Source organism: Solea solea, chromosome 1 (genome assembly GCF_958295425.1).
Source record: "Solea solea chromosome 1, fSolSol10.1, whole genome shotgun sequence".
NCBI classification, from domain to species: domain Eukaryota; kingdom Metazoa; phylum Chordata; class Actinopteri; order Pleuronectiformes; family Soleidae; genus Solea; species Solea solea.
Window position 1 is genome coordinate 6,985,444 of NC_081134.1, and position 120,603 is coordinate 7,106,046.

General features: G+C 40.6%; 9 protein-coding genes and 1 long non-coding RNA gene across 14 annotated transcripts; 5 read left to right on the forward strand and 5 right to left on the reverse strand.

Moving 5' to 3' along the window:
- Window positions 1–1,474: 1,474 nt before the first annotated feature.
- LOC131467201 (SUN domain-containing ossification factor-like) lies at window positions 1,475–16,620 on the reverse strand. 3 transcript variants are annotated; one of them, XM_058640985.1, is made up of 24 exons: window positions 16,262–16,620; window positions 12,675–12,789; window positions 12,344–12,457; window positions 11,848–12,080; window positions 11,608–11,712; window positions 11,346–11,481; window positions 11,144–11,261; window positions 10,872–10,996; window positions 10,705–10,772; window positions 10,505–10,612; window positions 10,201–10,306; window positions 9,864–9,884; window positions 9,488–9,543; window positions 8,674–8,756; window positions 8,404–8,460; window positions 8,247–8,312; window positions 8,070–8,160; window positions 5,405–6,715; window positions 5,224–5,311; window positions 4,748–4,852; window positions 4,314–4,471; window positions 3,415–3,506; window positions 3,260–3,315; window positions 1,475–3,134 (listed from the first exon to the last, which is right to left on the reverse strand). In XM_058640985.1, exons 1-24 carry the CDS (start codon window positions 16,324–16,326, stop codon window positions 2,667–2,669), a joined length of 3,945 nt encoding a protein of 1,314 aa, XP_058496968.1. In that variant the 5' UTR covers window positions 16,327–16,620; the 3' UTR covers window positions 1,475–2,666. The 3 variants fall into 3 exon arrangements, with proteins under 3 accessions (XP_058496968.1, XP_058496959.1, XP_058496978.1); XM_058640976.1 differs by having other exon boundaries at window positions 11,346–11,484; XM_058640995.1 differs by lacking the exon at window positions 9,864–9,884 and having other exon boundaries at window positions 11,346–11,484.
- A 993-nt stretch (window positions 16,621–17,613) lies between these two features.
- On the reverse strand, window positions 17,614–38,379 carry dnm3b (dynamin 3b). The gene is made up of 21 exons (XM_058632291.1): window positions 38,040–38,379; window positions 37,120–37,510; window positions 34,325–34,398; window positions 34,024–34,173; window positions 32,934–33,137; window positions 31,414–31,512; window positions 31,113–31,273; window positions 30,630–30,772; window positions 30,377–30,512; window positions 29,762–29,829; window positions 28,939–29,077; window positions 28,681–28,767; window positions 27,632–27,702; window positions 27,429–27,483; window positions 25,773–25,886; window positions 22,039–22,148; window positions 21,443–21,557; window positions 21,046–21,210; window positions 20,643–20,878; window positions 20,263–20,436; window positions 17,614–19,294 (listed from the first exon to the last, which is right to left on the reverse strand). Exons 2-21 carry the CDS (start codon window positions 37,278–37,280, stop codon window positions 19,252–19,254), a joined length of 2,505 nt encoding a protein of 834 aa, XP_058488274.1. The 5' UTR covers window positions 37,281–37,510; window positions 38,040–38,379; the 3' UTR covers window positions 17,614–19,251.
- An 11,341-nt stretch (window positions 38,380–49,720) lies between these two features.
- Window positions 49,721–52,445, forward strand: LOC131468811 (myocilin-like). The gene is made up of 3 exons (XM_058643438.1): window positions 49,721–50,336; window positions 50,744–50,848; window positions 51,357–52,445. The coding sequence occupies exons 1-3, from the start codon at window positions 49,853–49,855 to the stop codon at window positions 52,148–52,150; spliced, it is 1,383 nt and encodes a 460-aa protein (XP_058499421.1). The 5' UTR covers window positions 49,721–49,852; the 3' UTR covers window positions 52,151–52,445.
- A 1,185-nt stretch (window positions 52,446–53,630) lies between these two features.
- LOC131470921 (peroxiredoxin-6-like) lies at window positions 53,631–57,658 on the forward strand. The gene is made up of 6 exons (XM_058647012.1): window positions 53,631–53,662; window positions 53,714–53,833; window positions 54,930–55,086; window positions 55,761–55,910; window positions 56,050–56,196; window positions 56,289–57,658. The coding sequence occupies exons 1-6, from the start codon at window positions 53,631–53,633 to the stop codon at window positions 56,415–56,417; spliced, it is 735 nt and encodes a 244-aa protein (XP_058502995.1). The 3' UTR covers window positions 56,418–57,658.
- Window positions 57,659–58,106: 448 nt separating this feature from the next.
- On the reverse strand, window positions 58,107–70,566 carry fggy (FGGY carbohydrate kinase domain containing). Of its 3 annotated transcripts, XM_058643407.1 has the most exons (18): window positions 70,522–70,566; window positions 69,311–69,464; window positions 68,694–69,134; window positions 66,267–66,460; window positions 65,917–66,028; window positions 65,032–65,183; window positions 64,770–64,858; window positions 63,928–64,043; window positions 63,681–63,809; window positions 62,765–62,868; window positions 62,429–62,536; window positions 60,974–61,035; window positions 60,418–60,580; window positions 60,259–60,333; window positions 60,031–60,151; window positions 59,789–59,883; window positions 58,692–58,753; window positions 58,107–58,235 (listed from the first exon to the last, which is right to left on the reverse strand). In XM_058643407.1, exons 1-18 carry the CDS (start codon window positions 70,537–70,539, stop codon window positions 58,145–58,147), a joined length of 2,286 nt encoding a protein of 761 aa, XP_058499390.1. In that variant the 5' UTR covers window positions 70,540–70,566; the 3' UTR covers window positions 58,107–58,144. The 3 variants fall into 3 exon arrangements, with proteins under 3 accessions (XP_058499390.1, XP_058499399.1, XP_058499409.1); XM_058643416.1 differs by lacking the exons at window positions 69,311–69,464; window positions 70,522–70,566 and having other exon boundaries at window positions 68,694–68,957; window positions 69,058–69,134; XM_058643426.1 differs by lacking the exons at window positions 68,694–69,134; window positions 69,311–69,464; window positions 70,522–70,566 and adding an exon at window positions 68,194–68,683.
- Window positions 70,567–75,067: 4,501 nt separating this feature from the next.
- Window positions 75,068–77,202, forward strand: LOC131472824 (transcription factor Jun-like). The gene has a single exon (XM_058650286.1). It carries the CDS (start codon window positions 75,467–75,469, stop codon window positions 76,442–76,444), a length of 978 nt encoding a protein of 325 aa, XP_058506269.1. The 5' UTR covers window positions 75,068–75,466; the 3' UTR covers window positions 76,445–77,202.
- An 800-nt stretch (window positions 77,203–78,002) lies between these two features.
- Window positions 78,003–82,682, reverse strand: tada1 (transcriptional adaptor 1). Its single transcript, XM_058635814.1, has 8 exons — window positions 82,571–82,682; window positions 81,800–81,891; window positions 81,463–81,528; window positions 81,080–81,174; window positions 80,730–80,942; window positions 79,936–80,087; window positions 79,693–79,849; window positions 78,003–78,936 (listed from the first exon to the last, which is right to left on the reverse strand). The coding sequence occupies exons 1-8, from the start codon at window positions 82,642–82,644 to the stop codon at window positions 78,784–78,786; spliced, it is 1,002 nt and encodes a 333-aa protein (XP_058491797.1). The 5' UTR covers window positions 82,645–82,682; the 3' UTR covers window positions 78,003–78,783.
- Window positions 82,683–83,306: 624 nt separating this feature from the next.
- LOC131468191 (uncharacterized) lies at window positions 83,307–90,942 on the forward strand. The gene is made up of 5 exons (XR_009241687.1): window positions 83,307–83,779; window positions 84,769–84,842; window positions 85,914–89,878; window positions 89,958–90,177; window positions 90,269–90,942. It is a non-coding gene; the product is annotated as an uncharacterized LOC131468191 (long non-coding RNA).
- Window positions 90,943–96,032: 5,090 nt separating this feature from the next.
- On the reverse strand, window positions 96,033–105,937 carry angptl1b (angiopoietin-like 1b). Its single transcript, XM_058649971.1, has 5 exons — window positions 105,654–105,937; window positions 101,895–102,735; window positions 100,526–100,719; window positions 98,985–99,255; window positions 96,033–97,985 (listed from the first exon to the last, which is right to left on the reverse strand). The coding sequence occupies exons 2-5, from the start codon at window positions 102,694–102,696 to the stop codon at window positions 97,798–97,800; spliced, it is 1,455 nt and encodes a 484-aa protein (XP_058505954.1). The 5' UTR covers window positions 102,697–102,735; window positions 105,654–105,937; the 3' UTR covers window positions 96,033–97,797.
- Window positions 105,938–107,399: 1,462 nt separating this feature from the next.
- LOC131456020 (protein zyg-11 homolog) lies at window positions 107,400–114,395 on the forward strand. Its single transcript, XM_058624010.1, has 14 exons — window positions 107,400–107,446; window positions 108,521–108,686; window positions 109,373–110,163; window positions 110,327–110,467; window positions 110,824–111,000; window positions 111,648–111,712; window positions 112,004–112,103; window positions 112,342–112,392; window positions 112,735–112,896; window positions 113,005–113,052; window positions 113,268–113,468; window positions 113,567–113,619; window positions 113,942–114,039; window positions 114,167–114,395. The coding sequence occupies exons 1-14, from the start codon at window positions 107,444–107,446 to the stop codon at window positions 114,337–114,339; spliced, it is 2,229 nt and encodes a 742-aa protein (XP_058479993.1). The 5' UTR covers window positions 107,400–107,443; the 3' UTR covers window positions 114,340–114,395.
- Window positions 114,396–120,603: the final 6,208 nt, after the last annotated feature.

Here is a 120,603-nt window from a genome sequence, read left to right on the forward strand (position 1 = left end):
TATACCACCCTCCCACACTGAGAGAGAGAAGTGAGCATGACGGGAGAAACTATAGGGAGGATGGGGGGGTGGGGGGGTAAAGCCAAAAAGTAGGTTATGGGCTATATAACTAGACGTGAGACTCTATTAACAAGTTTAAGTGGGAATAATGGCGTGATGGACAGAGAAAGTGAAGGTTAGGGTGATCGTTCAGACAGAGCTGGTGAATGTGGGTGAAGCTCATGAAGAAATCATTCTTTTATCATAAATAATCATTTCTGTTAACAGCAGATGGAACAGCAGCATCATCCAACTCACAGAAGACTACAGCTGGGTTAAAAAAAATGTCATGTCGATCTTCATTTGAACATCGATTCATAAAATCCTCAGATCAATCTTTAATGGATGCCATTTGTGCAGAAGCTAGAGTAGAAGCAGAAATACAGCACCCTCATGTGGACAACTATAGGTACTTACTGTACTTCGAACTGTCCGGTGTACTTCTGGGCTGATATTTTGAACTTGAACAGGTTTTTGAGGTTTGAATTATCACCTTGAATACAAGATAAAAAAAAGTGCATTAATGCAACTATTTAGATTTTTATGTCAACGTTCATACGTTTATGAAGATAAAGATAAAGATTGTATATTGTATAAAGATTGTATAAAAACATCCATCCATCCATCTTCTATCGCTTTATCCTCCACATGAGGGTTGCGGGGGGTGCTGTGCCAATCTCAGCTGAAATAGGATGGTTCACCAGTCCCTCACAGGGCCACATAGAGACAAACAACCATTCACTCTCACATTCACACCTATGGTCAATTTAGAGTGTCCAATTTACCTAATTCCCAAAATCTGCATGTTTTTGGACTGTGGGAGGAAACCTGAGAAAACGCAAAATTGGTACGGAAACTAATTCATTTTTGAATGATTCTATACAGAAACAAATTGAAATTTGGACTAATTCGGAATAGAATTCGGACAAAGTATGAAGCAGACACCTGTATGCATGTATAGCAAAAATAAAATGATATACAATAACCTGGTGAGAATATTGGGTCCATAACAGGCCACATATATGAAAGCAGTGTCTCGGTAAAGAGGATTGCAGCCCTGCATTTACAGATAATCTTTGGTATGAGGCACAGCAAAGAGAAACCTAGGAATTCTCTTCATAAAATGAAAGGGGGAAAGAGCATCAGGCACGCTTTGCTCCGAAAGGCTTCTGCTACCCAACTGGGTCACATGAATAAAGAGGTTTTAACCTAATTTCTCACATCTCCCACTGTTACGACCATGCCTGACCACAGCCAGAGACAGTGTGTGTGTGTGTGTGTGTGTGTGTGTGTGTGTGTGTGTGTGTGTGTGTGTGTGTGTGTGTGTGTGTGTGTGTGTGTGTGTGTGAAATCAAACATAGATTCAGTCTACAGATTTCGTGTGTGCAGATGTGCACTGTACACGGCCAAGCAGCGCACACACCCAACTGGAATATTCCTTGTTTCAGGCTAACAAGTACATTTAATAACGGAGCACAAACAGGATAACAAGGGGAGCAGCTTCAATGACGGCAAAAATAAATAAATAAATAAGACAAAAGCAAATGAGCTGGCACGGTGGAGCACAGCGTTAGCCCTTGAAGTAATTTACTTCCATCCTGAGTAATGACTCACCACATGGAAAATGATGGTGATGATAGATCAAAAAAAGAAAAAAAAGAAGACTGCTAGATTACACAGAGATTACACTGCCCCCTGCTGCACAAAGCGACAAATGCTTACATGAGACGTTACTATGGTGCAACTTTGACACATTTATCCTATTTAAAGGATGTTAATAACCTATTTGCCCAAAAGTTACTCTGCCAATCAGGGGAAAATGTATGAATAAAAGATGTTATGTTGTGCATACAGGTCCTTCTTGGTGCTTAACTGCTCTTACAGCAAAGGCATCGACTTCAAAAAGAAACATAAGAGTCTAAAATAGAGTCAGACAGTTGACACAATAAGAGCGTTTAAGAGATTGCCGAAGGTTACGTGTCACGTATAAAACAAGAGCATCTGTCCATGCACAGAACAGAGAGTGGTGATCCCAAAATATGAGTATTTTAATAACCTGTGAATGAAACTCTACAATCAACCCACTGCATCTGCTGTTACCCACGAACAAAAGGTGCTAACTTTCAAAACGTGTAATATTATCTGACAAGGGAGAAAGTTTATTTGCTCGAGGTGAAACTGAAAAGAAAAGTCTTCTGCTCTGTCCTTGAAGTTTTGGAGGCAATATTCATTTTGTATGAAATATTTATATGAAAAAAAAAAAAAAAAAGTGAAATGAGATTTCCGTATAAAAATGCTGAATGTTGAAGGCGTGCAGTGTGCAGATAATGGAAGCTCTGTTAAGTTGTTTTTTTTCTTACATTTTAAGTCAACAGACACAGTCGTCATTTCCAAATAAAGGAAAAAAGACTTTAATTACAAGCAAGGAGGAAGTGTCTTTGACTTTAAGTTTGACAAATAGAAAACTTGAAAAAGAACTGAACAATGTGAAAGAAAAGTAAGCAGTGAGAGTGAGAGGGACAGTCTTAGTTTGGAGCTTTAAGCTGCCAGTGGCTACAGAAACATCCAGCCTCTTTTAGAAAGAGTCTTACAGTGAAGGAGGAGTGACGTTTGTCTCTTTTCTTCTGTCAGACTGAACCCGACAGAGCAACATTGGCCCCAAATGTTCCAGAGCTTTTCTCAGTATTCCCTTCCATGATGCCCTCTATAGTACAGATGGACAATGGTTCCCTCTTGTCCCTCTTTGGGACTTGAAGTAAGTCCACTATGGCACAGGTGGGCTTAAGACGCCGGCGTCTAAATGCCCGTTTCTGCGCTCTGGTCTTGGTCAGAGGGATTCCATCACAGATTCGAGGACAGGCTGTGGTGATGCCACAGAAGGAGGGGTCGTCTGAATGTGAGGATCCCTCCGAGCTTCCCTCTGACACCGAGTCTCTAAAGATGGGTTGTAGTAACATTTTTGTAAAGGGTGCAGGTTTTGTGGTGACCGGCACACCATTACATACAACAGTTCCATTTCTCAGCTCTGATGCAGCATGAAAAGACGGCTTCAGAGTCTCCACTTTGTCCATGGGTTTGATCTTTCGTCGCCTCCTCTGTCAAGTAAGAAATAAAGTGGAAACAACCGTTGATCTTTCGCAACCATGATTTCAAAATTAAATTCACCATTATTATTATTATTGTTGTTATTTTGCATTGTAATAACTTTGTCTTTACACACCTTTCTGTTCCCTAAACAAAGGCTCTGTGTGTCGTCTTCATGCAGCATCTCTGGGCCTGTGGGTCAAAGAAGGACAAATGATCAAATTCATTCATCCATCATTTGAAAAATATAAAGCATTTATCATAATTAGCAAATAAATGGTATAGCTATACCTTCAGCAGTGGTTAATTGGAATGACTCAGAGTTTATCAGTGGATAGGATGCACTTTTCTTCAAGCCAGTCTCCTTACAGGACGATAATGGCCTGTTATGACAAGAACATGCAGCACATTTATAAACACCAGAGTCACAGTTAAAGGTAAATTATGATTGAAATGTATTGTCTTACGGCATTAAAATGAGCGTGATATGTCATCAGACATAAAGGACACACGTTAAACTGAAATGCTGGCTTTAATTATAATAATGGAACATTCAGTAAAGTCATTTAAATTTAACGTGCAGTCTACTGTGCCAGTAACACAGCTCATAGCGTGCCACACGCATGTTGCCAAAAGACTGAGTTGAACAAACGGAGTCAGACATTACTAAACCCAGAAGTCCTTCCTACCCCTTGTTATCACTCTAAACTAAAATCTTACTACTCGAAATATCCAGTGTTTCTTTAGCGGTTTTACTCTTTTTATCCTCTGTTAAACACACAGGGATCACAACTTCTCACGTGAACACCAGCTGGTGCACAGGTTATATGATTTTTTGTGCAAAAATCATTTTAATTAATAATAGTGTTATACTTCTTCTTGAGTTATTACTATTTTGTGTCAAATTAACCTAAAATGCTGACAACATTGCTTCTCCTTTGGTCGTGACATTTTTGAGAGGGGTTTGGTGAAAATTCAACATTTCTGAAACAGAGTTTATTGTTCTTAATTGAGAATTATTCTATCAACTGTATAAATGAATGAATGAGTGAAAGCCTCTTAAGGCCCTGCAACCTGAACCTGAATTTGTTATGAAACCTTTATAAGTGATCCATCCTTGCCATGTTGTATCCATCGACATACAGCAGCTATAAAGTGGATATACTGTATGATAATCGGTTGTTACCTACCTTTCAGGACAACAGTAGTTATAGGTCTTAGCTATGGGTGGCTTGGGTTGTGTGACTGAAGGAATGGTTGAGATGCGGTAGTGGTTGGTGCACAGCAACAGGCCGAGACACAGACACAACAACAGAGACAGCAGCAAGTAGTTCTGCCTGTCTGACACCTAAAAAGACAGCGAGCCGACCATGAACAAAAGAGTGGCAATATCTGATGTCAAGGACAGAAATACACAGAAAATAAAAAGAACCTATTGTATATCAAAAAATAAAGGAACATTAAATATTCACATTTAAAAGTCTTAAAAGACTAATGCATCACAGCGTGGTGGGCAAAGTCCTGGCACATCCCAATGATGTTGCCCCAGAGAAATTGACTAAAGGTACTCAGTTTAATCCCCTGATGACAGATGAAGGTTTTATGCTAAGAGTGTTGTACCTACCTCACTCTGCAGCTGGCTCACTTTGACAGACAGGTTAAGAACCAGCTGAGTCACATTCTCCAGCTGGCCCTGCAGCAACTGAATAGACTCGGTCTGACGCAGGTCCTGCGGAGGACAAAATCGTCAAACGACTGCAATCTCACACACATACACACACAGTCAGATCTGTGCAACTATAAAGCAGTATTCAGTAATATCAGTATCTAATAATAATAATAGCAGTATCAATATGGTCAATATGGTGCATGTGGAATGAAAAAGTTAATTATTTACACATCAAGCAGATGCATCACACATAACCATCTGTCGTTACGTGTGTGTATGGGAGGGATATCTTCGATGCTATAGCATACCATATAACACAAGCCTTTGAAATTGTACTTATTAAAACAACTTTAATACCAAATCAGCTTTTGGAGGAAGACATTATTCAAGTGTATCTTAATGGAACTGGCCTGCACTAACATTAGTCTCACCTGTTCCTCTGCTATTCTAGAGGTGTTCTGGAGTTTGATGACGGTTTTGTTGAAAGCCTTCTGCATCTCCTCCATCTGCTTTCGATACCTTTGATGAACACATGTAAGAAGAAATCAGAGTATCATCCTCAGTTCATGCACGGAGAAGGACAGACTCAGATTTGTGTGCCACATCCTTCACCTCTGACTGAGCTGCTCCAGGTAGCGCCCGCTGAGTGACATGTTCACCTCCAGAGCCTTGATGCGATTGTTGAGTCTCATGAACACGGACTCCTTCTGGCTGGAGCCGTGCACCTGGTTGCCGTTCTGCTCTGTGCCATTGGGCGTCTCTGCATAGATGTCTAGGGGGGATGGTGAGGTCGGTAAGGGAGAAGAGGGACGAGGCAGCTGGCCACTACCACTTGATAGTGTAGAGCCGTTCTCCATGAAATCCTCAGTCTTCGCTTCAGCGATGACCGAGGGGCCACTAGAGGGCTCAAGTTCTGTGACAATGTCTGGAGTGGGTTGGGACAGCTCAGTGGGATCAGTGCTGCTCTGAGGTACAGATGGTGGGTCAGGGGGATGTTCAAAAGGAAGAGAGGTGGTAGGAAGGACAACCTCAGACTGATACGTCTTATCTGGGATTTGGACAGGAATACTTAATTCTGACACATCAATATTAGGCTTCTTCTCCTGCTCAGGAATTTCTGCTGCGGTATCGTAAATTGTGGCACTGGGTTTCACATCGACAGAGCTACTGAGCGAGACTGACGGCTCCTTGTGCTTCTCTGTAGCCAGCACATCCAGGCCCTGTTCAGGCCTTTGCTCCTTCACTGTTTCCTCAGAAGGTGGCAGTGGTGTCTCCACAGGAGGAGTAGGTGTGATGGCAGGTGAATCTGTGGCAGACTGTGGTTTGAGGAGGCTCGAGGTCTGACTGGGCTCCAGCACTGGAGGATCGGACATAGAGTCTTTATGAGACTCTACCGTGTTCCCTGGAGGCGGTGGTGCTTCCGACGGGCTGGCTCCACTTTCTGGCTGCGGCTCAGCAGCTTGCTCATTTTCATGGAGCTGTTGTACCTCGCTGTGGTGCCAAGTGGGTATTATAGGAAGAATCTTTTGATTTATGTCCGATGGTTGGCATTTCCTTTTTTTGGACAGCAGGGCTGAACACTGCTGGGTGAGATATTCCTTAAGGGAAACTGTACACGAGCATGATGAAGAAAGTAGTGCACAGTCATTCTGGTGATGTTGTTGTTGTTGTTGTTCATGATGATCCATTCTGTCTTTTTCGTCATCCAACTCTTCTTCCTTATCTAAAAGGGTGATCATGGAGCTGATGGGTTTTTCCTCATCTTTCTCAATGGAAACAATTGTTGTTTCCTCTACTAGGGGAAGCTCTTGTTTGCTGGCATCTGTATCTTCAGGTGTCTCTGACGCAGGAGTCTCAGTAGAGGGCGCTTCTGTTTCAGGGATACCAGGGTCTGGTAATATTTCAGCCTCTTCAGTGTCAGGACTAGAGACAGAAAAACAAAATAGTACATATTAAATACAGGTCACAATATTACAAGAACAAAACTCAACACACCACCATATATTGTATATACTGTAGGACTTACATTAACTATGAAATACAGCATGTACTACATGTATAAACAATTTTATCATTAATGTCAGTTTCATGGAAAATATAACTTCACTAGTCAACAATATTAGATACAATTTTATTTACATACAGTAAATACTGTAAACTGACCCATCTAACTAAAATATAAATATAAATTAGTATTTGCTAATTCTGTTTGACTGATTAAACCAAGATGAAAGGTCTACAAAATAAAAAAGAACCAACATCAGTCAGTACACCCGTCATTAGTGAAATTCCATCATGTATTTTCTTAAATTGTGCATGTCCGTCTTTATTTTTGATAACAGATTGAATCCTGCACGAGGAGATGCTCTGTGATTTCTCACAGATGATTGTTCAGCTGCTCTGTGCTGGAGGGGGGTTTGTTGCTTCACCTTTCACTATAAAATGTCTATTGGATTCAAGTCAGGGGACAAACTTGGACACTCAAATGATCAAAGGCTGTGCTGCCAACATTCATTGTGCTTCTTTCCCTGTTTTTTTTTTTTTTTATTAAAGTTAAATCTTGAAGTTTAATGGGGTTTTGTGAGTAATCGTAGTCATCTTGGACACCATCCATCGAGGCAGTGCCCAGTGAGAAGCATGTACACAATTTTCAGTGTAAAGCTACTGCACATGCTGGTATTTGTAGTATGGCTCTTCCTATACCATCACTGGCATTTGTTTATAGCTTGTTTTCAGTAGTATGGCTGGGCCAAGAATAACAGATGCTTTAGGCATTGATATAATATTATGCATTGTGCAAACACACATGGAAAATATAACACATAGCTGCTTAGAATATTCTACTGTAGAGTTGTGAAATAATTCTCGAACATGTTTTTGTTGAAAACAACAATGAATTGGTTTCTCCAGCTTTATTGGGGCAAATATACATCATCCATTAGTGGAGATTTGCCTTGATAATTATCAATATCAACTGATTTGACATATCATATATAAAAATGTATCATGTTTTTAAAGTTGTCCAGTTTCTTAATTATTACTTACTTACTAAAGGTAACAAGTACTTAGTTAAGGTATTTCTCCTCCAGTGTTTTCTTGCATGAAAAACAACCTGGGACAAAAACTGATACGGCTGATATTTCTGACTGTGTTTCTGACTTATGACGATTTCTTTGTATTTTAATTATGCAGTTGGATGTTTAACAATATAAAAATGATATATTTGCTTACTCGCTCAAAGTGAGTAATGTTATGAAACTCTTTTGACAGTACTCACTCCGAGACAGCATCTGTTGTGGGCGTTTGGGTCGTAGTGTCAAACTCTGCTGATGGGTCAGTCATGTTCACTTGATGAGATGTAATATTGGCTACAAAGTAAAGAAAAACACATATTGACTGCACTACGTGTTATTATGACAAACTCCACTGCATGTTCTTGATGTCCAGCTCATACCTTGCATGTCAGGGTTTCCACCGAGAACGTTGACTGCAATATCATTGACCATTTTCAAAATAACCTCTGAAGAGGAAAAAAAGACACAGAGTAACAAGTTAAAGCAGTAATCCTGGTTGTCTGTATATAGTAGAATTCCCGTTCAGCTACATCTTACCTTTTGCAGATCCAATCAGATTCTTGGATTTCACTTCACCAGAATACCCAGGATAATCTGGAGGAAGCAGCACTCCAATGAAAACATATAGATCTTACATAATATAGAAGTTAACCTCAAACAACAATAAGCCTGTCATGGTAATCACAAAAATCTAAATGACACTTACACTGTGACAGTAACATAATGTCAACCCCTCAAACCCAAAAATCATGTTTACCATATTATTATCATAATAAGTGTGACAAACTCTACTCGATAAATTCTTACCCTGTTCATCATCTTGATCGTCTGGTCTCTCTGGGGGATCAGTGATCTCATCATACTCTTCCACCATACTTGTACCAAACACCCTGGCATAAAAAGTACATGTATATCATTGAATGATCATTTTGTAAAACAAACACACACATACAAGCAAGCACTTGTTTAAACAGGTCACATAATATGATCAGAGTCATCTGCAGTCCTATTAACATTCAATATTTATCAAAAGAGTATGAACACAAGTAGTAAATGTATGTTTTGTTGATGGGGCTGTTTCAAGAGAACATAAAACAGGAAACAGTATGTTAGACTTAGACTTAGACTTCCTTTTATTCTCATTGCACAGAAAACACAGCAGTGAAACTGGCAACAAATGTTCCCACTTCCTTAAGAACTATTAAAGCTCAATGTTATATGTGTTGGTTTCACTTCTTTTGTGTGCAATCTTAAGCCATATTTATTTTTTACTTTAATTTGCAATGGCGGATTTACAGCTAAACTGTCCAGGGTTTACCCCGCCTATCGCCCTATGTCACCTGAGATTGGCACAGCACCCTCATGTGGAGGATAAAGTGGTAGAAAATGGATGGATGGATAACAGCCAACATTATTAACACCTCCTCCCTCAACAGGCTTGACAGTGGTAAGATAAGGGAGCTGAAATATTACTTGAACATGTCTTTTGTTTACATTGCTATTACTACATTTGGCTTGACCTAACTTTATTCTACAGCAGAAAGTCTTTCGTCCTTTTTTATTATCTGTCTCAAGTCCTTTTTTTTTCTTGCATTTCTATTTTCCTGGCTTGTTTCTTTACCTTATGAGACTGAGGGGACAGAAATGTTCGGAGCCAAAGTGAGAGACCAGCTCTACCTGAAACGAAACACAAAAAAACAATCAGAGATCATAAAAGAAATGTGTGCTTGATTATTCCCCATGCAAATCAACACCACAAGTACTGGACTTGTTATGACTGAAGGGCAGTGGTTAATGTGCTTGATTATATGAACAATATCTCATCAATTCAGGGGGTTATCAAATGTTCATTATGTGCAACCTGAATGCATTCAAGTCAGTTAGTATTGATTCAGTTTAAAGACAAACACAACACTAAAAAGGAAATAATGCATTCCCTTGCACATTTACAATTCAGCTGACTCAACCACAGACCTCTGCTAGAAATGCAGGCTAACCTTTATGTACTTGGTGAAGATCTGAAGCAAAGGACGTGGAGAAAGGAGAGAGGAAATTAGAGACTTTTATTCATGCGTTCATACATGCATTCAGAACAATCCAATTCAGAATTCAATTTACAAAACCGTCGCAAAATAGTCGTTCTATCATTCACAGAAGTGACTCAAAAGAAAAAGAACATAAAAAGTAAAGAGAAAACTTGAAAGAAAGTGTACAGAAAAAAATCATGTTTAAGATCCATGTCAACTGTATTCAGGGGTGACAGTAAATCACTGCAATGACACAGAATGAAGACATATGCAGAGGCCGAGTGAACAGAAAAAATCATGTGCTCACCTTCACATATTTAGCATAAAGATGCTCATCTAATGGGAAGCTCTGGACTGTGCGTTCATCTCTGGCGTGGAAGGTTCCCAGCTTTAGCCACTTATTTGTCGGGTATCTGAAGGATCAAAATGACACATTTTAGTGGTCCGAATGTTGTGACTCAAGCTTAGTGTCATTACTAATGCACACAAAAGAACATTTTTATAGAACACTCAGACAGAATCAAATCTAATTAACTCTGTGATACATCTTCGCTGACAATTTAAAAGAAACATTTCCCCGCTGTGTCATATTTACTAGCAGCAGTGCATACCTATCACTGATGGAAACCAGAAAGTCTTTGGGAGTAGAGGAAAAGAGTTCAAAGTTAGCAATGTCCAACTGCTTCACCTGGATGGGCTCACAGAGCTCAATGATGAACCTGATAGAGTTATAAGACAGTGGACATCAGTAACAGTCTTAGGTACGTTACATTTATGGACAGAGAACAGGAGATGTTCAAACATTACACACCAGATCTTATTACTACAGGGGTTTAACATGTACAAGTCCATGTTCTCCTTCAATATGGCTGAAGTACTCTGCAAAAAGAAAAACAAAGTGATAAACTGATTTGTATTTGTCATCAGGTCAACATGTGACCGAAAAAGCAGGATATAGTTACAGTGTATAGGCAGTACCTTAGCCTCTGGGTTAGCACCGAGGATCTTGGCACCACATTCCACCGAGGCATAGTTATTGAAGTTCTTCTGAGTCTTCTTCAGAGTATGAGAACCTCCATTGTTGGACGCATGAGGAAACAAAGCTACAGTGAAGAAAAAAACAACAACAGCAGCAAAATGAATTGTGGAACAAGTTTAAAATCCAGTCTGCAGTTTGAGATTAAAACGGAACCGTTTTTAATTTGATGCATACATCCTTTTAATGTTTTCATATGAGAAAGTAATCTTACTCTTCTCTTTCTCCACCTCCATCACCTTCCTCTTCCACTCATCAAAAGTGGGTATGTCCTCTGGGTCTTTGCTGCTCACAATGGAATCTGTGTCTGTGGTAGCAGGGGAGCTCTGGTCCTGTCAAAGATGAAGAGAGTATGAGAGCTGGGACAATTCCTCTGGCAGTGAGGAAAGAAAACGTTGCACATCACTTTTCCTTACCTGCTCTTTCACGATGTGGGATGTGTAAGCATCTATATGCTGTTTGGTGGGAGTGACTGAAGACGTCAGAGAAGGATCGGTGAGGGCTTTACTACCTGCAGTGTAACTGGAGCTATTCTCCAGAACAGTTGGAGGACTGCTGTGGAAAAACAAGTCATATCCGTCTTTTAAATTAAACTTTAACCAGATTCTGGGGGGGTTTACGCTCTAATCCAAAGACGACAATGCAAGAGAAATGTTGGCATTCTTCTGCACTACCCACCTCTCACTTTCATATGTGTTATTTTCTTGTTCTTCACAGTCAGGAGGGGGTAGGTCCACTTCAATGACCTCAGGTACAGCTACATCAGGTGCATCATCTAAAACTCTGAAATGAAAACTTTGTAAATCCTTAAACTGGCAGGGAAACATCCAAGAAAAAAGAAATATGTGTTTTTATTGATGGTTGATCTAATAAATATAATAACATATTAAAAAAAGACATTAGGTAATAATACCCTACCCATTCAGGATGTTTTCTTGAAGCTCGAGAATGCCGGGATTGTCTTTAGGCTCAGTAGATAAACCAGAGATCGGTTCAGAGGATGGAAGCAGTTCAGCTGAATCCTGCTCCTGAATGACTGATGAATCAAACTTTTGATTTTCTGAGCTTGGCTGAGTTTCCGGTTCTGTTTGTGAACTGCCCTCGTCTGCCACCACTTCTTCCTCAAAATCAAGCCCCATCTCTTCAAAGGTCTGACAGAAAAACAGAAAGAGACTTGAGCCGTCCAGTTTATTGTTGTAATGGTTAGCCCATTAGCCAGAGCTGGACTCAAACTCTTGAATCAATTAAACTTCCAGGAACAGTCAATAAAAAGAAATGCATGGAAAGATTGAAGCCTTATTGCTTATCCAGTTCGGAAACTGTTGTGTTGCTCATTAAGCAACCAAAGAGGAAAACTGCATCCACTATACATTACAAGTTTATTTGAATGTCCCAAAAAGTGGTGCAACTATACCTCCGAATGTTGTGTATCTTTGTCCTGTGTTGTTTGTTCATCGTTTTGCAGAGTTTCTTCTATCAACAGCTCATTTCCAGACAACTGGGCAGCCAAAACCGAGCTCTCCTCAAGCTGGAAGAGAAATGTACAATCATGTACAAAACCAAAATGCACACACACACACACACACACACAACAATTTGTAAACTGAAAATAGCCACTGCACATATAAAAATACTTAATGTGTCTTGAAGATAGCAGGTCTCCTCTCACTCATCTTAAACAGCAAACTGTTAAATGCTTGTGCAATGATGCTGGCTGTAATGTAATATGATTCAACTAATGCTACCTTGTGATCAGGAGTATTTTGCACCAACTCTTCCTCCGAACTGACGTCCTGCGAGGACAAGGGCCTCTCGGGCTCTTGGTGCGACTCTGTGCAACCAACATAGCAACTCGGGTACCTAACAGAAATAATAATGAAAGCCATAACAATGTTGAGGTCAGATTAATTGAATACAGATCACTTCATGATACATTTGTCAAAACATCCTGGCGTCTGGGAACAAAGTGCAGAGTCTGAGACAGCTGCAACCCAGAGTCACATTGTGATGATGTACTGAAGAAATCCACGTGGCATGTACACCAGCACTATTTATCTTATCTGCATGCAGTCATGGAAATACTGTACGCCCACACACACAAGTTTCATATTTCACAACCTGACACAGTAAGAACTTGAAAACAGATAAAGTCTGCAATCATTTTTTTTTAGAAGTTCTTTAAAGTTCAATCAATTTGTCTCTTGCCTGAAATCTACTACATATGACACTTGAGTGAATAAAGACACCATTTAGGATATTGAAAAATGAAGAACAAGCTAAATTCCCTTCTTTCCATTTGGCGATTTTTGTTTCTTTGTTTGTTTTTTTGGCCTTGTTTATACACATTAAAATTCCACTCCAAACACCACTGTTGGGTGAGACTGTGTCAGAAAATAGGTCAAGGTCACTTCCTGGCAGGGAAGCAAAAATAAATAACAATGACAACAAGCTTTAAAATAACAGTGTGAAAATGTCATCATTCTGTTCTAGTCTTAAAGGTCAAATCCCAACAGAGACAGCAACTTGTCCATAATCCAGGCTTTTATCTGGATAAGATCCAGATAAAAGCGAAGATTCTGGCTCAAGTTCTTTGTCATTGGACTGGCTGCTGGCTAAACCTTTTTCTTTATTTTATCTGCCTTGAGAGGCTAGACTAGTCAAAGACACTTTGTTTTCTAATTGAAAGCCAGGAACCACAATGAAAGTCCTCAGGGAGCATGAGCGGTTTAAAAGCATGACCTGTTAATTAATAAACTACATGGTTACAGATACAGCAGGGTCAAAGCAGATGACATAATAAGAAGAGGAAATGCAACAACTTTGCATAAATAGTTTATAGATAGTGTTTGTAGTTTGGGCAATAATTCAATAACAATAAATATCATGCTCTTTCTTCAATATCAAAATAATAAAGGTACATATTAATATACTGTTTATGCACAACTGTTTTGCGTCAGATTTGTGAAATGTTTTATGCAGTGTTGTTTTGTATACACAATATCAATATACTATTTATTTTTAGTATTTTTTAATTGAATGCACCTGCTCTTTGTATAATTAACAGCACCTGTGCTTATATGTGTTTTGTTACTTGGCCTTTTTCCACAGTTGACATGATGACACGTTTAAGCACAGGGGTTACTGATAGCATTAACAATGTCTCCGTTCAATACCTGTACGCCCTGAAAATGTGACTATGAGTCAACATGCGTGTCAAAACTAAGGGCGCTAAATTGACCTCAGCTGATTTGCACTTCCTGTAAACCTACCAAAATGTCTGCCATGAAACAGAGCCATAAACCCCAGTGAGCTCACTGACTAACTTACAGTGCCAAACTAGAACAGAATGTTTTTATATTCAACTCACATGTTCTGTGAAAGAGTTAACACATGCTAAAAGGACAAAAATTCAATTACTCTGAGCTTCACTGTAAAACCAAAGCTAAAGCAGCTCTGCTGAATGTAGGTGACACAGATCTCAATACCATATTACATCATTTCTCTCCCCCTCCTCTATCGGTAGTGGTCATTTATGGCTGTCCTCAAGGCTATAGCCCGTGATCATCCTGCATAATCTCCCTCTGCTGACTTTGCTGTGCTCTGTCACAGACCAGTGAAGAGGGTTGACATGAAAGACCTTTTAATCCTGTCAGGAGCTGATGAACCAAATCTAAATATCATCAGCTAACGTGAGCTGTGTCACAGTATATGGGTCGTGGGACCCAACCGTCAGTAAAGTACAGTGGACACAGTCTTAGTCATGTGTCTTCCATTAGGTTTGCACTTTGGAATAAGACTTTGATCAGTAAAAGTGGACAGATACTTTAAAATGTAGGTCCCCATACAAATTTGGCAAACTGGTTTAGATTTGTTATTTACTGGTCAATGAATACTAATAAAGAGGGAAGAGATGTATGATTAAATTAAAGATTCATTTCAATTAAAGCAGGGGAATGTCATGAGGTAAAGGACATAATGATAGCTGGTATATAGTATTCCATTTGTGTTATTGTTGATGCATTGTAGACCGGCAACTAACGATTATTTTTCTAATCGATTAATCTGTCGATTATTTTCACGATTAATCATGTTTGTTTTGATTGATCGAGTTTGTTAAAAAATGTTGATCAGTGTTTGTCAAACCTGGAAATGATGATGACCTTGAATGTCTTGTTTTGTCCACAAACCAAAATGATTCACTTGTAATGATTTCTTTGTTACACGGAGCAAAGAAATTAAGAATATATTCACATTTAAGAAGCTGAAACAATTAGAAACCTTGTTTCAATAATGAAAATTATTAAACCGATTACTCAATTATCAAAATAGTTGACAATCAATTTAGTAATCGATTAATAATCCATTAATTGAGTAATTGTTTCAGCTCTAATGCATTGTTTGTTTATGTATGTGTGAGCAACTGGATACTGGTATTTCCCCTCAGCGCTTGATTAAAGTATCTACGGTGAGCTGATCCATGATGACATCCTTCCTAAGACAAACAACATCAATTGTAGATAACCATAAAGTGACTCGAGGGAATCTGCAACAAAATTATGACCATCTATAACTCCACATATACACACAACTTAATTTCTAAATGTTCAGAATTACAGTTCAAGATATCTTCAATTCCATTGGAATTATAACTACTGTAAAGTACCACCTGAGAAAATATTGGGATCTCGAAGTAGCACCATTCTTACCACTGTATTTTAACATTAACGTAAATAGGCCGAGCAAAAGTCAGCTGGGGACAGAATTATTCCCAATAAGATAATTTGCTCTTTCATCATCATCCTCTTCTTCACATATACTTCACATGATTTGTTATATTGTTATACACTTCATTTCCTACACACTCTCGCTCCACGCTGACCACATAGCCTGGTATATACAGTTGAACAGTATTTCTGAGGAAGCTGGCGTGCCACTGGTGGTATACATGCCACAGTTTGAGAACCATGACTGTAAATGACTCAACATTGTAGCCAGGTAAATCTATCCAGGTGTAGGTATCTGTAATGATAATAATTAAGCAATCTATCAATAAATCTATCCATTGTGCTTACTTTCCTCCATTTTTAAGGGCAACTAGTGAACTATCGGTGTTAAACGTAGCTATTTTAAGCTAACTCCTGACATCAAAAGTCAGCCAGGTGCCACATCACAGCAGTGTTGATGCTAACTAGCCAACTAGCCAGTGCGTCGCATGTTTTAACCTTCAGCGCTACGATGGAAGTCTGCTAGTTTGTTGGTGTTCGTAACCAGTATTCAGCCATGAAACAGCAGCATCACCGCGCTTAAACAGAAACATGTTTATCCAACTTACCGGGAGACTACAGCTACACACAGCCACACTGACACAATTCGCCATAACAATGATGTCATCTTCATCCCTCTCCTGCCGGGACAGTCATCCTCGCCGTACACACAAATAGCAAATGTGTGTTGTCGGACAGCGCTTCTCCTCGGCTGTGCTTGTCCAACGACGTCTCCCGTTAACTTGGCTAACTGCCGTTAGCTGCCACTGCTGTAAAGCGTGTGATGCTAACCGCTGTCACCCACACGCAACCTGCCACAAAGTGTTACTCTGCGTGTCAGTGTGTCCGCAGACCAATGAGAGGACAGAACCGCTATTGCGCAGTTCAAACCGGCTGTGCTTGTAATGGGAGCGCTCGTTTCATCATCTGTAGCACCCCAGTTGGCGGAGCTTCTCTAAGCCTTCGAAGTATCACAACAAAGAAGACGTTCTCCATCCTTTTATCTTTTTATCTGGTGTTTTATATTTTTTGTATTCTTTTTATTCGCTTTGATTATTTTATCTTTTTGCTTTTGTATGGAGGCCTATTTCCGCCACAACTATAAAAATGTATGTTAGTGAGATAGTAAGTTGATCATGAGAAAGTATCCAATTATTATTATGGGATAATAAATTCTAATTATGAGATACTTTCTCATATGTTCAAGTGTCCATACTGGTATTCTGATTGTCGTGAAATTCAGTTTTAATGGTGTTGAATAAACAAATATATATCTCTTCTTTTTGTTATTATCATCATCATCATCACTTTAATCAAAAAATCTGTAAAATTAAATAAATAAAAATAATAGGACCTGTAGAAAATAGAGCTTTAATTGCACATATTTTACAGAAAAAGTATATTATTGCAAAATGTGGAAGTGATATATGCGTCAGTGTCTGGTTGTAAATGCATTTATACATGTGAACACTAGAGGGAGCGCTCTACTCGACTGTGCAACACCCGCCAGATCATGTTCTGAAATGCCACCTGTTTTATTTATAGTTTATATTAAAAAATATGTCAAAATGACAGATAGATAGCAGTACTGATGCCTGATGGTTCAGATTGTGCCTGTAATTTTCTGTACAGAATCATGCAACCTTAAATTCATGAACATGAAATATTTAGTGCCATCTACAGGCTAAAAAAAAACCCAACAAAATTCTGAATAAATATTGCATTATCATCATGGATAAAGACAGTGTTTGGATGTAATGTCTCATCTGTGGTGTTTAATAATAAGCTGCTAAAAGCAGCAATAATACCACACAGTAGAATTAGCAAATTAGGCTATCACAGGATTTGACAGTTGACAATTTGTCCAGGACTATTATGAGTCAAGGCGCTTTAACCAAGAAGAAATGCTTTGCACAAAATATGACATTATGAGGAAGAAGTTTATTGGGGAGCGATACAGAGACACATAAAATAACAACTGATGCAATTCCCCAGTTAAACCTGATGCCCTCTGCTAAATAATACCATCTTATTACACCTGGAACCATGTCATTGTTAGTCTTAAGATTTATTTTCTTCAAATTCACAATTCTCTTTCTACATTTAGCTTTGGCAATACAGAATTGTAATTCATGCCAGTAAGGCAGTCTAAAGAGAGAAGAGAGCATTGAGTGAATAGAGACGGAGAACGATTAAAGCGCTAGGATCTTTGATTAGGTCTTTATAGTCCACAGGTACAGTATCTCCTTATCATCTATATACATCAGAACACGGTTTGGGCCCACGTACACAATAACGACCTGACAGAGAAGCACTTGAACAACGATGACACCACCTTACGCTCTGATGCATATGCTGACTGACTGTCTGGCTTTTGGTGGAGGGAAATGAGAAGAGTCGAGAAAAGAGAAAGACTGGTAGTTTGTGATGGACATGGAGTTGAGTGTGTTTCAGACCTGAGATAGGCTAAATGGAAACATATAACGCATGTTCATCTGTGGATGGTGTTTGGTGTTTTGCCACATTAAGTCATAAGCGTGTGTGTTAAAGTGGCAAGTTCCATCTCAGCAGTCAGCATCCAGATCGGAGCATAAGGCTGCATGGGTTTTTAAGTTGACCACTGATACAGCACAGGTGGACACCTATGACGAGGTTAAAGGATGTGTTATTGTGGCTGTTTCCATACAGAGAATACTAAAGGGGCTCCTCAGCCTTGCTAAGTGTGTATGGCTGCTACTACAACACAGGAACAACTCACAAAAGTCCAACATTAAATTTACCCCCGGGGGGTTTTATGATTCATCGTTAACAGCTTTGAACATGAAAACAAATATAAGTGAAACGCCAACAAACGTGCAGACAGACGGCACATGCACACACGTGGCCTCGCACACTCTGACACACGGACATAACATTACTCACACTCAAACACGCACATACACACACACCAAGATACAACTTCTGTTCCTTAGAGAACATTAAGCTGATAATTAACACCTAATGTGTGTGTGTAGGGGGCGGGGTTATTATACAATAAATAAATACAATACTAAATGAAATTCAGCCTACATATAGGCAAATTAGTCCCTCCCTGAATACATACACACACACACACACACACACACACACTCTAAATCCACACACACTCCCATGCAAAAAAGCAGCTTATGTGCCATGCTGCATTTTGGAATGAGTAGGGCAGTACGACTGCTGAGCGTTTTTTATGTAGAAGCAGCAAGTGGTGGTGGAGGAGGTGCTGAGGGGGTCTGTGGGGGTGAAGCGGTCCCAGGGACTGATGGGTAGTGGATCTGCGAAGCAAACCTGGACCACAAGCGAGCAACAAGCGCACAGATACATACACCACAAGACAAGTACCATACTGTACATAGATATATGGACATCTTCACCTGGCAGGAAATTGAGGGTCAAAAGGGGTCAAAGACTTCAGTGTCTGCACTAAGAAGACAACAAGGTCAGCAGAGCCATGGCTAAGAGAGGAGGGATGGAGTGAATAAAGGAGGGAGGGAGAGAGGGAAGGTGAGGAATCCTCTTTGGATGATTATGGCGGGGCTTGTCGTGTGGGAGAAGGAGGAGGCCGCCGGCTGTGAAAGTAAAAATTGGAATTAGAAATTGGAGAAGAGAGTCAATGGTTAATAGACACTGTGTTTATAACATATATATATATATATATATATATATATATATATATATATGTATACATATATGTATATATATACATATATACTGTATATATGTGTGTGTGTGTGTTTATAATATATATATATATATATACATACATACATAGATATATATATAAAAATATAAAAGATATAATAAGAATAATACCTATTTGTAATACATCATAGTGTGCATAACATTTCTTGTCATTCATTTTATTAACTTCCTCATTGCCTCACATTACACCATGACTGAAACATGTCATTAATACACCTTGGTCCTTATTAAAGAAAGAGTGAAGGCCAGGAAGTAGGACAGAATTGACAGCCACCAGAGGGCGACTCCACTGGTTACAAAAACAACTATCCAGAGGTCTCAAACCCGTGGGCTGTGGGCCATTTGCAACCCCCTCAGTCAATTTCATGCAGCCCACCACTTATTATCAAGTGATAATTAGTTATTGTTCTATGTTATTTTATTGTTTACATTATTTATAGATGGCTTTTGCACCACAAATAAATTATTCCACATCAAAACAAACACATTTTTAAACTCTGTGAAATTATATCACGAATATCATTTTAATACTCATGATGAAATATCGTGATATAATTTTAAGATCATATCACCCACCTGTATGAAAAAAAAAAGTAGCCCTTCCCTTTTTTAATTGGCCGGCCCCCTACTGACCAGACCAGTTCGAGGCCCCTGATCTAGACTATATTGAATATGGAGAAATTAGTCTAATACAATGATTTGTACTATGTTAAAGGTCTCAATCGTTATAATCTGGTCTCCTTCAATAGAACACAAGATCAGTTTTGTAAATGATGTTCCTATTGATTGACAGATGGTATCATCCAATAGGTGCTTGGTTGCAGGCTGTATTTACCTGGGGATGCTAGGAGGGGCCCTGTTTGGACGGCTGGGAGCCTGTGGGCTGTCAGCAGTGTTATTGAACGGCCCAAGTGGTCCTGGGCGATTTGGTGGTGGTGGGGCCCCTCGGGGAGCCGGGCGCTGGCCTGAAGACATCCTCCTAAGGGCAGTGGGACTGGCTGGAGGAGACCTGTGGAGGTAACAAGATATAGTGCAAAAATAATGTTTAAAAGCGTTGTGTGTGACCTGTGTGTGAATACAGAGTGTCCGGCATTATGATGCCGACCTGAAACCATAGCACCAGCCGATGCAGACCATCAGAATGATCTTGGAGACATAATTTGAAGGTCCGCCACTTAAATAGTAACAATAGTAAGTTATTCTGAAACACTTTACCTACGACCACCGGTGGATCCTGCCACCCAAGATGAGTCAACAGGCGGAGGCACGGGAACAGTGATAGTGGAGGTGGAGATGTCACCAATGATGGCCAACGCCTCCTTCAGAGCTTGGTGGGTCCTCAACACCTCATCCCTCCTCTGGGCCTGCTCCTGGGACTCGTCCATCAGGGCATTTTGATCACCTGCAGAGTACAGCTGGGCCAATAGCTCTGCATTGATAAACTCCTTCACCTAGTGGCATGAAGTAGAAGTGCGGGATGATGACTCATAATTGTAAAAAGCATTCTCATACCAGTATACTCTCATTCATATAGATGAAGTACCCTAACTTGAAGAAAATCAAAAACAAGCAAAGTTGTCTTGATAGCCCACGAAAATCTGCTGTAACATGTTCTTACATTGTTGATCATGAGATGCATAATGGTCTTGGGCATGAGGTCCCGGATGCACTTGTTGACAATAGCCATGTAGGAGTCCACCAGGTTACGAATGGTTTCCACTTTACGTTCAAGTTGTGGATCCATGGAGAAGTTATCTGAAGTGGTGGTGGTCTCACTCTCAACCTGTGAGGGCAGAAAAGAGAAATACTTTCATTTTACAAGGAACGATAACATCAAGGCAAAATCAGTGCGGGTCCTTGGTTTCATGGGTGTAAGAATTTTATTTAAATAAAGGGAGATTTAAATGTTAAACTGTGTTTTGATAAGACAAGAACTTATCAGAAAAACTAGATGACTTGTGATTTCCTTGTGATTGTAAAAGATTGTCATTTCTGGACTCCAGAAATCCACTAACCGCGGCAATCTTCTCAGGATAGACTCCAGCCCGAAGGAGAGAAGATTTCCAGCTGTCCACATCATCCTGAGTGTCACAGGCCAACTCTAGGGTGCGATTGTCCTTGTACACATTCCTACAAATCATGACACAGGAGAACTTAAGTGGTAGGCCATGATAGAACATGACATGTGCAACAGTGTGACGAGGTCCATATCAAACACAGTTGTTCAACAAAAGAAATAAACTCTCATATCTGGAAGAAAGAACCGGGGTCAGTAATTCCTTCCACGTGAGATATTTTGTTATTCGAGAAACTCCGTTTGTTAATGACGCAATGCAGTAATTCACTTTACAGTGTCTGGTGTTTGAAATCACATTTTGTTGTTAACTTCACAAACTAAGCTACAGATCTGTAGGAAATGCTTCCAGTTCGTTCTGGCCAACATTCTTGCGTAGCATATGAAACCTTTCAGCCAGAACTGCTCATGCACGCAGACCTCGAACCCCCTAATTCTATTACTGAAGTAAAAGTTTTGTTTTATTTGCAGCCACATGAGTTTCACATTTAACGATTACAAACGCGCATTGAAAAAGTTTAGGGCCCTGCAGCTGACCTTGACTCCGTGTTGAAAATGCAGAATATGTGCTTGCTGGACATGAAGCTCTTCTCCACATCGCGGACCTTCAGGTTGTCCAGGGGGAGCATGTATTTCTTTTCCTTCTCCTAGGAAAAGGGGGGGGGGGGGCAGAAGATATGGATTGTGAGCCCTCACATGACTTATACAGTTCTCATCATTTATTGTTTTGTCTTGCAGTGTCGGCAAGAGAAAGGTGAAATCAGGATTTAAAGAGCGGGAGAGAGAGAGAGAGAGAGAGAGGGTAAGCAGAGTAGGGGGTGACAGGAGGGAGGAGGAATGGGGGAGAAATGGGAGTGGGAGTGGGGGGAGAGAGAAACAGAGGAAGAAAAAGGGAGAAGGAAAGCACATGTGGAAGTCATTACAGTGTGGGTCAAGACACAGTCTTGATGGTGTGTGTTTTGCCGGGAGAGCTGGAAGCTTAAAGCCGAGGAAACTCTCTGGATGTTGTAACGACAGGGAAAGGCCAGATAAATGAAAGCACTGGGGGTCGAAATGATGCAGCGCTCGAATACAATCTTTATCATCTTAAGTTCAGGCTCTGACAGATTCAACGAGGGTCTGCGACGGATGCTCAGCTTCAAGAAACTCTGTCTTACAGTCCATTCTAGCCTGCATCTTTCTTAACTATCTCTTTCATTTTTCTTTTATCCCTCCCCCTCTATATTTTTTCAATATTTTTTCTTTCCATTCCAGAGGGGCCCACTTCCTGCCTGATTTTTTTGAAGGGGGGGGGGGGAGTGAGAGAGAGAGAGATTAAATGACAGCCTGGCGTTAAAACTCAACATCTGGTAGTGCTTAGCAGCACACAGAGAACCAGGGAAGGAGGGAGAAGTTAAAGAGACGACGGGTGGAGGAGGAGGAGGAGGAGGAGGAGGAGGGACCAAGAAATAGTAACGCAAAAGTGGATTTGCAACAGATTTGCTGGAGAAAGCCCACATCGTGGGTGATGGTCTTGAAAGTGGGGGTATATAGTTGCAGATAAGAAATAAAAGCAGATGAGGGAGAAGAAGAAGAAGAAGAAGAAGAAGAAGAAGAAAAGACAAGAACACTTCTGCACACCCTTCAATGTTGTATGTATTCCCCAAGGGGTCACTGCAGCCCATATATGGTCACACAGGTCCCCTCCTTCTTCCTCTCTCTTCTTCTGCCTTCCTCACTCACTCACTACCCCCTCCATCTCTCTCTCTTTCCCTCTTTTTTGTAATATCCCCTCCCTGAACGTGCAGCCAGTCTGTCCCAGTCGTCTTAGCGAATATGCCACGTCAAGGCTGGATACTCTTCATGGCCGGCATGACCAAAATGGACCGCGAGGGGACCCAGAGCTCCAACATCTACCAAAACAAATAAACAAGCCAAGAAAGGTGCACCAATAAGATGGGGAAAACAGCAGACATGGATGAGGCGATTCGCAAAAATTTCGAGGGGTTTTTCGATTTTCCTTGCTGCCAAAATGGAGAGGTGCGAAGGGAGGGCACAGACGACAGCGACGCGAGCATCTGGAATGGCAGAAAACAGCACACAAGGCCTGATTCTTAACTCCGGCTCCGTCCACCCAGTGTTCAGACTACCTGTTCATTGTCATACTGGTGTACAGTAGTCTGCACATTGGTTAGACTGGGCATGGACCCTCTTCTGTCAGCCTGTCTCTCTATGTCTCTCTCTCTGTCTCTCTGTTGGCATTTCAGGTCTCCAAGATGTATTGTCTGTTTCTTCCTGCTCGCCCGCTGCTTTTTAAATCTGTATTTCATCTGTATTTATGTGTATTTTTGTCCTAAGTACATTCTAACCCTCACTACGTCCTTTTAACTTCTTTTTGTAATAAACATGTATCACACCTATTCAACACTAACTGCCGATTTGACATGTTGCTGTGAAAAACCACCGTCTGGAGATTTTAATTTGGAGCCGGGATGGTAAAAGATTTAGGCAAAAACTCACAAAATAGCGAGCTCACATAATTTATGGCATGAATGAGTGAGTGTGCAGGCTGCTAGCCTGGTGCTCTGATGAAGATGTGGTCCACGGGAAGGGGGGAGGAGCGAATGTGGCTGCAATGCATCAAACACGGGCCAAAAGAACCAAGGGCCAATCAATCAAACAGAGTTTGAAAATGCAGTCAGACACCTCCAGTGAAGTTATTTCAGTGGGTGGCCAAGAAGGACTTGGAAGCCTTAAGGCAGAGGACATTGATGTTTACAAAATTGCTGTGGTGTAAAATAACTGCATAAAGATGGAAGGAAACAAACAAACAGGGAAGTCCAGGGAAACAAAGAAGTGATGTGGAAGTATCATGCTTTACATTTAACCATGTCAATGAGTGACAATTCATCTATCTATCAGTTCTTGTGTTGTTGGTTTGTGGTAACGGAAACTGAGAGGACATTAAACTATTTGCACCACTGCATGCGGGACATTACACATCTAAACAGTGACCTCATGCCATGCAGGGTTATCTGGTGATGAAGTTAGAGGTTGGAAAGGCAGTGGGGGGGGGGGGGTTGAATGGTGGGGATTGGGGGTATACTGATATTTAATAGAGGGGCATTTTGCCACCCGAAACTCTGGAGGCCGATGTTTGGATTTAAAAACTTGTGATTTAGCTGCCAAGAATGTGAGCCGTTCCAAAGTAACTGCTAACCACACCAAGAGAGGGAGGAGGGTGTGCGAATGTGCATGTGCAGCAGCGTGTGTGCATGTGCACAAGTGTGTGACTAGAAAGTTCACGGAGTGTAAAACAGAAATATACAAGGCAAAGCCTAGTGGAGTCTATAATTTCCTACATTACCACACTAAGGTATCAAATGACAATCTGTAGGCCCAGCGCTGTGCGGCCCATGTGCTATGTGAGGACTGAGTGTGCTTTCATATATTTTGGGTGTCTGTGAGTGAACATTTGGTCGGGATTGGGAGCGTTCCAAATTTACTAAGAAGAAGCAAATGTTTAAACTCCCAACGGGAATTAGGTGGAGGGAGAGAAAGAGGAGGAGAAGACGAGAAACTGCATGACAAAAGGAAAGATGAATGGAAATGACGGAACCACGGACACACTCGTCATGTATAGTAATTACAGTAAACCGTTCCATCATGGAGATAGTGATGCACTATTCAGCGCAGACTGTAAGCTGGCTTTCAGCTGACCTAAATGCAACCATATATTGAAATCTATTTGATAATCAAAACCAATCCTTTTGTTTCTGTTTGTTGTCCTAAAACATTCTCTCTCCTCCATGTATTTCTCTCTGAGTTTCAGAATGCCCGTTGACTCAGACAGGTCCGATAAACAAGCAGCGAACGGCACCAACCAGCTGACTGAGCGGCAGTGTGTCTGCCTATCTACACTTGCTGTGCAGAATATCCTCCAACCTGTACAGCAGGCACAGACAGGCAGATAGGCGTCAGCCCACCAAAAACACACCAGCAGCACGGGACAGACGCTGCGTCCCACGACAGATGAGCAGAGAAAGACCTGCAAAAGCAGTGTGTGTGTGCTGTTGTTGGTCTGTACCAGAATAAATAAAAGAAATCAACAATGAAATCTGTGTTGTTGCCGTTATTAATAAAAAGACTAAAGAAATAAACAATAAACATTCCCCTAAAAAAAATATTTAAAAAAAAAACAGGGTCCTGCTGAAAGGCAAACCTCTTTCACATTGCACATAAACATTTGATTATGCATTCTTTACCTAAATTATAAACATAAATGGACTCACTTCATCATCCTTGAACCAGGAGAGGGTCTCAGCAGTCAGCACAAACCAGTACTCCTTGGCTCCTCCCTTCATGATGCTGATGTTGTTGATCGTCAACCAGCCTTTACGTATGACCTAAAGGTAAGAGAAGGCCAGAGAGTCAGAGAGGGCTGTTGTGTTAAAAAAAAAAAAGAAATGACAGAAAAAGGAAAGAAAAAGAACAAATCACACCAGAAAAGAATAAGGTCTTTACCTGTAAATAGCCTGTAAATTAAAGTAAAGGCTCACCCACCTCTAAAACAATGAATCTGTAAAAGATATTGTAGGTAAAACTATCCCAAAATGAACTGTGCAGATCATCAACGCATGAGTCGTGATTAAAAAAAAAAAATGGGTGTGAAGGTCAGGTTAGGTGTGTGTCACTGTGTCTGTGTGAGTCACTCACAGCCGAGCATGTGACTGTGTGTCATCGAGCGACGGTCGGCGAGCGTGTTCATGGTGTCTCATGCAGCAACCGGCGTTAGCTTGTTAAGTGACCATCGTGTTAAGTGCTTCAAGTGCACACAAACATAAGCATGTGTGTGTGTGTGTGTCTTCTGTGTTAGGTGTATTAATCCCACAGGCCTGTGGGCATAGTGCCAAGTGATTATTAGGTTAGATTACTGTCAGTCTCGCACCGCCTAAGACTCACTAAGGAGGTTACCCAAATCATTACAGAGCCTTTCTGTCATGAGCACAAATTATTATTTTTCTTTGTCGATGGATCCGTGACAGGGTATTAAAAGGAATTTATACCTTTAACTGCATTGGTTTTAAAGATAATGAGACAGTTTAGCTGCCAAACCAGGGAAATTTTTCATTTGAATTTGTCTTCTTGGCAACCCCTTGTAGTAAGCAGGCCTTGGTGGGTGGAATGGGTGTTAGAGAGTATAAACGTTTAGAGGGTAAAATCTTACAATTAGGCCTGATGCAGGAGGAGAAGAGGCCTGCAACGGGAAGGAATGTGGGAGTTTTAGACACCCTACAGAACAAAAAAAAAAGGATTCTAATGCTTTTCTCAAGGAAAATGTCGCTGCGCAGCAGTTGCCTACACACCCAATTTGTCATTCTTGATCTGTCATAGTGGGAAAGCAAGAAAATGACCAGCTCGTCACACAGCGGTGCTGGAGAGCACCACACAATGGGCAGAAGTGTTACTGCAGGCACAAAATGACATTGCAAAACCAGAACCCACAATGAGCAATACTCACCAACAAACACCCATAAGAGGGCAGCTGGGATTCTCACTAAGGAATGGGGATGAAATGCAAAGTGGCACCTTGATGACACAGGAGGGGTTCAAACAAAGGGAAACGTCTCAACAACAACACCCAGCGATAACCCAAAAGTGATCTTTTTAAAAAGGTAAAATCGTAAAATCAACGAAGCAAACAACAGGTGCCCCCACTAAACATGATAGAGCATGCATGCATGGTTGAAATTGAAATTAACAACAGTCAAATCTGAAATAACAAAAAGAGTGAATATAAACATACAATGTGCAATGCGACAGACAAACTCAAATGTAGAAAAGAGTCCTCTGCAGCAGCCACCCTGTTGCTGTGTGGCCGTGCAGCTCCTCTGACCTTGTGCTAAACTATTTGTGCGTGACAAACAAGACGTGAAAAAAACGTTCACCTGATTTCCTGCCGAACTCTGGCTCTTATTTGTCTGACTGCTCCTCTGCTGCGCACTGTCAACAAAGGAGAGATGGGAGGCAAAGAGAGTATGACGAGGTTAGCAAAGGAAGGGGTCTTTCAAGAAAGTCTCTCAAAACCTCTCTACTCGCCCTGACATGTTCAACAATAAAACTTTCAATCTTAATAGATGAAAGGCTTTACTTAGCAAAGCCGATGAAGTCCTCATGGTTAGTGTTGACGTATGAAAGCTGCACATCGATTAACAGCAGGATCTGAAACGACACACACATCCTGTATGATGATACATGTGATCCCATCGAAAATCAGTAACATCACGTACAACTTGAGGTTGAGATTATTCACTGCGCCCTTACCTCAGTCCAGCATATAAAACCAGTGTGTAAAAGCCTTTTTACACATTGTATGTTGTTAATCAGGTAAGAAATAACATTTTCATTGGTGAACTTTAGATGCACTGTTGCACGGCAAATACCTGCACAATGGGATGGGACGATCACCATCTTTTTTGTGTCCCATACCGATATCACAAACTTGAGTATCTGATACTGATATTAGTCAGTTTTATTTTTTGATTGTATCAGATTTTACATTTATATCTGTCCAATATCTGATCCGTAACTTGTACACAGAGCTCTAAGAAGTTACATTGTGACCTTTAGATATTACGGTAACTGAATTCTGGACAGCGCAGTGCAAGGATGGAATCTTTATTGTCATTATACAATCGAAATTGCGAGGTCAGATGGAGGGCTGATCAGAGCCACTGCGACCTGACCGGGAAACAAACCCAGCACCTTCTTGCTGTGCGGCAACAATGCTAACCACACACCACCGTGCTATCTCTAAATCACTGCCAAGCCAGCATCAGCTAGTAACAACTGTATATTGTCTCAGAAGCTTTCTCCAAATATCAAATTAATACTTTAAATGTGTAGCCTATATTGTACATACACCTTATTTGGATACATTTGCACTAGTTAGCTTGTATGCATGTATCCCTAGAGATCGCACATGTTCAATAATATTGTGGAACTGGATCAGTGTCCATGTCTCCAGCAAAACATAAACATTTCTTTCTTAGGCCATAACCTGCATCCCCCAGAACACTTCATCCAAATGTATCCTTTGGTGTGTGAGGTATGTCGGCTCAAACAAGCAGCAAAACAGATCAAGGTAGCCAGAAATACGACCTCCTTGGCAGAGGTAGTAATAAACAAATGGAGTGTTACCTGGTCCTTGGCCCGGCTCTCTCTGTCTCGGATATGAGAGGTAACGATTCTCTCGGTTTCTTCTCGCAGCCTTGGAAAACAGTCCAGCTGAAAACACATTAAAAAATGTGAAAAACCCAAAAATATCTAATTCAGAATGAAACAGAAAACAGTTCTTTAATAGTTTAAACTTTAATTTCCCCCATTAATTCATCTATTACAGCCCCACATTTGATCTCCTCTTCAAACGTCCCCAGTACCACAGATCACATGACCCACCTTGTTGGAGCACTGGCGCACAGTGTTAATCAGCTCTTGGATGACCATGTCCACACACTTGATGCAGGGCTCCTTCAGCTTTATGATCTGCTTCTTCACGATGGCCTCAAATGCCATGTCGGGGGTGAAAAGTCCAGTCCTGAATTCCACCAGGAAGAAGAGATAATTAAAACAAAAAAAAACAAAAAAAAAAGCAGCACTCACATGTTATTTGCTGTTCAAGCTAATCGCCTGTTGGCTGTTGTTCCAAAAATACCCCCCGCTTTTGATGTGTGTTTTTGGTTCCACGACGTGGTCGCAATAGTACATGAACCATTACCAGCGCTTTTATTGATGTGATAAAATGGCAATTATAGACCTGCAGTTGTTTTTGGAGGGTTTTCAGGCTAAAATGTGGTGTTTCTTTAAATGTCAGCTACTACGAACTTGGGTGGCAATTTTTTTGGTTCCCCTGGCTAACCACTGCTGAATCAATATAGAAACACAGAGAGAGAGAGAGACAGGACTGGTTCTTAAAAAAGGCAGGATCGAGGACACGCTCCTCCCTTATTCATAAACTCCAATCCAAACCAAACCATGTATATTTAGTTTGTTGACTAACCAGATTCTGTATTTTTATTTTGTTTTTTGCTGTGATGTTCACCATAGCATTTGGAAATCTCTTTCTCTTTAATGACAGAGAGAACGTTCAGTGTGGTGGAGCTGATAAATCAAATACTGTATGTGGTTTTTTTGACAGTTAAGGAAAAAGGAGACGAATGGTCACTTTTTAAAAGGAAGAGGCCACATGTGGGACTTTCTAGCCTTGCAGACAAATTCCTACCTGATACCATGGATGTTCTTGATAGCGTAACTGATCTCGCGCCGCATCTCCTTCTCATCACACTCCATCTGAGAGGGAGAAACACAGTAAAAGATGAGAAACTGTTGCACAGCAAAATGCACTCGGAGTGATTATAAGAGTGGAAACAAATAATAGTGTGAAAAGCTGTATTTGTTCCTCTGGGTTTAAAGAAACACTAAGTCATTTCAAGTCCATTGTGACATTTATGAGGAGTTTCAAAAAGTGCGGAGAAAGCAATGGAGCACATTTGGCAACGTATTCAGCCATCATGATACATTATTTATGTTAGTTATTTATGGATGGATTTTTGTCTAACTCTTGACACAAGACAAGTGAGGTCATAACCACTTTTGGCGAATTTGGGAGTTTTGGCAACCTTAGTGGAGGTTAAATATATCAGTTTTAAAACAAGACGTGGTGAGTTTGCAGTAGATAACTGGTATATTTGAATTAGGCATTTACATAAATCGTCATGTTGGGAAATATATACGGACATTATACTCAATTTTTGAGAGTGCATTGAGTAATTGACTAATGTCCACTCTAATTATTTTGTCTTTTTTGTCCAGTGCAAAGTTATGTACAACGGTTCACCTTGACCAGTTCAAAGGGGAAACGCTCGTGGAAGATGCGGTTGATTTTGGCTCCACCGGACAGTTCCACTGTGTCCACCTGGTCCCCTGAACCCTCAATCCTCTTCTCAAAGTCCACAGAGAATTGCTGCACCATTCTGATACACAACAACAATGAAATCAATCGGGTAAATAATACTGGGAGGATGGAATTAAAGGCCAAAATGAATGTAAATTTTGTTGTGGGGGTGGGGGGGGGTGTCTAAGGCACTGACAGCAACAGCTGCTTGGTTTTGCGAGATGGGTCATCAGGTCGGTATCCCCGGTATTCCTCAGCTTCCTTGTCCAAAGCCAACAGCTGGGATTGCAGCTTGCTGCGGAAAGCTGGCAGCGTGTCCCGGATGTGGTTGGTCAGTTCCTATGGAGCCACAAAATCAGCAAAATTAAACAAATTATACAAGGCAATCAATAATGTAGTAGGATTATTTTTGCTGTATCATCCTTGATTATATTTTCCTGTAAACGCAGAAGGCGGCGTCATCACTCAGACCGTCAACAATGCAGAGCCGGCGTTGAATGCGTTATAGATTATTAGAAGCTGAGCGCGAGAGAGCGACTACAATTTCCACCTACTGACAGTCTTGTATCGCCCACACTGATGTGCAGTGAAATGGAAGCAAAAGAGAGAAGTAGGCCGCTCTCTTATTAATTATGTAAAGTGCACTGTGGGAGAGCAGAGGGAATAAATCTAAGGTCACCTGGTTGAGGACTCTCTGCAGACGTGGGGTACCCATTTTATCAGCCATGTGTCTGTAAGACGGGTGGGATAAAAAGAACTTCCTCTCAGCATCCATTGCCGCCTTGATGTCTTTCCTCCCATCGATGTCCTTCTGACTGCGATTCACCACTCCGATATAACCTGGGAAGGAACAAACATTTACTGGATTTACTGCGATGAAGAAAACAAGGGAGTGGGAGCGAAAGGTTGTAAGAGGAAGACAAAGGACTATAATCCGGTGACGTAGCGCCACAGTATAACACACACTCACACACACACACCTCTTCGCAGCGGCAGCAGCTTGTTTTCCAGCACATCTCGGGCGTCTGTACCTTCATCCATCAAATCCAGTTTGGTGATCACTCCAATAGTCCTCATTCCTACAAAGTCAACAAGTGAGGAAGGACACGGTGAAAAGCTTTTGGAGGCACTGTTAGGTACTTACTGCTTTCTTTATCTGAAAACCGACTCTGTTGAGCAATACTATCAGACCTGACTGAGGGTATATAGCTGCAGCGCAGGGGTGGGTGGGGACAAGGATCGTTTATTCCATGTATTCGGTCATAATCCAACCTGTTTGCACCTGTCTTCCTTTACTAGTACAAGTTAGTACAAGTAGAAATGGAACTAGTCGACAGGCTACTAGGCTTAGAATGTTTGTATACAATGAAAGGGTCTATTTGGACCTGATGTTTTATTTTATTGTATTTTCTAATTGTTTCACAAAAGAACACAGCGGAATTTAAATGGCTGCATCTGTTCAAGTTTGTTAAAACAATAAATGACTTGGCCACTTATTGTTATATATCAGTATTTAATTTAAATGAAAATACATCAAGTTAATTATTATTGCAATTTTAGGTGAAATTAAAAAACAGATTAGTTAGATTAATTAATTACAGATCATAATTAATCTCTCAATTTTAATCGCTTGACAGCACTATTTTATTTATTTATTTTTTTCATTTTGTAAGAATTGTAAATTCAGTGTAAACTGGTTGGTTGGGTTCTGGACTGTTGATGATGTGTGATATAAAAAGGGGGCAATATAAATGCCCTGTATATGAAAGGGTGGTCGCCAAGACTAGAATTTAGCAGACAAACCATCGCTATAATTCCACTATAACCCCAGAAACCATGTAGTACTCCCAAAATGTATTAAAACACCTTGACATTTGACTTTTGGACCTTTCCCTGTCTCGATTACTATCTTATTCTGCTTCTGCCACATCATTTTAGTATTAAGTATCTTCAGCCTTTTCCATCTTTCCTCCAACATCATTCTCATTGTCCTCCCTATAGCACAAGGTTACGTTGTCCTGGCTAATTTGTCCTTGTCTGCTGTTCTCATGTCCTCCTTTCTGCTGTTAAAGTCAAACGTTCCGCCATTAAATTAAGTAGATTCCTCCCCCCCCCCCATCATCCCTCTCTCAGAATCTCCTCATCCTTAAATTCACTCTCCGGGTCTGTTTCCTTCCACCGCTGCCAATTTTTTTTCATCTTATCTTTCCTTTCCTAACTTATCTTTTGATTCATGACGCTGCCACCCTCTATTTCCTCCTTCTCTGGGCTCTTTGTATCTAATAATAGTGTGACGCTCTCTCAGCCCCAGTGGGGAAATTCTGTTTCCACGTTCGGAGAGGTCAGCGCACAATGTCAGACACTAAGCACCATCCCTGCAGCTCACAGAGATTTGGTGTCTTATTGGCTGAAGCCCAAAAACCACAAGCCCTGACTTTTTCTCTTTTTCTCTTTTCTCTTTATTTTTGTCTACACATCACTCCCAGTATCGACTCCTTACCCTGGGGATCGACGTCTTTTGCCAGTTTCAGAGCGTCAGAATTGGCCAGGTCAGTGTTCGCCGGCGTGACGGCCAGGATCAAGCAGCTCTCTCTGCCGATGAATTGCATGATCATGTCCCGGATCTGCTGCTCGATGTCAACGGGCTGGTCTCCGACTGGCACCTTGGTGATCCCCGGTAGATCGATGAGAGTCAGGTTCAGTACTGCACAAAGCAAAGAAATGCAGTATAAGAACTGACTGTACTTCTGTGACGTTTATGTGACCTATTGTTAGTTGTTTTTTTTTTAAAAAGAGAGAGAGAGCTTGGACAAAAGAGAAATAATAAACTGATCTAACATATATTTCAGCCTGTCCAGAACTATGAGAACTCAGAAAGGACTGAGGGAGACGTGAATGGGAATCACAAGGGAACTAGAGAGCTCAGTTTTAATTGAATATTCTTCATATATAATCTGCCTCATGAGTGGTTCTCAAACCTGGAACAGAAATACCAACCTTTTATTTTTAAATTATGAAGATTTAAGCGTCCATTATTTAAGGCCATGTGTGACTGAATATTTCTATGCAGTCATCTGTAGCTCAACATTTCCATGAAAACACCTTTTAGAAATGTCAAATAGCTGCACACGCTGGTTTCAGACAATTCACGTCATCTATTTAATTCTGAACAAGTCAGAGGTCAAATTAATTTGTCCATTAATTAAAAATGACCTTGAATTCAAAGGGCAACGTTCAATTTTACAGTAAAACAGATCTAGAGAATGACTCAGTGAGCCTTAATAACACGGAGCCTTTAGAATCCCTAAAGAATCAAGATGGCAAAAAGACAGCTTTGAAAAGAAGGTGAGCGTACAGCTACGGTAAAATAAGGAGAACAATTTTTTATATATAATATTTAATTTCAGTTTTGCTTTGTCCGTTTTAATGTCTTTGCCTTTTTTGTTTGTAAACCCCCGGGAAGATAATCTGATGCTCCTAATAAACAGTGAACATCCACACAGTAACCATATCCTTTGTTTCCACTGACATGCTTTTTGAAAAAATTTTCTGCCACTCATTCACACAAAGCAGGGTTCTTACTTACGCACCATGTGGGGAATAAACCCGCAGGTTGATGGGGACGGGAGATATGCCTTTGTTAGCTCCAGTGATGCGGTCCGTTTCTCCCTCGATCTCCTGGCGAACCTCGTCGAAGTCTGTGAACTTCTTCCCTTTGCAGTGGAGAAATTCTGCCCATTCTGAGAGGATGGAAATGTCAAAATGCATAAGTGATATTAAGCTACGGCTGTTGTCCATGTACAGTAAGAAGGTTTAAAAAAGAACAAGGGGGCGGCTGCATTTGATTGTGCATACCAGCATGCGTGGGTGTGTAAATGTGTGAGCACCAACCTGCAGTGGCACTGATAAGCTGCAGAACCAGAGGCCTGCGGGTGACAATACCAGATCCACGGGGTAGAAAGTCCCTGAGGAGAGACAGCGCCACAACACTTTATATCAAACCAAGGCCAATATAAACATTTATCAATAAGTTAAAGCCTGGATGTTGATGTGTTTTTTTTTCTTTTCTTTGAACTCCTGTAGAGCAAATGTCTTATAGTAGCATTTTAACCTTCATTGCCACCTATCTGTTCTTTACTTTGTTTATTTACAGTATGTTTCAAGCAACTTTCACCACACTACATTTCCTCTAACTATCTCTGTTATTCGTTACTGCCAAATAAAATTAGAAGAAGAAGAAGAGTTGGTAATGGTCTGTATTTATACAGAGCTTTTCTAGTCTTGATGAGCTGCTTTACACTAGAGTTTTGCCATTCAACATGGGGTTCAGTGTGTTGCTCAAGGACACATATAGACTAGCAGAGCCAGGAACTGAACCCACAACCTTCCACTTGAAAGACAACCACTTGACTACCACTGAGCTACCATGGTTCAGTAGAGTAAAGGTCATATACTTTAAGACTAAGTAATACTATACTTCAACTTCTACCAAAGTCATTTTCTGGTTTCAAATACTTGTCCTTTTACTCAAATATCGCCTTTAAGGTACTTTATACAAGACTGAATAGGGGCCATTTTAAAGCACAGCATCAACTTCTGCAGCCTCCACCAGCTGCAGCTGCTGCTGTAGGAGAAAGTAGCCCGATCAACAACAACAAGTCAAAATGTAGAGAGATGTCTTTGACAGGGGGATGCTCGCCTTTAAAAAAACCCAAACAAAAATGGATGACTTCATTCATTTCCTCAGGCATTTCACACACACTGGCTCTGTGAGTGCGTCTGTGTGTGTCTACTTCAGTGTGCGGACATCCATCAGTGTTACCTCCTGTGCCACAGGTCTGTTCAGAGGAAGAAACCATATTAAGACATATCGACCTTTGGGACCGCCTCAAGTGGGATGAGTTAAAAAAAAGAAAAAGACCAGCCCACAATTTGTCCCATTCAGCGCTGAGCCAGTGCAGGACAGATGGACCATGACTCAGCAATAATTCCTATATCAATGAGGGACGAACAGGACAAAAGCAGTGCATCCATCTGGAGCGTTGCACACGTGTCAGAGCTGCACAGGAAATGCAAGACAATGGCACAAGATTTAAAGTTTGAAGTTCTTGAATAAATGACATGTAATAGAGTATCAGCGGAGGTCAAATCTCCAACAAAAACATGGCGTCCTAAACTTTCCATCTTAACAGTAACAAGCATCTTTTCAAAGATTTCTCTTCCAGACCTTGAATTTACAACAACACTTCCGCCAGTCAGTCAAAGCTTACTTGATAATAAAACAACACTCACGAAATCATTAAGCTCATTCTCTACGATGTGAGAAACTACAGGGCCACAGACAACCATGTACAGCTCCACGGGAGTTCCACGGGTTAAGTAGTACTTAGTGACATCCTTCCTTTCCAAAAACATGTCAGAAAACTATGACGACCTTTGCAGAGGATATTATTCTTCCACTTTTGTATTGTAAGTGTGGCAGACACAAGATGATGGCCTCTAAAATGCAAGGCTTGTTCCAAGGCTGCAGATTTCATCTTTTATTTGTTAAAAAGCGATTATACACTTATACAAGCACAATAATGTGTACCACATTCATTTCCTGCCAATAAACTCACCTAAATACGTCACACAATGGACCTTAAATGGGTAAAATTAGTCGAGTGATTTTGTGACATTATCAGATATAGAAGCACGACATGAATGCTTGTGTGAATGGTTAGATGTGACCTGTGAAGAATGTGGATGTGGGCTTTGTTTTCTTCTGTTTGATACCAAAACACATGATGGTAAATGTTCCTAGATGTCAAATATAGCTGAACCAAAATCCAGGGCATGCCCACTACACTCATTCATGTGTGTTTTTCAGGTGTGGGAGCTAAGGCTACTGCATGGACTGTACACAACTCGACAAATAATCCATACTTCACCCTCCTGTTTTATATAAATCCACAATAACTCAGTTGCAACACTCACTGCCCCGACTTACAACACACAACACAAGGCAGGACTGTGTCACATGGATCACCTTCTTTTGTTTTCATACATTTCTAACCAACAAAAATAGTCAGAGATTATCAATCTGGAACATCCCTAACTTTATATCAGAGCAACTACTTTTGTTCTCTTCTTTGTAGTGTCTAGTGTTTGTTAGCCCAAATTTGTATTCTGTATCGAGTTATGTATTAGTTCTATGCACTGCAGTAGGAACCTGCTGTAAACCTGTTGTTTGAACTAAGTCAAGCCAGTTATACTGTAAACATTATGTTACTTTGACGCTTCTGCATTATAATAAAATGATGTGTGTGTGTGTGTGTGTGTGTGTGCATGTTCTCCAACAAAGATAAATACAGATGATAAATAGTAAATAAATGCCTTTGAAAGGATGCTCAGGGGATTTGTAGGACTGTGCAGAAGCCTGACTGCTGACTGGGCTGAAATCCCCAAAGGTGCTGCTCTAACCTAAAAACCACATCCATTGTTAGTGTCCAGTGCTGTGTGCATATATAAATACACAGAACATAGTGGTTTGCAGCAACAGTTGTGGTGACTTAATGCTTCTGGGACAGACATAGTTTGAACTCTGTGCACAGTGATTGACACATAGGCCTCTTATGTCACCCTCAAGGTCAACGGGTGAAGGGATTATTATCCTATTTCTGAGCTGGGAGGGGAGTCAATTTTACCTGCCGACAAAGTTCTCCAGCACCGAGCTCTTCCCTGCGCTCTGGCCGCCGACCACCGCGATCTGCGGCAGGTCCAGGTTGCAGGCCTGACCGATGGAGCTGAAGGCATCCTGCAGCTTGTTGACCAGCGGGATCAGATCCTCCATGCCACGGTTTCCCATGGTGCCTTTGGACGGAGGGACTCGGGATCAGCGAATGGAGAGAGAGGAGTGGAGAGGAGGAGGAGGGGAGAAGATAGGAGGAGAGGAGGAGAGGAGAGGAGGGTCTGTGTTTATGTGTGTGTGTGTGTGTGTGTGCTGCTGCTATATTAGTCCAGGATACCGCGGTGCTTGTTGATGTAGTGAAGTCATCTAGCCGCGCATTGCCCCGAGCCAAGCGAGGGTCGGAGCGACTGTGGAAGGAGAGGGAGAGAGAGACAGAGAGAGAGAGAGAGAGAGAGAGATGCAGAATAGAGAAATATCAACAGACAGCAACAGACAATTGCGCAGTTGCCACCATCATCACCCCTCGCTCATTCTTCTCTCCCCTCTCTCTCTCGCACAAACACACACACAGATATAGATAGAGAGAGAGAGACAGAGAGAGAGAGAGAGAGAGAGAGAGAGAGAGAGAGAGAGAGAGAGAGAGAGAGAGTGAGAGAGAGAGAGAGAGAGAGGTCTATCTCAGCACGGAGCCTGTATGTAGTTTCAAGGGCATTCGGATAGTGGAGCTCCAAAGGCTCCGGGTTGCTTCATCAAAGCTCAGTCAGGCAACATATTTAATGAATCCACAGTTTAATGGATGCAAAACAGCGCTCCACTCGCTGCACGCGCGCAGATATACATACACACACACACATATATAATGAACGTACAAACACGGTGTGACAGTATGTGCTGGCAGTGATAATCCCAGATTGAGGGACTGTGTTGCTGTCATACCCCGCCTCAGGATTCCCTCGGTGTTTTCAGTGGCCGACGCTCTCGGTCGCTGTCCGGTGCTGAAACGACGCGCAGATCAGACACGAGCATCAAGAGCCTGGACGATTATACAAGCACCACCTGCTATGATGGCGGCGGTGGTGCATCAAATTCCTGTGCATCAATTGCGCGTGAGTGCGGGCTTCGTTACGCTCGGCTGAAAGTCAGAACACTCTCTCATCTCCAACACAAATTCGCCTTTGACAGATTAATCATTTTCCTCTCTCTCTCTCTCTCTCTCTCTCTCTATCTCTCTCTCTTTGCCTTTCCGCGGTGTAATTGCGAAGCTGCGCCTGGCTCCAACACCATATTGACGCGGCGGAGAGCCAATGGAATCACGGAGATCGGAGGCGACGCAGAGAAACGCGGCGTCCCCATTGGCCGCACAGGTGCAGGTTAGATGTACCTGAACCCGCCTCCTGTTTACATCCCTGCCGTTTGTGCCGCTGTGAGTCATGCGGCACGGCTGCGCATCGCTGCAACGGAGGAGGTGAATGCGCTGCTGCTTCAGATCCCCGCAGTAAGAAAGGGCAGAAAGCAGCTGTCGTGCATCTCCTTCAGGGCCATTTTCATACATGTGCAGTTACATGTCAGACATATGTCACGTATGTCTGTACATGTCACTGCATCCTTTAAAACACTGATATCAACAGCCCGTGTTTGGCATTTTAAAGCCACAGGGTTTTCTGTGCGTGGACGCAAACTCAGGCTCAGGATGGCACGAGCGGTCACGTGGAAAGGACGCTGTCATTTTGTCTTTCAGGACACTATATGCACTGTAAAATATCTGATCGTACATTCACAGTGAATTGCTGTGCACATTTGCAGTAAATTAGGCCACTGAGCCCTGCACAATGTACTTTCACAGTTGGTAACTGGTTAAATTATAGCTGTTAAACAGCTGTTTACTTTAACTTCGCTGTTAAATGACTGTGATTTAGTAGTATTTTAATGGTTACTGCCGTATTTAACATGTATAAATCCTGCTTACAGGTGTTCCCTGTAATGGCCACATAGTAATTTCACAATGAAACACAATAATTATGATTATCGCATTTATAGTATGTGAATTGATGATTCACCCTTTTTTTCATAATTAATGACTGTGTAATCCGAGGTGTACATGTTCCCAGTGGTGTGCACTTGGTGGGCAGGGGCTCAAGTAAAAAAGGGACCCCATCATATAGTTCTTATTACTAGAGTTACCAAGAACATGGTAAATCAATAACCATGCACTCATGCAAACAGGTCTTCAACTGACTGCTGTCTGAGAAATGACAAGTTAAATGCAACTGTGGAGGGATTTCATACACGTTCTTAAAGTGGAAGTAATAATTACAAATGTCCTTCAAAACAGTCCCTTATCTGTTCAGCGGGTGCTTTAGCGGCACCTACAGTCTCTATGTGCACAACCATGTGGACCAGATAATAACAAGTGTCTGTTTTACTGAATGGATTCTGCTCATGCTTTGTTACAGAAGGACCAATCTAATTTACTCCACCAGGGCCTTTGGGCTGAGACACTGTAAAAAAATTAAATAAAGAAATCTGGAGGCCGTTAGAGAGAAGGCTGAGTGCACTCCTCCCCACCTGTCAAAAACAGTAAAACCTTATTGATTTAGTCAGTAGAGTCCTTTTCATTATGGTCAGACCTCCTTACACTGGTCATTGACTGATTATGGTGCAGGGAGCTCAGATGTGCACTAGATGGCAGTAGACTAAAAACCACAGGAGCTCTGTGTTTGAGTATTTAAGGAAAAAGCCTGAAGACTTTTTTTCATTATTATTTAAAATAATTCAACTTGCAAAAAGCAGAGGTATTCTATTCTCTGTTTTTATTATTTATATTAAACACTCCTCAAGTGTTTTATATAATTGATTATGATCCTTTTTTAAAAAAAGGTTATAATTAAATAAGAATATTTTATGCCAATAAAAAATATGCAATACATACAATTAGCTAATAATTCATATCTAATAAGGTCCCATTCTTGCATCAGATTATGGTGTCAAGATGTATTCCATTACTTTTTAAATGCATAATACAGCAAAATTACATTACATAAATAATGCATGGTAATATGTAATGTAACAAATCAAATTTAATTTGCAGTAAACAGTTTCCCCAAAACGTGCAGTGGGAATGTTAGAAAAGACATTGCAACACATTTACTGTACAAAATGACGATGTGTTATGTGAATAATTATTATATTCAAATATAAACTGTTTAAAGTGTGTGGTGGTCTCTGCATTTCTACTGAACCTGATTCTGTTTATGATGCTGTGAAGTGACACGAAAACTGTCTTGATGCTGGACTGTGGTTGATCACAGGCTTGACCTCTGTGACCTAACCTGTCAGGGAAGGGATGTATGAACTGAAGTATCCAATAACATCAACATTTATCTACTGCTCTCTCTCTGTCTCTCTCTCACTCACTCTCTCCTTCCCTTTTCTTTCTCAGCCAAATATCCAAAAAAGATCCAGTTTCCTGAGGCATCTTGGGTAACACAAGACTCCAGGTCAGGATTTAAGGCTCAGAAATATAGGTGGATCTATTTTTAGACCAGGAACTAACAAGTACATTCTCCTCTGACCTGTCCACTGACAGGAGCGAACGAACATCTCTCACATCTCACTCTGAATGAGTGTATCTCGATTTTAAGCAGTTAGTTATTTTTGGTAAAGAAGTCCAACTGTCTTCGTGTCTGTGGAGACAAAAGGGGTGATGTGTTCTGCATCACGACTGATGCAGGGAAGGATGACTCATAACTCGTAAAACGAGTCAGCAGTGAACTCTAGGTTAAGGAGTTAACCCTGGCTCTCTGAAACATGAGCGAGGTAGTGTGAAGTCAAAAAGAGAACAGGGGGAAATATGGGGACGTGGATACTCGCAGTGCTTTGACAGCAGAATTGACACAGTGGAGCTTTAGATAATGTTCCTCTTACCTCCGATTATTAGATCCTACAATAAGAATACAGATGAATGCATGATGAGGCTACATGTGAAAAAAACACAAGCATCATGCGAGCGCTTGGGTGCTGTGCTTGTGTGTTCTGTGTCTGTGAGTGTGTGTTTTGAACAAGAGGCAGATGGTGCGACGCTGGTGGAGAACAGATTATTGGCTTCAGGTCAAAGGGAGGCCAGCTATCAACATGACGGTCTCCATCACAGCCCCGTATCATCCATTACCCATGGCTCATTTGCAGCACAATTTCACACGCAGATCAAAATGCGAAGGCATTTCTAAAGTGGTGAGTCTTGATGGGAGTTTTTGAATGTGGGGAGGTCAGTGCCGTCACAGAGAGTTCCAGGGTGGGGGTGAATATAGAGAAAGCTCTGTTGCTTGGTCCTGACTTCTTATCACACTGCCCTGGACCTGCACTCTGCTTCCCCTCCTCCTGGAAACTCCTCAGGATGTGTGTTCCTGGCCCACAACACACTCAGCTCCAGCTCCTATCTTCATCTGCTCTCTTCCATTATTTGGCAATAAAAGACTTATCCTGATTATTGGTCTCCAGTGTCTGCGTCTAAATTCATTGGTTTCTTGAATCTAGACATTGGGTTAGCTCAGAAATGACCTCAGTGTGTTTGGTTTTGAGAAGTCACAGACGTGCTGCAGATGCAGCTGTCGAATTTGATACAGCGTCAGACTTCTGCATTTGTGTCCAGGGAAGGAATCCAGTGACTTTACTGCCCATTCCAGGTCCCTGAGATAAGACTGGGAGGAACATTCTGTATGTGCTCCTGTCAGTGAGGATGGAAACAGTTCCTGAAACTAATTGAAAGGTCAAACAACAAACAAACTTGCACCATCTGCCTGACATTAAACCAAACACAGAAACTTAGTTTCTTTCAAGACATGGATGTTGGGGATCATGAAGAGGAACATGAAAATGTATCTCCGACCCCAAAAATATAGAAAACAATGAATGAACAGAATTTCTTAATTTTCTGCTTGGAAGCTACAGTCCATTTAAAATAATGTGGCATGAAGGCCAGTTCTCTTGATTGTGTTAAAGCCATTTGGGTTGAATCTCAAAAGATGCAATTTACATCTAGATGAGTTAATAACTCATGACATGTCCCGTTTTTTAATCATTTTTTGCAATTTTTACTTGAGTTTGAGCTTGGTTCATTCCGTCTCCATTTCTGTTATTATTCTGTTACAGTCCTGTATTATGTGCTACAGCGTCCTGAAACGATGCCGTCTTAAGGGGAACTTTTTGAAAGCGGCAAAGAAAAAGATTGTTCATGTTTTGTGCCGTTTTCCTTCTGGATGTGGCCTAAGTAAAGAAACAGATTGTCTAGCAGCTTGCGGTAAATAACATGAATGACATTATTAATTAATTATTCAGTCTCCTGCTGTACATTTTTGACAGTGACTGACTTGGCCAGTCTGAAACCTTCCAGTACTTAGTCTCTGTCATCTACTGCTGTTGGCGTCCTTCGTCAATTCATACTATATCTAATGTTATTATTATTTTGAGATGAAAAATAAAAGCAGTAACTCTGAACCCGTGAGGTTTTCATCTTTTGAAAAAAAAAAAAAGAAAAAAAAATTGCATAACAAATAAGAAAGGACTTGAAGCCTTGAAATACTTTTTGAACCAACTGTGTTTGGTTTGTTCCACAGTGGAAAGGCCCTGGACAAGAGTGGCCCCATTACGTAACACACAGGCTGTTAAACGTTCTCATACTCCACACACACACACACACACACGGAATGGCAGTTTGTGTCACTGTTATGAAAAGAGGAATTTACTGAAACTGTTAAATGTACATATTAGAGCTGCTGGAATCTCATAACCCATACTTAAAAAACAAAACAAAAAAAACAATCTATAGCGTGAGGAGATGTCACTGGAATTACAATTTGGAGGAATGCCATCATTTCTCCTCTGTGTATTTAGATGATGTAACAAAACCACAAAACGGCAGAGACGTCCAGCATTCATTTTAAAGGAGATATTCATTCATCTCTATTTGATCTCACCTTTGACCAAACAAATACTCGCACTGAGATTAAAAAAACCTTTTCAAGAATTAACTACCTCATCTAAGAACAATGATAACAATGACAATTCTGTGAGATTAACCCTTTAACACCTCAAAATGTCTGTCTGGACCTTTTTACTTATTTTAACCATAAAAGGGCCAGAAAATGTCCTGTGACTAAATGCTTTTGCCCATATTTCCCAGATTAAGTTAACCAATATCTGGCAGTTATTTACAATGTACTGCATGTTAAAATAGTGTATTTAAAATGAAGAAAAAAACTAAAGTTTTATTTAAAAAAACAATAACCCTATGATAGGTGTACATAAACACCAGATTGTGCGTGTTCAATTTGAAATTTGAACAGTATAAAACAGCTCTCTCCTCTTCGGTGACAAAGACCTGCATCGGCATTGGTGAAATTACCGTAATAACCGTGTAATTTACGGCAATGCAACGTTTCAGGTTCAGATTCCAGTAAGACGGACAAAAGCAACATTGATATGTACACTTTATCACGTCTATTATCTGTTTTGGCCAAGGGTTTTTCTATGTGGAGTTTGCATGTTCTCCCTGTGTGTGTAAATTGATCATATAAGTGAGAGTGAATAGTTACCCTTTCATCCTTGTCAGCTGGCTGTAAATCCCCCCCCTCCATTGACCCTAAACAAGATAAAGCGGATGAAAAAGAATGAATGTTATTTGTGAAACTTTCTCCAACTTTTACATCTGTGGATATGTTTGTACATGGTACAGTCTTACAGAACTGCTACCGTGCCGTTCAATACTTAGTCTTGTTAGTCTGTGGTCTCTGGGGGAAGCAACCATTTCCCCTGTTTTCAGTCTTCATGCTGAGCTCAGCCAACGGTCCGCTGGCTCTGACAAACAGATGGAAATATTGGTATCACTCTCATCTCGTGTTATTTCTTGTACAATGTTTAAAACTATACTTAAACAGTCACATTTGATATTGTTTTTTTATTAAGTTCAATTAGGTCAAAAGTGCATTTGCACCTCACATTGTTCTTTCTAAATATACTGTTTTTGCATCCATTATCACATATAAAAAGAATGAAACTTCATTAACCCTTAGAACACGGAGCATTTAGGCTGCTTTTTCCATTACTATGTTAAGACATATTATACAGAGGCTATAAGAATGTGCAATATAGAGTGTCTTGTATCCTTTTTTTTCCAGCACAACCTATAGGCAATCTAACTAATTTCTTTCCATTTTCACCAACTATATAAACACACCTGAGCAAAAAGTGCTAAAAAATACATTTTCAACACATTTCAAAGTTGGCGTGGCGTCGATTTCTTGAACAAAAAGAAAAGAAAAAAGGTCTATTTTCTGACTTCTGCACAAGTATCACTATTCCTTTTTTTCTTTTAAATATACGATATAAAATGAATCCTATCTTTGACCAAACACCACATAAGAAGACAAAAAGACAAAAAAAAGACATTTTATAAAGCCTGAAGATAGGATTCTGGGATATAGGACGAGTACAGGAGTTGTGTATTATTCCCACTGCAATTTACCAAGGGTGCACCTGTGGCACAGATCTGTGTTACGTGAGCACTAAGGGTTAAAAAAAATGCAATATTTTTTCAGCACAGAAAAAAACAGCAACTGGAAAGACCAAATTAAATCAACCTGACACCATGTGGGGGGAGATATAGCAACTGCATTAAAGGTTTTTCATCTACCCATCTTATCATGAGATCTTGAAGCAGGACGGCCTCTAGAGAAGACCTTTAGTTTAGCATGTTACACTGAGTTGTTGTGTAGGTTGTGTCTGTTTGCCAGTCCAGTGTGATGTCTGCATTTGGAAATGACTGTGTGACTGTCTGTTTTCACAAAAGGACACTGTGGAGCCATGTCTTTATCAGTAATGAGAACCTTGTGGTTTAACACGTGTGCAAACCTGTCAAAGACCAAACATCACCTACGGTGCTGCTGCGAGGCTGAAGTTCTGTCTGTGGGGGCGTCACACACAATTATACCTTCACTGTCATACCAGACATCTTTAATGCTTTTCTCAAAAAATATTCACACTGACCCACTGTGGTTCCCTTCCACAGAACACTAAACTTTAGAACTTATAAAATAATTATTAGGGCCTGAGGACTCACACAGTGGGGCGAGGACCTATTAGAATTCCTGGATTTTTTTTTCCTCCCAAAAAGATTGCATTTTATAAGTTACTCAAATATTGGTGAAAACAAACAAAAATTGACACACAAATCCTCAAAGTGGCTCAAAATGGCTCAGTAGTGCCCCCAAAAGGTAAAATTCAGTCAGACAATTTTGAAACTAATGGCCCTTTTCCACTATGGTCCCATCTCGTCTTGACTGGCCTCGGCACGGCACGGTTTAGGTACATGGTACCTAATAACTTGGTGGAAACATGTTGCAGCCCAAGGCAAATAAAAAAGTCCATTGAGACCATGGCCTCAACTCAACAGGAAGTCAGCCATTTTGAATTTGGCGTCCATCTTGGCGATGTACACGTTCCATAAATGAACAAACTCGTCTGAGCATGTCAATGCCTTAAAAAAAGAATTTGTAATTGCAATTTGTACTAGACACATCAAAGATGAAAAGTTATCAAGAAGTGGCGTGGCCACGGCAACCATGGGAATTTTGGTGATATTCGAGTGTTTGCCACAAAACAGGAAGCGCTCTGTAACTTTGCTGTATTTGACAAGAGACGCAGCCAGAAAACCAAGTCAATAAAATTTGTAATAAAATTACTAAAATTTTATTTTATTTAATTATTATTACAATAAAATAATTTATTTTTGATTTAAGATGCTTTACTGTCATATATTTGATATCAGTGCAATAACATTAAAAGTAATGAATGTCTTAGTCCCAGTGCCAGCTCAAATTAATAGGTAAACAACAATGGTAGTGGTAAAATAATCACAAAACTGTGCTTTCAGTCTGAGCATTGAGGCATATTGTAATGTCACCTACATACTTAGATGGCAGGTTGTGCTTAAGGTTTTGAAAAATGGCCTTGACTTCAGTGCTAAATCAAAAATCCAGACTGGCACCGATGTAAATGCATATTATACGACACTATTTACACTTACACACGTAAATATATGTCTTGTCAGCCCGTCTGTGTGTTTGTGCTCATTTGCTGGAAAATGATGATGTCATTGTCTCAGTGACACAGTGTGAGAGAACTGGCATGCACCTAATTACAAGCCACGCCCACTCCCCTCGTCTCAATAATAAAACTGTAGCTGCTCCTGCTCCTGCTGCGTAAACAACTCCAATGGCCTTTCATTCCTCACGTTTCTGCACCGACTTCGCCGTCCCACTGTGACTCATCTGTTTTGCTTTTACTCTGTGACTCAGCCTCAGCCTTCCTCTTGTTCATGTTACATAATATTATGTTATTCATATTCAACCCTGTGAATTAAACTGTAATCTTATTTTGTGACTGTATCTGTGTTTCAAATAACTGCCAAAACACAAATTATGTTGTCCTTTCTCTCACCTGAACGTAGTTTAAGACATGCAGAGCTACTCAAAGACTGGACAAGCAACTAGTGAGGAAAACAGGAAAGGACAGAGAGAGTCATGACTATGAATATTTAAGGACCAGAACAAAAATGAAGGTGAGAGTAGAGTGGAGTTGAGTAAACTATATATAACAATATATACAGAACACATAATACACATGAACAGCACATATCCTTCACAGCCACACTGCAAATCATGATTTTGAAATAGACATGTTCATAATTTATCTAAAAGATAGTTCGCTAATAACCAGACTATTGGTTATTTAGCTTAGAAAGACTTAGTGGAGACTACAGCACCTCACTGCATGGAATAATATGAAACTCAGCATTTAATGGAGCTGCATGCCCAAAACCACTGACTGTGACTTAGAGATGGTCCAAATCAATAATGATAACACCAGAAATCTTATGGCACAACTTGACTAAATTTACCAGCTTGTTCATGTTCCTGTTTTTAAGGTTAAGGTTAAAAAGAATTGCATTAATGTCACGTTCACATTAAAACTCTGAATTATAACTTGCTTTGCCAACACAGACTACTCTATATTAAAGCAGACTATGTCTAACTGTAAAATAACAGCTTTTTAGGGTTGATCATTTATTTAGTTATCAAATGAAGTATTTAAAAAGATTAAGATTGTCAATCAAGGAGAATGTTGTCAAGTGAGTAATGCTGAAGCGAGAGTCAATGGAAAAGACTGGGAGGTCATCAAACATCTGTTTTCACTGCAGTGCAGTGCAGCAACAGAAGGTTACACAATAAGGCAGCCACTAAAGATTATTTTCATATCCATCTTTGTAGATTAGTATTTTATGGGTTTTTTTTCAGAATATATGCTCGTAATTTTCAGAATATATGCTCGTAATGTTGTTGTACCACTCCATTCTTGCATGTGTTGTTCAAAATGCATTTGGTATTAACAATGGAGGAACTAGGCCAGCAATTCCTGAACGTGGTTTGCCCAAGGTGGTGTTTTAAACAAGTTGACAACACATCAACATAGTGTTGCTTTAACGCAGCTTGAGTAGAAGCCAGCCCAGCATTTTAAAATCTATTTAATCACTTTTATGAACAGTGAGAATCATCATCGTATACACGTGTACACTCTCATCTCAAGACGCACATGCAGAACGTTTCAGCAGACAAACACTGAGGTCTTGTTCCCAGTGGAACTATTATGGAAAAGAGTGTGCACACGTTGTGATCTTCTGTTTTCTCTGGGGCTGGAGCTAACTTTTACAGGTTGCCAAGCCGTTCTGTTACATAAGGAAAATCACCTCAGTAGTAAAAAAGTAAAAAACATTGTGGAATACCGGTGACTTTCCATGGGTCGTAAAACAGACAGGTTAACTAGGGAACAGACTGATCTTGTGGAACCAAACACAGATGTGCTCTGGGGTTCATTACTGTTGGTATTTATATGAAATGCTTTGCAACAGCCATTCCGGACAAACTAAGCATGGATGATTAAGAAAAATGATAAACGTGAGGGGCATGGAAAAGAGCTGTGGAGGTCATGTGAGAGGAAGTGCTTCTCCTTCATAACTGCAACTAATGGTCTTTTCCCCTGTGAGACCAGAATGATGTTTTTTTGCACACCTACAATGGGTATATATATTTGGTATTTCCCCTCTCTGTTCATCTCGGAACCAAACCAGGTCCCGGTCGTTTGCTCAGAGGCAGTAAGGGCCACAGGTGGGCCCCATGTCTGTTTAACCCTTAAAATACTGAGCCTTATAATGTCCGCCTGGACTTTTTTTTGCTTATTTTAACCATAAAAGGGCCAGAAAATGTCCTATGAGTAAGTGCTTTTGCCCATTTTTCCAGAATAACTTTCAATATCTGGCAGTTATTTACAACTTACTGCATGTTAAAATAGTGTATTAACACTATGAAATGAAGAAAAACAAAAGGTTTTATGTAGAAAATGTCCAAAAACAGGCCAAAAAATGCAAACTATGTACAGACATTTTTCCAGCTCTGTGCTCTCTGGTGACACAGATGCTGATTCAGCCGGCTTCCTGCAACAGCGTGAGTGAAATTACTGTAATAACCACATGTTGACTTTGACTTGCAACTTCTCAGCTTTCAGAAACTGTTGGAATTTTTCAAATAGTACAAACCGTTGCGTAATTGCGGTAATGCAAAGTGCGCTTGTGCAAACGTGTCGTCTTCAAAAAGCTCTGTGTTAAAGGGTTATAGAAGAAGATTTATTTCCCACTGTCATGGCCACAGTCAACTAAAAACCTATGAATAGCCATGAGGAATCTCAACAGCTAGTGGAAGATTGCGATACAAAGTTGCCGTGTGATTAAGTTTATGGACATTTGAGAATCAATCCTGGTGACTGTGGCGAGCACCTCACTTTCTTGTAGCTCCATCAATTAGGTCAAAGTTTTTGTATACACCTACCTATCTATCTATCTATCTATCTATCTATCTATCTATCTATCTATCTATCTATCTATCTATCTATCCATCCATCTATCTATCTACACAATTGTAAAATACACAATTGTGTAATACACAGTTGTTGTAAGATAAAGGTCTATCTGGTTTTCCCATAGACTTTCAGTCTACCCCCTCCTGCGCCAAACGTCCTGTACACTCAAAGGCTGCCATGTTGTTGACAGCAGTTGTTAAATGTTAAACTCTAAAATCCTTATTAAGCCAAAATTTGATTTAGTTCCCACGTCATAAACTGAGTTTACCGTGAATAGCGCTGTGATTTCATTGCAGATCTAGCTATGGAGAAGTAAACAGCATTTGACAACCATGAAGATATGCTGTCCAGTCTAAACAACCTGTGCAACTGCTGAGACACGGTGAAAGAATTCCATAAAAGAAATTGTATTTTTCTACAGATACTATACGATTTTCACAATGTTTGTCCCTTAAAGCAAACCTTGCTTAAACACCAGCAGAGAGAAGGAACATGTGGACCTGAACACACAAACACACTTCACCTCACGTCACTACACACCCCCTGGCTATTTCATTCCCTGCCACACTCCTCGTCCCCTCCCACCCCTTGACAGTTAACAGTATAAATATCCTACTCTAAGCATTGCTGGGATTCAGACACTGACCCTCACTGACAAGTGACACTCAGGTAGGAAGAGACTAGCTAAAAACAGTAAAGGGGGTTAGGTCCTCTACAGAGAAGAAGAAGATAAACAACTATCTCTCTGTAAACACTCTTGAAGACCATTGACTGCCTCCATCAGAATGTGGCTCCAGGTGTCTTTCCTGTGTCTGTCCTTCTTGACTCTGTCAAGCCACAGCCAGGTCGAGGATCGAGCCTCCCTCCGCCGCTCCAATGACCCAACTGGACGTTGCCAATACACGTTCACTGTGGCCAGTCCACAGGAGTCGAGCTGCCCTGGAAGCAGTATGAAATCAGAAATGGACGGGGTCTTGTCACGGCTCACACTGCTGGAAGCTTTGGTCAGTGGACTCATAGCAGGAGTGGACGGAGGCACGGGGTCTGGGGTCAAGCCTGGCCGTGATGAGGGTCTCCAGACAGCTTTTGCCCAGGTCACAGGGGAAAGAAAACAGTTGCAGCAGGACAAGGAGCATCTGAGCTGGCAGAACCAGGAGCTGCAGAGGAGGCTGAGCGAGTTGAGCCAGGAGGCAGAGAGTCTCAGGCAGATGCCATGCCACCAAAAACACACCTCCGGGGGGCCTCAGCATGAAGGCAGACCTGCCAGTGGTATGTACGTCCATGAGAAATGGGAAAGTCCACAGAAATTAACCACACAGTAATACAAATGTTGTTTTTTTAAATACATGTGTTGTGGGTTGTAGTTGACTTAGGCTGTGAAGGGTCTTCCAGGGTCAGAGGTCATGTTGCAGTTAGTCATGCCAGGATGAGTAAAGGGAGAGGAATTTACAACACACTTTTATGGCTCTGTCACCCATGCATGTCAGGTTATGTGGGCATGATGATTGTGAGGAGAGCAGCAGCAGAGTTATAGGTGGAACCTGCAGTTCTAACACTTCCACTTTGAGGTTGTCTTGTCGGAGCTACTGATTCTGTTGATATTTTCTTCCATGTGTCATTCCTCCCTAATAAACTTTTCTTATCCAACTTCCTCCTTCACTGTGTCTCTCTCTCAGACCCTGCGTATGATTCTGGGAACGGTTCGTACCAGGAGATGAAGGCTGAGGTGACAGAGGTTCCAGCATCCCGCCTCATTCCTGATGGAAATCACAACCTCTCAGGTAAAAATGGGTTTTACTCATGACAGCGTTGATGCAATTTAAAGGTCCAGTGTGTGAGAATTAGTGACTGCCGAGTGCAACAAACTCACCGCACACCCCTCCCTTACCAAAATGTGTCAGACATCTACCGTGGCCTTTACATACCATACATGATGTGAACACTCTTTCACAGCTCTTCCACTCTTCCAGTCCATTCTTTTTTTTTTACATATATATAGGAAACTTCCTCTTTCAAAATGCAAAACACATGCACTGGCTCATTTGTCCATTTGGGCTGCTGTAGAAACATGGCGGTCCAAAATGGCAGCCTGTTTAAAGCAAGGCCTTTGCCTAAAGTGCGTATAAAGGGCTCATTAAGGCCAAGAAAAAAAAGCAGTTATATTCAATGACAACATACTTACGCATAGTATATTAATTTTGTATAAACACACTGGACCTTTAATGTCTTTCAAAGTATTGCAGACATTCAACAAATACCATAAAGGTGAACGTTCTGTTGTCTCTACAGACTGTGGACAGCTGCTGTCAGTGGGAGATCCTGTGTTGCACAGGAAGGCTGACAGTATCACAGGTAAATATGGAGTTTGGCTGCAGGATCCTGACCCTCAGGGTTCTGTTTACACCAACAAGACAGTGTGGCGCATCGACACAGTGGGCAAAGACGTCCGCCAGCTCTTCGCTTACGAAGACATTGATCAATTCTCCAGAGGTTTCCCCATGAAAGTGCTGGTTCTTCCAGAGCCAGTGGAAAGCACAGGTGCGACCGTGTACCGTGGCTCCCTCTACTACCAGCGCAAACGCAGCCGTACCCTGATCCGCTACGACCTGGCCTCTGAGAGCGTGGCCGCCCGTCTGGAACTGCCTCACGCTGGCTTCCATGGACAGTACCCTTACTCATGGGGAGGCTACACGGACATCGACCTGGCAGTGGACGAACAAGGCTTGTGGGCCATCTACAGCACAAGCAAGGCCAAAGGTGCCATTGTGATTTCCCAACTGGACCCTGAGAGCCTGGGCATTAAGAAGAGCTGGGAGACCAACATCAGGAAGAACACAGTGGCCAACGCGTTCATGGTGTGTGGACGTCTGTACACGGTGGCCAGCTACATTGCACTGAACACCACCATCAACTACGTGTACGACACAGCCACGGGCGTGCGACGGGCAGCCGCTATACCCTTCAAGAACAAGTACCGCTACAACAGTATGCTGGACTATAACCACGCCCACAGGAAGCTGTACGCTTGGGACAACTTCCACATGGTCACCTACGACGTCAGACTGGGCAGGGCCAACAGCTAAAGAAGAAATCGACAGCGAGAAATTTACTGGACTAACGGGAGCGAGTGAATGTGACAAGATATTATTTACATTGTTACTGTCAGGATCACATATCTCTGTTTTTTTATCATTGAAATATATATTTTGTCTATTAGCACTGTAAATAAGATGTATTGAGACACCAGTGAACAGTTGCATGTAGCAGGGATATAAATACAGAAAGAATGGTTTTAGTAATGATTTAAAAAGAGTGTATTTTTTTGTCTGTTCATAAATGTTCATGTTATTTAAGTTCTCAATAAAACCTTTAAATTACTCACTTTTGCTCATGTCATCATTTTGGTCTGCATTTTTCACTTTTTGGTACAAATGTCAAAGCCAACAGACAATATTCTCCCGTATAATTACAATGTATGTAAAGTGTGTATGGAGTTACATGGATAGAGCTTCACTACATACTATATAGAGCAACATTTCTAAAAAATCTAAACCATAGCTACCCAATGCACAGTATTAATCGAGAGCAAATGTGTGCATAATATAATGTTTCTAACTATTTAACTCCTAATATTATTTGAATGATAGAGGTAAAAGGTATAGAAATTGTCTCAGTCTCTGGTTTAGAGGAACAAGAGCAGCGATATGCTCCTGTAATTTGATTTAAATGATTTGGATTTCCTCCAATACATGATTTCAAAATTATTATTATCTAAGTGTAAACAATTACTTGTACCACACAATATGCACATGCACATTTTATAACTTATTTGCTCTACATATTTTAAGTGTCTCACTCTGTATTTTATAAAAATTAGACAAACACTAAAATGAACGCAGACATTTGTATGAGACACTAAAACTAAACTCACCCTTTAATTCACTTGAAGCACAATTGCACTGAATCACAAAGAGTTTTCAAAGATCCTCTCAGTAAATGATGGTTTAACAGTTTCAGTAACACGTGGTCACCACTGCAGTACTAAGACGTGATGCTGTAAACCATAATATAAAAACATCCATAACTTAGTGTATACATAAAACTTTTAAAATATTCCACATAAATCATATCAAGTTAAGATTACATACATACATACATAGTTCATGTGTAATGTGGCAGATAGATGAAGACGCTGACAGGTCATATCACTGACACATGTCCTGCATGAATTATGATGCACTGCCCCCTGTGGACAACTGCCTGCATCTGCAATTCAAACACACATGCTTGTACAGCAACCATTAATCAGCCCTAACCTAAAAGTCTAAAACTAGGTTTTTACATCACAAAAAGTCCTTTTAAAGTTTTGATTACCAGCCAAAATGCACAAGGTCGACATGAATGAATAAATAAAAATATGTCCTCACATCCTACTACAGACATAATGTACACATGTTCTTGTACAGGACACTTACAAACGTAATTAATTCACTAAACTCTCACCCCAAATTTAAGCATCACAATGAAATGCCTAAACCACACCCCTAACCTAACCCTTGTTAAATGGTGGCCAATCAACTGCAAGACATACACATGTGAGTGTGGTTATATTCAGTCAGCTGGTGAGTATATGAATGTCTGTTCAGAGGGAAGGTTTCATCAGACTCACCAGTCAGAGTGAATATGCTGCTCGGAGACGTGTTTCCTGACTTTGAGGCAGAGAGCACCCATGGCAAAATTACACTCCACGAATTCCTTGGGGACTCGTAAGTACACTGTAAGATATGAAATAGTGATTACAACGCGACCCGACCTGAAAGGCTTTGCTTACCACACTTAAAATGACTTTTTTTAAATCATTAAACACAAGATCATAAGTTAAATTTACAGCCACCCATAATCTTGACAAAATGTGAGTTTTGTTAAAATGGTCAACATTCAATTAACTGATGTTCATAAAACAAAAAAGAAGGTAAGTAAATACATACATAAATATAAAAAATAACGGTAATAATGGTTGTAAAATTAATCAAAAGGACAGAAGAACAGAGAAAACAACTGTCATGTTGATTCAGTGATCAATTTAGTTAGTTACTATCCATTACGCTCACTGGCGTTTAGGGCAGCTACTGGCAAACCTGCATTACAGATTAGTAGATTAGATTACATTTAAGCACATACTGCAGACACCATACTCAGGAAATATAAATATCCCTTCACTGTCCGTACAGCCACGACAAAAACACACAAGTAACAGAAAAGGAAAGATACAGAGGAAGGTACAGATAAGGAAAACATCTATTTAAAAGCTCAGCTTGCCTTAAAATGACAGTAATAAAATATAAACAGCAAATTATCATAATTTAAACAATTTAACCTCCTGTGTTGAAACAGACTGTAACGTCAAGTTGAGTTTACTCACATTTTAAGGCATCGTTACAGTTTCTTAAATTTTATTATCATTCATATTTCTGATATAAATTGAGTTCCTGCTGCTTAATAACTGTGCTAATGAAGATCCCCAAACTCCATAGATTGTTTGATGCCCTTAAAAATACAATAAAGCATCCAAGTAAACAAATAACACTGAAATTACAACTTTTTGTCACTGGAAACAATAATCTTACATTCAGCACGCAGACTTTAAAAAGACATCCTCCCTCTCTCTATTTCTGCACAGTGTGACGCATATGTCACATCCTGCCAGTAAAGTGTCAGCTTCACCACAACTTTTTACCCTACTGTGCAACCCCACCAACAAGCCCGCAAGTCAGAATAAAAGCGGTGAATCGTGGACTCTAAAAGACAGCACCTCCTGCAGGTTCACCTGACACAGCCTCATTCATTTTTCCTTTCATCCAGATGGGGAATCCTGTTCTCCCACCCTAGAGACTACACACCTGTGTGCACCACAGAGCTGGGCCGAGCTGCCAGACTGCACGGGGAGTTCAGTCAACGTGGGGTCAAAATCATCGCACTGTCTGTCGACTCTGTGGAGGATCATCACGGCTGGGCCAAGGTGTGATATCTGTTTCCACAGAGCAGACATTAATAAAACGGAGAGGTTTCATGGCGGTTTCTACATTAATGACACCGACTGTGTTGATACATTCTGATTTTAAACACATTAACATTGTATCAACATTTTCATCAGATTATAACATTTATCTTGAGTGTACAGTAATGGTATAACTACCTTCTGAAAACATTGTTGGGGTATTTTTTATTGTGTTTGCTTGCTTGCTATCTACATACCATACACCTACCTACTGACCTATCTAACTTATCTACCTACCTACCTTACTTGTCTACCTAGCTAACTTATCTACCTACCTAGCTTACCTATCTACCTACCTTGCTAACTTATCTACCTACCTACCTTACTTATCTACCTACCTAGCTTACTTATCTACCTACCTTGCTAACTTATCTACCTACCTACCTTACTTATCTACCTACCTAGCTTACTTATCTACCTACCTAGCTAACTTATCTACCTACCTACTTTACTTATCTACCTGCCTTGCTAACTTATCTACCTACCTAGCTTACTTATCTACCTACCTAGCCTACTTATCTACCTACCTTGCTAACTTATCTACCTATTTAACTTATCTACCTATTTAACTTATCTACCTACCTACCTACCTGTCTACCTTATCTATCTACCTCCCTTATCTACCTAATAACTAGGACATCCTGGCGTACAACTGTGAAGAGTCGACCTGCTGCTCGCTGCCCTTTCCCATCATAGCGGACAGTAAACGGGAGCTGGCAGTGGCTCTGGGCATGTTGGACCCAGACGAGAAGGACAAAGATGGCAGGCCGCTCACTGCCCGCTGTGTAAGTGTCTGCTCTCTCTCACACACACACACACACACACACACACACTCTTTGCCAAACACAGAATTTCATTTACATCTTTTACAATCAAGATATCAGCTTTCTCAAACTGTGCATCTCCTTTCCTGATTTTGACCAGGTTTTTATCATTGGTCCAGACAAACGGCTGAAACTGTCACTGCTCTACCCTGCCACCACAGGACGCAATTTTGATGAGATCCTGAGGGTGGTGGATTCACTCCAGCTCACTGCAGGGAAAAGTGTTGCCACATGTGCTGACTGGAAGGTACAGTATGTCTCACCTGGAGTAGATACAAGGACAAGAGAAAAAAAAAGAAACTGACCCACTACTGCAGAATAATCTAACTTGTTTTGCAGCCTGGAGAATGTGTGATGGTTCCACCAGACATGTCTGAAGGGGAGGCTGCCTCTTTGTTTCCTGCTGGCATCTACACCAAAGATCTGCCGTCTGGCAGGAAGTATCTGCGCTACACACCGCAGCCATGAACACAACACTGGCCTGAAACTCTACAATAAACTGAGGTTTAGGTTGTTACAATGATACAGTTTCTTTCTGGGATTTTTCAGAAAGGTGGTTGTACATTCTGCTACTGATACATTATCAACACTGACCTCAACATGCATGCTACCATGAGCACACTGAAAACACAGCTGCCAGCAAGGACAGAAGGAAAGAAACATAACAAAAGGCTCACATGATAAAAATGAATGCCCGCTTCAGTCTATGGTATCTCAAGAATATGTCATGCCACTTTTTCATGCAGATAGAGCCGTGAACTGCTCACCCCTGCACCATAGTTCATAGATGGAATCAGCCATTTTACATCACAAGTTTATAATCCACTGCTGCCTCCATCAAATATGTCGTCTTGTAGGACCACACGGTTGGTTTGGTGGTTTGCTTTTGCAGCAAGAAATATTCACAAATTCAGCTGATTTGAAATGTCATATACATTTTGGTCAGTATAGTTTGAAGACCAATACAAAAGGAAGTGAGCTCTGCATGTCATAAACACATGTAATTAGGTAATGAGGGCACAGAAGACAACCACAACCCTACAGGTACCATTTGACAAACGTGCTGTTGCTGTAGCAAACACACCATAATGAAAGCAGTTGTTCGCTGACTTCCAAGTCTTTGAACTTTTGACCTAATTTCAGCAGTAATCTTGAACTTACTGGGCCCGATTCTAGCAGTTTGAGTCTCTGACTATCATTGAGCTTCATACTTCTAACCCTGCTTTTACCCACTCACCAAAACTGCACAGAGCAACTAGAGGTGCTGAATGGAAATGAAAGAGGCTTTGAAGGCGACGGCCAAGTTGCACAGCCACGTTTCTACAGAGCAGACAGTGCAACAAGGAGTCCTCTTTTTGTTACAATCTGCAGTCTCACCTTTATTTGTCACTAATTCTTACCTATTGAACTATTAATGTCAAGTTGCATGGTGAGGCTGTAAGTGCTGGAGCAGTAGCAGAACTGTTTATTTACAAACAACTGGAAAAACTTACAAGGAAAGGCCATGAAAAATATGGATTTAATGTAGCCTACTTACACTTGAATGAGAGTAAGATGTGGGAAAATCACCCCTGAGGAACAATAACAGCTTATTTTCACCCACAAACGAACATTTAAAACAAAGCATTGTTCAGCATCAAAGAACTTGCTTCGTCATAAGCTCGCTGATTCAGTTTTGTGTGGGTAGCAGCGCTCTCCTCATCCCGCTCCCTCACAACTTACTTGGTTTAACGTGGTTGATTGTTAACTCAGCTGTGTAGGTTTTGGCATTCCCTCTCTAGTGGTTGAGAGTTTTTCAACTTTGATCCGACCGTTTTTTTTTTGTCTCTCTCTCTCTCTATATATATATATATACACCAGCCTGGAAATGGAGGAACAGGATAAAATGCAGTGAGAAGCGATCACAGGACAAATTGTATAAAGGACAGTGAAAGTCATGAGCATAGTTCTGTCATTTTAATTATTTATTAAAAATGTATTTGAGGCAGACAGGTATTTGGTGCCTCAACATTCAGTCCTTCATCCTCTTCCTCATTTTTGGGTAGAGCTGCAGCAGTGGATCTGTTTATTAAAAAAAAAAAACTGGACCATGATTTGAAGAGAAAAAGCAACAGGGTTATGACTTCTGCTCCTGTTTTCCAGTGTTGATTTACAGTATGATCTCTGAGAGGACACAGAGACTCTGAGTCCCAGCCTCAATCTGCCTCTTTGTGGTCCATAATGGCCTGGTACTCCCTCTGGTGGTCAAAAAGCCGCAAGAACACTGTGTACTTTCTCTTATAGAAGCTGGAAAAAAAATAAATATGATATCAGGAAAATGCTTACACATGCATAATATATATATATACACACACACATATATGTATATATACAGTATATATATATATATATATATATATATATATATATATATATATATATATATATATATATATATATATATATACACAGTATATATATATATATAAAAAAAATATACCACTAATTTTTCACTGCAACAAAAAAAGCCAAACTTGACTTGTGCGGTATTTTTACTTTAAGATGTAGTGTGATGTAGATTAGGAATAATAATAAACGAAACGGAAATTATTTCTAAAACTGTTTCTATTAAAAGCAAGTTGCAGTATTATTGTCATGTCATGCTCTGTCTTGAACATACTGCATATATGTTACTAACCTATGGACAGTAACATAAACACCAGTGGCCATGACAGCGACGGGAAAATTAAAACAAAGTCTCACCTCTGTAGTTTATGATCCGGCTGAACAACTCTGCCCACTTTAGCCATTTTCTCCATTGCCTCCTAAACCCCATGAATTGCAAAGGAAAATGTTCACTGTTCAACACATTCAGTTTGGGGCCTGTTCTGACCCAGTTACAGTGTGAAAGAACATGAGCCAACAGCAGTGGCTGCAGCGAGGCCGAGTTCATGACTAATGCAGTGCAGGGGCCTCTTTGTCTAAAGCAACAACAAAGAAAATCCAGCCACTTGACTGTGCAGCTCAGAGAATCAGACATAACAAGTGATGTCTGCTGCAGTTTAGGGCTGAAAATAGTTTGACAGGTGCAGCCTAGTCCAGACAACAACATCTTATTTTTAGTCTCACGAGTACTGAGAAACTGAGGGATGAGTGAATTTGATCTGGTAAAGAATTAGTCCTCACTCTGCACTGATTGGGATGTTCTATTTCATAGATTAATGCACATTGATCGTTTTTATTTTTTTCCATCCAGCAGATGGAGGCATTGAGTCAGTGTGTGTTAAGTAGGGCTTTCATTTTGGAAATTTAAATGACAAAATTAGCAATTCAAGATCGCAATTTAATCAATGTATTTTCTACACCAATTATACAAAAACATAAATACACGTTGGAAGCAATTCATGTCAATACGTTCTCATCCTTGCATGTGAATAGTGGCTAATAATTTGACAGTTTCAAACGCATCGCTGCATCCATTGAACGTGAAAACCTAAAGTCTAACTAAAACCATAATAACATTGTAGCACATAAAATCTCTATACCTGCTTGAAAAGCTTAAATGAGATATTTTCCAAAAGTTCACACAAATGATTGTCTTCAATGCTTACCAGGGCAATTATATTGGAATACAAAATAAGGAGATTGGATTCCAAACTTTAATACAATACATAACGTTTTGATTTTTAAATAGTTTTTCAAATTTAATTTTTATGTCATGGACAATGCAAAAAAGGTTTAAAACATATCACCATAGTATGAAAAAGATGTCTTGCATATGTTCTGTAATACAGTGAGTGAGACGATGTTTAAACCAAGCTCTTGTGTGTGTGTGTGTGTGTGTCTGTCTCTCTCTTTACCTGTACACTGCTGAAGTGCTGAGATGCACACGCTCCCAAAATTGCTGCTCCTATTAACACAGCCTCCGCCTGGTCTGGCAACACCACAGGCAATCCTGGAAGTGGTGATATTAACAGAGTTGAATGAACTCAAGCGTTCAATGTAGACGCCGTTTCACTGAAGCGTTGCATATTTGAATATTAATCTTTATACACTGGATATTAGGCATATATACAATTCTGTCATTGTCCGACATTTGAACCTGTTGCGTTGGCATGAATCTGTACAAATAGGGCGTTCTTGCTCAGTCCACCGCACAAGAAGAGGGTTGTGATGTCGTGTCCTGCCTCTTTCATGGCCTCCAGAATATGAAGTGTGCCGAGCTGAAACCAGAAAACCGAAGCGAGACGTTTACTTCGTCCCTCCACGTACTATGACTATGATACTATGATGTTTGAAATCAACTTAAAACATAGAACGGCACACTTACAGCGAGCGCTTGAACGGTGGCTAAATAGAGCAGGGCCAAGTCGTCGATGGTTTGGGACACTGAGAGCCCGATCACCTGCAAAACAGTGAGGACCATTTATCCAATGCTCTTCAAGACCAACATTAGTTATTCACGCCTTAGGTCTACTTCCTTCCTCACCATGCCTTTCAATGTGGGATCAGCCAGCGGTGACCTGTTCCCGTGGAAGTCCGGCCACAAGTGAAGACTGGACCCCAGCAGGTCAACAGAGGAATTAGAGGCAGCCATTAAACTCAGGTGACTATTCAGGTAACTGTAGATGTTCTCACCTGTGAAGGGAAACCTGGGAGAAAAGGAATCGTATAAAAATGATATATTCAAATAATTGTATAAATGGTCACTGGCTGCATGTTTTATAGCCTCTTTCTCTGTCCACTTTCAACATAATCTGGATTACCAAATAAAAAATAAAATGCCCCAAAAATATCTTTAAAAATCATAACACTATAGGCCTTGGTCAGAACAAGAATAGCAAAGTGTCAACGTGTTCAGGTAAGATACTACAGATACAGGTAAGAAAATACCAGGGTGTCTTATAAATATAATAAATGCAAAGAAAATCAAACCAATAAATGATGCTTGTCTTCATCGGTTTAAATTCAACCTTTCACAGATTATACAACCCCTATAATTCTAGAATCTTTAGATTTGTGTTCAAATGACTTTGTCTGCTGACCTCTGCTGTGTCTGTTCCTGCAGCTGAGCATAGGCAGCGTGGCCCTTCACTAAATGGTCAATCTGAAGGAGGAAAGGGGGAAAAATAATCACATATTATACATTCATCCATCTTTACCAGGGTTTCCACTTTGACATTAAATTCAAGAATTTTTCAAGGACTTTCCAGGACCAATTGACTCAAATTCAAGGGCTGATGGGAGGGGCTTGTAAGAGCTGCTTCTCCCAGGGTGTAGACTTTTATTGATTAGCAGCACGTTCTGCATCTGAAAAAGAGACTATCCTTGGGATCTTGGGCAAGTCAGTCTGTGTAATTTTCTTTGGTGAGCCAGAGATCTGAGATTACATTTTCAGGCATCACATCATTTGCTCTATCTTGCTTAACGTTACTCGCTCATTGTTCTGCATGGAATCTCGCGTTAGTGGCGGACAGAGGCAGTGGACAGTGTCCACAACACCGCTAATAATTGTGACTCGACGTTTGCTCTGCATAGGCCTAGTCTACGTACATCAAGCAATGCAGGGTGCATGAAACAGGGAGACAGTTGATATTTATGTACTAAAAAACTAAATATCAACTTAACTTCTTTCTTGTGCACAAAATTCAAACACTTTCAATTTTCCCATGTCTATTTAGGGTGATTTTCAAAAACCTTCAAAGGCCTTGAAACATTTTTTAAGATTCTCAAGCTTTCAAGGATTCCAAGGACCCATGTGAACCCTGCTTTATATAGGTTTCTTTGACAAGTACCCTACTTGTGTACAGTTTCCTGTTGATGCATGGCATGAATGGGTCTGTAAAAAACTAAGGATGCACCGAAATGAATATTGTTGGCCAAACTGAAACACTGAAAGAAATTTGTAAGCCAATTCTGTACCATTGTGTTTTTTTTATATCTAATTTTGTTGTTATTGCTGGGACTGTGTGTACTTACCTCACTTAATTCAAGGCATTGCAATTTTATATATAGATTAATATATGTATATATATATATATTTTATATATAGCTTCTCCATCTCCAAGTGGGCTCTCCGCATCCAACACAGCCTGGATCATTTACATCGACGTGCTGCTTAATCTCCACATCAGTAAAGATCTTTATGACGAGGATCAAGTACAGGTGTGATGAAGTGCAGGGGATCCAAGTGAATGTCGCGGGGAGTTCGTAATCTGCGCTGTATGCAGCCAAGTTTCGCTTTTGCGCAAAGAGACTTTGCAGCATTTAATAGGTGCTGTTCCACCGTGTACTCACATCTTGTTGGAACCATTTTATTGGTGTTCCAATCTGATCTTGGGCAGACCCCAAATTTTTTGAATGTGTCATCACAACGTACTGCTTCGGTCGTTTTGTTTCAGTGTTAAAAGTATTTCAGCCGAAAATGCTTTTTTTTGGCCACTTTCGGCCGATATGTTTCATCTCTAGTAAAAACATGTTTACAAAGACAGTTGACTGACCAGTCGTCCTGTCGCACTCTGTCCTCCCTCGTTGAGCCACATGTCAGGCAACATAGAAGACAGGTAGGGTCCCCACACTCCTGGCACAAACAGAGGCTGCTCGCTGACCTGGTACACATCACAGTGATGACATTAAATGATGAAATGAGTTTGTTTTGTACACAACTAGGGGAAAAGCGAACAGATCTACTCTATATTATAAAGAAAACATGGCAATATTTATGATACAAATTATAGTTATAATAAAATTGGTAACTAATTTTTTAAGGCCGTTTTCTGTCATTGGCATATTTATCCTCCAACACACTGATCTCACTGTAGCAGCAAACCACTTACAGCCATGTGACAGGTTGAAGTCCCACAAATCATTGCCATGCGTGAAGTCACCGGTTTATCCTCACACGGCAAATCGAAGCCTGTGACGTTTGCACCGATCACACCTGGAATGAGATGTGATATTTACCTTTAATTGTGTAACATTAGAATCCTATCTTGCATTTTCTGCAAAGGTTACAAAATAGAAGGCGACAAAGTGGCAGTAAGACCTAAATCAGTCGCAGATCACGTTCATCTGCAGATCAAACGCTTCCAATCTTTTTGAAGCGATCAGCTATGCTACACGTGGGACCTGAGCAGTGACACTAACCGCTGGAGAAATATTTGTCAAGCTGGTTTGAGTTTAACGTGCAAGGCTGACCTGTGTGCTGGTGTTGTTCATCACTGTGACGTGAACAACAACTAAAAGGCTCTGTGTGTTTTACCCTCTGACTCGTACAACAATGTGTGATCGGTGGAGGTCAAAGCCAGAGGTCAGAGGGCAGAGTTCGTGAGCAGTTTACCCCCCAGAACAAAACCAGATGGTGAAGAGTTCTGAGTTTAGGACATTTGATACTGATAATTCCCTGTGAAAATGTTGAGCCCTCGGTTTTTCTATCACCATAATAATAATACTTCATTTTACAAATATGGTATATGTGAGATATAAAAATCTACATGACAAATAATTCATTTATGCTTTTCTACTTTTTGGACCTACATATGTTCCCAGTTGTATTATAACATCAACTTTGTTTATTTTTATTGTTGTTCTGCCTCAGTGTGGTCTTTATGAACGGAAAGGATGTAATATTGCATACAATACAACAAAGGACTTTCAAAATAACTAAATGTTACTTAGGAACATCACCCTATATCCGATAGTAGCAACATTAGACATTTTATGTTCCAGTAATTGTATTTCATTGTGTAATACCTAGGCCTCCAGCATGAGCATCAATAAGAGAGGCTCCAACTGCAGTTCCTGGGTCCAAACCCAAATCTGCTGCTGCCTCTGGGGTGAGGCCACTGCCTAATGGGCTCCCTGGAGAACACATCTCACTGCCTGGGTGACAGAGAGGTCACAGTTAAAAATAAAGTTTTCTGAATATCTTTTATTTTTACACTACACAAAACTAATTGACACATTCACCAGGAGATGATTTAGGTTTTGATTCTCTGACCTATTTTGGAAAAGTCATTTTCCAGGAGGTCCTCCAATCCAATGCTAGTCCAGAAGCTGTCATCCCATCCATCTGGAGGGCAGTACATCCACTTACACACCACAGTACATAAGGACCTGTGAAACATTGTGGACAAGTACTTTATCATGCTTCCCAAGATAAATGAGCCCTCTTAAATCTGTACAAATAACATAGAGTCACATAAACAGTATCTTGTGAAGGTCACGGTATCACACCACGCTGACTGTGACAATATTTTTTCGAATTGCTGCTAGTGAGGACGACCTCCTTCTTTCTTTGAAACTCAAATCATTGATGAAGGAAAGGGGAGCACACTAACCCATCAACAACTATTTTATTAATACAAGTAACATTTGGGGGTTAACAATTTCAAATACTATAATTTCAACTACACGTGTGCTACAGCTTCATATTAGGGCTGAGCAATTGAAACAACTATTTGAAACTATGCAACTGACAAATTGTAACGCCTCCAAATTTGGTTCTTTTTTTCCATTGTCCAATTACGTTGAGGTAGTTGTCGGAAAACATATTTACGCCGTCATCCTTGCATTACAACAAAAGTTACTATCGTGATGGTATCTAATGTTCACACTCACATTTTAAATCTAAAACACACTTAATATTAAAGTGAACCTTGAATTATATCACACATTGGTTAATAAAATCGGTCAGTAAAATCCCAATTTGATATTTTTCGCAAAATGTTCAGCCCAAATTCATATTCTTCATACCATATTTGGACAAAAAATAGCTGGAAACGACCCACATATAAAAGTTGAAATAAACCCAGACAATTATAACGGATCAACAAAGTTTACCTTGTCAAAGAACCTGTTGCTTTCCAAGACAGGAAGTCTGGCAGGTCAAAGAAGTGAGCAGCTTTGTCCCAGCAGCTTTCTTTCAGATTCTAATAAAAGAGAACATATGGGCACTTGTGGGGAAAGTTGTCTTCAAGAATCGGTATTTTGGGGAGAGAAAAAAAAACAACAACATTCACCACATGCTCATCGCACAGTACAAAGAGCAACAACAAAAACCCAGAGACATTAGTGCCCTATGCTGACCTCTCTCACCTCTCACCTCTTTCAGCCAGAGCAGTTTAGGAGGCTGCATCTCAGGTGACATGACTCCTCCCACTCTGCTCAGGACCTTGTGGCCAGCGCTGGTTATACGATTGGCCTGCTCTGCAGCACGATGGTCCATCCACATTACTACATTCCTGTGACTGTCTCCTGCAGAAGAGACAGAGATGAGGTTGATGTTCAAGAAAGTAATCTTAAGATTAACGCTGCAGGACACCACAGCTAAATGAGTTCATACAATTCTGATTCAGCCTGTCATCTCAACGCCACTCTCGGTGTTTCGCGGTATAGCGGTGTTTTAAGTGACTAAACAAGGAGGAAATACAACCGTAGTGAAGCAAGATGGCTTCAACAGGTTGAGTGTCGCTAAAAATGCAATAAAGACACACCCACAAAAGGTTTCAGGGGTGGATTATACTGCTCTTACAAAACCTGGACATTCAGCAGCTTAACAGGATAAATACCTATTGCAAGTGAGAAGCAAAAGGTTGGGGGTGGTGCGGGATCACAAAGGCATTTATCATATCTGGTCCATAAGAAAACAGAACAAACAGAAAAAAAATACAAACCCCTACCACCTCCTGGGGTTCTGTAAAGTAAGCTGATCCTGACCTCTGACCTTGCTGTGAAGGAGGGAATTTTACCCTCAGGAATCAATAAAGTATCATATCACAATAGAGTAGAACAATATGCAAACTAAACTTAACAAATGAAGTCTTTCATCACAGAATGCCCGGAAAAAAAAAGCAGTCGAGTGCAATTTTACAGCCTGAATATTTTTAGTGTAAAAATGACATCATCACTCCTACTCCCATAACCCATAATGTGTACTTGCTGAGGTTTGCATAAATAATGCTTTACAAAGTATTCAGGTCAGACTTACCATCCTGATTAACGGGCACAGGCTGGAAGTTCTGATCCAAAACCACTAGAGAGCAGGTGGCATCAAAGCCCAAACCAGAAACCTGGCTCTTCTCCACACCCTGGGTAACTTTCTGGAACAGACAGAAAGCACATTCTGAAAAACTAATCACAAAGTTAATACGAGTGAGGAGGCGACAAAGGGAAATTGGTAGACGTGTCTTATTTTTCCAGTCGGATATCAAACTTGATTAAGGCATCCATGTAATCCTAAACACTAGTTTGAGTTGAGTTACTTCACATCCAGTGCGGATCTATGTTGTAGTGGCATCTTAAAATGAAGCACCAAGAACTGTTTCAAAGTCACCCTACCTTGACAACTGCACAGCATTTCATCCAGATCTCAGAGGAGGATTGGACATAGTGGTCAGACTGGGGTTCCCAAATGCTGATGGGCTCTTCTGCAGTGGTCTTTACCAGGCCGTCTCTGGTCACCAGTGCAGCCCTCACACTGGCAGTGCCAATGTCTACTCCAACATAATATACCTCTTCCATTAGTAGTCCAGCTGAATGTAAAAAACAACAACAAGGGAGTAAGGAAGATCCAGTTGATTAGTTACACAGCCAATGTCAGTATGTACACGGGATAAAAGACGAAAACAATAATCCTCTGACAAGAAGGTGGACGGGATCAGTGGGGTTGACAATATAAACTTCATTTATGTATTTATTTATTGATTAATTGATTAATATGAATGACACAGACTGAATGTGCTATCGTGTGCAATATCTGCAATATTTTAACTCCAAAAATGCACTTCATACAGCTGCTGCTCTTATCTATTTATTTTATCTGTCTATTTTCATATCAATTACCTATTTTATATCATTTATTTCCATTTTATACAGTTTGTGTCCATGTTTTTGTATGATATGTTTTCAGTTTTTTATATGTGCCCTGCTACTGAGAGTTTACCAACTAAATTTAGTTGTGGAAGCACAATGACACTGAAACTTCCTTATGTATTATATTTTGGTTAATTTTCAGTACAACAAAAGAACAATGACAAAACAACTTCTGGATTCTGAATTTTACACATCCCACTCAAATCATGGTTTTTACACTCGAGGTTGTAGATGAAATTCTAAAACAAAAGAAATAAAATTGACATGAGAATATTTTTAATATAGGTTTTTTATGTTTCAGTTCTTGCTGAACAAACTACTCTGTCAGAGAGACCTATATAAGGTAATGTGTTTTTTTTTAAAGCCATGATCTATAGCCCCTTCTTTAATATGGTGCTAATAGACTGATTGAGAAACACCAGCACAAAGGCATAACCTCTTGGCAGAGGTTTCTCCCTCTCTAGGAGTCACAACAGAAGATCACACTCATACAATTATAACATGAATGTAAGGGTGTAAGGTTTATTGAACCTCCTTCTTCCTCAGATTAGGTGAGAGTTGGATGCTTGAATTTCACACTGTAGAGCCAGAAAGGCTCGAAATACACATCATTATAGCACCTGAATCCTGTGTGTATGCAGAGCTGCATTTTAATTTACACTGCCTTCTGCTTTCAACCACAGTAAGTGTTACAGGCATGAAATTCACACTGTTAAAACAAGAACTTATGTGGAGAACTCCATGTGATTCAATGTGTCTGCAGTGAAAGAAAAAAAGTGGGATAAATTATTCTTAAGATTATTTTAGGAACGCCTAGATTTGTATCTTATAGTTTGGAGTACAGTGTTATATGAGCAATATTGATTATGAGGGATGAAACAATTACTCAATTAATCGATTAATATTCGATTACTAAATTAATGTTCTATTTGATAATTGATAAATCGGTTCGAGGATATTTTTTTTTTCATTTTTTCAGCTTCTAAAATGGGAATAGTTTCTGGTTTCTTTGCTCTGCATAACAAATAAATCATTAAAACGGAATCATTCTGGTTTGTGGATATTTGAGAGCATTGTCATTTCCATGTTTGTGAAACACTTAAGTAATGGGGCAGATTAATTGATAAAGAAAATGAGTTGGTTGTAGCTCTATTGATTAGAAGTATGACTTGTCAGTGAACCTGCAGTGCAGTGTGTAAAATGAAGTTGCCCTGCTGACCTGTCTTCTCTGTAACGGGGCTAAATCGCTCACAAGGTTGGATATAGTTTGCTTTTTGTTTTTATAAATTGAGATGAAATAATGTAACACCGGTGTTTTCCAAACAAAACCAGCTACCGAGGAACATTCCACTGTTTGGACGTGAGGTGGTAAAAACATACACAAAATACGTACGTTTCAAGTGTAGATGTGACCAAAATCTTCTAACCGACAAATTAAAATGTCACTCCGGTGCAGGAAAGCTTAACGTTTCAAGTTTTTAACAGTGTGAAAATGAAAAGTCTGATTGTTGAACTTTGAACCGCAGGCAATGTTTGCGACGGAACGCGAAACCGGACAAAAATGTAAAGGTCGCATTCTCTGTAGATCTGAAGTCCGGCATAGAGCGCTAACGCCACGCCCCCTCATTTTCTTCGCCTTCAAAATAAAGGTCCATATCCTCACTACTCATTTGCAGCCATTTTCTTCGTCCTTCAAAATGAAACTCAGTTTCAATGTTTCAATGTTACACAATGTTAATATTTTCATACCCGCTTGTTAAATAACCCTATAGGACATTTACATGAAGAGTAATATCTGAAGTTGTACCTGAAGATAAGGACAAAGACATCAAATGACTAAACTCATATTCCATTACTCCACTTCACATTCTCGTTTACATTTCTCCAACTCACCCATATCAACAAAATGGTGTTCCTTAATGTTGACAAGTGTTTCTGAGTGTCGCCTCTTCATATGTAACTTCAGGTTTTTCTTGTTCAGCTTCAAATGACAAAAGCAACACATAGTTGTCTTCATTTTTGATTTACACCTGTCCCGTGTGTGTGAAGAGCTTGCAGGGGGGACAGAGGTGCCCGTCACAATGGGACCAGTCTTTTTTGGAGGCATGGAGGTGCCCGTCACTATGGGAGGAGCTGAAGGCGCAGGGAGGACGGTCACTGGAGGAAGCAGGGAGAGTCCCGTCACTGCAGGGGGCACTGCAGGGTTCACTACACATTTATTCAATTTGAGGTGACGCAAAAAATTGTCTCTCCTTACATATGTTTTTGAACAAAAACAACAGTGGTAATGTCCACTAGACACGCATCCTCTTCGGCACTTGTATATTGAAAAGCCTGTAAAAAAAAAAAAATTAACTGTCATGAATGTACAACCACTAATCTATAAAAACAAGTTATATGTACGTAAACAATTTGCATTATACAGCACAGTCATGAGACCATGTCAAAGTTTTTTTTACACTTTCAGTCAGAAAACTGTGAGATATTAAATATGATGTTGCAACTATTACCTGCATATCGAACTACATCTTTATTGTGGCACTGCAAGTGTGGGACCAACTTGCAGTATTCACCTTCTTTGGGACAGAAAGGACATTGGAATAAATGTTGAGATCTCTGTATCAATTTTGGCTTCGTGTTCCCATGCAGCACAGACAAATGGGGCTGAGGAAAAGAAAAAATAAATATATATAACACAATTTTGGTAGAAGACATTTTAATTTTCAAATGTAGCCAACTCAAATGTTAGTATGGTATCTAACTTATCTGTCACACACTTTAATATAAGCAACAAAGTAAGCATTAACACATTTTAGTAACTGGCCATTTTGGTTGGTGACATTAAACCAAAAGAAAAAACATTATCATTCTTAGTACCACATTTCCTGAGGCTTACTGCTCAGGAAATGTGATTAATTTTGATTAATCGTTTTTATATTCACATTGATGAACATATACACACATACTGTATATCTACACAGGGGGCATTGATGAACATACATATCTATACAGCTATACAATTGCAGTATGTCTGTGTGTGTGTGTATGATTAATTGTTTTTATTGAATATAAAAACGATAAATCAAAATCAGTTAAAAAACGTTAAAGCTCTTTATTCAGAAAACACTAATGTCACATCTACATTTCAGGATCTGGTTAATATAGACAGATTAAATGTTAAATATAAATATTTCAATATTTATCATCACAGTAATAGTGTTACACACATTAGTAGCTGTAAACACTCAGCATTACAAATATAATACATACATATGTTGGTTTGGTGCTTACTTATATCCTAAACGATATATTAGTGTGTGTGTGTGTGTGTAGTTGAATAAGAGGCATTAACTTAAAGCACTTAAAGTTCAGGCCATTGCCTTTTATTAGTTTACGGGAAGATCTGCCACATCCAATATGGCGGTGATGTCGACGTACGATTCAGCGCTCAGTGCGGCGTCTACGTATATATGTCAATGTTTGACACTGTAATGGTAATTTCAGATGGTCAAACTTAGTGATTAAATGTTTAAAAAAAAGAAGCTTTCCCACTCTGGTAAGCTAAGCTGACGTTAGCTTACTTACTGCTTTCAACTGTGGCCTGTGCACGTTCACGTTGAAGAAGCTGTTGCTGACCTGACGTAGTTAGCTGCGATAGCTACTAATATAAGTAGTAATAAAGAAGAAATAAAAAGCCAAAATAACGCTGTCGGTTGCTTACCTCCTGCTTTCGCGCCATTGTTGTTTTGATTCCGCAAGAGGGAGGAAATGACGTCTGAAAAAGGGCGTGGTGTGAGCATTACAGGCCATCCCCCGCAGCCGGACCTTGGAAAAAAGGGGGAGGACGAGAAAGGTCTCTCTATAAAGTGTGTATTCTCTAACACAGTACACTCATCTTGATTTCTTCTCATAATCTGAGAGAAGATCAATGTGAACGTCTTTCCAACAGAGCAACAATCAGACTCACAACCTTGTCGAGGTCATGCAGTGTGACCTCAAATTGTGTCTTGAAGTGCCTTGAGGATGAGCTTGTCTGTGTAGTTTTAAGGGCTATTACTCTGGTCGGTGTGTGTGTGTGTGTGTGTGTGCGTGTGTGCGTGCGTGTGTGTGTGTGTGTGTGTGTGTGTGTGTGTGTAAAGGAAGTGGAGCTGTGTGTTGTGAGCTTCTTTTTTTTTTTGACCACAAATGATCAGCAGAGTACAGAAAAAAAGCCAAACAGCAAGACAGGAAGAAACAGGTGGTCTTCAACAAACAGTGCACATACAGGGTTTGAAATCTCATCCGTCTCTCTCATGTGCTCTGACTGTGTCTGTGTGTGTGTGTGTGTCTACCTCGCCTGAAGGTAATCAAAGCTTTTCTCTGTTAATAGACTAACATGCATGAAGCGTCACACTGTGTGTGTTTTGCTCTCATGGAGTGGACAGTGGGGAGACGGTGTTTTCATGGAAGTTGGTCTGTCCCAACATTGTTCAACAAAAGCAGGTCTGTTGGGAGGCTGGCAGGACCAGCTCCTGATTAGAAAACTGCATGTGGTGGAAACAGCTGGCCTGTGCAAGGGAGGAGGAAAGTTCTGTTATCTTAAGACGACCTCGTTAGGGCCAGCAGAGGGGAAAAGCTGACAGAGGAACAGGAAGCTTGGCTGGTGTATAACAATAGTTTAATAGGAACATACTAGGAACACAGGTGTACAGAGAGAGCCACATAGAGAGTAACGTTGTAGAAAGGAAAATAGAATGTCAATGGTATGAGACGTAACTGTTTTTTAAGTATTAACTTTTCACTTGGCGTCAAATGTACTTTAGTTTGCCTGGTCTGTGAAACTTTAGTTGACATTTTCTGTATCTATGTAACCAACCAGAACCAGTGACATCCCCTGTGTGTGTATGGGCATGTACATTTTGACATACACGTCCCAGCAGGAACAACACTGGTGTAAATAATAGCATTAATGAAGAAACAAACAAATAAAGGAAGAAAGGAAGAACATCTAATTGGAGATGCATTGTTATGTTGTGAGGAAAACATGGCACAGTTATGGAAACACAGACAATTTTGTTACTGCACTGTCCGTTTTGTCTGTGGGACTTTTATTAATATTCCACACGCAGAGTATTTTTTACGAATGATCATTCGGAACAGGACTTACTTGTAACTCAACTAAATATAAGAATAAAATGTACCATTGGGGTTTTAAAGGGTTAATGTATTTGTGTAATCAGCCAGAACCTGTGAAAACGCCTACTTTATGTGTTTTTGCATGGACAGGAAGAAAGAAAGAAAGAAAGAGAGAGAGAGAGAGAGAAATAAAGAAAGAAAGAGAGAAAGAGAGAGATAAAGAAAGAAAGAAAGAAATGAAATATTGCAGTCCTAACTTTTCATGAGTGTTGTGAGGACAACATGGTGTCTCAAGAGCACTGCCCTCCGACAGCTCTGATTCTCTCAGGCTGTCTGGGGCTGTTAACTTATTTATAGTTGGCTTGAGGAGAACATGTTGAATAATACAATGGCGGAGGCCACGCAGACCGGACTGCAGCTGTACAGAGCCTTCAATCATTAGTCCAGTCTGACATTTACCTATGAGACCTTAGAGAGTGCACATGCACAGACCACAGACATCCATCATCCACCAGAGGAGGACTGTGTGAGTTTAAAGGGAAAATGTAAGACTAATGGCTTGTGACTAATGCCCCTTAATGATGAACATTTGAGATGCTCCCTTTCTTTCTTTTTTTTTTGATGTAACAATGCATGAATATCCCATATACTGCATTTCAGATGTTTTCAGTCATTACACATACAGCTCGACACCCATTAAGTACTTTTAACTGTGTGTTGCAAGAGTTAACTTCATTCAGAAAGAAACCCTGAAAGCTAAAAGCATTGGTTTGCAGTGTTTAAATAACTATATATACTTAGAAAATGGTATCTGTATATATAGAGATGTATATTATATTTTACAGATTGGTGCATCTATATGTGTATATGCTAAAGTATCAAGTATATACAGACCCATGTGTGCATCTGATTTAATGTTTTGAAATGACTTATAAGCTGCCACCCGGCCATCATCACTGATTATATTTTATGTATAGGATTCAAATTATGTTATTTATCTTGCATTACATATTATCTTACCTATTATTGTCAATGTATTATTCTTCCCTAATGCAAATTCTCATTTTCGTGCACCTCAAACGATACAGTACCTGCAGAACTATATTTTAAAAATGTGAACATCTTTACAACATAAATACTGCTACTGCGGGTCAAACAGGTCACTTTCACCTCTTCGTCTTTCTCAGTGCCTCTTCCTCTTCACCGGCTGTCAGCGCTCACCTTTTGAACTGCTTCTACATTAATGTAAACACTATTGATTGTATGTGACTGCATTTTGGTGACAAACCAGTCGGCTCTAGTCTCTTTTCAAGCAGGACTTACTTACAGTAAATGTACATTAAATGTACAAATTACAAAATGCACATTCTTCCTTAGTTGTTAGCTCATGGGTTTAAGTGTCTGTGTAGTCAGTCATAACCAGTGTAAACACCTGTGTGTATGTGTAGCGCACATACTGCACATTTTGACACGGCAGGAACAGTCCAGAAGTAAATAAGAAACTTAAGGACACACATGTAACTGCTCCACATTTAGGCTCCTGTGTTGTGTATGTTGGGTCAATATCACTCTATGTACCTGTCTATTTATCTGAAAACAAAAAAAAGAATGAATAATGAATCATTTTTGTATTTTTACATCATAAATGTGCTTATCACTTTAAATCACTAATATTTTTTTGTTAAATACTCCAATCTCACATTATATGTAAAGCACTTTAAAACAACCACAGTGGGCCAAAGTGCTGTACATATTATTAGATGAAAAACAGAATAAATCAAAGACATAAAACCTCACACGAAACAATAACATACACGTAAAAGAAAGAGTAAAAATAAATTAAGACAAAACAATAAAAACTTACGTGAAATGTCACAAATATTGCTATTGCAATGTCATGATAGCTTATGTAACTTTTTCCGAGCCCAGGCTAGACACTCAGTGCCCCCAGGTCATTTGAGTTTGAGAACCCTGCTCTAGACTATGCCTTGAAGTTAATGACGTTACTTATGAAAAAACTAATTGTTGTAATTGTGATTATATCCATTGAACAGCTTTGCATTAATGGTTCTACAAAGAAGTAAACATGGTTTATTGTCCAGTACTATCCATGTCACAGTCACATTGTTCTGTTAAATATTTGAACATTTATATGACTTCATTGGTTCTGTTCATGTATATACACTGGATATATGTCTGTTTTTCTTGTTTAGTTAACATGTTCAAAGTAATATACCCATATACAAAAGTCCAAACTTGAAGCTAGATACAGGTTTGTTGAACATTACTGTTGTTGTGTCTAAACTGGATTTAACTGCAGTATCTTAGAGAGGCATTTCTGATCATGTGCATGTAAAATATTGAATACTTTTGCCAGGAAGGTTGTGTTTTTATTTTTTATTATTTTTTTTACTGGATTTGTCTGGTTGTGAGCAGTATAATGAAAAAGTAAGGACGCAGATTTGTATAACATTTTCTGGAGATGTTGGTTATTGCCTAAGGAAGAAATGATTACATTTGGTGGTGATCTGTACGGCTTTAAATCTATTGAGATTCGGAGGTGTGCTTTCTCCTTAGTAAATGTAGTTTCTTTGGAGGAATAGGGGTGACCTCTATCAGCCATTTTCCTGTTTGAACCATAATCACTTTAAATCACTGCATTTTGAGAATGAGGTTTTTGTTTGTAGAAATTTATATTTTCATTTTGATAATAAAAGTACAATCACATATTGATGTTTTTGTATTCTTCTTTTTTGGTACTATAAATGTCCATCCTTATTTATCTTGTATTGCATTTATCTTCTAGCTCTGTGCTGCTGTGTATCTATGTGTATATATGTGAATTTCCCCCACGGAGGATCAATAAAGGTACATTTCATCGCACCATTAAAAAGAATGAATGAATTCGCTGCTTTGTGATAATCAAAGCTAAAGTAAAGCCCTCACTTTAAGATGGGTGACTAATAATTGAGCGGGTAACTGAATATTCAAAAACACTACGTAATCCCAGGGTACATTGCTCCACTGTCTGCATTACCTAATCCCAGAAGCCATCGCGAAAGGAGGCGTGGATATGGCCAGTTGTCAGAGCAACCTGCATGTCATTAGACATTCCCCGCCCACCAAACCCCCTTAAACCAATCAGTGCTCGTAGAAATGACATCATTGTTATTTTCAGTGGCGCTGCAGCTTCGAGGTGGATAAAGTTCGTCTCCACGTTGGAAGTGATAGAAAGTATTATCCTTTATTCCGGCACCGTTTGTTGTTTTAAGGAACGAGGATCAATCAGATGAGGATATTTGAGGTGTGAAAACACGGAGGCTCCTCGGACGAACGACGACGTTTGTTGGCGAACGCGCGCGTCATAGGAGAAAAGTTTTCTCAGGACACTGAAGTTGTCAAGTGAGTTGAACTTCAACAATAGGCGGACTCTATTACAAGACAGTTCAGAGATCTGGAGTCACAGAACACATGTGAACTGTCCAGTTCATTCTTTATTTTTCTGAAAAAGGGAAAGGACATTTTTCTTCAAGGTGATTAAAAAAAACTTTATGTCCAGAAAAATGGAAGCGACTTTCTACGACGAAGCCGTGAAGGCTTCGAACGCGCAGCATGACGGAGCCACGGTGTTTGGATTCAACCCCAAAACCCTGAAACAGACCATGACTCTGAACCTCAACGACCCGAAAAACTTCAAACCGCAGCTGGGCGCCAAGGCTATGGACATCCTGACGTCCCCTGATGTGGGTTTGCTGAAGCTGGCCTCGCCTGAGCTGGAGAGACTGATCATCCAGTCCTGCACGGGACTCACGACTCCCACTCCCACCCAGTTCGTCTGTCCTAAGAATATCACAGACGAGCAGGAGGGCTTCGCTGAGGGCTTTGTCAGGGCTTTGGCTGAGCTCCACTACCAGCAGCAGCCCCCGGTGGTTCACACTGAATCACAGAGCAGCAACGCCGCCACCGGCGCAGCATCCGGCACTGCTGCGTCCGAGGGCGGCGGCGGGATTCCCTACAGCTGCGCGCCGCGCAGCGAGCCGCCTGAATACACCAACCTGGGCTCTTTTAACCGAGCTGGAGGCTCCGCGTGTGCACCTGCCGGCGAGAGGCACCCACCCACGGGCTACCCAGCTGCTCCACCACCGCCCCACAACCACATGGACCACCAGCTGACGGGAGCGCAGCAGCACTCGCGGCTACACCCTCTCAAAGAGGAGCCGCAGACGGTGCCCGAGATGTCCGGCGACACTCCGCCACTCTCCCCCATCGACATGGAGAGCCAGGAGCGCATCAAAGCGGAGAGGAAGCGCATGCGGAACAGGGTGGCCGCGTCCAAGTGCCGGAAAAGGAAGCTGGAGAGGATCTCCCGGCTGGAGGACAGGGTCAAAAATCTGAAGAACCAAAACACAGAGTTGGTTTCCTCCGCCAATGTCCTCCGTGACGAACTGGCTCTTCTCAAACAAAAGGTCATGGACCACGTCAACAGCGGCTGCCAGCTCATTTTGACGCAGCAGCTCCAAGCTTATTAGAAAGGGAAAATAATAACCAAGGGACATTTCTTGGGGACCAAATGCAGCTTAAATTGGCCTTAAAAAAATGACTCTCATGTAATGTTTCCACCAAATTATCTGCTCAGGCTGCGTGGTGACAAGATACACGCAATATAGGTCAATGTAATGAAATAAAAGGAATGGAGGCCATGAAACGTATTGCACGGACGCTCAGAGGAAACATTTGCTCATATTACACCTTTTTTTTCACATGACTTTTGCCTGTTTCTTTTTTTCCACCCCAAACGACAAAATGTATGTTGTCTTCAGCCAAGGAAACATGGCAGGTGTCCGTTTAATCTGCCACGGTCTTACTGTCAGATTTTGGCCTCAAACAGTCTTCCATCCTGACTGGACTCTCTGAGCTTGTGTGGGAATAACTGGAGAAAACAGTGACCAAGGCCATGTGCTGGAAATCTGCCACTATATCACGTTTATGATAAATATGTTGTCAATGTATGCACATAGATGTGAGACAAGCACCGAGTATCCCACCAGCGATTTAACACTTTGAAACAGTTTCACACCTTTTTACGCAAGGACTATATAGGTGTGTGTAGCGTTTACTGACAAAAAAAAAGAAACTGCCTTACTTTCTTAACCCTTGTGTTCATACAGCTTTGTCATATAGGTGTAACTAATGTTAAACCTGAAATAACACTTTGTAATAATATTTGTACGCTGTATTTTTGAGCACTTAGACTGTAAATATGTCAAAATAAACATGTTGGACACGCGTGATGCGTCAGTACTTGGGGAGTGGGAGGTGTACGATCAGATAATTCAACAGTCTTTTTTTTTTTTTTTTTTTTTATTGGAGTGCTTGTTATTGAGGGGAAATGGGCGGACGGGATATTGAGTCACCAGAGCAGAGGGCGGCGCGCGCACAATGGCTGGTGGATCCACACAGCCTCTGATTGGACAGCGAGGTGGCGGAAGTGAGCCACACAGCCAAATAAGGCAGAGGGTCCTGAGTGACTGTCCTCCCACTACACTACAGCTGCTGGAGACTCCCAAAAGAAGAAACAGATGAAAGGAAAAGGCCAGGCATGGTTTAAGAGTGGATTAAGACACAGATTAAAAGAAAAAAATATATAGGCTGTAGAGATATTTTGTATAAAACAAGATGTACTTTATTTATTTCATCAAGTACTATCTGTAAAATAAAATACAAACAAACTTTGTGTAGAAAAAGATACAAATTTATACACGTTTTAACCTGAACTTAGACAAGTCGAACAGATTGGGAGGTGTGCTCTCTGCGGACCACCAACACTGAGTTACACATCTGAAAGTTGTTTAAATGATCAAGGTTAATGGGCCTTTTTTGCGGCAGCCATTTTGACAGGTCACATGAGGAAAGGCACAGGTGTAAAAAATAATCATTAACGATGGCTGAGTTTACAGCTGAAGAGTTAATCTATTTTTTTAAAAATCCAAATCACATTTTGACACAAAGAAATTAGAAGGGCTGCAAGTATTGCAATTCTTCTATTTTGGTTCTTTCCTTGTGGCAAAACATTTATTATATATATATATATAAGATACATGTTGGAAACAATAACTGTAAAGTCATCTGTGCCCGTGGTAAAGCTCAATAACATTATAAATATGTTGCACAATGAATATTGAACTGAACCATGATTTTTACTAAATTATACCACAAATCCAACCGCAATTGCATTATCTAGCAGAAAATCGTTCAGCTGCGGCCGAGTTCCAATTAGCTTCCTCAGTCAGGGTTCATGCTGGCTCACAGTCACAGAGCGACTACCAGAGAACAAAGTTGTCATTAACGTTATCTGCAACACCTGTGCTTTTCCTGTAAAAAACATTATAGGAACTTTATCCGTCGTTAATCATTCTTATTCGTCTGTTCAAATCATTGTATTATTCCCAACTTCAGTGAGAAACGAGGTATAAACTTCCACAAGCTGAATTGCACACACTGCGCAACCTGGGCCAGAACCTTACTTTTCTTGCCCAATGCTTGTAGCTGCTCTAAATTGAAACACTAATATTATCATGAACACAATTAGATCCTCATTTTATGACAGAAGTCTCATTGATGACTGGTCAACTGCCAAAATGCCTGATGGGCAACACATGCTGCCAGCTAATGCCTATTAGCCTGAACTGACTTCCCAATGTGCAACTATTTCCTTTAATCTTGCTATAGTCATCCATTACCTGTGAAAATAAAATCATTTCCATTTTTAAACACACTGCTGTGTGTCATTTTCAGTTTGAGGATTCATTTTTGTTGTCTGGTTCCTGATGATATGTTAAGTTTATATACAGTCCTGTCCCGTTAGCTCTCAGCTGACGTACACGCCTTCTTTAGCAGCGAGGCGTTGCCGGTGAACATGGTCTTGCTCTAGTTCTTCGTGGCTGGGGTGCCACAGCCGTGACAGGATGCGCTCCATGTTGAGGGCGTACATGGTGTGGGAGGGCATCACACCATGGTGAACCTACAGCACACAAATGTTATACATATATTTAAGCATGAAAACGAATTTCAATACTTACCACTAGTAACAAGTACGATGTTCAATCTTTAATTGTAATTCTGTGACTATTTTACAGAAAATTATAAATACAATGTTCACTGACCATTACCGGTATTATCCCTGACGTAAAGTTTACAATTACAAATAATGAACCATATTCAACATTTTTATACTGTATAAAGTCCATGTCTGTGAGGGTTCTCATTCATCCAGGTCATTTTATGAGGCAACAGAACTTGCTTGATATTTTTAACATCAAATCTCAATGTAGTTTTCTTTTTTCCACAGACAATAGAAGCAACTACTGATAATATTTAGGATTAATAATTCAGTTGTCTCAACTCACTGACCCAAAATGATTAATTTTATGTTGCCAATGACTTAAAATAGCATAGATTACTTAAGTGGGATAAGTAATTATTAGTGCTGGATTATCTTTACATTACATCTATTACATCCAAGTTATGGCTAGAACTTTATATTATACACAATCATTTAAAAAAACATTTAAAAAAAACTATTCACCAAGTAGAAAACAGATTTACATTCACTGATTCATATTTAGTTCCTGATCCAAATCTGCAGCTCTGTGCAGTCATTAGTTCTCAATGCTCAGTTATGAGTTATATACATAATATGTCTAAATGCTTTACTATTATGATGACCTATTATTTAAGTTCCTCCGGTTATATAAGGCACTGAGGACATTTGCCTTACCTGTAAAGCCTCCAGGAGATCAAACAGGCTGATTGGAGAAAGGGGTGCCGGAAGACTGTCAGCAGAACAAGCCAATAAGTGGACAGCTTGTTGCTCAGCCTCATCTGGTGATACTTGAGGCGGTGGACCAGCAGGGAGGGAAGCACTTGGAGGAGGACTGCAGGAAAATAATTGGCTATAAACATTTATAATCACTTATTGAATATACGCTATATAGTATATAAACTAGAGAGAGTGACCTACCATTCATTAACACTTTGGTAAGCAGCCAAGCTGTTTTTCAGATAAGGCTGTGGCGTGACATCACTGCCAAACGCATAAGGAAAATGACCATCCCGTAAGCGATATGCCTTCCTCCTGGTTATGACAGCGGTCAGGACATCTTTTAAGTGGTGCTGAAATAAATCGTAGCTGTAAGTAAAGTGTTGCCCTATCTGCAAACAGAAAGTGGTGAAGAAGATAAAGCTCTACAATCCTCTGCACACATCCTGCTCTGTACATCTATGTAGAACATCTACTGCACATTTGTCTGTCCTTGAGTTGGCTCTTCTAAATCTTTATTATACATTTATTTCCTTTTTCCTTGTTAAAAGGTTTTTATGGGAATGTTCCTTACTAACAGGAAGTCTACAGACAGAGGTAGTTGTACCATGAACAAATTCTAAAGCCCACCAAGGAATATGAATATGAGCAATACATATAAAATGTATTTTCAGGGTGGCTCAAACATTTCAACAACAGACTGTCGAGCAATATAAAGTATATATATATATAGTAAAATAAGTTGCACCATGTTTCTCCGAATCTGTGCTAGACATTAATTCTTACGAAAAAAGGCAAAATATAGATACTTGCTTGATTTTAAATACTTTTTTTCTGTGATTACAGCTTTCTAAATATTTAGTCACCTCATCATATACTCTTTGTTGTTAACCTGTAAGAGGATATATTAGTCACATACAGACTAGTGGAAGTTAAAAGTATCCAGTTCAATTAATTCCCACACAATAATATCCTGTAGACAGGTTCCCACACACCTCAACAGCATAGACCATGGTGCCGACGGCATCGTCTGTTATGTTGTCTAAGCCCAGCTCAAATGCAGTCACCATCATCCGGGCCTCAAGCTGACCTCGTGTGGGCAGCAGCAGAGTGTGAGCACTGAGACGCAGCTCCTCCTCCTCACCTCCTGTCTCTCGTGGACTGAAGGGCTGAGCGGCACTCAGTGGGTTCTGCGGCTGGAACCGATGCTGGAAAAGATGTGAAGAGGATATACAAACAATCAAATAAAGAAGTCATACATTCAGACATCTAAAGTTTAATTATTGACTTAAAAATACCAAAGAGCTGTTGGGGTAAATTAGCCATTTTATACTTTTCTACTTACATCAAATTTCTGTCTAGAGGAACATTTCTTCTTCCCTTTTGGTTTGCCAGGTTTTGAAGCAGAGCCACCCTGCCACAGTAATGGCCCAGTGCCCTCTAGTGGACAAAATTGAAAACAACACCAGATGCATCCACTTTTTTAAAAACATTTTCCTTAACACTTTTATTATTACTAATATTTATTTTCAGTAAATCACCAACACCGTTTCTTTCTCTTTTTATTGATTTGAGTTTATTTAACGTGCATACATGTTGGACATAACTGAAAGAACTTAATCTATTAATTACTTCACAGTTTGCCTTCTTTTAGGTGTATTCATGATGTGGTTTGATATTTCATATGCAGCTACAGAGACACTAGAATATGAAATAAAACTATCTTACCAGGTGTGGAGACGATGATCTGGCAGCGTGTGAGAATGGCCAGGAGAAAATCATTGTGAACATGAACTGCAGAGAAAGGACAAGCGAAATACAAAATAAGTGACACTTTTCAATATAGCACCATTTATTCATGTCCTACTGCTTTATCCTCCACATGAGGTCACGGGAGATGCTGGCATAGGGTAAAAGGCGGGGTACACCCTGGACAGGTCACCAGTCCATCATCGGGCCACATAGAGACAAACAACCATTCACTCTCACACGTATGGACAATTTAAACACGCATGCACAAACTCCATTTAAGACAATATGAATGAAGATTTTCCAGAATACGAACCATTCTCCTGTGCCAATAGACGACGGGCCTCAACGTCAAACTCCTCTTTACTGATCTTTTGTTTAAACCATAGTTTCAGGTTTGCCCAGTAACTGCACAAAGAAAAGAAAAAAACATCAACAAGAGAATTTGACAATAACTTTACTGCTGATTTTACTGTTGTGAAAATGTGTCTGAAAATCACTTGGAAAACCAGGTTTAAATAACCCTAGAGAATCTAAACAACCTTTACAACACACTGAGATCTGAGAAACCTTTATCTGATTTTTGAAAGCACAAAAGGGACATTTTACAGACACACATCTATATAGTCAAGTCAAGACACTATTCAACATTATAAATAGCTCAACATTATAAATACGGTTTGCGTTGAAGAGCTTAGACCCTGACAGCTAAACAAAAAACATTTTAACAGGGAAAATTGGGGTTAACCTTAGGAAAAGCCACAGAGGCGGGGTCCCTCTCCCAGTACACCACCTATATATCGTCTAAGACTGACGCAAATGAATGTACACTTGTCCATCTCTTCTCTTTACCAGAAAACCACAACACCATTTTAAAATAAATATACAAAATACACGTGGTTTGTGTATCATCTCACCCCGAGAACACACTTAAACAGAAGACAAGCTACTGGACACAGGAAACGTTCACAGATCCTAGCAGGCAAGTTACTGCATAAACGAAGATGCACTTTGACGAAAAACCAAGAAGAAAAATCATACATCAATGCTGAGAAAGGAAAATGTGAAATGACACGGTTTTTCTTACTGTTTGACATTATCTCCAATTGCATCTGTGAGATTTTTCTTTGCAACCTCAAGCTCGCTAGCATGAGCCGCCATAACGTAAACCCAAACACTGACGTCATCACCCGGCGACACCAAGCCGCCCTTTTTTGTAAATGTAAACTTTATTGAACACACTAGTTGTTACAAAACAGTACGTAAAAGAGTAAGGTACCAGAAAACTAGTATTCAGCGTCGCTTTTGGAATCAGTAGATCACATAACACGTAGACATAAATAACATATAAATACGTTAAGTATATTTTGAAAAAAATTCAAAGTTCAAATAAATAAAACATTAATAATATACACACTTTTAGGTCAAAACGTTTCTAACAAAACAAACAAACAAAACAAAATAACACGTCAACAACAAATCTCTCGATCACCCCAAGCATCTAATGACAGTGACATCAGGACAGGCCTAGGTAACGCTGCTCTGCGCCTGGCACAGTGAGCGCCGAGCGTCCGCAGAGACGGAGCTGGCAGAAACGTCGCTGCCAAACTATAAATACGTAATTTCGTAATACACAAACCACATGTTTAAATTCTAAATGACTCATTTCTCGCCTCAAATGATCTTAAAAAAAATGATGATTCATTTATTTTATAGTTCAGTTAGATCAACATTTCGATACACACTCCATACCAGATGGTGGCGGTAATGCACCAAATCGTTGTTTGCCAACCGCCATAAACCTCAGAAAAGTAGAAGAAGCATTTAAAAGGGAGACGGATTGATTGGTGACACCACACACCTGCTCGTCTTCACGTAGGTGTTTTTCAATCAGCTGATGACCGCTGATTGCTTCCTCCTCTCCCTCATATTTAATCTTCATCCAGCCAACAGTTCCGCGATGTTACTTTGAAGAGAAGCTGCACGAGCTGTGGAACGAAAAAAAAGACGCAAAAAAAGTGCCGCTGCTTAACTACTGAAACTGTTCCGGGGAGGGAACAGTTGTGGGAGAACTTACCGCCGGGAGAACTTGTGGCGGTAATGCACCAACCGCCATAAAATCTCAAAAAAGAAGGAGGGAACTTTAAAAAAAGAAGAGAAAAAAAGAGAAAACTACCGTGGCGTGACGTCAGACGCCGAAAAGGTGGTCGTGCATCAGCTCCTGTATAGAACCGCAGCAAGGCCGCTCCAGGATGGCGTGTTCGACCTGGTCCAGATTGGTGGCCTGTCCAGAATGGTGAGTAACTTTTGTCAAGTTATCTTAATGGTGACCATAGATATATAACGATATATAAAGGGTAGATGTCGAACGTCCGCACAGGGCGGCCATCTTGCCACAGTCAGCTCACCCATAACATGTGTTGTAGTGGTACATGGACTTTTTAAATAACCATAACTTGCTCGATTTTCTACCGATTTTCAAACGGTTTGGTTTGTTATAAACGTCAGAGATGTAGTTATTATGACACCGCATATGTATTAATAATTATAACCATGGGCTTCAAATAACATTAAACAGAACAGAAAGGTGCAATGAATACATACACACAAGGTATTTCTGTTAAATCAATATATGGGCTACTAAAACTCATGATACAGAATGGCATGAGATGTATGTATACTCTAATAATGGGAATATTACTAATACAATCCAATAATTTAAATTATAACCTGTTTAAACTAAACATGTAATAATTCAAATGACTTTAATAGGAATATTACTAATATAATACAATCATTTGAATTATTACTTGTTTAAACTAAACATGTAATAATTCAAATGATTTTAATAGGAATATTACAAATATAATCCAATAATTTGAATTATTGCGTTTTTAGTTTAAACAAGTAATAATAATTATTTATTATACAGTATTTTTACATTTGGTCCATAAAATGTTAAATGTTGTTCACTGTTTCTAAATTCAATGATTGCTTGAATTGAGCAAAGAAATAAGGAAATATTCACATTTAACAATTAATTTAATAAACAATTTGAAACTCAAACACTTAAACCAATCCATTATCAAAATAGACAAAACAAGAGTAAAAACAAGGTAAAAAAACAGTTAACTCACTGTTCCACTCATGGTCATTACTATTGAGTTTTTCACTGGAAAGACTTTTATGTTAAATGTTTAGAAACAGATTCAGTGTTATACATGTCTTTTATAATTCTGAACTTTTAATGTAGTCATTAAAACACAAACTTTTTTTTTTTTAAAGGAACAACCTGCTTCCTGCTCAAGGAGACCTGGTCGGACCCGCCATATACAAAAGTCTGAGGCTGTCAAAAAAAGGTGAGTGACACCTTTTTAGAGATAATTTACTACATCATTGAAAATGTTATGGCTAATTTTCATAATGTATTTAACACATGTGTAGTATAAGTTTTTTTTGTGTTTTTAAAGAGGGTGGCTGTATGAGGTACTGACATTTCTATACTTGAACTTAAAAGGCATTCCTTAAATTGTAATCAACTTAATTCTATCACTTGTGATTATGTTAATTTCTTTGTTTCACTGTTAGAATAGAATTTGTGCTGGCAGCAATGTTTCTGTGGAGGACCGAAAGGGCCAAAATTAAATAAATAAATACATCATTAAATAACTAATTAAATGTGTAATTAATTAAATGTGTCATCAATTAATTTAATGTATTTAATTAATTAATGACACATTTAATTAGAGCAGAGCAGCGTTACTCAATGATCTGAGCCGGACACTGTAAGCAGCGAGCGTCCACTGAGGCAAAGCTGATCACCTCCAATACCGTCGCTGCCAAACTATAAATACGTCATATCTTAATACACAAACCACATATTTGAATTCTAAATGACTAATTTCTCGCCTCAAATGATCTTAAAACTGCGTTCGGGGACTAAGAAAAATAATTATTTCAGGTTTATATTTTTCTCTGCTGCTATGTTGGGATACATGGCTGCCATGCTACTTAAGACCAAAGCAATGAATCAGACTCGATCAGTGTTAGCCCCGCCTACTGACTTTGATGGGCGATTTTAAGGCTACGTTTACATGATGACGGTCTGAACAGAAGACTCAAAAGTGGCGTCCTGTCTTCACTTTTTATTCTGCGTTTAGACGAGCGTGCATACAGTGACGCAAAAGTGTGTGGAATTCGATTGGGTATGCATGCCAGGCGGCTAGGTGGCGCTGTGATACACTATCACACAACACAGCCATGTATGAGTGCATGTGCAGAATCTTCCTTCCTATTATTTAATGACACATTTAATTCATTATTACACACATTCTAGAGCACCTTACCTAGTTATTTTACACATTGTATGAACATTGAACATTGTCAAGGCTGGAGACTGGACTCAAACATTTTTTTGTCCCCCCCCCCAGATTGAACTTCAAGAAGATCGTCAAATAGTAGGTGTCCTGATTAAATTCTGGGTGGCCGCTGTGTCCCCACTCTTTCTTCGCTGCTGTGCCTACATCTCTCTGCATTGTCCAACATGACCACGCTCTTTCTATTCTCCTGCTTTCCGTCTGTCAAATAGCTGAGGGTTGTACATGGAGCATTTGCCACAGGTTGGTTTTGTATATTCCTGTCCACTTTATTGGTGGTCTGAAATCTGGTCCGTGTTGGTTATATTTTTGTGGAACTGCTGAGCGAGTGATTTGAAGAAGTAGGTGACTGATGAAGTTTTTGAAATTCTCTCTCTGAATGAGTGGGTTGTGTGTGACTAAAATGCCTGGATTGAATAGTTAAGATAGTCTTAGAATATGATTATGTTCAGCAGTTCACATTACAGTTGATATGGTGAAAAATTAATGTTGTGCCTTGTACACTCTGTCACAAGGCTTAGACTTCTTGGCCTCTGTGCCTTTTTTTTTTTCTTTTTTCTTTTTTCCTTCGTGGTCATTAATCTACCGTTAGCCCTCGAATGTTAAAGTAGATCCTGGTCATTTACAAACACTGTACCTGGCTTTGGATGGCAGTGGTGCCATTGCCTTTGTATGGCCATACGTCCCTTAATGCAAGTAGGCCATGATTGCTAACTGTGCCCGCGCCTTCGTAGCCTACTTGTGTTATTGTACGTCTGGCCTTGCGCGTATAGTCATTTTACATAGGCAAACATGGGTGCCTTCCGCGTCCATGCACAGTAAGTGAACTAACCTGTACTTTCCTTCTAGCATCAGTCAAGAGGAGCACCGACATCCCTGCATGTCCATCTTAATTAGATTGCGTTTTAGTTGCGTTAAAATTTCAAATGGAAAATGCAGATTTTCTTTCTTGCTTGGCCGCCGTGCCATTACTATACCTGCATCTTGATCTTCATGGCCACTGTGTCATGACTGTACTTCGTCTTGGTGTTTATGCCAGTCTATCATTTCTGATCAGTTTTTACTACTAGGTTTTCCTGGTTGAGTGTGTGTGTGTGGGATGACTGACGGACTGACCTTTGGACCAAGACTAACACTCCAATTGACTTTACTGCACCAGAAAGGTGAACAAAATTTATGCTGCAAGACTGGCAAGATGCACACCAATTAGACATCAAGCAAATTCAAATTATTTCAAAAACAGGTAAAATGTTTACCTTTCAGGTAAGTATTAAAGGCCTTTGCCACATGATCCTTGTGGGTAAATCGTGTCCACTCAATTTATAAAGTTAATTTGCATCTAAACATTTACAATGCCTGACACATTTTTTTGTTTTGCGTTATTGAGTGCAAAGGCCTTTATTTACACACTGACGCATGCCAAGACTGCCGTCATGGCCTCTCTCTCTCTCTCTCTCTCTCTCTCTCTCTCTCTCTCTCTCTCTCTCTCTGTCTCTGTCTCTGTCTGTCCTGTGTGTCGGATTTAGTCACATTTTGGTCTCAACTTAAGTGGATGATTTTAAAGTTGATTAGTCTTGAGGCGTCTGATTTCAGCAGGAAATTCTGGTACCTTATTTTGAAATGGCTTTAAAATGTAATATTGGTCTTGAATCTCAGGTATCATAGTTGCAACTTGGACTGTTGACAAACGTGGAAGCTGATGTATCATGTAGTAAATGCATCAGTTTACTGTAGCTTGTTTAAAGTTCTTTCAAAGTGCTGTAAAAATTTAGTAATTGATTATGATGAGCTGGACCAGGTCTTCCTTTATTCTCAACTGGTAATTGCTTTGATAAGATAACTGGTTCCTGATTTGATTATGAAGCTAAACATTTGATTTATATGCAAGTGTAGTCACATTAGATTGTAGGTGTTATTCAGCCCATGGATAATGTTATGATATACTTTAAATCTGGCATTTTTTGGCACACTTTTGATATCCATTTAAGTCTTAAACTTTACGCACTGCCATCAGCCTTTGTAGTCGCTAACTGAAATCGAATTCAATATTAATGCTGACTTGTCTCACGCTGCCAAGTTTATTTCCCTCTAAAGGAGTTGAACCTGTTTGTGTTCATAGTCTTTTTGTGCGTCATGTTGGGAGGCCTCCCAGCAGGGGATTTTTATCTTCCCCTGCAAAACTATACGTTACTCGCCTTAGGGATGCAGGGCTATCTTGCATAGTTTCTTTCATAAATTAGATTGTAGGTTGCAGGATTAGAGCGCGTTTCTTTTCTTTAGGAGGACACAAACCTGGCAGAGAGACAACTCGGATTGTTTAAGTGAAAGTTGCGCCAAATGTTCGAACTTTTTATCTTTCATTACGATGACTTGAAATAAAGCTTTTATTCTGTGGGCTGAATTAAGACAGAAATCAGACATAATTTGGTTTAATGTTAAAGACTTCTGTGCAAGTACCCTCTTTGTAGCAGGAGTGAGCAGCTGCAGCTTTTTAATGTATTTTTCTTTATTTGATTTGTTTCTTGGATTGACTTGGTGTCTGGAGCTTTGTAGTTAACAGTGATCATGTAAACGTGGTCTTTTGCCTCTTATTTTTGCGAAGCTGGCAGCTGGTTGAAATGATAGGACTTTATGGCTTGCCCAAAGTGGGATTTTTGATAGATCATAGGGTTAACACCTCACCATATACTAGCTATTTCAGCGAACAAGTGTCTGTAGTCTTATTACCCATGACTTTCTTTCAAATTTCACAATTTAGGCAGCTTGTAGTCATTAGGAAGATGCTTAATCCCAATCTTGGTTAGTTGGTTGCATGAGAAACTGCTATCTCTTAGATGTGTTGGCGAAGTTCCTCCTCTGATTTTTGTAGTCTTGCCCTAAAGTTTCTCTCTGCTTTAACTCTTGCTGAGCTATGCATTAAATGATTCCTCCAACTTGTCTTCATATAAATTTTTTTCTCCCTGCAGCCTTCCACCACCCACTGCTGCTGTTTCATCTGCTAAAGGTAGCCGTATCCTGATTCACTGCGTCTTCATGTGTTGGGTAAGAAGTATCATTAGACTACTAACAATGTAAACACCTTTTAAATGCTTGATCTAATTTACCCAAATGGTTCATCAGTTTAGGACAGAAAATCATTGAATTTGACATTCTTGGGGTCAGTAACCTGACCTCTAAATGTTTGGGAAACCATGCAAAAGATCGCAAGCTCTCTGCATGACCCAACAGCATTGATGTTTGAGTTATTTAATTGCTCAATTTTTAAATCAGTCAAGATTTTATGAGCTGGGTCTTCTTCACACAACAGAGAACAAGGTAAATTGAGTCGACTCGTAACATGGTAAGGCATTTTGTCTTTCCCCTTCTTCTCTGTGTGTGTGAGGAAATCTGGCCACAGATCCTGACTGAGTGGCATACCATGGCTGTGCAGTTTCCAAAATCAGATAAGGATCCATCTGATTTTGTGACTCTGCCTGTCATGATATGCATGTATCTTCCTCCGAAACAAAGGATTGGAATGGACAGTTTGTAGTGTAAATCACATCACATCACTTGTAGATGGTGAAGCATTTGTTTAAATTGGGGTCAAGCATTTTAAGGTGTCTGCTTTGTCAATACTCTGGTGCCACATCTTGCTAAACACACGAGAAGCTCTGAATTGTGAAACTGCTGCCTCTTGCAGATGTTACAACAGCAATGGCTGTTGAAAGGCTGCAGGGAGAGAAAATGAGATCTGAGGACAGGAAAGTGGAATTTATTTCATGCTTAGCAAAATGAGGGTTTCAGCAGAGGAACTTTTTGTGGCAAGGCTATAGAATCAGAAGGAACGTTTGTCTGGGCAACTGGGAATTTACAGTTTTCCATTCAGCCAACCAAGGCATTGGGGTTAGCATCATCCCAAATGGCTGACAAAGATTGCTTGTAACTGTCAGTGTAGGACAGGAAAGGCAGGTATAGGTTAGGGAGGGCATCCATCGGTGAGCTCTGACTGGATGTGAGGACCTGTCACACTTGACCAGGTGAGCTACCTGAAGATTAGTCATTTGTTTACTTTTTTTCTTTTTCTTGTGACTTATCAAATTCGTCCTTGTTTTAAAGAGATGAAGGCTGCAGCACGTTCCTGGATCAGAGGACTCCATGTTGGACACCACGATCTGGAGAAGTCCCGTCCCGGATGACTGCGGTGATGACCTAGCCCAAGATGAACCGACCCTTCTATGACGAGGACTTCGCCCAAGATGAACCGACCCATCTACAACGAGGACTTCGCCCAAGATGAACCGACCTTTTCCACCTCTTTTCCACGGGATGTCTTCAGGTACGTTCTTTCAGATGGTACTCAATATGTTTAATCCATATTTACTTAATACTAAGTGTGCTGACTCTTATTTATTTTATTTTTTTGTTAGATGTTGGACCTTGCCAAACTGTACACATGCCTCATTGGCTGCTACGTCACTCTGCCCAACAGGACATGGTCACCAAGATTTTTTTTTTTTTTTTTTTAATGGACTTTAACCCCCCCTGTTCCCACTGACCCACAACCACACATGACAAAACAGTGTACATGTGATGCATCACCACACTATAATACAGACACTGCTAATTTCAGCCTGTTTCAGTCAGTAAAAGATCGCAAGCTGCATAACCCAACAGCATCGATGTTTGAGTTATTTAATTGCTCAATTTTTAAATCAGTCAAGATTTTATGAGCTGGGTCTTCTTCACACAACAGAGAACAAGGTAAATTGAGTCGACTCGTAACATGGCAAGGTATTTCTTCCTTCCCCTTCTTCTCTGTGTGTGAGGAAATCTGGCCACAGATCCTGACTGAGTGGCATACCATGGCTGTGCAGTTTCCAAAATCAGATAAGGATCCATCTGATTTTGTGACTCTGCCTGTCATGATATGCATGTATCTTCCTCTGAAACAAAGGATTGGAATGGACAGGTTTTTAGTGTAAATCACATCACTTGTAGATGGTGATGGTGTACAGACACTGCTACTTTCAGCCTGTAATGTTTGACATTGAAAACTTGTAATTATTGCCTTCTTTATATCAAGTAAAACTTTTGTTCTTAACTTTATGGTTGACTTGTATTTTTTCAGTGATTCTGTGATGAGTGTTATTTTGGCAAGTTAGTGCTTTGAACTTAAAGATGTGGAATTCTTTTAAAACAAATTGCAATGATCTGTTACTGTAGACTTGGCACCTTTTGACACTGCTTCAAGTGTTAGGTTGATCTTAAACAGAAAACTCAAATCCTATATGGATTTGTACAAGGTTTTAAAGGGAATATAATAAATTGTACTCTAAAGCAGGGAATGCTACAGTGGATGGTGATGCTGTTACTTGCCCCCATCTCACAACTTCCTTACTTCTAGCCGCTAAGACTAAATATGGCTAATGCATAAAAATATGCCACTGAACATTAGACTACTTTGCTTTAAAATGCCTTCTTTTAACTAAAGATTTATTTTTACTATTTTATTTCATCTGGCTTTTCATTGTATCTTTTAATTCTGTCTTTACCATTTTACGCTTAAAGGTTTTATTTTTCTAATATGGAAAGCACTTTGTAGAGTTGTTTTGAAAAGTGCTATTGAAATAGTTATTTGAACAGTGTTGCAGTACCATTAACAGCAGCAATATGATAATATTTCTGACTGTCTCAGCCTCAGGTAGGTGATGTGATGAATCACAGCCAGATAACACTCCACACATTAGTGCAGGAAAATATTCAACAGTTAAATAAAACACTAAAGTGTGAGGCACAGATGTACAAGATGTTTCCCAAAGTAAAGATCAGACTTGGAACAACCAGTAGACAAAGAAGTCAGTGGCTTGTTGCAAGCTGCAAACACTAGTGACCCAAGATGGAGAGAGGGGCGAGGACACGATTCTTCCAGTCTCATCATCCAGTGCATCATGAATTCGACAGGAAAAAGAGATGACCGACAATTTGGTTGTGTGATGATGCTTTTGTGGAGAAGGGGGCTGATTTTTTTGTTTATTTTCTGCCACCATCAGGAGGCGCTGTTTTCAAAATGTACCGTTTTTGCATAGATGTCTTCAGCCATGGCCCATCATCAACCATAGCAAGTTTTGTTCAGATCGGACCTAACGTCACAAACGTATAAGAGTTAATTGAAAGATTTAAAGTTCTTAAACGCAGCTCAAACTTCTTGTCTCCTCAGTCTCCTTACCAAAGTTCGAATCCCCCTCATTTTCATCCCTAATCCCTAATCCATCAGGATTCTTCCTCCCCTTCAAAACTCCAAATACGTAAGTCAAATGTCATAATGTCAAATGTGAAAGTAAACAATGGCAGTGGTTTGGGAATGATTGTCACATGAGATGGAATCAGTTGAGGAAATAAGAAAATAACAAAATATCAATACAGGAAGTAAGAGGCGATACAATCCAACACAATAGCTGAAATGATAATGAAGAGTATATATATGTTAATCTCAAGCATGAAATGCATAAATACTGCCATGAAGACTGCAATATGGTCTGGCAGTAAAGCTACCCAACCACTAGGTGGCACTGTGGTCCTTTTTTCCCCTTTTTCTTTTTTTTAGTTCTGCAAACCCTAACATTGAGGCTCAATTTGCAGTTTTGTAAACTTCATTAACGCACAAACACACATTACACAAGTGGCATGTTACCCCCCTAAGTGTAGTAGCCTTCTCTAAGATCTATTGTGGTGTGGCAAATATTCGTAGTTGAGCTAATGTGTTGAAAAGAAAGCTGTTGTCTGGTTGATGTAAAGTATGAGTCTTATCAAGGCCAAGAATGTGACCCAAGAAGGAGAAACTTGAGTTATAAAAGAGTATGCGAGGATTAAATCCCAGCACCAGGAATGAGTAATAGATGCTGATTTGATCTTCCAACTAGTTCAAGACAAGACAAACAGCAGAGATGTTTTTTAAAAACCACCTTCTGTTACAAAACTAGCAGCCAGAATCTGAGAGAAGTTTGAAATTGGACAAAGCTGTCATTAAAAAAACCCATATCACATCCTATTTTAAACCACTGAAATCTCTGCCCAATTTTGAAAGTCTCTCACATCTGCTGCCACTTAAAAGTGCAGCAGCTAAAATAGACCACTGCTAAATGAAGAGCTCAGACACTGTATTTCCTGTTCTTTCAATGTACAGTGTTGATGGAATTAACAGCTTTATTCAGTTTTGTGCTCAATTTAGCTCAACACATCTAGTCCTGAGTATCTTTCTTAAAAATTAAAAGATGTTTTTGATTTAACTTATATGAACATGAGCCACTGTCTTGTGTTTGTATAACTTTTTTAGCAGTGTTATTTTTTCTGCTCTTTTTACTGTATGTGTTTTCAGGTTTAAATTTTATTTCCTGCGGCAATGTATTTCCCCCTGTAACTGTTATATTGTGTTCACTTTATTGTTAGTATACAGCTGAAGGACAGGACCAGCATTAGTGCAATGTAAACTGCAGTGTTTTTTTTTTTCCTTCTCCACTGGACTGGATGTAAAATATTTCTGTGGTTGGTGCTGTTGTCCTCTGAGGCTCATGTCTCCTTTGAGCCAGTTTAGAGTGGGAGGCCCTGATGTTTCTCTCTGTTTTAACAATGGTGTAAAAACAGTGGAGCAGTCAGAGCGATGGCTCCTTGCGCTCACTCACTCCAGGCAGTCTTGAAGCCTTAAACAGACCTCATTGACTCATGCCATTCATCACAGTAAGTGGAGTCATATATCCAGGACGTATACAGTTAATACTAGTGTCGACTGACTGTTAGTGGGTCCTCCAGTCGAGTGACTAATGCTGACTCCACAGTGTTCTTCTGAGGTCACACTTCCTTACAGAGAAGATCTGTTTGATCACGTGACGGGTTTGAGTCAAGAACAAATAAGCATTTTATTCCAACCACACGAACAATAAGACCCACCAGAATTATTGGTCAGCAGTAGATGTATTTAACAGACTAGATGTCTGTTATTAGCAGCTGAAACTCATAGCCCAGATGGCCCTTTGTTTGTTATCTCTAGGTTGCTCTAAGGGCTTAGACTGACTTGTCTCTTGGGGGGAAAAAGGTTGTTCAAATAAATCTGATTTTCACAATCTCAGCACTCACTTCACAGCTGAATAAAATGTCATTCAACTCATAAGGGGGAGTGGAAACTTAAACTGTCTGCGCGGTGAGCTTTCCCAGACGCCTCCAATTGATCATCCTTTATAAACAAGTGTCTGCTAAGCTTTAAATCAAAAGAGCACTTAGGAATGGACTTCATTATGGTGTTGTTTAACTGTCCCAGTTGGGGCAAGAATTAGTCATGGTGTGTATTTTCAAAGAAAACAGCCTCACATCCTGTCTGTTGATTGGCTGGTTGACACTGACTGAGTTTTGCGGGCAAATAAATGATGCTCACGGACATTTCGCTCAACCGCAGATGTCTTTTAGCAAACAACAACAAACTGTGGAATCGACTTTTCCCAAAAACGCGGTGAAAAGGCATAGAAAGCGAAGCTTCACTCGGTAACAAAGAGAGCATTCACCTCGAAAGCCACATTGCCATCCCCCAGTCTGCTGGCCTGGTGTCCGAGGTGGTGCACGAGTGTGGTCCCCTCAGCAGAGGATGTCACCCTCACTGTTCCAATGTCTGACTGCATAGAAGTAGGTTTTTGTGGCAAATGATGCATTTCCATGCTCCCATGACGCTGTTTAAAATATGAAGGGTTCAGTGTGTGGAGGGCAGAGTTATTGGGAGATTTGGGTTACAGTATCCCACACTGGCAGCCTGTGGGCTAGTTAGCACCAGCCTCTGAGTGGCAGGTTTGTAACAGGATGGTGGCCCATTACAATCATGGGTCTATCTCGGGCCCAGCCGAGATAAACTGAGTTAAATTTAGACCCATGCTCTCATCACTTTCAGAAAAAGTTGCTAAAATGTGCTTTTTTTCATGAATTGCTCCAGTGTTGCTGTTCAGTCAGTGGTTAACGGAGGAGGAGGACCGAACGAACAGAGCATCCATAAAATGGTCTCCACCAATATTATCATACTTGACCGAGGGAGCATTTGTGTGTATACACCAGCAGTGCGGGTTTGGGTGGGGGCAAGAAGCATTTATCTGATCAAACTGCTGACAGACTGTTTTTTTGAACAGTAGTTTTATTTTTTATTGAAACAAATCACTTCCCAGTGATTGGAGGAAAGATGAAGTGCTTTGACATCAGCTATCTACTCTCATATGTGCTCATAAATTTGTACTATAAATAAGTCTTAAATAAATACAAAATTTTCTTTAAGTAAATTTTCAGATATGCTTTCTTCCCCAGAGTGAACTGAGATGAATACTTCCCTCATGTCTGCATGTTAAATACAAAAACTGGGTCAGGGCAGGCAAAGCTGAAGCTTTCCAAAGTTTAAGGAAAATCTACCTAAAATGACCCAAAGCTCAGTGTTTTTGTCTAAAACTACAGAGGCAAGTTGTGGTTTTAGAGGGAGAACATTTGATAATTCATTTCCCATAAAGATAAAATAAGGACTAAGGTGAAGTGAGGTGAGGTGAGGTGCCGGGTTTGTTTTGTTGATTTGTTGAAAACTTTGGACCGAGCCACAGCTGCTGGCTCTGCTGCGAGTCTTTATGTTAATGCAAACAAACCACCCGCTGGCTCTGGTATCAATCATCTGATTGTTCTCTCAGTAGGAAAAAAAAAAAAAAAGAATTTCCCAAACGGTTAAACTATACTTTAAAGTACAAATTCAAGTAGTGCAAGTATGAGCACAGATAAGGCTCTGGAGGTTTTTGTCAAGTATGCTGTTGTGTCCTATATCACCAGGAAAGAAGAAGCAACAAATACAAGTGATATAGGTATAAAAGTATCGTTTGGGACGCTAGAAAAACTAAATATGTAAAATATAATTTGCTCAATTTAAACGCTTCCCAGTCGACAAAACACAGCGTTTTGAAGCCAATACATTTCTGGATTTATAAGTACTGTAGGACTACTTGCCCTAACCCTGTGAACCACAGACTTGTTTTACCACTTGAAAAGAGATGTCCTTCTTACACGAAACACACACAAACACACACACACACACACGCACACACGCACATGCACATGCATAGCAAGAGACATTTCTTGAGATTTTCATTGCGGAACACAGTCGACAATTTCATGAGGACTTAAGAGTATCGGTTCAAAACAACAACATTTAATTGGCATGACTCACACACCCACAAGACGGAAAAGAACACAGACTAGTAACTTACAAGTCATGTTAAGTGTCTAAATCAGTGATGGATTGTGTCCATTGATTGTGTAATATTGTTCTACCAAGTATTATGACACATGCAGCATGTTTCCGTTTATACTGCTGTTTAATTTTAGCATTATAAAAAATGTTTTTAATTGGAAGCTTCTTCTTCTTCTTTTTTTACATGTCCATAAACATGTTACCATGACCAGCCTCTGTGCTTCATAAGTTTCTAAACATTCGTTAAAGAGATGGGTGTGAGGGCCATTGTGGTCAATAAGGGGGGAAAAAAAAGCATAATTTTAACTCGGAGACCAAAGGCTGCTTGTCTTTTGTGTGTGTGTGTGTGTGTGTGTGTGAGGAAAATATGTAGTTGTTCACAGCAGCTCCTCTCGCCTCCAGCTGCAGAGGTTTCCCCCGAAAGGACACTGAATCAATGTTATATTGGCGATCACAGAGTGCAGGGATCCATGATTTTGTCAGTGAGCTTTTTTTTTTATGAAATCATACACTTCAGGCACCTCTCTGTGGAAAGAATGTAAATGTCTCTGTATTTAAAAGTAAGAGGGGGGAGAAAATAAGTTGGACATTTGGCCTGATTCCATCCCAGTTCATCTCCTCCCTCTCTTCTCTCCTCTCCTCTCTTTTTCTTTACTTCTTCTCTCTCTCTCCATTCTGTCTGGCTTTCCACAATGTGTTTCTCGTTGTCTGTCCCAGTGCCTATAACTCTCAACACGCTCGGTCGGCATAGTTTTCATGCTTAAAAACCACTCAAAACAAAACATGACTCCTTTTTTTGGGGTCTTTCCCAGAGTCACATTGAAATGTAATCAATGGCCTAATGAAAAAAAACTTTAAGAGCAATTTGAAAGCGCACTTTGAGAGTAATTGTCATATATACACAGCAGAGGAAATTAGTCCTCTTTTCTGCAGAATTATTCCCCGTTTCCTTAGGATTCCTGTCCCTTATTCACTGTTGTTCATGTTCATTGGGCACATAAATCAAAGTTTCTGGTACATATACTTTAAGATGCTCATATAAACTTACATATAATGTTTATAATCAGTAATCAAATGTACCTAAACCATGTTATTTGAAGTACATTCCTTTTTTCCCACATGGAGTTGGACACAGAGTCTAAATAAAATCATATAGTTATTGACAAGATGTGTTTTCCAGCTCCCAGTACATCTCAAGTTAAACACCCTGGAAGGGTTTCCTCAGATGTTTAACCTAGCGAGGTAGGAAGAGATGCATTTACATAAAAAGAATCAATTCATTAACCCTCTGAGGATGTCGTGCCTCCACCCCATGGTGTGATGATGAGGAAAACATTGGTTTCTTTATCAGACAACGTGGATTATTAAACCGCACAATGATGGCAGTTACTTTTAATTTTCCCCTCCCCACTATGATACATATGTGGTGGCTAATGGGGTTTTATGTCTTACTATAAATAGTTACAGTATTTCCCCCTGTACATCTCATCTACAAAGAGATAAAAGACAAAGAGGACAATAGTCTGTCATTGGAGGCATTTCAAGTCACCACTGATGGTTCATTTCCATTGGTGCTGCTTCTTTTTTTTTTTTCTTTTTTTAATCTCAAATCATTCAATTGCTGATGACAAACAGTCAAGAATGAGCTTCAAGATGGCGTCTCCTGCTGCCTGTGGACCAGCCTGGCTTACACGGTCAGTCTCAGTCTATGGGCCTGATCATCATGCGGACAGATTTCATGGAGTAGAAGCCTCCGCCGTAGTCTGCCCAGAAGATCCCGTCTTGGAACTTGCTGCGGTAAACACCCCCGTTGTACCAAACACCGTTGAGATTGGCTTGGCCGCAAGCATTGTACCACCAGCCTCCTTTATGGAAATGGGCACAGTTACCTGTTGTGGGGGAAGAGGAAGATGACGTGTTAGTTTTTCACAGACTGAAACAAAGGAAGTGGCGGCACTTTTAAAATTCAACCTTTATGTTTTTGACGTTTCATGGCATATAGTGACTCTCCACCTCTGCCCCGCCCTCTTTTTTGCTATATGAGTTGATCACCTGACCCTCCACTGCATCTGTTGTTTTCTAGGCAAATGCTGCAAATGTTTGCACAAAGTGAGCTTCCCTCTGCTAACAGCAGCAATGGCAGGTTACTAATTCACTAGAGCTGCAACTAACGATTATGTTCATAGTCGATTAATCTGTCGATTATATTCTTGATTAATCGATTAATCGTTTGGTCCATAAAAAAGACATTTGAGAATAAAAGTTCTTAAATGTCTTGTTTTGTCCACAAACCAAAATGATGAACTTTTAAGGATTTCTTTGTTATCCAGAGCAAAGAAATGAAGAAAATATTCACATTTAAGAATCTTAAACGATCGGAAATCTTGTTTTATTCATGAAACGATTTTATTGAATTGATTTTAGAACGTAAAACATAAAGTTCAATGTAAATGGTCTACTGTCTCCCCGAGTCTTGACACACTCAAAGCGCCTTCACACCACAGTCCTGCTAGTGATGTGATTCACGTACAGCACTTTTTTTCCTATCACACATCATTCACACACTGCCGTTAATTTGGGATTTAGTGTCATGTCCAAAGACACTTCGGCATGTAGACTGGAGGAGCCGGGCTTGAACAAGCAACTCTCTGACTAGTGGACTACCTGCTCTACCTCCTCAGCCCCAGCCGCTCAGGAGAGCGCTTTACTGTATGACACTTTTAATATGTGGGTGTGGACGTGTCAGGGATGTATGTCTGTAAAACCACTCGGATCATAGGTAGAACCTTATTACTCCAAGGTCAAGAGGCGTAACATTTTATTAAAAAAAAACATGGCACACTTCAAAGGATGCTGATGGAGCACAAAGGAACCCTGTGTTTTTCTACCTGAGAAGGCATCCTTGTCTCGATCCAGAGTAGTGAACTGTTTGCCGTTGTGGCTGCTGAGCGAGTCCCCGGCGTTGCCCTGGTAGGTGCCCAGTCGCAGGCGGTAGTCCTCGCTGGGTGGCTCCAGGTGGAAGCTGCTGTACTGAGCGTAGACCTTTTTGCCCATCCAGTCCTCCAGCTCCACCAGCAGCTTGTAGTCGCCCTGCCTCCCCAAACCGTAGATGCTTTGCAGTCCAAGCCAGTACTCCCCATCTATGTTACCAAAGCCGCTCTGAGTCAAAGAAGATTAGAAGGAAGGTTAGAGGAAAGATTACAGAAAATAATGCACACTGTTTGTTATGTGGTAGTCTTGGGTGTTTGGAAACACGAGAATTGTTTAGTAACTGTGGAAGATGCTGCGGGGATGCGAAACAGAGCAAATGAGGATTTTCTTTTTGATGACGTTTGGCTCGTGGTTCTGTTGTTAGGAAAAACTTCAAAAGAAAAGTACACGAAGGGAAACAATGCCCCTCTGTCTTTGACATTCCCGAAGAAGGACATGTTATAGAGTTTGTGTCGGAAAATAAGCAGCAGTCTTCGTCATGCGATCCCAACAGCTATCTTGGATTTAAACTGGAATGGGCGCTTGTGTTAACTAACCTTGAGCAATCTACATCTGGCCATGTGCCTCCAAAACACTTCTCTTGGTAGAGGAGGCTGAGGTTTGTGATTGTGGATTAGTGGAGTGAGCCAGCAGATGATGAATGATGTAGAGTTTTGGTCTGGGGCCTCCTTTTTTAGTGATGTGTGTGTGCGTGTGTGTGCAAATGTGGTGACTTTGTGGCAGAGTTCTGAGGCAAATCATTGCTGAGGAGGGCATTTAGCTTCCAGTTACACACGCACAGGCCTGGCCGGGCCGAATGGAACAGTGGATTGCTGAGGCTGCCAGCAGTGATATACTCCATCTTACTCTCACAGAGCTTTGATGACAGAGGGGCTCTATATGGTGCGAGAGCAGTGAGCCAACCAGCTCATCCGTCCAGGAAGGCACCATAGTAGCAGTGTTTTTGGAGAGGAAAGCCTGCAGATTGAGCGGTGGAACATACCTTCCTCATGGGCCAGCTAGTCTTTCATAATGGAAATCTCAAACCTATTGACTGGACAAGGAGTGTTGCTGATGTGATGTTTTACACTAAGTGAAGACACACAAGTATATACAGGCATCATATGTCGCCCCAAAGGCGCTAGAGCCACGGTTCTCAAACTGTGGTACATGTACCACCAGTGGTACGCGAGCTTCGGAAATACTGTTCGACTGGTAAACCAAAAAATAGTATGTGAGGAAGAGGAAGATGAGGAGAGAGCAAATGATCTTATTGGGAATAAATTGATAATGGAGCTCACTATTTTCTCAGGTGCTACTTGGGTCTAAAAGGTTTGAGTTCCACTGCTCTAGATCATTCATCTAAATGGGCGACACAGTATTTCAGCAGCACAGAATGAGCCAAGTATTTGGCCAAGGACAGGAAAGAGAGAGAAAGGAGACGTGTCCTTATCATCACCTTGTAATTTTCCCAGTTCCTGAAGAAGTTAACAGATCCGTCTCTTCTGCTCTGGATGATAGTCCAGCCTCCATTGTCTATATCCTGTTCACACCACACCTGCACTGGTCTCTCTGCTTCATCCGGTCGGATCAGGTACATGCCGCTGGTGATGTGACCGGCTTCCTGCGCCTCCAGACAGTCTCTAAACGGACCTGAGAGAACGATTTGTATGTCAGGGAGGCAGGTGGTAGTAGCAGTTACGTAAATGTTTTCCAAGTTTCTGCCATTTGGGTCCTGTAATGTTTTATTGTTCCTGAAATCTTTACGTTTTCTTTTCCAAAGAAAAGATTCTTGTGATCACAAACCATGGACCACATTCAGTCAGATATTGATATTTACAGCCAGAGACAGTGTTTTGATTTTGTGTGGCCGTTTTAGCCGCTTTAATTGCCAGAGGACACAGACAACTACATCAGTGCCATGCTTTTACATGTTGAACAAACAGCATGTCTGACAGAGGGTTAAATAAGCAGGAAAGACTAGCAAACAAGAATAAAACCACATAGTTAGACAGACTAATAGAAAACACATTTATCTAGGTCCACAAAGAAACACTTGTTTGCTGTGTCCTCACAGAGCAGCACAGGAAAATGGGGGTTACTTTTTTTTCTGATGAGAGAGAAATCGTATGAGGTCAAAACATAAAATTGAAATATCTCATTACCCAATGTTTAAGTGGTAAGAAAAGGTAATTCCCATGGCAAGAATTTTAATTACATGCACATGTAGCACTGAGTTTATTTAGAGTGCGAGAAGCCCTCTCCTAAGCTCGCAGCTATTAATGTAATAATGGAAAGGTGCTCATTCATGACATGAGTTTTACCAGAAGCGCATGCAGGAGCTTATATCATGGCAGCCTGGGATTTGTCCACATCTCACATGCAAGGGAACAGTAGAGGATTATATTCAGGAGAGGATTATTTTCCTACACAGCTGTACTGAAATCCTACTCACTTTATTATTCTTTGGCAAGGCCAATCTAAATGTGTCAGGAATTTCTGTTGATGAGCAAAATCGCACTGGTTAGGTTTTTTCGCTTTGCTTTGCTTTGTGTCCCCAGGCTACGTTCAGACGTTACAACATTTTTATTTCCACTCTGCCTTGGGTCTCTTTCTGTTGAGCAGGGAACCAAATTCTAGCTGATTTTGCAGATCTTTAACCTTTTTTAGAAATTAGGCCACTGGCCCACCTGTAGCAGTATTCAAATCTGTGTTATGGTAGGCCTGCAGTCAAGACTGCTCTCCACTTAAACTGACTGTTTTGGATTGTTGCCACTGAATCATAGCTAAAATGAAGAATTGGATGGATGGATTAGGAACTCACTCACCTTCAGTGCTGAAGTTTCTCTGAGGAGGTTTCTGGGCCTCCAGGGTCACACTTGTGGGTGACGGCCCAGAGCGAGAGCCCCTCTCCCTGGCAAAGCCTCGACCGTTGTCTCTCTGGATCTCATTGGTGAAGCGTGGCACATTGACAGGAATGTTTTCAGGCACCACCTGCACCAGTGGGGGTCCCTGTGGTGAGTGCTCATGTCTACGGCTGTACACCTGCATGCAGCGCTCTTCCAGTGCTCCGATCAGCACAGACTGGTTGTTCACCACTGCAGACAGCGTGGCATATTTGCCCTCCAGTTCTCTGTACCTGGAGGCCAGACGTAGTGACTCAGAGGTGGCGTTGAGGATGCGTGTTTCCAGCTGCGCGAGCTCCAGTGAGTTATCCCTCTTCCTGATGATCTCATGCAGCAGCTGCATGTAGAGCTGGGTCACCCTGGAGTTCATGTTCCTGCTCTCTTTCCTCAATAACTTCATCTCATTAACCAAGTTACCATCCACATCCACCACCAGTTTCAAAGTCTCCATCTCCCGACGCTGCTTTGACAGAAGGTCGCGCACTGCAGCGACCTCCAGCCGCGTTACTCTGTCTTTATCAGTGGAATAACCCCGAGCAGCACAAATGGGGCCTGTGATCTTCTGTTCGGGGACCAGAAAGGTATAAGAGCACTTTTTGTTTTCTTCATTTGCCTCTGGAGCCCTTCGTATCCTTGAGAGAATGGGGTTCTTGGTGACGGCATAGCTGTTGCTCCAGAGGGCCAAGCAAAGCAGAGCAAATAAGTTCCATGTTCCAGGTCCCATGGTTCTTCCTCTCCTTTTCACCCCCAAAAAGTTGCAGATCTATAAAAAGGACAGGTCATTTTACTTTAAATCGAGGGTTATAATGATTTCATTTCACTAACTGCTAGCAAATTCCATTCAAAAACAAAAAAATGTATTGGTTAATCTGCCAGTGCTTTCCAACATCGCCGTTCTATTGGTTCCTACTGAATTTGTAAACCCTGAAATGGCCCATGATAGTCAGTGGTCCACCACTGATGTGCAGATGGAAATATTTCAAACTATTGGATGTTTTGCTACAACATTGCTGACAAACATAATAGTTTCCAGAGGATGATTTTCAGCGTTTGACAAAAGACATGTAAAACAAATAATAATCTCCAGCTTTATTTTGTATTTGTTGCAAATAAGCAGATGTTCACACATTAACAGGCCATAATAAGCACTCTGCTTAAATGTATGTGGATTAATACAGATTTGTGAGATCAGAGTTTTACAGACTGGACCTGATTGAGGCTATAATTCAGCAGCCACTAATGTTTAAGCCTAGACATTTATGCAAAACAGTGAAGGCTGATGATGCAGGATTAAGTTTGATGTTTAAATTGGGCTTCAGTGCAAGACACTAACAGTTGCTGCACTCATTTTTGCTGTTTTTTTCCAACCAGGTACATTTTCATTCACTGTAGTACATTGTAATGTTCACTTACAGCTTCAAAAGCTTCCCTCAAAACACAAAACATACTCTCACTTCTGAAGTGATTGAGCCACGACACCAAAAACTAGCAGAGTATCACACCGCAGACAGTCCTTCCCCCCGGCTGGCAAGATGTGCCTTCTGGTTAATTTGTGTGCAGTGCCACCCACCCACCACAAATCTGTTATTGTTACACACATTCTCTGTGCATTCCCTCATAGCTTGTCTTTCATTAAGTCCCCTACCAGTCATGTATCAGGTGTCTGGGTGTGTGCAAGTGCTGAGATCTGTTTCTGCTGATCTCTCAGGTCAGACCTTTGATGAACCTCCCTTTGTGCTTGCACTGGGCTTGTTTGAATTTGAAGAAAATAATAAATAATCTGAAATCACAAAGTTTTGATGGAAAACATATTTGGTTGACAATAAAAATAAATTGGCTAAGGATGACATTAAATACATCACTTTAATGGGACAGCATCCACTTGAATGAGCACCGATGAGCACAACGACAGAGGCACGATGAGCAAAAGATACATTTGACTTCTGCCGCTTCTGCTCGACGTGTACGAACTGAAAATTTTATTATTTATTTATGTGCGAATAAATTACATTGATTTATTTAAGGAACAGCAGTGGGAGCACGAATCCTTGATTTATGAGTAATGTTTTCTGGAGTCTATTTTTGGAAGGAAAGCTTGTGTTTCAATCTTCCTGACAGCACAACGAGCGAAGCAGGGGAGCATTGACGTTCAAAAATGCATGCTAAGTGAATGATCCCTCCGTCCACATTCAATAGCAAGGTTTGGCACTGAAAGTGGGGCCTCTGCTGAGTCCACTGCAGGCAGATTTTGGCAGTGGAGCCAAACAGAAGACAGTCAAGATGGATGTGGCCAAGGAGGTTGAGTTACCTTAGTCCAACACCTCTGACGGGAACCCAAAATGATCCACTTCTAATTCAGAGGTCATCAAAATGACCCGGGGAGGATCTTAACAGATGGCGAGGAAACACAAGTGAATGAGTCCAATTACAGAGACAGCATGGGCTTTGAGTCATTCCTGTGGTCAACTCTTGATGTTTAGTTGCACTGAAGAGTCCCGACCACAGTTAATGGGACAGATCCAAGGGCATTACCTAAGCTCAAACTGCTGCTGTAGCAGAATAATGCTCTTTTATCATTTTTATGGGAAAACACATTCGTCTCAAGGGGAGCACAAACTATCAAGTTTTGTGTTTTCATGACGCACAGAGAGCCAACAGTGATTTTTCATTAACTTCACGCAAAGATTTTTTAAAAACCGTCCAAGAGTTTGTGTACTACTTTAAATATGCCGTATACAGATTATAAACCGTCTCAGAGCCAAGGAAAAAGCCCTTTCAGGAAAAATGGGCCATGTGTCAGAGCTCATGGACACTTTGGCACTGTCAGTTGGTTATTATTACCCAGAGAGCACTTTTGCCTGTACATTCGTAATCACGGGTCTTTGCCTTCAATAGCTCCATCTCAGCAACTGGCCCGTCTGGACGTCTCCAACCCCAAAGTATGAATCTCACAGGCCGTGAACTGACAGGAGTGACAGTGTTTACGCAGAGGCTCCTCGGCCAGAGCTGTGAATCTCATCTGTATAGTTCTTACCACCAGGTTTATGTCTGCCGTTCACACCCTGCTGCTCTTTATCAAGTCAATCGCAGCCGACGTTTTTATGTCGTCTTACTGGAAGAGCATCTCCTCTCCTCTTCCTCTCCTCTTCCTCTCTCAGCCACCTCGTCCATATTTATGCAGGCTTTCACCACCATACAGGTCACACTTTGCGGCGGCTGGTTTTTCCCATCCCAGATTGTGGAGGACGCTGCCAGTCAATCAAATGACTGAGTGCAACCACTGAAGTCAACTGGCACACCATGCTCCATTAAACAATTAGAATTTATATTTCAGCCTTAAAAAGTCCCACGCCACATTTACACTCCACACTTTCTTTCCAAAAATACAACTTTGTTGTGGCTTTTATTATTTTCCAGCAAAGTTTTAGAGCTTCACCAATTATGTTAAAAAAAATAAAAAATGATCAAATACATAAATGAGATGCTTTCCACAATTGATGCAGTTTCCACAAACTTTAATCTAACTTCTGACTAAAGTTCTCTAATATCCAATATTCTATAGACTTTAAATTTTTTTGCAGCAATTTTTAACTCCTTTACACAAAGGATGAAATAAAAAAAAAAACAACAACATACAAACATCATGAACTGCGAGAGTAACTTGATCAGAAAAGAAATTACCTGTGACAGTGACAGTGACAGTTCAATCAGTGGTCCAGGGTGCGGAGGTAAGACCCAGCTCGGCGTCTCAGTTGTGGTCGTGCCTGTGTATGTGCAAGCTCTCCATTCTTCTCCTCACACACTCGGGGCTCCTTCTGTCTTTGCTCTCATTAGGCTCCAGCTCCGGCTATGGCACATGCATCCACTAACAGAGAACAGTGGAGGGTGGTCCATGCACAGAAGGAGGGAGGCTGATGGTGTAATTTTCTCTGTAGTTTGAGCGGAGGGGAGGCTTGGCCCTGCCTCCTACCACTGATGTCACATAAAGTTTCACCGCAGTTAGAAAAAAAAAAAGAAAGAAAGAAGAAAAGTAATGAATCAGACTGGCTGAAAGTCGGCAAGGGTGGTAAAGACACTGAAAAGCAGGTCTCATGTGATGTTATTTTATCCCTCGCTTGTAGAAATTGATGATCTACTCTTTCTGTCTGTCGCACACACGGTTACTCCTCCCCTCAAAAGTGTTTTTTTCTGTCAGCTCCAATTTAATGACTGACTGATTCTGGCAATTCAGTGTCTTTGTGTAAACAGTGAGACGTTTACTTTGGATTTGTGTTTATATATCATGGGTATATTATACATATATATGTGATGTGAGTGGCGATCCAAAGGCTATGTGCTCATTTGGTTATGAGGACAATTTGAATAAAAAAAAGCAGAATGTTGACATCATTCAGCGTGTGGAAGGGCCGTTGGCCTTATGAACCACTGAATCAGAGTAATAGAGAGGGAAAGTCTGTTATAGAATGTGTGATCTATGAGGACATAGATTTGCCTGTTTAATTGAGTGGGTTTCTTCCTCTTGGCGGCATGTAGTTACAAATAAGTCTATATATCATATGAATGTAAATGTTGTGGAAGAAGAAGCTGAAAGCGTATCTTAGTAAGTCAGCACAGTGTGGTGCATGCATCCTAAAATGGACGGAGATAAATGGAACTCAGCCATCACTTCTTTGATGATTTACACCTGTGCTTTTTCCACTGGGACCTGTCAACATAGCTGCAGTGAAACAGGCCTTTGCAGACCACGTCAATGGTTTATTTGTGTCCCTGTGTCACAGTGTCACTCCAGATCGCCAGTCCATGTTGCGTGTTCAGTGTTAGCTGCATCAAAGAGGGTCCATGTTTACATTCTTGACCATGAGTGTCTCTCTGAGTGTGCCACAACTCCTCACCACAGAGTGATAGCAAGTGGAAAATCCAGCTCTCTCCGTGAGCTCCTCCCTGTGGCCAAACACGCGCACTACCACCTTGCACCTTGAGGTACATTTTGTGGATAGATAGATAGATAGATAGATAGATAGATAGATAGATAATCGATTATTCGGTTTGAGTGTTTTCTAAAGAAAAATCTTCAAAAACATTTTGATCATTTTATTATTTTATTAAACACTGTCCTACTGTGAAAGGCATCTCACCAACAGTCATACTGATCTGTTTAAGGAATTTGAAATTAAATTGAAATTAAAGTAATGCATTTGGAGCAGAAATAAACAGCGCCAGTGACGTCACGTGGACTGACCAATAGGGAGCGCTCACTCTGTGACAGTTGACGCCGGACAATCCACAGCACCTTCTGTGATCAAAACAAGAAGAAGAATTCACAACTTCTTGGTTCATTTAAAGCGAGAAAAAAAAACCGTATTTATCATTTATTCTGGTTATGGCGTCTTTTGTTTTGACTTGTGCGTAACGACGCGCCTGAGGGTTTTTTTTTTGGCTTCCTGTCGACTGTTTACTTTTTTTTTTAAACCATGGTGAGTTTGTCTCTTCCTCTTTCAATCGTAAACATGTAGCTATGTGATGTGTTGTTGTTTTTTCGTGCCCTTTGAGTCGGTGACCAAAGTTGAACCTCGACTCTGCGTTAAAGAACCAAGTGACTGTGTTTCATAGAGCGGCTGTTGTGATTAGTGCTTTAAAGGGGCTTTACGCGTGTGCTTCATCTGTCCAGGATAAAATTAGACTCATCCAACGTTAGAGCTCCTGTGTCACTGTGGATCACTTAGGGCTCAAGAAAAAGCCTGTGCGTTTTAAATGTGTTTTCATTGAACTAAAAGATTATTGAGCCCAAATTATTATTTTAATATTATATTTAATGATTTTTTTTCTTTTTCCTTGAATTGGGTTAAATGTAAGATCACTAGACTCATGCTTAGACCTCACATACACATGGGTTTGCACCAGGGATGGGAATCAGTATCGGTCCGATACTGGTCAAAATCAGGGCATCGGATATCGGACAGATAAAAATGTCAAAATGTGAAACAATCCAAAAATCCTATATATTGCATGCTTAACTATGCACAGACTTTTTAAACTGTGAATGTCATGTTTGGGCTGATTATTTCCTCTTTATAGGAGAACAATAGTTACACAGTTGGAGAATTATGTCTTTGGAATGACTCAGCACAAAATGTGTGGTATCAGCCCATCCCTAGTTTGCACAGGTGGTTTGACAATGGGAGGACCCCATAGCATCAATTATCAATTAAAAGTGTTATAATGCTCTAAAATCACTATTCAGTGGTCATTTCCTGGAGTAAATATGTTTTATTATAGTCTTGAGCTGATTTATTTTACTCTGCTGCCATTTACCCATTCACACATGAATACAACACATCAATGTGCAGTGCTTTTATTTATTAATTCACCTGGTCCTCGCACAGCCCACAGGAGCAACTTGAGGTGAAGTGTCCAGTATGTACAGTAGACATGATGCCCTTTGTTTACATGAGCTTCTTCCCCCCAGGAAATGTCTGTACAATCCACTGCACACACACATATGTGGAATGATCTTTGTTCTTCTTTGTACCCGGTGACTTGTCACACAGGATGCTGAGGGCCCCCAGGCCTTGTGCAACCTCTGTCTGGCTCAGGTGTGCCACAGCCTGGACTTACTGTGCAGCAGGCGAGCAGATGGATCCATGAGCCTCAACCGGGCTCCACACTTACCACAGGAGGTAGCTGAACAGCTGCTCCATAAAATGGCGACTACAGGTAGGTCAAAGGGTCAGAAATTGCTCCGTTAGCATCATTATCGTCAACAGCGCCGGTATAGACCTTCAATACTTTTGTGGTATTAACTGGACTTGCTCTGTATCACTCAGTATCAAATAAGTGTTGCCATTCTGTGTCAAATTCTGGAGTTAATATCATTAGCTTCAGTGAGCCAATAAGCCTGCAGCATATTGTTTGACCGAGATCTAACAGTGCCTGTGATTGGCTCTGTAAAAGCATGCGGGAAGTCACGACCAGAGAAGGAGCTCATTCCCCAAAGCAGAAGAGGAAGATGAGGCTTAATGTGTGTTGTGTTTTGAGAGGCTGGGAATTTTATGAAAGAAGATACTGTATAAGTTGTTTTTCAAATAAAATACAGTAATATGTCAATAATATTACAGTATCAACATTTTCAACAATATCCAGCCCCCTGTCATCAACTTCAACAACATTTAGCTACTATATGACAATTATGGAGAGCAGACCTTCATTTTCATGCTTACTACATTCTGTATGAAAAGTCCCTGACTCACTCTGTCATCCTATGATTTATTAGTTCACAGTGCACTACACTGTATGACAGGCTGAACTGATGGAAACATCCTCCTCCACAAACACATACAGTATGTGGCGAAACTGGTGCAGCTTTTTCCTAAAACATTGCTCTGTTTGCGTCTCTGTACAAGGAATCCTGAATGACACAACTGTTGGCATTTTCCGAAACTGCAAAGAGCTCCGTCTGTGTCGAGCCTCCATCCGCTACTGTCCAGTGTCTGCGGAAGCTTTCCACTTGGCCCTCTGTCCTCATCGCCTGCAGGACCTAGACGCCTCCTGGGTCCCTGGGTGCATCACTGGGGCTGATATTGTCTCAGGACTGGCCTCAAACGTGGAGTGCCGGGCCAGCCTGCAGAGGTTGACCCTCAGTGGTCTACATTTGGACTGGGAGATGCTGGAGGAAAACGATGGTGTCCGTGTTGGCTTCAGCTCTCTGCGGGGTCTGAAGACGTTAAACTTAGCCAACACAGACTTGACTGATGCTGCCCTTGAAGATATCTGCACTCTCCCTCAGCTGGAGGCTCTGGATATCTCCTGCACTGCTGTTTCCCAGCTGGAGGCTCTCCTCCAATGCAAGAACACCCTGAGGTCTTTAAACGCACACCGGCTGCAGCAGCTGGATATGTCACCTGACAGGATGCTCTTTGTCCTCAGCCAGCTTCATGCTCTTAGGCATCTGGACTTATCACATGACCACTTTGCTGGGGATGAGAGAGATGAGGATGAGACGGTGCAGCAGCTTCTGGAGGGGAGTCCTCAGGTTCTCCCTCACCTCATTTCTCTTGATATCTCTGGCAGAAAAAGAGTCACTGAAGCAGCATTGCGAGTGTTTGTGGAGGCCAGGAGTGAGCTGGTCTTTCTGGGTCTACTAGCCACCAGGGTTTGCTCCAGCGAGGCGCTCTCATCACGGAAAAATCTCAAAGTAAGTCTTGAGTGAACATTGTGCGCAGAGTTGATGTCATACTATGGGTTGTGAGAGGCCTGGACATCATCTTCCCATTTAAATTTGGTTTGAGGCTGATTATTTTTATGCATTTGCCGTATATGCACATTGTATTTCACATCTAATGAACTCATGTTCTCAGGTGACCGGAGAGGCTAATGAGAAACAGGTGTGTGAGGCCCTGAGAAGGTACAGAGACAGGGAGTGTTTCACACGAGAGGCCCTCATCCATCTCCACAATCTAACCACAGACATCGACAAACCACGGCCGGATATGCTAAAGGTCGGGTTGGTTCATTTCTCGTAGTTTCTTCATGTGTAACATCCCAAGGAGTGGGAACAAGTATGGAGAATACATTTGCAGCTACTAGCTAGAAAGACAGTTTTCATCATTTTTCTGTCTGATCTGTCTGATACTAGATGTCTGTAGTAAAAATAGACTGAGGTGTATGATATTAGTACAGACAAACACAGGACTGTACGTTCATTTGCAGTTTTCTCATAGGAATGGACAAGTAACTCTTCATTGTAAGAACATTAGTATGAGGTGACTTCAGACACTAAAACAAAGCTGCAAAGTGTTGCTGACAGTTCCTGAAAACACGAGTGACGGTGACACGGACCTCCTGTTTCCTGCAGCTGGTGCTGAGTGGGATGCGGAGCCACCCCTCCTCCCTGCACGTCCACCTGGTGGCCACTGCGTGTGTGTTCAACCTGACCACTCGTGACATGGCGGAGGCCATGCCCGTCAGCTTGATCACCGCCACTGTCGCCCAACTTCTGTATGCTATGAAGACCTTCCCCAGCCACTGGCAGGTCAGGGGCCATGTTTATAATAATTGATTTATATATAGCAAATAGTCAGTGCTGTACAATAATTAAAACCAAACATGTAAAGCAGAGGGAGAACAGCAAAGGTAAACAAGCAATGAAGAGCAAAACATAACGGACAGAACAAGAGAAAATTCACTGAAAAAACAACCTTTAAAAGTCAGTATTTAAGATTTAAAAACAGCTACAGTTTTAGGAAAGACCAGTAAGAGGAGTCTGAGGATCTCAGGGAGCAGGAGGGGATGTATGGTATTAAAAGTTCTATTAAATAACCAGTGCTGACTTTAAAAAGGTTTTTTTAAATCTTGAACCCTTGAAACAACAGGTAACCAGTGTATAGTAGCCAAGATGGGAGTGATGTAAGTGAAATGAGGCATTATTATGACATCATATACTTACACAACAGATGAATGTTATAACAAAAGCTTTCGACCAGCTGTCTTTAGGAGTTACTACTTTAGTTAGAACTGCATACGTCTCTGGATTTGAGGTTAAACAGCTAGATTGTCAAACTTTTTGGGTTTTCAAGTCAAATTTTCTGGTCTAAATTTTACATTTGCTTCCAGCTCAACTGGTGGATTTTCTTACACCTGAGTGTTGACTCAATTCATTCAACTATTTCATCTCTCCAGGTGCAGAAAAACTGTCTGCTGGCTCTCTGCAGCGACTACATCCTTCAGGATGTCCCCTTCGACAAGTTAGTTTAACTTTACTCTGTTTACGACGTATGAGCCCACAGTCATGCAGTAGCCAAGATAATCACTGCAGTAGTTATAGTGGCAGGGTGGTGTGGAGTTTTTCCAGAAGATTGTGATCCAGCCAGAACATATTTTCTCCTCTGGCCTCACCGCTAAAAGAAATATACACCTTCCAGATGTAAAAGTGCAAACCAGGACTCTGATTTTTCTTTTTGCCTGTCTGTACATTATCAGTTTTTTTTTGTAATGACGTGTTCCTCATACCTACGTACTCTGCCATCTTTGTCCAGGTATTCAGCAGCCACCCTGGTTATTAACTGGCTGAGCAACCATGAGGACTTGACTCTTCAGAGGATGGCCGTTGCTGTCATCTCCATTCTGGTGGCCAAGGTCAAGGCTCTCACTCACTTACTATGTGCGTTAGTTGGCCGCATGGGTTCAGTCCCACCTGTTCAGTTCAGAGCTCCTGCCTCAGCAACACCACTCTGAACAGGCAACATTAAACTGTTCATTTAGGCTGCTTAAATAAAGCTAATTTCCCTGTTTGTTTGAGACACTGACATTTAAGAAAAACAAAAAAAAAAAGGTTGAAACTCAAAGAAGTGCTTTTGTTTTGTTTTATTCGCAGTTGTCGACGGAGCAGATTGCACAGCTCAGCAAGGACATCTTAATTATGAAGGTACATTTAACATATCCAGGGTATTTGGTTTCAAACATACACAACGTTCCTGGATTAGCAGTAGATATGCAGCGGAGTGTATTTCTAGTTCTCCCTCTCTCTTCCTCTCCCTATCATTCTCACCAGCTGTATTTTCCATGACCCAGTGTGTAGACTATACTCATCTACTCACTGTCACCACATTGCTCCATGAACTTCAGTTCAGATTGTATTTATTGTAAATCTGCTGCCACATCTTTCTGTGTCGGTCATTTTATGCAAAAAAAATACAAAATTAACCAACTTCTTACTAGAGGATGTTTCTTATGTTTCTATGAATCTCTTCTGTCTCTTGTCTTACAGCAGCTGCTGTCTATCGTGCAGCAGAGGGCCATGGTGGGAGTGGTGGACTCCACTCTGAAGTTTGCCCTCACCGCTCTGTGGAACCTGACTGATGAGATGCCCTCTGCGGCCCACAACTTCATTCAGTGCCAGGGCCTGGAGCTGTACGCTGAGGTTCTGGAGGTACAGGAGCCCTAAAAACAAACACTGATGCACAGATCGTACAACAAAAACGTACCAATATGGAAGGATACAGACAGACAAACTGACGTTTTTTTGCCTTCTTTGCAGACGTACCACGCTGAGCCTTCTATTCAACAGAAACTTCTTGGCCTCCTGGTGCGTTCCATTTGTGTAAATGTAGTGTCAGTAGTCGTTGTGGAACTTTGAATCCATGGGTGTAATGTAACATGGCAAGAAAAAGAGATAAAGCTAAAGAAAAAGACAAGAAAAAGAGTTTGGTTTAGGCTGTTTGGATGAATTCCAGTGTCTTGCCTTGATGAACATTCAAAGCCGTGCCAATATCTCTGCCAACATTTGTCGGTTTGATGCAGAACAACATAGCCGAGGTGGAGGAGCTGCAGGCCGACCTGTTGGACGAGGAGCTGCTGGAACACGTCCTCACGCTCCTGCTGGATTCCCACGTGGAGGTTGGCGTCCGTTACTTTGCCGGAGGGATTCTGGCACAAGTCGCCTCCAGACCAGAGGCCTGGACCCTGGACAAGGAGCTCCACGATACCATCCTGAAGCAGCTGGTGGGTGGTTTGAATGCCGGTTGCTATCATTTAATGGACAATAGAATTCACCTTTGGCTCTTTTTTTTTTTTTTTTGAATGTTCTTCTTTCTTTACAGCACACGTCCATAATGACATGGACCCCACTGGAAAGAGAAATGGTGTCTTACAGGTGAGACAGAGAAGAAGTGTGTAAGCAGTCGTTTTAAAGCATGTATTCTGTTCTCTCTTATTTCTCATCATTTACACGTCCTACATGTGCTTGTTGCCCAGTTAAGAACTTACATAAAACTGCAGGGTTAAAAAGAAAAGAAAAGAAAAGAAAAGAAAAACATTGAGTATATTACAGAGTTGTAATAACATCAATAAATCATTTTATCCCATTCAGGAATTGATTCAATTGAAAATAAACGTCTGCCGGTGGCTCTGCACCTTGCACTGATGCCTGATAGCACACACCAAATGTAATTCATCTTAGTGTACGTACATTTCAGGTCGTTCCGTCCATTCTGCCCTCTGCTCCAGACGCGCCAGGCCCCGGGGGTGCAGCTGTGGGCTGTGTGGGCCATACATCTGGTCTGCAGTCAAAACAGTAAGACACTCAATGTGAAACTGATTTAATTGGACATATTGTTAGAGGTGAGGTTTCATTGCTCTCTCTCTCTGTCTCTCTGTCTCTCTCTCTCTTGTCTTATTCTTCTTCCTCCGCCATTTTCTAGAATCACATTACAGCAGCATGTTGGAGGAGGAAGGCGTGACTGAACTCCTGAAGGCTTTAGTCGCACATCCGGACACGCACAGCGACATTAAGGGACTGTCGGAGAGCGTCCTGCGAATGGTAGAGCAACACCAGAGTCACTCTGGGGCCTTCAACAACCAGACGGAGCCTTGAAACTCCTGACAAAAGCAGAAGAGAACATATAATAGTGTCAAATATGGGAATTTTTAAAGTGCTGGTTGTGGAGTTATTTTGGGGATTTACACAATGCTGAGTTCAAGTTGCTGCTAGATTTTGTTTAAAAAAAAAGAAAAGAAAAAAGAAAAGTCATTCCCCAAATAAACAACAACGATTGTGCTGATAAACCACTACCTGCCACTAGAGGGTGCTTCAGCGCTGTCGCTTCAGGCCTCTCGTCTTAAGAGCTTGTTATTCATTCATTAGATTCAAGATCTGACGTGATAAGTGACATGAAATTGACATTGTTCATTCTTTTTTCCCTTTAGAGCCCTCATTATGAAGTAGTCAGTGCTTGAAAGCAAGTTAATCTCTCCTCCCTTCAATCTATCCCCCCCAGTGGGATTATGATGAATTCATTATAATTTATGTAACTCAGCTGGAAGACAGAGCAGCTCCCAGATATCCAGAGTCTATTCTTAGTTGGCCTATTGATATTTCTCTTTAGAAAGTGGAGGAACGAACTCATCAATGTGTGAGTCGCGCCACCACGCTCGACTTTTACGTGTCAAATCCCCGGAAGGACAGGAAATGTCATCGTGGCTGTGGGGTCAGTGAGCGACGTCGCAGTAGAGCAGTGTAAACTGACAAAGGGTCAGCGTTTAACAACATCACCAACCCTTAACTTGACAGTCCTGCAGGGATCAAAGGTCAAATTGTGATTGGAGTGTGAATTAATTTATGCGCGGTGTGGAAAAAAACAAACAAACAAAACCAAAAAAAAAGCAAATGAGGAGGTGAAGTGAACGAAAGAGCAAAAGGGTTATTAGATCAACGTGTTAATCGGGCCTCAGGTTTCTGTATGCGGGTCAAAGAGCTCATCAATAATCGAGTGACACGTGAGAGGGCAGGGCGGTGTCAAATAGACGGGGGAACATGTTGGTATTTACTATCATACAGGGGCAGAAAAAGAACGGCTCTCTGGACGCTACACTTATTAGCTCAGTTTTGAGTGAACATGGAAAGACTGATTGGTTTATAAAGACAGAGCCAGCTGTAAGAACAGAATGTTCTGCTTTCAGGAAACTGCCGTCTCGGGGCCCAGATCATGGCAGCACATGAGTTTTCATTAGTTTTTCTGTTAAATGTGTAGGTTTCCCTGTCCAGGAGTAGTTCTGTTCTGTTCCAGCACACACTTTTAGACAGTCTTATATCAAGTCTTAATGCTGTATCATGGTTAACATCCAGCCAGAGATTAATGGCAGTGGAGGTTCTCCACTCATCCAGGTCATAGTCTTCTTCAGTACTTGGCCGTAGACGACTGGACTTGCTTGAGTTGAGTTGAGTTGAGTTAAAGACGCTTTTTTGATTCATTTCTATCGCGTCCCAACTTGGAAATGGGAGTTTTTATTTCAGCCGCAGCCAGCGAGCCAGCGAGGCTCCACTGAAGACGGTAATTACTGTCTACGCTGAAACACTTAGATGCAAATGAGACACCTGATACCTTCTTAATACCCAGAGATCTCAAGAAGGCCAAAGTACATTCAAAGAGCAGGACAAGGGGTTCAATTAATATATAAAAGGGAAAGAAAATAATTCTACAGGCAGAACTGTGACACACAAAATGACATGTTGTCTCCCCTTAAATGAGCTTTTATTGTTGGGGAAGGATGCAGAGTTTGCAGGTTTCAGAGCAGAAATGTGCAGATATACATGAAACCATATCATTTGAAGAATAATTTCACTGGTTTGAAATACATTTTAGCTGACTTATGATTCCCACTGAGAATGTAAGGATTCCCCATATTGGTGTTATTTAAGTCGGTGCGTCGTGTGAGACTTGTATTTTTGACTTATTTGTACCGCTGCTACCCAATTTCCCCTCGGGGATAAATAAAGTGATCTATCTATCTGCACTTCCTGCTACAGGACAAAATATCCCTCTTTGCAAACTTTAGTCATTCCACCGCTCTGTGACTAAAGGATTTTCATTGTGTGTGTGTGTGAGTGTGTTTCATGAGTAGACGTGTCAGAGGGCCATTACAGGCGCTTAGAGCCACTCTTGCTTAATGTCACATCGCTCATCTGCGGGTGTTTTTACATTTGCCAGTTTGCCTCCAGCTCGTTCGACGTGCACAATGGTGCACAAAACACAAGTTAAACAACCACCAAGCAGGAGCGTCTGTATTCAATAGCCACAGTAAGTGAATGATCTCGTCTATTCACGGCACTGGCTCACAGTCACGACTGTGACTGAGAGTGTGTTTCTGTCCTGAAGCACACTCTGACCAACTACCTCAGTCTGGCTGGTGAATAATGAGACCCAGAGAAGCAAACACTGACTCTCAAGCACGACAGAAAAACATTTTCGTACCGACGCAGTAGGAAGTCAACGGAAAGCTTTGGGAAATGCAGTTTTCCTTGTTATTGCTGAAGAGCTCTCATCTGTGTGGACACACTGGGCCTTTACACTAATCTTACAGTGCCTTAACAAAGTATTCATACCCCTTGAACTTTTTCACATTTTGCCACCTTAGAACCACAAACTTAAATGTTTGAAATGCAGAAATACAAGTTAAACAACCAACAAGCAGGAGCCTCTGTATTCAATAAGCTACAGTAAGTGAATTATTAAGTGTATTTATGCACTCTATTGTCAATTCAAGACTGAAAATAGAAGCATCTATCAGTTCAAAATATCCTTAGTCTGTGTTGGAAAGCACTCCCTCGTTCACTTACTCACCAAAAGATGCTTTGTAGTTTACTGTTTAGCTCCAGGCCAAGATATAGATCATTACATAACTCCCTGGATAACCATGATTTTCTGCTCTTACACTTTGTCTTAGGATGGATTAAACTAATAAGATTAAAAAACAAACATGTTAGTTGCTAATGTTTAGAGGCACTGATGTGTTTGCAGCATTTCTGCTACAATAATTGGCTTTATATAGCTCTATATTTACTACACACACACACAGGTCTCATCTTTTTCTCAATCAGAAAGATAAGTGATAAGATAAGTGTATTTTCCGACCCCTCTGACTCATTTGAATTGCAGATTTTGCTGTTTTGATGATGTGGGAAGATGTTGTCTTTGTTGTTGCATGTACTGTAACGTAACCTAGTAGTGCTTGAGCACGTCTCCTAAGCCTTTAGACTGAACATGATCGTGCTCAGAGGTGATTTGTGTTGGAGTGGGTTATGGAGGCAGAACCGACGTGTCCGAACACATGCCTAACATGTGAGGAGATGTTGCCGTGTGGGCGTAAAGAAAGTGCCGAATATTTTAATTAATGTCATCCATTTGGAACAGTAAATTACCGAGTATATGCTGGGAACAGCACGGCGTACAGTAGATTGAGAAACTGCTGCCACTTTTGTCCCAGCTCCTGTTTTCTTTTTCGTCATAATTATCATGTCCTAGTTTTAGTGTGAAGTGCTTATTTCAGACTCCCTAACTTGCCTCCTCAGTTGTCTATAAAGCCAGTTCAGGCTCCACTTCCTGCCAGATTACTGTAAGACCTCGTACAGACTGCAGCCCAAATCAGATTTTTAAGCATAATCCAGATTGTATCTAGCTTGATTTATTTGGCAGTCTGAACAGCTAATGAGGGAGCAGCCCATTGCCAAGTGCAAAAGGAACTTGACTTGTAACTGGAGGGTTATAAGCCGGTTTGAGTTTCACCAGGTCAAAGGGCTTGGGTACCCCTGAGCAAGTTACCCAACCCCCATTGCTCCCAGGCCACTGGGCCACTCCTAATTCTAGAAAGTTTCTAGTAGAGGATGGGTTAAATGCAGAGAGGGAATTTCCCTAAGGGGATTAATAAAAAGTACAAAAGAAAAAACCACATCCAACTTTTCCAAAGCGGATTCAAACCACATTTGGATTTCGTATGTTTGGATTCAATCTGAATGTCTCACAATTTTTTTTTGACTCGTGTATTTTGTATCAAACATACATTTCATCTCGTAAAGTAGTACTAGATTTTTTTTGCTTCAATCATCTTGTGATGTCTCCTGCACATTTGAGTCCACCTGCACACCGTTGTTAAAAACTGCCAGTAGCCTATGAAGAGTTTAGAGTCGGGCGTTCTCTTTGTGTGAGGTACACAAGAAACAGCATCCATGCACGTTTTTGTATTGTGAAAGAGAGACGTGAGCATCCCTTGTTGTTCCATCCACGTGCCTGCATGCATTAGAGCAGGCAGCTATCCTATTTCCAGGCCACACCCTCACCCTTGCCTGTGGCATCACATGACCTAACCAGTGGACTGAGCAGAGTTGAGATCTGGTGTTTGAAGGCAGTACATGGCTCATTATTATTATTATTATTATTGGATTTACACTATCCAGTGATGTATACAGTATATGTTAAATGGTCGGTATTTATATAGCACTTTTCTAGTCTTGATGACCACTCAAAGCTGCTTTACACTACAGTTTTGCCATTCACCCATTCACTCAAACTTTCATACAGCACATCTATATGCAGTGCGTTTTTCCATCACTCAACTTTCAAACCCATTCACAACATGGGGTTAAGTAGAGCTGAAACAATTACTCGAATAATCGATTATTAAATGAATCGTCAACTATTTTGATTATCGATTTATCGGTTTGAGGATTTTTTCACTATTAAAACAAGATTCCTGATCGTTTCAGCTTCTTAAATGTGAATATTTTCTGGTTTCTTTGCTCCGTATATACTATAGTTAGTATGTTTGGATAAAGCTCACTGATGAGAACATGAGATCCCTAGTAAATGTAAAAAGAAAAGTTTCACAACACTGCTGCGGTTCACGTTACAGAAAGACAAACTGTCTCACTGTGCAACATAAAAAGACATAAATAAATAATCCAATACCTCACAACTGCATTTTACCCTCACAGCCTTATTCCCACAGCCAGCACAGCCCAAACGTTTAAGAAAAGGAAAAAAGTAGATTGATACGGAAATAGTGTTAATAGAGTCACAGTTAGAAAAAGCACCGATCCCAGGAAATCATAACAATGAGCCGACAATAACAGGACTCTGAGACCAAGGCTGCTTCCAACACAGTCACATTTATTATTTACATCCGTGCTTGTCTTACTGCGATGTGTCCTTTCTATACATGTACATAGATACATGTACATACATACTGTACATACATACATACATGTACATACATACATACATACATGTACATACATACATGTACATACATACATACATACATGTACATACATACATACATACATATATACATACATGTACATACATACATACATGTACAAATGTATATACATACTGTACATACATACATATATGTACATACATACATACACAAATGTATGTACATACTGTACATACATACATATATGTACATACATACATACATGTACATACATAATGTACATACATACATACATACATGTACATACATACTGTACATACATGTACATACATACTGTACATACATACATACATGTACATACATACATGTACATACATACATACATATATACATTCATACATGTACATACATACATACATATATACGGTACATACATACATACATGTATGTACATACATACATACATACATACAGTACATACATACATACATACATATATACATCATACATACATGTACATACATACATACATACATATATACATGTACATACATACATATATACATCATACATACATGTACATACATACATACATACATATATACAGTACAAACATACATATATACAGTACATACATACATACATACATACATATATACAGTACAAACATACATATATACAGTACATACATACATACATACATACAGTACATACATACATACATATATACATACATACATACAGGTTATTCAAATACAACAAAAAAGGAAAATCTGCACAGCACGAAAAGAGGGAAAAAACTGACACAATTTTGAGAAAAAGCCCTCTTCCTCATGCCTCTCTATCACACACACACACACGTACAATTTCATGATCCAACAAGATGTTTTAGTTGTTTCTTTCATCTTCTTATGTTCAAGTAACAGTCAATGTCATAGTCGTCGTAGATCACTTAACGCAAAAATACAGACTGCAGTGGACCAAACATTATATTGTGTTGAATTGTAAATGACTTAATAAAGTTGATCAGACATTTTCAGGGTTCTCTTAAAAAAGAGAGAGAAATTCAGTACTGCAATATTTCTGTTCCTTTAAAGTGGCGCACCGCTGACTTACAGTGTGTAACTTATCGCGACGTTTGTTA

Bases quoted from the DNA above. Each gene is read 5' to 3' on its own strand.
- LOC131467201 (XM_058640976.1), bottom strand. From the start codon at position 16,326: ATGAAGATGACATCATTGTTATGGCGAATTGTGTCAGTGTGGCTGTGT. The intron at 9,885-10,200 runs GTGAGCACATGA...CCTTTGCTTCAG, and splicing joins TTTATGCTAAATATGTGAAG to ATCTTCACCAAGTACATAAA. The intron at 3,316-3,414 runs GTATAGCTATAC...TTTGACCCACAG, and splicing joins CCAATTAACCACTGCTGAAG to GCCCAGAGATGCTGCATGAA.
- dnm3b (XM_058632291.1), bottom strand. From the start codon at position 37,280: ATGGGAAACCGTGGCATGGAGGATCTGATCCCGCTGGTCAACAAGCTG. The intron at 22,149-25,772 runs GTGAGTCCATTT...CCCTTTTCCTAG, and splicing joins CCTGGTTCAAGGATGATGAA to GAGAAGGAAAAGAAATACAT. The intron at 21,558-22,038 runs GTCAGCTGCAGG...CATGATTTGTAG, and splicing joins ATTTTCAACACGGAGTCAAG to GAATGTGTACAAGGACAATC.
- LOC131468811 (XM_058643438.1), top strand. From the start codon at position 49,853: ATGTGGCTCCAGGTGTCTTTCCTGTGTCTGTCCTTCTTGACTCTGTCA. The intron at 50,337-50,743 runs GTATGTACGTCC...TCTCTCTCTCAG, and splicing joins TGAAGGCAGACCTGCCAGTG to ACCCTGCGTATGATTCTGGG. The intron at 50,849-51,356 runs GTAAAAATGGGT...TTGTCTCTACAG, and splicing joins TGGAAATCACAACCTCTCAG to ACTGTGGACAGCTGCTGTCA.
- LOC131470921 (XM_058647012.1), top strand. From the start codon at position 53,631: ATGGTGGCCAATCAACTGCAAGACATACACAT. The intron at 53,834-54,929 runs GTAAGTACACTG...CCTTTCATCCAG, and splicing joins CACGAATTCCTTGGGGACTC to ATGGGGAATCCTGTTCTCCC. The intron at 55,911-56,049 runs GTAAGTGTCTGC...GATTTTGACCAG, and splicing joins GGCCGCTCACTGCCCGCTGT to GTTTTTATCATTGGTCCAGA.
- fggy (XM_058643407.1), bottom strand. The intron at 64,859-65,031 runs GTGAGAGGTGAG...CTCTTTTATTAG, and splicing joins AACTGCTCTGGCTGAAAGAG to AATCTGAAAGAAAGCTGCTG. The intron at 62,869-63,680 runs GTATTACACAAT...ATCTCATTCCAG, and splicing joins TGCTCATGCTGGAGGCCTAG to GTGTGATCGGTGCAAACGTC.
- LOC131472824 (XM_058650286.1), top strand. From the start codon at position 75,467: ATGTCCAGAAAAATGGAAGCGACTTTCTACGACGAAGCCGTGAAGGCT.
- tada1 (XM_058635814.1), bottom strand. From the start codon at position 82,644: ATGGCGGCTCATGCTAGCGAGCTTGAGGTTGCAAAGAAAAATCTCACA. The intron at 80,943-81,079 runs GTAAGTAGAAAA...CATCTTTTCCAG, and splicing joins CCTCTAGACAGAAATTTGAT to CATCGGTTCCAGCCGCAGAA. The intron at 80,088-80,729 runs GTGTGTGGGAAC...GATTTATTTCAG, and splicing joins CCATGGTCTATGCTGTTGAG to CACCACTTAAAAGATGTCCT.
- angptl1b (XM_058649971.1), bottom strand. From the start codon at position 102,696: ATGGGACCTGGAACATGGAACTTATTTGCTCTGCTTTGCTTGGCCCTC. The intron at 99,256-100,525 runs GTGATGATAAGG...TCTTTGACTCAG, and splicing joins GGAACTGGGAAAATTACAAG to AGCGGCTTTGGTAACATAGA. The intron at 97,986-98,984 runs GTAGAAAAACAC...CCCCCACAACAG, and splicing joins AGACAAGGATGCCTTCTCAG to GTAACTGTGCCCATTTCCAT.
- LOC131456020 (XM_058624010.1), top strand. The intron at 112,393-112,734 runs GTACATTTAACA...CTTGTCTTACAG, and splicing joins AGGACATCTTAATTATGAAG to CAGCTGCTGTCTATCGTGCA. The intron at 114,040-114,166 runs GTAAGACACTCA...GCCATTTTCTAG, and splicing joins TCTGGTCTGCAGTCAAAACA to AATCACATTACAGCAGCATG.